The 144,179-nt window shown below is 44.6% G+C and overlaps 3 protein-coding genes across 3 annotated transcripts; all 3 read left to right on the top strand.

The window, feature by feature from the left end:
• The first annotated feature begins 27,124 nt into the window (after positions 1–27,124).
• On the top strand, positions 27,125–84,244 carry LOC119181777 (nuclear pore membrane glycoprotein 210). The gene is made up of 10 exons (XM_075874604.1): positions 27,125–27,360; positions 39,851–39,951; positions 39,995–40,126; positions 68,862–68,952; positions 69,463–69,587; positions 74,013–74,144; positions 77,149–77,218; positions 78,378–78,664; positions 82,787–82,906; positions 83,623–84,244. The coding sequence occupies exons 1-10, from the start codon at positions 27,125–27,127 to the stop codon at positions 83,727–83,729; spliced, it is 1,401 nt and encodes a 466-aa protein (XP_075730719.1). The 3' UTR covers positions 83,730–84,244.
• Positions 84,098–96,749, top strand: LOC142774209 (nuclear pore membrane glycoprotein 210-like). The gene is made up of 5 exons (XM_075874603.1): positions 84,098–84,101; positions 84,848–84,954; positions 86,442–86,582; positions 91,598–92,015; positions 96,619–96,749. Exons 1-5 carry the CDS (start codon positions 84,098–84,100, stop codon positions 96,747–96,749), a joined length of 801 nt encoding a protein of 266 aa, XP_075730718.1.
• A 9,365-nt stretch (positions 96,750–106,114) lies between these two features.
• On the top strand, positions 106,115–142,721 carry LOC119181776 (nuclear pore membrane glycoprotein 210). Its single transcript, XM_075874602.1, has 16 exons — positions 106,115–106,129; positions 106,888–107,077; positions 110,692–110,801; positions 111,797–111,892; positions 114,280–114,810; positions 117,507–117,743; positions 120,629–120,871; positions 122,651–122,745; positions 126,142–126,277; positions 127,259–127,434; positions 128,962–129,446; positions 131,821–131,961; positions 135,709–135,920; positions 136,980–137,151; positions 140,627–140,845; positions 142,358–142,721. The coding sequence occupies exons 1-16, from the start codon at positions 106,115–106,117 to the stop codon at positions 142,468–142,470; spliced, it is 3,171 nt and encodes a 1,056-aa protein (XP_075730717.1). The 3' UTR covers positions 142,471–142,721.
• Positions 142,722–144,179: the final 1,458 nt, after the last annotated feature.

Raw genomic sequence — 144,179 nt, 5'->3', positions numbered from 1 at the left:
TGACACGCGTTCACGCTGGGCACAGCGATGCTATATAGTTAGCAAAACGCGAGCACACTATAGTCTGACACCTTGCGCGACCGGCGCGACTAGCGTCCGTCGGCGCGTCCTGACGGCAACTGGCGCGAAAAGCGACATGCTGCATTTTGTGCCGATGCGTTACCCAGACAACACTGCGTCTCCCTCTTTTTGTGACAGAGGGATGCCGGACGCGCTGAAACGCGCATGCGTCAAAGCCACGCAGCGCGGCGCTCGCCTGCGAGTATATGGCAGGACTGGCGCCTGGCGTTGCAATGCCGGCGTGACGCGACGAAATGAACGCCGGCGAGCACGCGCATTGCGTCACGTCGAAATGTATTGGCGTCTCGACTGTTGCATGTAGTCATGTTCTCACATGACACGCATCTCATGATTATCATGTTTGCATTAGTCACATACCTTCATCATCCATTCACGCCCCGTAATGCCAAATTTGGTATATGTGACGCTAGCGAAACGCCCGCGAGTGCATCACGAGCTTGGCATGTAGTCAATTTGTTACAAGACACGCATGTCATGATTTTCATGTTAGGATCTATCGCTTGCATTCGCCATGCAATCATGTCATACCATACCAGTTATGCAACACGCCATGTGAACGAAACCACCGCAACAGCTGCAAAGCCATGAAATGTAAATCATGACATTCATGTCATGATTTTCAAGTTATGACTAGTCAGATATGTTCTTCATACAGTCATGTTATACCATACCAAGTTTGGTATCGATACCTTTATCGAAACGGCTAGGAGTGCTAAACGTCGTAGGTAGCCAGACAGACAGACAGACAGACAGACAGACAGACAGACAGACAGACAGACAGACAGACAGACAGACAGACAGACAGACAGACAGACAGACAGACAGACAGACAGACAGACAGATAGATAGATAGATAGATAGATAGATAGATAGATAGATAGATAGATAGATAGATAGATAGATAGACGGACAGATAGATAGACGGACAGATAGATAGACGGACAGATAGATAGACGGACAGATAGATAGACGGATAGATAGACGGACAGATAGATAGACGGATAGATAGACGGACAGATAGATAGACGGATAGATAGACGGACAGATAGATAGATAGATAGACGGACAGATAGATAGATAGATAGACGGACAGACGGATAGACGGATAGATATCACTGTATTTATGGCACTGCGGCCCAACGCTCGCTAGACCTTTCTAAAACCAAGGAGGTTATTAAGGGACTGTGGTATAACGTAGCAACCCTTTCTTGTCTTCTGTGCGTTGTTGAACAATAAAAAATTCGCAGCGTGCGCATTAACTAAAAGCCGAATTCTCCTGTCTCTCATTCCCGCTTAGCAGCCATTGGCATGTACATTGAGCAGTATTTTTTGTTGTTCAACAACGCACAGAAGAAATCTTCCACCGGCACCATCTTGGAGGTCAAAATGTTATACTTGTTACACACTACTACCATGCTACTACTACGACTACGAGGGACGAACGGGTGCCGCTATAAGGAGCTTCGCCCCTAAAATGCACATGATGTAGGCGAAGAAACAGAGAGCGTTGCACGAGACGCCGCGGCGCGTCTCCCGCAAACACAGGAGCTCCGAAGAAAGAGCACGTCCGCTCTGTGTGTTTAGAAAGAGTAGTTAACAATTTAGAGCACTAGATGCTCTACTATGGGAGAGCTATGTGCCGTCCCGCTCTCCAACCTAAGGAGCCAGTCTCTTAGACCTAACAAGAATATCTTGAACAGAACCGCGTGCGTCTTCGAACACTAAGAAATCCGGCCCTAAATGGTGCCCCGGTCCAATGCAGGTTTGTATGCGCCGTTTTTCAACTAATAGTTATCTCCCAATCGTGGGCTTGTCGGTGATCAGCCTACTCCGACACGGTGATATGATGTTTTAACTTAACGAGGTGACTTGTCACTACACGTTGTCAAATTTCATTGCTGCTTGTATATGAATGCCTCACTATATTGTTATTTACCGTAGCAGTGGCAGAGTTGCGCTATATACTATAGACCCGTGGCTGAAGGTCCTATTCCGGGCATGCCAGAACGGAAACACTTAGGAGAGAAAATTGCGCACAGCTCCCCACAGCTGGAATCAAAGACGTGCCCCCCCCCCCCCCCCCCCGAAAAAAATTCCTGATTTTGTTCCTGGTAAGGGAGGGCCTGGCTGGAGAAGTGACCGACCGAAAATTAAGGTGCAGCGTCAAGTCCGGGGACGCATGGAGACCGCGTGGTTAGTTAAGAGGTAATTACAAAACATTACACACTAGAAAAGGGTCCGCTTTCAACCGGCACACACCTCGCAAAGCGAGCAGACGGCATATAGCGCCTCTTACGAACAAGCACGTTCCCGAATCTGGTCGCTTATTACTCGGTCGCGGGATCGAATCCCGGCTGCGGCGGCTGCATTTCCGATGGAGGCGGAAATGTTGTAGGCCCGTGTGCTCAGATGTGGGTGCACGTTGAAGAACCCCATGGGTAGACGAAATTTCCGTAGCCCTCCACCACGGCGTCTCTCATAATCATACGGTGGTTTTGGGACGTTAAACCCCACATATCAATCAAATCAAACGCTTAGATGCACGCACTCGCAGATGAACGCGTCAAATCCACTTTTACCTTGACTAAAATGTCGAATCATGATATTCTGTCGACAACCGATCACTGCCACTGACCCACAATACGTTTCAGTGTTTTCGCAATGATTGATGCATCGTTATTCACGCAGCTCGCACCACGCACAATATTAACAGTTTCACCGTCCGTACACCCATGGCAGTATCACGGTACGCCCGGTAAACTACAACTCTCTAATAAACACATTTTTTGAAGACGTTGCTTCTGTTTCTCGCACATGCCGTCACGTGTATTCACTTTTCCTAGATGAACAGCCAGCCACCGTGGTAAGCTTTTGATGACGCAATTTACCGCACACCAAGTCTGACACATACCGCAGCTAATCTTACAACAGCTATCTGAAGTTTAAGCATCATAAAAAAAGAGAAAAAGCTTGACCCAAGTATCACACAACCGCACCATGCTGAGCCACCAGCGGGGTTGTTTCGACAACCACCGCCTTACACGTGCACCGTTGACTTCATGCTCTAACGTACTCAGGGAGAGTTCTATTAAACGATGTTCTAAACGTTTGCTGTGTCCGTCCCTTCATGTGGACTGTCTTTGCATAATGAGGAAACCCGCAGGAGGCTTGTTACGTCCTCGAAATTTGATGGCAACACCCCTTTACGAAAACATCATTAATACACCAGACAGTGCTGAAATGAGATGTTTCAATGGTCAAGGTACCAAGCGACTGCGAATGGCTAAACACAATTTCGTCGACTGCTGACTCGCAGGTCGTGGGATCGAATCCCCCACCGCCGCTGCCGCATTTTCGATATTGGCGAAGGTGCTTGAAGCCCGTGTACAGTTGGATTTTGGTACACGTTAAGGAACCCCAGATGCATGATCTTGCAGATTCCTCCTCTATACGGTGTCTAGATCTCATAACCATGTGCCGGTTTTGGTATAATAAACCCAAACAATTATGAATTATATGCACAATTTCAATTTGCGCGCTAAAAACATGAAGCATTAAAAACAGTTGTTTCATGCAGTTCTAGTAACATTCTTTTCAACCAGCAAGAAAATGTTAACAAAATAGTAAATTTTAATGGCGTGCTCTAAAGAATACATACACAGATGCACTTGCAGCGACCTCACAACATGGTCCCATTATTTCTATGTTGCCGACGCTACATTTATCAACGTGGCACGATTTGAAAATTTCGCCACATCGGAGAGCTTTGAAAAGTCTCGCTTGGCAGCATCTGAGTTTTCTCATCTAAATTACTCTCGGAAAAATCGATGATGCTCCTCTATAAGGGCGAAAATATCAATAGCGAAACTACGACACCGAGTCCCGCCACTGAAATTTCACCTACACAGGTCATGTCTCGTACAGTCATCCTTATGCCTCCGCTGCAACGAGAGTGAATCTTTGCATCATTTCCTCTTAACATGCACGCTATTTGCAAATCAAAGAAAGAGACTGTTAGAAGAACCTCTACGTAGGTTGGCTTTAAATTTATCCCTCCCGGTGTTCTCTTCTTTTGGAGCTTCTTTTGGAGCAACTGAAAAAAAAAAAGATTTAGCACGGAGCAAGAATTCTTTCTCCGTGGGCTTTAGCCACAGGAACGTTTGCGAAGTCGTATGCGATTTCTTAAGAGAAACAAAACGAATATAATGGTAAGCTTACAGGCATAAATTCAGTTTATATTCAACCCTTTTAGCTTGTTGGGCTTTGTTTTTCTTTTATATTAGTTATTTTATTTTTAATCCATGTTTTACCGATTTGTTTTTAAAAAATTACAGCATATCCACAGACTGAATGATAATGAGTGGGACGAAGCGTCCGCAAATCCGTTCGCGCTTCCATCCGTTCGTTCTTGCTTTCGTCCATCCGTGCGACCGTCCGTGCGTCCATCCATACGCCCTTCCGTGCGTTCATTCGTCTGTGCGTCTGTCCGTGTATCTGTGTGTCCATCCGCTCGTCCGCGCGTCCGTCCATCTGTCCGTCAGTTTGTCTGTCTCTCCGTCCGTGCGTCCGTCCATCTAGTGAACACTCCAAGTACCGCCATCTCACATCACTTCATCATATATTCATCATATAGAAGTACCGCCATCCAGTGGACATTCCAAAGACTAAACGAGAGGTGGCTACCTACAACTACTACTACTACTACTACTACTACTACTACTACTACTACTACTACTACTACTACTACTACATACATCGCGGACGCACGACCCACGGCATAAGGAGCTTCGTCCCTAAAATGAAAGTGTCCCCTAACGTAAGTATCAACAGTTTCTTTTGCTTGTTCATCATAAAACTACACGGACGCCATTTATAGCATCTGCATTGGTTTATTCCACCAACAACTATCACCTAGTGGTGAATCCTGGGAACGAGGTGGGTATACGTACATACAGTGAAGACGATCATTGGGGACGACCAACCCACGCCTTAAGGAGCTTCTCCTGTAAAAAAAAAAACATTCCTATATAAACGTATTCGGGTGGTAAAACAATTTTACTTATAAAATAAGGTACCGTCGGTTTCGTGGCCGATCCCCTGTGGTGGGTTGCGCCAGGCATGCAAAGGCCAACTAACGAACCAACCATCATCATTTGCAAGTTTGGTAGTTTCGGCATTTAGACGCCTCACTTAGGAAAATTATCATTCCCGTCGTCATCATTATCGCGCATATATAGTGCGCGATATCGTTCGTTGCTCGTTATGGCTCGTGCGCGCGCTCCATGACGTTCGAAAAAAAAAACGCATTTGATGGAAAGCCTTTGATGGAAAACTTGCAAATGTCTACGGCTCGAGTTTTCGATCAGCGACTGACGTTTGCCTGCTCTGAGGGTTTGGCCAAGAATTCAGTTGTGATTGATTTTGTTTATTCTTTTTTTTTCATAAGCGTTTCTATAGTGTCCTAATTGATTAGCGAGTGTATTTTCAGATAGTACTACCAGGCAGATGCCGTTTTCCTCAAATGGACCAGGGGCTTTCCTCTGGTCTGCTTCTCTTCCTTCGCAGGAATTGCCAGTGGACTTGTTTTTACGCAATGGCATCTCATCCGTTCCTGTGGCATTGGTCCCAAGCAACGATGGTATTATACGGATGAAGAATCCAAAAATGATTCAGACGGAGTTGAGAGCCGCTACAACTCACTACCAAAGCATCACAGAGGTCAGGCAGTTCGGCAAGGGTGGCATTCTTTGCTTCTCGTCTGACCAGCTCTGTGTTCGAGACCTACTAAAATGCTCAGTATTCGCTTACAACCCGGTGAGCGCATTCATTCCACCTCACCTAGCTTGCGTGAAAGGCCTCGTTCGGGGTGTCTATGTCAACTTGACCCCAACTGAGATATTAGATATGTTTTCAGAAGCAGGTGTGATAGCTATCTATAGATGTAGTCGAGTTGTGGACAAGAACAAGGTCCCAACGGAGTCCGTGATTGCTACATTTGCCGGGTCGAATCGCCCAACCGAAATCAAAGCGTGGCCTTTAATATACAGAGTGTAGCCACTATCACCTCGTCCCCTACAATGTATTAAGTGTTGGCGTTATGGGCACACAGTGAAAGGGTGCAGGTCAGTACCTAGATGCAGAATTTGTGGTGAGACGCACAACTCAAACGACTGTAAAAGTAATGAAGAAAAGTGCTGTCTTTGCCATGAAGCACACTGCGCTGATAACCCAAACTGCTCAGCCAAGGCACGTGAAATCCAAATCCTTGAAATTGTAGACAGAAGGCGATGCTCCCGAAAGGATGCCATTGCAGAAATCCAAGCCTGAACTCAAGGGTATGCAGGAGCAGCTGCCCGCCATAACATAGCAATGGAAGCATCCTTTTCCCTATCAATTGCGGACATGATCGAGAAGGCTGTGGATAAGGCGATTCAACGCCTTGCTACCACCCTATGTGAGTCGCTGTCGCACATTGTGAATAACCAAATCGCACAAGTCTATGGAGCACAGATAGATATAAGTACGGCTGTAAAAAATGCTGAGTCTGCACACCCGACAAGTGAGGCAGAATCTGAGATAACTCCACCGGATGCACAGTCTGCAGAGCCCTCTGGAGAAGGCGTTCAGAGGCAAAGCGAGGGTGCACAGGAAGCTTCTCAGGACACACAAGATATGGACATAGATCTCAAATGCCTAAAGCGTTCTAGATCCCCTGTATCAAAAAAACCTGGCTCGCCGAAACATGTAAAAAGCAAGAAATACCAGAAAGACAACCTTTCAAAAACCAATTTTCTAAAAGAAAGTATTTTAGATAAGGTGATTGCCGAAACCATTTTAACGAAATCATAGGGTCTCTTAAAATTATACATTGGAATTGCCGATCTCTTCACTCAGCCATAACAGATCTGTTATGCCTGTCTTCCAAATTCGATCCGGCTATTATTGCATTACAAGAAACTTGGCGATCCACACATCATGTATTTCACCTACCCAACTTCCAAACCTTTCGTCTAGACCGTCCATCCAAAGGTGGAGGTTTAGCTTTCTTTATAAACAATAAAATTAGTTTAAAAGTCAAAAACTCATACAAATGTATGTCTTCTGAATGCGAAATTTTCGCGTTAGATATTACCTTGCCAGGATACTTGTCTTTCTCGCTAATAAACGTCTACTTTCCTGTAGGCGTTCAAGACACGAGATTGTTAGATATGGCTGCTAATTCAGGCTGTAAAAAAAAATTATAGTTGGCGACTTCAATTCTCACCATACCTGCTGGGGTTTTAGAACAGATGAGTGTGGACAACGGTTGTGGGACTGGTCGGTAGACAACAACTTATTGTGCCTTAACGTTAGAACTCCCACATTTATTCGAGGTCATTCACGCTCCGCCTTAGATTTAAGCTTTGTAAGCTCGGCCATTGCTAGTACATCGTGGACAGCCCTTGATTGCGCCTCCAACAGTGACCACTTTCCAATAATGTTCGAGATCGCTTGCCCCGTCAAACCATCATGCTTCCATGCCCGAACCTATATAAATTATGCAAAACTTCAACACGACCTAGAAACTGCTTTAGACGCTCCTTCTCAGGATGGAGATGACACTAAAGCTATGAAAATAAGCGTAGTAATCAAAAGGGCATACAAAAACGCTGAATTTGCTGTTAAATCGGCGAAGAGAGTACCCTATAGCCGCTGGTGGAATTCCAACTGTTCACGAGATCACAGATGAAGACAGGCAGCTTGGAAGAAGCTAATACATAATCAGTCCCCTAAGAACTGGTCAGATTATAAATTTCTTGCTGCTGTATTTAAACACACGGTGGCCCAAGCTAAAGAAGAATATGATAAAAGACATTTCGATTTTCTCTCGAAATCCAAAAATAAGAAAGCTTTATTTCAATATATGCGATCTCGCAAAATCCTGCCGTCTACATTAAATACTGATTATGAAAAACTATTATTGGAAGAAACGAAGAACTCTTTAGAGTCAATTGGCAGAGGTCTAGAAATTAGATTTTTTTCGATTATGGCTTTCAACTGGCAAAAGTCTAGCATAAGCACTGACTTCGAAAACGTAACGCTGTCTGAAGCATCAAAAGTCGTTCGAGATCTACCATCGTCAGCTCCTGGTCCAGATGGAATCACAGTTTCTATGATTAAAATTTTATTCAAGCTATCCCCCGGCGACGTCCTAAATCTTATAAACTACTTTTTAAAGAATGCCTGGATACCGTATGACTGAAAAATAGCTAAGGTAATCCCATTAATAAAAAAGCAAGGATTAGGTTTTACCATAGAAAATATCAGACCCATCTCGCTAACTTCGAACATGGTGAAACTCATAGAGAGGGTTCTAAAGGGCCGAATAAACTCCTGGATGACGAATAAGGTCATATTGAAGCCAAATCAAATTGGTTTTCGTTGTGAATGCTCAATTTCGTGCGCCCATGCGGATTTAGAGAGTCGAATACAGCTTGCTCGTAAAAGGAAACAGTACGCCGCATTAGTAACTCTCGACATGGCTAAAGCGTACGACAGTGTCGAGCACTCTATTCTACTGACCACCTTGCAGAGTCTAAAGTTTCCTCAGTATATTACTGAGTGGATAGCAGAATTCCTAAAATCAAGGGAATTGTATTGCGTGAAGGATGGCTGTTGTTCGCATAAATTCAAACAGAAACGTGGTGTTCCCCAAGGGCCCGTCCTATCTCCAGCATTATTCAATATACTTATGAGCTCTATTCCAATTGTTCAGGATGTCAGTGTCTACATTTATGCAGATGATATCGCGTTCTTCGCTGCAGAGAGCGACATTTACTCACTACATCAAAAACTGCAAAGATATATTAATACACTAGAAATTTGGTTGCAATCCATTTCATTGTCATTGAACATCAGTAAAAGTGCGCTCTTGGTGTTTCCTATAGCAGATACAGTTTCAATTTCTGTATTGTATAATCGGGAACCTATTCCACAAGTTGATTCAGTCAAGTACTTAGGAATGATTTATAATGAAAAGCTAAATTGGAGCCCACACATTGAATATATAACAGCAAAGGCACAACGGGCGTTAGGTTTATTACGCAGGTTAAGCAACAGAAAATACGGGCTGCGCAGACACACGATGTTAATGATATATAAAATGTATGTGCGACCAATACTGGAATTTGGGTGTGTATTATTCTCGGGGGCCGCTGGTTATAAAAGTAAACCGCTAGTAATGTTAGAGCGAGAAGCCCTGCGAATATGCCTAGGACTTCCCAGGTTCGTGGCGAATAATGTATTGTATCAAGAAGCGCGATTGCCAACACTCCTCTGTCGATTCCACATTCTAACGGTTCAAACCTTCTTAAAGTTCTACAGTTTAGCGGCGCGAAGATCAGAGTACGCATTTATCAGCGAACCTGACTCTTTCTTTCTTGCACATTGGCCTCGATTTCATACCCCTCAGATAATTTTCGTTAAAAAGAAACTGGATTGCATAAATGTAGACATTAGCACAGTAATTGAAACTAATTCCTCAACCATCAACATTAGAATAGAGTACGATGAAATCTTCCCCCCGCAAGCCAAGTTGCAATCTCTTAGATTTTTGACCACTACATTAAACGATTACTTGGTACATGCAGAAACAAAAAATGTAATAGCTACGGATGTTTTCTGTCAACAATGAAAAGGCAGGCGTAGGAATTGCGTCTGATTTCCTCGGCTGGTCTTTTTCAGTAAGGCTTCCAGATTTCACTCCTATATATATTTGAAGCCGAGCTAGTAGCTATTATTTTAGCTCTTCGTAAAATTCCTATGACTAGAAGAATAAGAATTTCTATGACCGAGACCAGTGCAATCATCCTAACAGACTCACTTTCGGTGTGTGCAGCTCTGACAACCTCTGAACAATCTCGTGCCCTAGCAGCGTTCCACACATTAGCACCGCCGCATTTAAAACTCCTCAAATTAGTGTGGGTCCCAGGTCACTGCGGATTACGGTTAAATGAATTGGCAGATGCTTTGGCACGAGCATCACTCGATGGACCAGTAATTTCAGTACTTCCCGAGTTAGAATACTTATCAGGGGTTAGATATAGGAAATTCGGTATTTTTAAAGATAGTTTAGAAAATATCACACAATGGACAGATTATCAGCACCTCAAATTTCTATGGAAAGCCCAGTGGAGTCCGTCAAAAAAACTTGAAATTATAATCTCCAGATTGCGGTGCCGTGTCCCCCCATTAAATTTTTATTTACACAGAGCTGGTCTGACACTTTCCCCCCTTTGTCCGTTCTGCGAAGAATCAGAAACTATTGAACATTATTTTGGCTCATGTCGTAACTATGCATTAATTAGGAAACGACTTTTAGATATTCCATTTGTGAAGCTAGGTTTAAATTTAACCACAGAAAATGTTCTAAGTTTTGGTGCCTCTGTTTTGAGAAATTGCCACAGAGATGCATTCGATGCGGTGTGTAGTTTTATTCAAGACTCTAAACGTTTTTCAACATAAAGCCCACGTTAACAGATACTCAAAAAAAACGGGTCGAAAAGTAATTTTCAATTCTGGATAAATCCGTGACATACCAAATTACAACATAAAGCCCACGTTAACAGATACTCAAAAAAAAAAACGGGTCGAAAAGTAATTTTCAATTCTGGATAAATCCGTGACATACCAAATTAATCGGGTTTGGCAAAACCAGCTGTCTGGTCGGCTCCCAAAATCAAGTTGTAGCTATTAGTGTCTAATTTGTTGTTGATTCTTTTTTTCTCACTATCTAAATCTTTGGTTTCTTTCTTTTTTTTTAACATGCTGTCTTCACAATACAACTCCCCCCCCCCCCTATTCTTTTTTCGTTGTAAGCAATAATGCAGTTATCGTCCATATGAGACTATATGTTCTCTTGGCCAATCCCCCAGAGTGGGTACGAGCCATAGATTAGAGGATACAAACAAACAAACAAACAAAGCCGGCTGCCCACATTTGTAGAGCCGTGTTGGCTTACGTTTTGCAGTAGTTCAATGTCTCGGTCTACCTGGAGCATGGGTTCCGTCAGAAAGTTGCCAGGTCACTTGTGTCTTCTTCTTCTGGTGCTGAGCGTGACGAAACAGGCGAGGCTGAATGTCCCACGGCTTCTACTACCACGCCTGGTCGAAGTCGCCTCTAACTACACTCTGAACCTGGTGAATGTCGACGAGCGCGGCTGCTATGAATGGTACGTGTGCACCCACTCATTTCGCAACTCGATAAAACGCTACGTTTGCTGGCAACACTGTTTGAAAAAAAAAGAAAAGATGAACGCGGCACTTTCGCTTGGCGCTGTGCTGAGGTTTCTTGGATCACGTTGCTTCATCGAAGGCGAAAGGGTGCTGCCAGCGGACAGCCTCATCCACGGGGGGGATCCAGCCGCGCTCGTCTGGGTGGGTGGGTGGGGGGGGGGGGGGTTCACTTGATGTAACGAGAGAGTGGGGCGGTGTCTTATATTTTTCGTTTTTATAAGCACAGAAACTCCATCATAGCGTATATACTGTTAATTTGCGCTCACAGTGGTTCCACTCGTTCGTCCTAATTGGTTGTAGGAGGTGTACGCGAAGCACTGAAGAGAGAGGAAAGTGCTAACACAGTCCTCCGGGAGGGGAGAGCGATCTCCCCTACCGCCATCCCTCTGGATACACCACTGGCCTCATTCTCATCGGCATAACATCGATTTCACTATCGAAACAGCTGAAATAGATGCGCTGTGCGTGCAAACATCAAGCCTTTTCGGCTAACCGCATCAGCTAGATCTACTTGTATAGTTGAAGAACCTGTCCAGCGAGCCCCAGGTTGAAGATGGCAACTGCTAAGGCGCTGCCTGCTAAGGTGCTGCGATGAAAATGAGCTGGGCGACGTGCATTTCCGATATTGTAGCTGATTTTGATAATGCAAAAAATCGGAAGATGATCGCTTACATCAGAAATTGGAACACCTGCTTTGATGTCACTACTGCATATGTTTGATAGGCATACGTCTATTAATGTAGCAGAAATTTACCAGATTTTCTTGTGGGTGTTCATTTTGCGGGCGCGTCGCTTCTTGATGACAGTCTTCCAACAGCCACCTGCATCGTCGTCATCGGTGTCGTCAGCAGGACAGTTTGAGGCAGCATCGTCCTCCATTCTTTCCCCAGTAAAAATGTCATTTTGTGGTCCGGAAAGAGAACTGGTGAAAGCTGGATCAGATGTCAGCCCCACGGTGTGCATCTCGGGTGTCGTTACTGCCGCGCAACGTCCGACGGCGTTTTCCATCGCCGACGACGAACCTCGCTCATTGGAAGACGGCGTTACGGTGGTTGAATGCTCCATCGATACAGTGTCGTGAGTTGGCCGACTACGTCGTTACGGGGAGAGCTGCTAACATCACTTACGCTCAAAAATTCGGATGCCGACAAAGCCGAACAGGTGGCAGTGGCCATCGCCGTGACCACAACGAGCCGTTCTACTATTTACACGGACTCGCGTGCCGCCACTTGAGCATTTATGAAAGGCTCGGAATGCACAGAAGCCGCGCGCGTTCTCTCTGCTGCATCTTGGACAGGCAAAAAGCATATAATTTGGTTCCCTGGTCATGTGGGCAGTGATGCTCACGAAACCATCCCAAACGCCAACGAACTTGCACACTCCCAGGCGCGAGGTCTCACACACCGCGCCGGAAGTGGGCTCTCGGAGGCTGAGGGAGGGCAGTGGCAAAGGGACCGTCTTCTCACTTTCAACGAGGTCTGTAACAACGCCGACTAAATTTCAAGGCCGAAAGGCTGCCGCAGTGACGTCAGAGGGTGGGGGCCCAGTTACGCCGCGACCGCGGCGGAAAGCCTGTGTTTCGTTCACATTTTAGGAGAACCAACGCTCCCGCTCTCGCAGCTGCTGCGGCTTGATTGGGCCGAATAAAAGTTGTGGAAAAAAAAAGTCTTACTGAGCACGCTCAGTTGGGCGACCGGGCCCCCAACCTCTGACGTCACTGCGGCAGCCTTTCGGCCTTGAAATTTAGTCGGCGTTGTCTGCAAGCACTATCAGCTAGGGCGTAGAAGTTTCCGCTTCCACACCCACATCTAAACAGACCACAGGCAATCACCATGCGAATGTTCGGGCCCGTAGTATGGGACGCGGGAACCACGCAGCAGTAGCAGCAGCCGCATAAAGGGGCCGCCTAAGAGCGTCGGAGTCCCACGCATGAATGGTCGAAAGATCAACTCACTGCGACAAGCTTGGCTTCGGTGAGGTCACGGCCACTTGCTGAGTTGAAATGTACCACCAGTTAGGCGAAAAGTGCCACAGTCTAAAAATGCACATGATGCAGGCGAAGAAACGGAAAGCGTTGCACGAGACGCCGTGGCGCGTCTCCCGCAAACACAGGAGCTCCGAACAGCACATCCGCTCTGTGTGTTTAGAAAAAGTGGTTAACAATTTAGAGCACTGGATGCTCTACTATGGGAGGGCTGTGTGCCGTCCCGCTCTCCAACCCAAAGAGCCAGTCTCGTAGACCTAACAAGAATATCATGAACAGAACCACGTGTGTCCTCGAACACCAAGAAATCCGGCCGTAAATGGTGCGCAAGTCCAATGCAGGTTTGTGCGCGCCGTTTTTCAACTAATGGTGATCTCCCGATCGTGGGCTTGTCGGTGATCAGCCTGCTCCGACACGGTGATATGATGTTTTAATTAACGGGGTGATTTGTCACTACACGTTGTCACATTTGATTGCTGCTTGTATATGAATGCTTCACTATATATTTATTTACCGTAGCAGTGGCAGAGTGGCGCTATATACTCTAGACCCGTGACTGAAGGTCCTATTTTAGGCATGGTGAACGGAAACACTTAGGAGAGAAAATTGCGCAATGCGATAGAAATAATTGATGATTGATATGTGACGTGTGCGGCGATGGCGTAGGTGTGCGGCGATGGCGTAGTGGTTAGAGCATCCGCCTCGCATGCAAGGTGTGCGGCGATGGCGTAGTGGTTAGAGCATCCGCCTCGCATGCAAGAGGTCCGTGGTTCAAATCCCGGTACCGCGCAGTTCCCAACCGGATTAAAAAAAAAAATCCGCGTGTTGATGGAACTGCATTAAGAGGCCTGGGGTGCGGCCTCACCGGCAAACACCGCCGAGAACGCACTGCCTCACCAGAGAAGGATTGGCCACCCTGGTGCAATATCTGGCCACTACCTCCCACATGATTACGTCAAATAACTCACGGCCCTCAGTCCCCAGCAGCTGCGAAGCAACTGACCACGGCGGCGGTCAGATCTGCAACGCAGCAGAGGGTGCTAAGAATCTCTGGATCCGGACAGGCCGCCATTGGAACCTGAACTTGGCAACGTTTAACGCTAGAACCTTATCTAGTGAGGGAAGTCTAGCTGTACTATTCCAGGAGCTAGAGGGTGTTAAATGGGATATAATAGGGCTCAGTGAGGTTAGGAGGACAGATGAGGCCTATACGGTGCTACAGAATGGGCACGTCCTTTGCTACAGGGGCTTGGCAGACAGAAGAGAACTGGGAGTGGGGTTCCTCATTCACAGAAACATAGCTGGCAACATAGAGGAATACTATAGCATTAATGAAAGGGTGGTAGGTATCGTAATTAAACTGAATAAAAGATACAAGATGAAGGTAGTACAAGCTTACGCGCCTACATCCAGCCATGATGACGCTTCAGTTGAAAGCTTCTATGAAGACGTGGAATCGGCAATGAGTAAGGTAAAAACACAGTATACTATAGTGATGGGCGACTTTAATGCAAAGGTAGGGAAGAAGCAGGCTGGAGACCAGGCAGTAGGAGATTATGGCATCGGTACTAGAAACGCCAGAGGAGAGCTACTAGTAGAATTCGCAGAACGCAATAATTTACGGATTTTGAATACCTTCTACCGAAAACGAGAAAACCGCAAGTGGACATGGAGGAGCCCTAATGGCGAAAATAAGAACGAAATAGACTTTATAATGAGTGCTCACACTGGAATCGTGCAGGATGTGGAAGTGATTGGCAAGGTACGATGCAGTGACCATAGAATGGTACGGTCTCGAATTCGCCTAGACTTGAAGACGGAACGACAGAACTTGATACGCAAGAAGCCAATCAATCAGCTAGCACTGAGAGGGAAAGTACAGGAATTCAGAGTGTCACTGCAGAACAGGTACTCGGCTCTCAGTGAGGAAACCAACCTTAGCGTAGATACAATGAATGATAATCTGACGAGTATCATTATGGAGTGTGCAGTGGAAGTTGGAGGCAGGGTAGTTAGACAGGACACTGGCAAGCTTTCACAGGAAACGAAGAACCTAATTAAGAAGCGTCAAATCATGAAAGTGTCAAGTACAACAGACAAAATAGAACTGGCAGAGCTTTCGAAGTTGATTAATAGACGTAAAGTATGCGATGTAAGAAGGTATAACATGGAGAGAATTGAACACGCTTTGAAAAACGGAGGAAGTGTCAAAGCATTGAAGAGGAAACTTGGGGTAGGCAAAAGTCGGATGTATGCACTAAGGGACAAAGAAGGCAAAATAACTACCAATATGGATAGGATAGTTAAGATAGCGGAGGAGTTTTACAGGGATCTGTACAGTAGCCGAGACAACCAGGACCTTAATACTATAAGAACTAGCAGTAACCCAGATTACACCCCACCAGTAATGATAGAAGAAGTCAGAAAAGCTTTGGAGAGCATGCAAAGGGGCAAAGCTGCTGGTGAGGATCAGGTAACATCAGATCTGCTGAAAGATGGAGGACAGATTCTGTTAGAAAAACTAGCCACCCTGTTTACGAGGTGTCTCCTGGCGGGAAGAGTACCAGAGTCTTGGAAGAACGCTAACATCATCTTAATACATAAGAAAGGAGATGACAAGGACTTGAAGAATTACAGGCCGATCAGCTTGCTCTCTGTAGTATACAAGCTATTTACAAAGGTAATTGCTAACAGAGTAAAGAAAACATTAGAATTCAATCAACCAAAGGAACAAGCAGGATTTCGAACAGGCTACTCAACAATTGACCACATTCATACTATCAATCAGGTAATAGAGAAATGCTCAGAGTATAACCAACCACTATACATAGCCTTCATAGATTACGAGAAGGCGTTTGATTCAGTAGAAATATCAGCCGTCATGCAAACACTGCGGAATCAGGGCGTAGATGAAGTACATATAAACATTCTGGAAGAAATCTACAGGGGATCAACTGCTACCATAGTGCTTCATAGAGAAAGCAACAGAATACCAATCAAGAAGGGTGTAAGGCAGGGGGACACAATTTCCCCAATGCTGTTTACCGCGTGCTTACAGGAGGTTTTCAGAAGCCTAGAATGGGAACAGTTAGGGATAAGAGTCAATGGAGAATACCTTAGTAACCTGCGCTTCGCCGATGACATTGCATTGCTGAGTAACTCGGGGGACGAATTGCAACTCATGATTACGGAGTTAGACAAGGAGAGCAGAAAAGTGGGTCTTAAAATTAATCTGCAGAAAACGAAAGTAATGTACAACAATCTCGGCAAAGAGCAGCGCTTCGAGATAGGTAATAGTGCACTTGAAGTTGTAAAAGACTATGTCTACTTAGGGCAGGTAATAACCGCAGAGCCGAACCACGAGATTGAAGTAACTAGAAGAATAAGAATGGGGTGGAGCACATTCGGCAAGCACTCTCAAATTATGACAGGTAGATTGCCACTATCCCTCAAGAGGAAGGTATATAACAGCTGTATCTTGCCGGTACTTAGCTACGGAGCAGAAACCTGGAGACTTACAAAAAGGGTTCAGCTTAAATTGAGGACGACGCAGCGAGCAATGGAAAGAAAAATGGTAGGTGTAACTTTAAGAGACAAGAAGAGAGCAGAGTGGATTAGGGAACAAACGGGGGTTAAGGATATCATAGCTGAAATCAAGAAGAAGAAATGGACATGGGCAGGGCATGTAGCGCGTAGACAGGATAACCGCTGGTCATTAAGGGTAACTGACTGGATTCCCAGAGAAGGGAAGCGGGTTAGGGGGAGACAGAAGGTTAGGTGGGCAGATGAGATTAAGAAGTTTGCGGGTATAAATTGGAAGCAGCAAGCACAGGACCGGGTTAACTGGCGGAAAATGGGAGAGGCCTTTGTCCTGCAGTGGACGTAGTCCGGCTGATGATGATGATGTGGGGTTTACCGTCCCAAGACCACCATACTCTCTTAGAAAAAAAAATTAATAATCAGTTAGTAAACGCGTATGCTTACTAGTTTCCGGAGCATTTTACTACCTTCGCGGCGTACTTTTACTAGCTACGAGCTAGTACAACTATAGTAATTTTATCCGTTACTAACCAGGGAACCTTTTTAGTGTTTTTAACTAAGCAACTACTAAGCCACCTACGTTGCCAGATCGGTCGTAGATGCCGCAGTACATTCTGCCGTAATAGTGACATCGTAAGCGAAATTCAGGCAAGCTCTAATTTTATTGTCTACCTTGTAATAGAAGTGTCATGCTACGTAATGGCACACACATAATTACAAGGGGACATGTTGATGCATAGAAAGCAACAATTATCTTATAAATTCTGTGACTGCTAACCAGTACACGGTGTATACGGTCCCATAGCAGGGGTATATATAATCTCCAAACTGCTGCTACAGTAGAATTCTGCTATGTCCAAGTCTTGAAGATTTACATGAGCATGCATTTGCATGCGTGTTCTCGTGATCCGCTCACATGAGTTCTCAATAAGCATATAATCGTGTAACTATGAGAATCATATGCTCATATGAGCCCGTATGAGCATATGAGATTTTCATATGATGATACATATGTGAATCTGATTTGATCATATGATCATGTCGTCAATCCTCTATAAGTATGTTGCTGTGCTGCGCCCTTGCCCTAATGTATAGTTACATGACGTAATTAAAAGCCAGTAATAATTTACGAGGGTCATGTCAATTCGTTTTGTTATCCTATTTTTTTGTAATAGAATCATATCGATATGGCCACGCAGCCGAACATTTAACAAAATAGGCGTAAACCTCTATTTGCGGGGGTTACTAACGATTTAGTAATGAACTAACCACTCGAGTCAGCACTATTCACTAACTAACTAGGTAGTAATTTCCACTACCCAACGACGTAGTGCTTTCACCCAGCCTGTTAGTATTTGGGCTAGTGTTGGTTGCGAGACAACGAGATAGTGCCTCTCACTAGGGTTACTTTTACTAGCTGCATTTACTAGCTGGTTAGTGGATTCTTTGACAAGTAATGGGCTAGTACTTAGTGAATATACCAACCTTTTTTTTTTTCTGAGAGTGTGTGATTATGAGAGACGCCGTAGTGGAGGGCTCCGGAAATTTCGACCACCTGGGGTTCTTTAACGTGCACTCTAATCTGAACAGACGGGCCTACAACAGCGATAGAAAGAAAACACCAGGCAACCGCGCTGTAGGCTTCGCACCATTTTACGTAGTTTTACATGACAGGGCATTTCACATATGACATAGTTTTACGTGAACCCTGACGCTCTTTTTCTTCCTCCATATGTTTACGTATTCGTGTTTTCACCAGTTATTTAAGTATCTTGCTGCTTTGTTTGTACAAATTCGTTGTATTCTTCTTCTTTTGTTGTTATTATCGCCGCAATGCCTCATGTGTGTTTACTGTAACTTTTTTTTTTAATTTTGCATTCACTTGTACACCTTCCTGCCTGAGGTGTTCAGATCAGACCGGCTGTACTGTAATAAATAAAAACATAAACAATTAAATAAAATAAATAAATAAATGCGGCAAGGGCTACAAGATTATTTAGGAGGGAGGCTCCTTAGGGCCGCAATTCACCGTCGCCGTCGAAGCTCTTTGCGCCGGGCAAGCGTGACAAGCAAAACAGCCAGGTGCGCGTTCCCGCCGCAGTGGGAGAGAAGGCGCTGCACGAGGCTCGCGCTGCGCATGCGCGCACCGCACGCTCACTCGCTCAGTCGTTCCCGCCACCGAGCGCAGCAAACGCTTTCGCCATCCGCTCCGCACCCGACCGCCTTCATGAGAGCCAGCAGCGAGATCAAACACATAGTCGTTTGAGTCCTATTTCTAACAAGGACCGCTCATCGGTTGTATTCGTCGTGCACGGAATTTTTAAAGCAGTAATGTAACGATTGTTCCTTGCTTTCTCGTAGAGGTCATTTAACTTTGTTTTGTTTTTCGTTCGTATCGGTCGTTGCGCGCGAGTTTATTGGAGTGCTTGGTTAAACCGTGCATTGTTTCCAGGTCACACTGACTCAAATTCACTGTCGCGGACTACACCCTGACCCGCTGGATCATATACAGCGGCGTAGCCAGGGGGTGGCCCACCAGGCCCTGCCTTTCACCCTCCCGACTTTTTTTTTTTACGCTATGGCATACAGAGCGAAAAATTGCCATTTTTAGCTGTTTCTCCCCACAGCTGGAATCAAAGACGTGTCCCCCCCCCCCCCCCGAAGAAAATTCCTGATTTTTTTTTCTGGTAAGGGAGGGCCTGGCTGGAGAAGTGACCGGCCGAAAATTAAGGTGCAGCGTCAAGTCCGGGGACGCATAGAAACCGCGTGGTTAGTTAAGAGGTAATTACAAAAGATTACACACTAGAAAAGGGTCCGCTTTCAACCGGCACACACCTCGCTAAGCGAGCAGACGGCGTAGGGCCTCTTACGAACAAGCACATTCCCGAATCTGGCCGCTTATCACTACTTCTACTTGGAGATATGTGTAGACAGATCCATAAACGAGAACAGTGGTATAGGTCTCAATGCTAAGCGCGGACCGTGCAGCGCAGACGGCATAGCGCTTATTACGAACAAGCACGTTCCCGAACTGGTCGCTTATCACTACTACTACTACCCGGAGCTATGTGTAGACAGATCCATAAACGAGAACAGTGGTATAGGCCTCAATTCTAAGCGCGGAACTACAAGTGCTTCAGCACCCCCCCGGCAGGATGCTCCAGAGCGCGAGGACTTATGGCTGCCAACTAGGGAAGGGAGCCCATGCCCTCCAATCTTGCCATTTTCAGTAAAAAGTTATTTCTTCCTACGTTACCGATTAGTATGTCTCGGATAGCTCTGGTGTCAAAACAAAAGGTCAGTATACCTGGGGAGCTGCAGCAATACGTGGTACACGGAATGAATAATTAAACTAATATCCTCCTACATGCGCAAACAAAATATGATATGACAATGCAGACATTTAGCACACTAATATGTAGTCTTAATAAGCGTCACTTAGCTTTTTTTATTCTCTTTGAAGCGGCCAGCCAAGAGGCCGAACCGGTCCTTCCCTATACCAATTCCACGGGACTTGATTTGAGTTCTTTGTATATTTATCGAAGCGAGTTCTTCTGGAGAATTTAAATTTGTAAAAAAAATGGATCAGTCACTATCGGCAGTAAAAGATATCGATAACAGAACGAATTTACACTTATAAGCTTTCAGGCGTGTTTGCCGTTCACATATGGTTCGCAACCATTGGCGTGAACCACGGGCGAATCAGAAGTAGGGGGGGGGGCGGTGCTGATTCTTTTGTGTTCCGGCTGGGGATGGGGACACTCCTTGCAAGTGTCCCCCGTAAAGCTGCAACATTTAAACATCATATTGTGATCGGTATGCTGATCGAATGATTGTTCTAATATCATAAAGAAATGATGATCTCTAGGGTTTAACGTCCCAAAACCACGATATGATTATGAGAGACGCCGTAATGGAGGGCTTCGTAAATTTTGACATACCTGAGGTTCTTTAACGTGCACCCAAATCTGAGCACTCGGGCCCACAGCATTTCCGCCTCCATCGGAAATGCAGGCGCCGCAGTCGGGATTTGATCCCGCGACCTGCGGGTCAGCAGTCGAGTACATTATAGCCACTATAGACCACCGTGGTGGGGCATATCACGAAGGGCGGCCTCTCCCAGTTTACTAACAGCGTGACTACTGGTAACAGCCTACCCACCGTCTCTTCCCTCGGAGCAGGTGCTGGTTGGCAAGAAAGTTCTGGCGGCGATATATGTCTGCATAGCAGTTGCGTGTGTCTGCATTTGTTGACAGAATTTTTCGGATGACTGCCAGTTAGGCGTGTTGGTAAAGGTTCATGATGAAACAAGCGCTAAAAATACACACACTCAGAGAGGACACAGACAAGCGCTTACTAGCAACTGAAAATTTTATTTCGAAGCGAACACTAATAGATATGTCACACGCGTGTACGTCATTCCCGACTTCCCCTGTCATCATCAACAACGTGATTTAACAAAATATGCACGTGCCCACAACCGGAAACAAACACGTGTTCAGTTGCTTGTAAGCGCTCCTCTGTGTCCTCTCTGAGTGTGTGTATTTTTAGCGCTTGTTTCATCATGAATGGAGAATTTTTCGACGCCGGTGCTTGTGACTTGTTGTCAGAGTTGCCTTAGGCAGGAATCACCTAGCACCAATGGCACAGTGGGGCTCGAACCCGGGCCCGCTGGGTGCCAGCCCTGTATTCTACCACTGAGTTACTCCGGTGCTTGTTACTTGTTTTCAAACTTGCCTTGGGCAGTCTTGATGTCGGGAAAGCAATCGCGTCAATACGGCTTATAAAGCGTTTTACAGCAGCGAAAGAACAACCAGTCGTCGCACAATGCGACTATATAGCGTAACTAGTGGGCCGTCCAATGCTCCAACCTATCACAAAAGCTTGTTCTTGTTTCCCTACTAACTGTGACGCATACCCACTTCAGTCGTAATTCTTTATCGTCATCAGCCACTGCATTGACAACTGGCACAAAATTCCTAGCAAGTGTTTAGCGGATACCACGCCTCTCAGAAGAATGACGAAAAATAGTATAGCGAATGCCGGCCTACTACCCAAAAGTGAATTATTAATGCCCTAGTGGGTACCAAGCAAGTGTGTTTGCATCAGTTACCGGATGAGTGTTTAGAAAAGGCTCTCAAAGGCCGCTCTTTTGGGTTTCGCTGGGACTGTGCTGTGCCTACCGCGCAGGCCTGGCGTTTTTGAAGATGATGCTTCTGTTCCTCGCACATGACACCACGTGTACTCACTTTTTCTAGATGCACAGCCAATCACCGTGACAAGCTTTTGGTGACGCAATTTACCGCACACCAACTCTGACACATACCGCAGCTAATCTTGCAACAGCTAGCTGAAGTTTAAGCATTATATAAAAAAAGAAAAAAGCTTGACCAAACTACCACACAACCGTACCATGCTGAGCCACCAGCTGGGTTGTTTCGACAACCACCACCTTACAAGTGCGCCGGTGACGTCACGCTGTGACGTACTCAGGGAGAGTTCTATTAAACAATGTTCTAAACGTTTGCTGTATCCGCCCGTTCATGTGGACTGTCTTTGTATTCAGAGGAAACCCGCAGGAGGCTTGTTACGGCCTCTAAATTTGATGGCAACACCCCTTTACGAAAACGTCATTAATACACCAGACAGTGCTGCAATGAGATGTTTCAATAGTCAAGGTACCAAGCGAATGCGAAGGGCTAAACACGATTTCATCGACTGCTGACTCGCTGGCCGTGGGATCGGATCCCCACCACGGCGGCCGCATTTTCGATATTGGCGAAGGTACTTGAAGCCCGTGTATACAGTTGGATTTTGGTACACGTTAAGGAACCCCAAACGCATGACCTTGCAGATTCCTCCTCTATACGGCGTCTAGATCTCATAATCATGTGCTGTTTTTGGGACATAAACCCCAACAGTTATGAATTATACGCACAATTTCAGTTTGCGCGCAAAAAACATAAAGCATTAAAACCAGTTGTTTCAGTTCTAGTAACATTCTTTTCAACCAGCAAGAAAAAGACAACATAGTAAATTTTAATGACGTGCTCTAAAAGATACATACGCAGATGCACTTGCAGTGACCTCACAACATGGTCCCATTATTTCTATGTTGCCGACGCTACATTTATTAACGTGGTACGATTTGAAAATTTTGCTACATCGGATAACTTTGAAATGTCTCGCTTGGCAACATCGGAGTTTTCTCATTTAAATTACTTTCGGGAAAATTGATGATGCTCCTCTATAAGGGCGAAAATATCACTCACAAGACTATACGATACCGAGTCCCGCCACCGAATTTTTAACTGCACAGGCCTGGTCTGGTACAGTCACCCTTATGCCTCCACTGAAACGAGAGTGAATCTTTGCATCATTTCCTCTTTACATGCACGCTATTTGCAAATCAAAGGAAGAGACTGTTAGAAGAACCTCTACGTAGATTGGCTTTAAATTTATCCCTTCCGGTGTTCCCTTCTTTTGGAGCAACTGAAAAAAAAAAAGCTTTAGCACGGAGCAAGAATTCTTTCTCCGTGGGCTTTAGCAACAAGAACGTTTGCGAAGTCGTATGTGATTTCTTAAGAAAAACAAAACAAATATAATGTTAAAGCTTAAAGGCATAAATTCAGTTTATGTTCAACCCTTTTAGCTTGTTGGGCTTTGTTTTTCTTTTACTTCATTTATTTTATTTTCAATCCATGTTTTACCAATTTGTTTAAAAAAAAATTATAGCATATCCTCAGACTGAAAGATGATGAGTGGGGCGAAGCGTCCGTCCGTTCGTTCGTTCTTGCTTTCGTGCATCCGTGCGACCGTCCGTGCGTCCGTCCGTCCATACGTCCTTCTGTGCGTCCATTCGACTGTCTGTCCGTCCGCGCGTCTGTCCATCTGTCTGTCAGTTTGTCTGTCTTTCCGTCCACGCGTCCGTCTATTTAGTTAACACTCCAAGTACCACCATCTCACATCTTTTCATCATATATTCATCATATAGAAGTACCGCCATCCAGTGGACATTCCAAGGACTAAACGACAGGTGGCTACCTACTACTACTACTACTACTACTACTACTACTACTACTACTACTACTACATACATACATACATACATACATACATACATACATACATACATACATACATACATACATACATACATACATACATACATACATACATACATACATACATACATACATACATACATACATACATACATACATCGCGGACGCACGACCCACGGCATAAGGAGCTTCGCCCCTAAAATGAAAGTGTCCCCTAACGTAAGTATAACAGTTTCTTTTGCTTGTTCATCATAAAACTACACGGACGCCATTTATAGCATCTGCATTGGTTTATTCCACCAACAACTATCACCTAGGGGTGAATCCTGGAAACTAGGTGGGTATACGTACATATAGTGGGGACGACCATTGGGGACGACCATACATTGGAGACGACCAACCCACGCCTTAAGGAACTTCGCCCGTTAAAACAAAAAAACATTCCTATCTAAACGTATTCGGGTGGTAACACAATTTTTCTTATAAGCTAAGGTACCGTCGGTTTCATGGCCGATCCACTGTGGCGGGTTGCACCAGGCATCTAAGGGCCAACCAACCAACCAACCGACATCATTTACAGGTTTGGTAGTTTCGGCATTTAGACGCCTCACCTAGGAAAGATTATCATTCCCATCATCATCAATATCGCGCATATATAGTGCGCGATATCGTTCGTTGCTCGTTCTGGCTCGTGCGCGCGCTCCATGACGTTAAAGAAAAAAAAAACGTTTTTGATGGAAAGCCGGCTGCCCACATTTGTAGAGCCGTGTTGGCTTACGTTTTGCAGTAGTTCAGTGTGTCGGTCTACCTGGAGCATGGGCCCCGTCAGAAAGTTGCCAGGTCACTTCTGTCTTCTTCTTCTGGTGCTGAGCGTGACGAAACAGGCGAGGCTGAATGTCCCAAGGCTTCTACTACCACGTCTGGTCGAAGTCGCCTCTAACTACACTCTGAACCTGGTGAATGTCGACGAGCGCGGCTGCTATGAATGGTAGGTGTGCACCCACTCATTTCGCAACTCGATAAAACGCTACGTTTGCTGGCAACACTGTTCGAAAAAAAAAAGATGAACGCGGCATTTTCGCTTGGCGCTGTGCTGAAGTTTCTTGGACCACGTTGCTTCATCGAAGGCGAAAGGGGGCTGGCAGCGGACAGCCTCATTCACGGGCGGATCCAGCCGCGCTCGTCTGGGTGGGTGGGGGGGGGGGGGGGGTTTATTTGATGTAACGAGAGAGTGGGGCGGTGTCTTATAATTTTCGTTTTTAGAAGCACAGAAACTCCATTATTGCATATATACTGTTAATTTGCGCCCACAGTGGTTCCACTCATTCGTCCTAATTGGTTGTAGGAGGTGTACGCAAAGCATTGAAGAGAGGGGGAGGGGGAAGTGCTAACACAGTCCTCCGGGAGGAAAGAGCTTTCGCCCCTACCGCCATCCCTCTGGATACGCCACTGGCCTCATTCTCATCGGCATGACATCGATCTCACTATCGAAACAGCTGAAATGGATGCGCTGTGCGTGCAAACATCAAGCCTTTTCGGCTAACCGCATCAGCTAGATTTACTTGAAAATGAAGAAGCTGTCCAGCGAGCCCCGGGTTGAAGATGGCAACTGCTGAGGCACTGCCTCGAGCACCAAAGGAATTTGAATAATAAGGAGAGAAGTCACCTCGTCGATCACTGCGTGGCATGCTCACATTGTGAACCGTAACTCCGGTTTGCGAAAATCCTAGGCAGAAGTAGACAAAAAATGGCTCGCGAAACTGTAGAAGCATTTTTAATTCGGAAAGCAGGTGAGGAATGCGTGAGTGACACTTCCGATTTCGCTGGACAGTGCTGAATATAAATTTCTTTCATGCCTTCTTTTTGGGGCCTGCCGCTAGGGGGCTGAGCCACTCGGACGCCTCTCGAATGGGCTCTGCCAGTTTTTCACTTTCGCGGCTGAATAAGGACAACCACGGGATTCAAGACCATCACAGCTGTCGCCAGACGATCACCCGATTCGTCCGATGCCATGATATACCAGGTGGGCCTACTTTTTTTGAGCCGTGACACTTCTTTTAAGTTCCCACAACGGCGTCGCCCTAGCTACGCCATCGCAGTGCCGACGCAGTGCCATCGACGCGCTGGCAACTAGGCGACAAGCCAAGCCCCCGGCTTGTTCGAAGCCTGCAAAATGGATGTTGTGGAAATTGATGGGGAGATCTCCCGAAGAGTACAACGACACTCAAGGATGGGTTGTGGCCCATGAACGACGCAAGAAGGCAAAAGACAAGAGAAACGCGGAACCAGCCACGAACGCGGGAGGTGCGTCCATGGAGGCGCCTCGGAGACTGAAGGATTTTTTGCATCGCCGGCCAGTGCCAAAAGGACCGCAACTACCAGAAGACGATTAGAAGGTTGTAATACGCCCAGGAGGAGGTCTGGACTTGACGCGACAGAGTCTAGCGCTCATAAGAGACTGTGTTCTACGAGCGGCAAAAGTACATTGCTGGGGAAGATACTCTCAGAATCAACATGCGACAAAATACCATGATCATGAGCACGCCTAGTCTAGCCAATGCGAAGGGATACAGCAACATTAAGGAAATTATGATCAATGACAAGAGCTATGCTACAGCCGCTTATGTAACAGCACCAGAAAACACATCCAAAGGGGTTATCCTCGGAATACCGAAATATGATAATCAAGAAGACATAGAAAAAAAGCTTGGTCAATCAGAGGAACCCGACGATTCTACATGCACGACGTATGGGACTTACGGACTCAGTGGTCATTGTTTTCGAAGGGTTGTTTGTGCCGTATTTTGTATACTACCGTGGTGCCGAATATAGGTGCTTCCTATACAAGAAGCAATATGAAACATGCACTACTTGTGGTCGAATTGGACATCGGGTGGATGTCTGCCCACAGCCTGACAGCAAGAAATGCCGTGGTTGTGGGGTGCTCAATCCAACTGAAAACCACCAGTGCGTCCCTAGGTGCAGCCTTTGCGGGAAAGGTCATCTTACAGGGGACAAAAAATGGAAAGAACGGTTTAGGACATTGTACCTTTTGAAGAAAAGATGGTGGGAAAAGGAAAAACAACAAGGCGATGAACGAAGAGAAATGAAGATTTTGTCGAACACTAGAGCAACACAGGCATGGAGGGAAGGGTATTCACCAGAAAATCCAACGGAGGAGAATGGCAACGCCACCCAGGACAGAAGGGGACGACGCAGAGATCGTTCCAGCTCCTTCCCGCGACTCGCCGAAGGGGAAAGAGAAGGGACTCAACACGAACCCAGATCCACATCCAGATCGAGGTCCACTCGTCAACACAGATCCAGGTCCCGGGCCAAATCCAAGACAAGGGAAACGACATCATCTCAAGGACAGTCCCACGAGGGTCCTGGCGGCGGTCGGGGCAGTCAACAAATGGTGAGCTGGGTGGGCGAGGTATCAGGAGAGGCTCTCCGGTCTGGGAGTTTGCCTGAGGTTGTGGCAGAATGGTCCACCCTAGGTCAAGAGCTAAACCATATTAAGAAAATGCTAGAGCAACTCACCCGTGAAAACGCGAAACAGAGGGACGAAATAAAACAACTAAAGGAAGAGAACTCTAAACTCAGACAAAATCAGCTGCGCGAGTCAACTAGCTCCATAGCATCGTGTAGTCGAATTTTAACTCCAGCGCCTGCAAAGGAGTCAGGAGTGCATGCAGCGAAACGGAGAGCAGAGGAAATATCTCCTGTAGAAAATGAAGACCTCTCAAAACCCCTCGAAAAGAAAGTCGAGAATATGCTCGGAGAACTTACTAAGGTAATGTAACAACAATTCGCAGGATTGCAGCTGCAGCTCGTAGAAATAAAACAAAGAATAGATAGCATAGAAAATCGACTAACGCTGGTGGAGAACACGCAAACAGATTTGAGGTCTATAGGAGCAGGCCCGGTTAAAACTACTACTAAACCCTACAACCGGCCGACTACGATTGAAGTAATCTAAATCGCAGGGGAAGGGACCGTTTCTAGACATGTCACGACGTAATCAGTATAAAATTTGGCAGTGGAACTGTCGTGGGTATCGCCGGAAACGGGGTAACTTACAACAGCTGCTAAATGGAAAGGAGGCACCAGACGTCATCGCCTTACAGGAAACTGGAGGAATGGCTAAATTGACGAATTACAAATCCTATGGTACCCCTGATGAAAAAACGTCCGTAACAAACCTCGTGCGAAGAAATCTCATGGTGATAGAACATGATACAGAAATCTGCGATGTCGATCATGTTCTTGTTCAGTTAGTTCCATCGCAGAAGAGTGGTGAAAGTCTATTCATATTAAATGTCTATAGCAGCCCTAGACAAAAAACCAAATTTATGTCACTTTTTAGAAAAACGATCAGCATTACTAAAAAGCAAGAATTGGTTATAGTAGGAGATTTCAACGCGTTGCATGCGGCATGGGGTTATGACAAAGAAAACATCAAAGGTAGAAATCTCTGGATCGACGCCCAACAGGAGGGCCTTACGTTAATAACCGACCCCATTTTCCCAACCAGGATTGGAAACAGCGTATCCAAAGACACGTCTCTAACCTCACGTTTACTAAGAATATCATCGAACCTTTTTGGCTTAATACACAAGAAAATATGGGCAGTGACCACTATATAATTGAGACCCCGTTTAAAGCAGGTCAACCTAAAAGAGGAGGCAAAGAATTAAGGATGGTTGAATTGGATAGCTTCAGAAAAATCAGAGAGAAGGAAGCATGCGATGTCATCGAAGACTTAGATGAATGGCTAGGGAACCTTAAGCAAAATATTCAAATCGCAACTAAGACCATACCAAAAACAGAAGGACTAGAAAGCACAGACAGTAAGTTCCTACATATGTGGGAGGCAAAAAAGAGCCTAGAAAAATGGTGGAAAACACAAAAACACAACAAACGCTTTAGAAAAAGGATAGCCACCCTCAGTAAAGATATTGAGAAGTATGCGGAGCAACTATGCAGACAACAATGGGAGGAAAAGTGTGATGCGATGGAAAAACAAATAAGCCTCTCTAAAACATGGAACCTGTTAAGATGTCTGATAGACTCGGAAGCGAGCAAGACAGCACAACAACAAAACTTTATTAGACTTGTCCGTAAATACAAAGGCACGGAGGAAGAACTGATTGAAGAAATCAGACAGAGATACATTGGGGATACAACCAAAGAGCAATTAAGCTCGTACAAAGGTAAAGAAAATGATTCCCTAGACCGACCCATATTAGAGGCCGAGGTACGATCGGAACTAATGAAACTGAGCACATCAGCCCCGGGCCCCGATGGTATCACGAATAAAACGCTCAGAAACTTAGACGACAAATCTATCACAGCCCTCACCAAATATATGAACAAATGTTGGGAAAAAGGTAAGATACCCAAGCAATGGAAAACGGCAACAATCATAATGATTCCCAAGCTAGGCAAGAAACTAGATCTTGATACTCTTAGGCCTATTTCCCTGACATCCTGCATAGGAAAGTTATTAGAGCATGTCATCCTAACTCACCTGTCAAATTATATGGAAGACAATGAGCTCTTTCCTCATACGATGGTAGGCTTCAGAGCGAAACTGTCTACACAGGACATTATGCTTAAGATTAAACACCAAATAATTGATTCGGACTCAATACACAAGACACAAAGGTAATAGTTTGCCTAGATCTTAAAAAGGCATTCGATAATACATCACATAAAGCTATACTTGCCAATCTTCAAGCGTTAGGGGTAGGAAAAAGAGTATACGATTATATAAAAGACTTTTTAACTGACCGGACTGCAAGAATAATACTAGGCGAAGCAAAATCCCAAGAGCTTAGTCTGGGCAGCAGAGGTACGCCGCAAGGCTCAGTCCTATCCCCCTTTCTTTTTAACGTGGCCATGATAGGTCTCCCTACCAGACTGAAGGAAATTCCAGGACTCCACCATAGCCTCTATGCAGATGACATTACCTTATGGGTAGCAGAGGGTAGTGACGGATACATAGAGGAAACTTTACAAACAGCAGTGAATGTTGTAGAAGAATATGCCATTCATACAGGATTACAATGTTCACCGGAAAAATCGGAACTTCTCTTCTATAACCCGACATGTAGGGGTCGGAAAATCATCCAGGAAAAACCTAACATTAAAGTCTTTGTTGGAAAAACGCAAATACCTACGGTCGAAAGCATAAGAATTCTGGGACTCCGAATCAGCTCAAACGGGCACAACGGAGAGGCGATTAGAATACTTGAAACCAGTGCGCAGCAAACTATGCGTCTACTTAAACGAATTGCAAACCGGCACTATGGTATGAAGGAAAATAATATGATAAGACTGGTACAGGCTTTTGTCATCAGTCGTATTGTATATGTGATTCCGTACCTCAGACTGCAAGTGGCCGAGAGAGAAAAGATTGACAAAATCATTAGACGAGTTTTCAAACAGGCGATCGGACTTCCAATTACTACCTCTAATGATAAATTACTTCAATTAGGGCTTCACAACACATCAGAAGAACTTATAGAAGCTCAAAGAATCGCACAATATGAAAGACTAACGCAGAGTAAAACAGGTAGAGCCATACTAGAGAAACTGGGTATAAACTACGCAAATCAATTTGGCGCCAAAAAGGATATCCCGTATGAAATCAGGAAATGTTTAGTAATCTTACCGATTCCAAAAAACATGCACCCCGAACATCACAAAGCAAGGAGAGCTGAAAGAGCGAAAAATATACATAACAACGTAAAAGATTTACCGGAAACAACATACGTAGACGCGGCCAAATACAAAGGAAATGACAACATGACTATAGCAGTAGTGGACTACAAAGGAAATCATAGGGTCAGCGGCTTGGTGAGAACGAGCTTTGCAGAAGAGGCGGAGGAAGCAGCTATTGCAATGACCATAGCATCCATTTCGACTTCACTCATTGTTAGCGACTCGCAGATGGCTGTGAGAAACTTTGCACGAGGGCGAATATCCCAAATAGCTTTAGGAATATTGGTTGGATGCAAAGACCAACGAACAATAGAAATAGTCTGGGCACCCGCTCACTCCTCCTTGCCCGGCAATGAGGCTGCACACCAGACAGCTCGAGCACTTACAGACCGAGCCTCTGGATTGCCCTTGTCGAACGGGGAGGACGATGAGAGATTTGAGCGGATGACCACTTACAGAGATATTACGCAGTATTACAGGCTAAGCAGGAAAATTTATCCTCCCGCACACTCGTCATTGAACAAAGGACAGGCGGTGGCGTGGCGCCTACTCTAGACCCACAAGTTTACTAGTCCGGTAACAATGAACCGCTGCGTGCCGGAACTTCATTCGGACAAGTGTAAATTTTGCCACAACAGGGCGGACTTGAGCCACATTTTATGGGCATGCCCGCAGGCCCCCATGAGAGGCGAATTTCCAGACGGGAGTGGATGGGATGCCGCGCTCCTCAGCTCTGACTCTCAATTACAAGCCCGCTTCATACGACAGGCCGAGGACGCCGCCAGGGCCCATGGGATCATGGCCGTCGTCTAGGTTTGGTCCTCCCTTCTCCTCTCGCACCTGAAAGGGAAAGAGGACCTTTCTGCTAATTAAATAAAGTTTGTTCATCATCATCATCATCATCACCTTGCCTTCTTTGAACTTTTTTTTTTTGGGGGGGGGGGGGGGTTGTGACGCAGTGCGCCTGCGCAGCGTGTTGAAGTATAGAGGTGTGGATCTTCCTTCAATAAAATCAGTTAATGCGCGCCTGCACTCTACTCATCTATTTCTTCTCGTGTCTCCTGTTTAGCTGCGCAACTCACGATATTTTCCATGTCAAAACACCAACTCGTACAACCGTCAACTTTTTTAAAAGGCGTTTCTGCACTTTACTACAATGCCACTTATCTCGGGAGCGCTTGCTCTCCCAGAGAAATCTCGCGTCGAGGACCAGAACAGAGAGTTTCTAGCACGGTGCCCGAGTAAACAGATAAGCTGGCCTTATAAAAAATGGGGCTATCGGTGAGCCAACAAAGTACCGTGTCGGATAAAACCGGTTGTACTGCGCCACACAAAACAAACACGAAAACAAGAGAGGGATATTGCTGGAAAGGGGATATTGCAGGAAAGCTGTTATGAAATCACGCGATCCTCCTTGTGATGTCATAACAGCTTTCGCTGTAATAAAATTGTCGTGTATGCCTTGTCTCTGCGTGTGTCGGGGTCATAGTTTTTCAGGGAACACGACGAAAAAAAAAGTACACCATCTCCCACTAAAGGAAACCATGAGTATAGCATGCAAAGCAGAACATGGGCCGACAGAATGTTTCGTGGCCAATTTCTGGCAATTTTTGGATTAGGTCTCGACCAAGTTATGCATTTTATACTCAGTGTCTTAAAAAAATGGGTGACATTTTTTTTCTACTTTGCGTAGCTTTAAACTCCCCCCCCCCCCTGTAGAAAAACGCAATTTAGTATGTCTGTCCTGTTTCTCGTATGTATCTCCTAATTTACAAAGATTCATGAGCCTCTGGCGCACTGGTGCGTCCGCCAGCAACCTTCCAGCCAAATTTATGTCAGTGGACTGCTTCGCGTGCCGCGAGGTGGTGGTGTTACACTACGTTTTAGATGCGAAGCAGCTCTTTGGCTAGCCTGTGTAAGTAACGTTGTCCCTCCGTCCACACAGCTCCCCTCCCGCGCGCTCGCCGCGTGTCAGATCTCTCTCGCTTCATCATCTCCACCACTAGCAACGTTCAAGTAGGCATCATCTCACTAGCACCACCTCTATCCATGTGTCTGTGAGAAGTCGCAAGCATGACCTCCGAGATGGGGAGCGCGTGGCGGTCCACTTTCTCGGTGGCCATGCCTTGAGCCGGCGGGTGCGCGCACTGCGCGCGCCACGAGAATCTCACGGCACCGACAATATGGACAGCTCACCGCTGCTTGCCGCGCGACCGCGCCGACGGGCGGGATGCCATCGCGGCATGCTTCTCGCTAGTGTGCGTGTACCTTCCCCGGCTGTCGCCGGCGTTGCGAGGGTTAGCGAAGCCGATCGCGTTCGCGAATGGCGACGTCAACACCGACGAGGCGCGAGCCAGGGATGCCGAACGCAAGCGTCGGCAGTGGAAGACCAGAGACGCCGACGAGGTGCGAGTCAAGAACACCGATCGTGTTAGAGAATACAGACAACGCGCAGGTAACACCGTCCTGCATCAACGCGTCCTGCATCCCGTGTTTTTTGCGTTTGAGACAAACGTTTACTCGAGTAAACGCTACACCGAGTTTCGCCTGAAACCGTTCTTCCAGCACCCGCGTCGACGCCCGTTTCAACCGAGTCAACGCCGTGCGCACCGCTGCTGCTTCGCATCTCATCAGGATTCCCTTCAGAGAGATGGTCCATAGTTTTGGGGGGTTTTAAGAGCTTTAAAGGGGCCCTGCAATACATTTTGAGCATTGTCAGAAAACGCTGCCGATCGGTAGTAGAGGCTGCCGACAACACGTGAGTCACATATTGCACCACAGCACGCGGCCTTGAATTCACAATATTTAAAGTCAGGAAAAAATTGCTTTCCCTTCTTTCCCAAAATCACGGAGTAAGCCCAAAAATAACTCGAAGTAAGCCCATCTATCAGCCTTTGGCTGATTTGAACATGGTGCGCTCGGTCGTTACAGATATCGCCACGGGAGGCCGCTGCTTGTCCACGCGCGATCACACTGAAAAACCGGCGCATTCGAAGAAAAAAAAAGGAAAAAGTGCTCAAGGTCAGAAGGCGCGCGTGTTTTTTTTTTTTTTGCTCCTCCCTGCTTAGCTTCCAGCGCTTTCGTCGGGACGAGAGAATGCGATTGCAGCGTGTGACAATTGTTTGTAACTCCGCTCGTACTGGACAGATTGTTAAAAATTTCCGGCGTTGATTTATTGAGGCAATACGCTTTTCCAGTGATTGAATTTCATGGTTATTCAAAAAAGTGTTTCAGGGCCCCTTTAAGTTACTTCAAAGTTTTGCTTCTGAAGTGACCAGGTGACGGTTAGGCTGCGTGTTCCGACCACATCTCCAACTGTCGTGAATGCCTTTTCTACCGCCTAATTTGGCATGTAGAGTTTCACTTCGTTATGAACGCACTTTTCGGATGGGCCAAAAAGTCGAGCTACTTCGAGCAGCTTTCACAAACGGCAGCGAGGCGAATGTATAGCGTAAGCATGAACACACAAAAAGCGTGGTGCGGTCCATTGCGATGGTTACGTAGTACTTTCACATATTTTGCTATTTTGTAAATAAGTTGTTCAATTATCAGACACATGATTCCACTGTAATGCAATTCTCTGAGTCTACGGGAAGGCAACGCACGCCATCCTCTCTTGTTGTAGCGACTGCTTCATCCTGTATTCGCTACAAACCATCACAAACTTTTGTTATGAGGCGTTCTGGGACGCTGCCAGCTCCATGCGTGCCCTTTCTCAGTACACACAAGGTGAAGCGGGTGATGTGACTGGCATTGAAAAACGTCAGTATAATTGTGAACTTTTATTACTAGACACGCCACATATATGTAGAGTGGCGACTTTTTTGGCGAAGTTTTAAGAAAAATAGTGAATTTTTCTCAAACGTCAGTGGTAACCCTGGCATGCACACGGACAGACAGACAGACAAAGAACTTTATTCTAATAGTCCTGAGAAATGCTGCTCCTTTAGAGCAACGTCGCGGGCCGCTCCCACGTAGGAACGGCGAGGCCTATCCTCACCGCCGCATCGTGAGCTCTCTGGACAGTCCGTAGTTGCGGTAGCAACTCTTAACTTCGTAAGGCAGAGGCATGCACACAAAAGAAATCCAGTAGAAACTAAAACAAATTAAATTGACGCTAAATTCAACCCTAACCATTTTTAAGTCTGGCCACTATGGCAATATATATATAATAATAATAATAATAATTTAAGCTAACATTGATCTGCCTTGTTACGGTTAGCTCCAAGTAATGAAAGCCTCGTAGACTCCCACTCACTGACTGCATCGCACAAAATTGATTCGCATAATGGAATTTTTTTTATTGACATACTTTACTTACATGGTTAAACTGTGCACCATGGATAGGAGAGAAGGCCAGGCACATAGCCAGGGGGTGTGCCATAGCCCAACCCTTCCGAATTTACAATATAGGGGGGTGTTTTATCAAAGATAATTAAAATAATTGTTTTTTCTAAAATATTCAAAGTCTTCAGCAAGCGCCTCCCTCCCCTCTCTGAAACAAATTCCTGGCTATGGGCGTGTGGAGGGGGGCTAATGCTGGCACAGGAAGCTTTAATTAGGCCCATAAATTCAATTTAGGACGACCAATAGTTATTCTCAAATGGTAGAAAATATCATTTTCTATCTCTGTAGAGCTTCAGCGAAGCAGGAGTTACGATGTTGTTCACTGAAGTTTGTTTTCCGGACGAGTATTGGGGTTGCTTTTCGGTCAGCGGTGCCAGTTTGCAGTAAGTATTCTTTTGCTGTAAAAATAAAAAATGCACAACAGGCTTTTCTCGTCACATTTATAAGCAGTCATGTAGAAGGGTACGAATTCGTAGACTAGCAAAATATTACCCCTTGGCGAGCAAGTCTGTGTGAAACAAAGCATTCGCAGACTGACTGCTTAGTGATCGCTTTGTGTTCACCATAGAATTTTCGTGTTCTTAAAACCAGTCGCCACGCATTTCAAGACTGGCTTGTCATACCTTAAGGAGTAGCTTCAGTAGTTTAACACAATATGTTTGGCACACACAAGTTCGTTTGAAGGGCATTTTTAATTGAATGTTTGAATTGTCACAGGTCCATGATTGATTTTAAAAGCCTGGAAAGTCTGGTGGGTGTAAATAGCCATCTGTGAAACAGTTACCACACAGGATGGCCGACAGCCGTTGTCAATGCATGGGGATCTAAGCCAAGCTTTTGAAGACTATTTTAGGCCAGCGCCAGGGAGGGCTGATGTCCGGAAAGGGCCCAAGCCCCCCAGCTCCCCCGTACCCTCCACCTATGCCTTAGAACATCTCCTTATACAGTGTCCTTTTTGAACACAATATAAGTGTAGTAGTAAATAATCGGCATTGTTTTGCTGCTTTAGATCGACTGAACTGTAGAGCTCCCCCTTCCACAGAAAAGGCGCAAGAATGATGGCCTTAACCGTAATCTGCTCTGTGGACCTTAAAGGGCCCTCGACAGCAAAATCAAAACCTTGAGATATTGGCATTGTTTGGGTTCCTGTTTTCGTGGTCACTTCTGGTAACAAACGTTGGTATTTTAATTTGCTTTTAAAGTAATCGACAGTGCTATCTGAGTTTGCAGTACCTCGTGGTATCCACTGTTATGATGTAGTATATGAAGGTCCCGTACGACGCTGCACAAGAAAAACGAGTATTGTTGACGACACAGATTTTCAGGATGTTCTCGGTACCATGGCTGCCACAAGACGAGGGCTATTTTAAGTCTCCCCTCTTCCTCTGTTGTTGGGCTGCTCTTCTGGTGGTTCGGGCTGCTTAGGCCAGAAATGCAGGACACGCTCTTGACATGCGAAGTTCATATTGAAGCACCCACATCGTTTCATTCTCTGCCTTTCCTGCTGCGGTCGTCCAGAGAAGCTCGGCGAGGAAAAGCGCCGAGGTTGCGGAGAGCGGGATTGGCGACGTAGCGGCGACGGGGAGCGAGAGCCGCGGCGACCGGACGAAGGGGCGTCAGTGGAAGGCTCGTAAGATGACGACGAATAGAAATTGAAGGGTGTGGCGACTGAACGTCGAGGGGTCGTCGAATGCATGAGCGCCGAGGTAGAGAAAGTCTGACGTGGTTGGTTTGACCAACGGCGGCGGCAATAGCGAGAAACGTGCCCAGGCTGGTGGCAGGAAAAACAAATAGGCCGGTCGTCGGGTGTTCGCCATTCGGAAGGGTTACGGAAGGGCATTGTTGTAGGTGAACGGCGAGCGTGTCCTCGGGAGTAGGACGGGACTTCAGGGCGAGTCAAGGGACATGCTGACGGAAGTCCGAGGTTCGCAAACTCCTGCCTCACCACAGCTTGTATTAACGCCACTGACGGGTGTTGTTGGTCAGAGGCGAGCGTTGCGAAAACGGGTGGCTGAAGAGGAGCCGGACAGGCGGCTTCGATTTCCCGACGAACAATGCGTGTGACGTTGTCATACGTGGGGGACTGGCGGGCGGCTTCACACGATGAGGTCGCGGCCGTGTTGGGCAGCCGGGTGAATCGCTGAGTAATACGGCGGCTCTTGGCTTCTTCGAACCGCCGGCACTCCTTAATGATGGCGTCGACGGTGGCAACGTTGTTGTAAACTAGGAGATTAAATGCGTCGTCGGCTATGCCTTTCAGCACATGGGCCACTTTCTCCAACTCACTCATGTGCTCGTCAATCTGGCGGCATAGGGCTATGACGTCGTGAATGTACGCGACGTACGACTCCGTCGACGTCTGTGCACGAGCCACCAGTTGATTCCGCGCTGCGATCTGCCGCCCAACGGTGTCGCCAAAAAGGTCGCGGATCTTCTCTTTAAAGGAGTCCCAGCTCGTAATCTCCGCTTCGTGCGTCTCGAACCACACTCGCGGTGGGCCATCGAGGTAAAAAAGCACATTCGCAAGCATAAGAGTCGGGTCCCACCTATAGCTTGCGCTGACTCGTTCGTACCGGTTGATCCATTTGTCAACGTCAACGCCATCCTGGCCGGAAAATACACCGGGATCACGAGCAGGAGGTAGAACGACGTATGTAGAAGTCACGGTAGGGGCGGGTGGCGAAGACGATGGTTGTTCAAACTGTGACATGGTTGGACCTATGATGATGCGGCCGTTGCGGAGCTTCGTGATGAAGACGGGGAAGTACCCAGCACCTCCACCACAAAGATGTTACGTAAAAATGGCACGAGGTGTGTCTATTTAAAATCTATATTCAAAATGATGCGTATGGCGTCGACTAAGATGGAAGCAGCACGCACAACCGACAGACCACTTCCTCGTTGTCGTCTTCTGACCGCTGATACGTCAGCTACGTAGCAATATGGTCCCGATTAAAAAACTGCGATGTCAATGTTGTCAAAGCTTGAGCACAAATGGTCTTGGGCACTCCCCCACTGTGGGGCACCAATTTTATTAAAATGCAGGTGGGCTTCTTGAGGTGGCATTCAATTGGTCACTATTAGTAATACTAGCTATAATTATACAATTATTTGAAGCATCTATGATTGAACTTTGGCATTACCAGTTTCAAGGCTGCTAATTGCAGGAAAAAGTCACTAGCAAAAATTTCACTGTTACTGTTAGTGGTGGAGTCATGAAGTGTCCCTCATACTTGGTAATTAAAACATATCTTTTCACTTCTTTGAACATCTAAGCCAAATGTTACAGTTGTACACGACAAGCAGAGCTTAGAAGCGGAACGTGATGTTGCCATTTTCAGAAACACCCTCTTTTCATCAGAGGTCCATTCTCACTCGCTTACTACCATTGCCTACTCTTTTACGTTAACAGCTGATAGCACGCTATTGATGGATAGCTGGCATAAGTGAGCGAGTGGTGCTTAGGTCAGACATGCTTTTTGCCACAGGGTGCTGCCACTGTGCTCTCTCTCTAGGCAGTGAGCCAGAGTTGAGTGCAGGAACCAAAATGGGAAAGAGTGATTGCATTTCATTATGCATGCTCAAGATTATGATGTATGCTCATTTAATTTCTTTCCTACCCCCATCACTATGTAACTTTCTGTCTGCGTGTCGAGATGAGAGAAAAGAGAAAGGGCTTCAAAAGCATGAACAACCCCTGTAACTCCGCTCTTTTTGAGGGATTCAAGAAATGTTTTCAGCAATCTATTCACAAGCCAATGAACTGAGATACTGAGGTCATTCTTCAATTATTTAGAAAGTTGGTTTATGACCCCTTTGAGATCGCTGTTGCACATTCTAATTTATGATCACCTGTGTGTGTTGAATGTTGCTAGCATGTTCTTACCTGTTACTTGCTTTCCTTCATTCATTTTATTTTGCCACCCTCTTTCCTCACCCAGTGTACTGTAATGACTTGTTAACCTCCCTGCAAGTTCCTAGCTTTTTGCTCTTTCTCTCCCTAACAGCAAAAAGTATGAACTAAACAAGACAAACACTCACACATCATTTTCTGTATTTTCCAAATGCTAAGAATGCTTTTCTTGCGGGAAAGTTATCTCGCATACGCATGATGCCTGTAATTGGCTGTTACCCCATGATTTGCTCTTTGTTGTGCTGCTCTTTTTTACAAGTGGCGGAAATCGCAACCAAGGCAGAAATTCGCTTGATTTGTTTGAATATGGGTTGTACACAGCGAGGCAATCAGTTTGTCCAATAGCTGCTTTAATGAGGAACAGTTGAATTCGTTTCAAGGGAGACTCATGTAAGAGGCAATTGATATATAAGGCACACCACCAGCTGTGCCCATCAAAACGGGGGTTTGATGAAAAAGTGAGAGCATGCTACCCAGTTTATAAAAGAAGTCTCTCATAAGAGACAAGTGCTACTCGCCTGTGTTTTAAGGGTGTTCAACTGTAGTAGGCAAGTGGGAGCCATGTGTGCATACAAGCCTAGTAACGCTTGCCACATTTGCTGCCATTCGATCATTGTACCCGCTATGAGAAGTTGGGTGTGCTGCATGAAAGTGCCTTTTTTTTAGCAGAAACCCCCCAAAAGAAGTGATTGATAAATCCGTAGGTACTTGACTTGATAAATTTGTAAGGCATTCAGAGAAAAGCTCTTAGCAAGGACCGTGTGACATTTTGTTTGTTTCCGTTATTTACGCTTCTCAACAATTCATTTCTTACAACCACAGCCATAAATATCTTAGTGCAGCCGACGGGAAACCATTGCTAGTGTTCGTAATGATTGCATAGTGCAGCTGGCAGTGCTGTGGTGCTCTGTGTTGACAGCTGGTTCAGGCAGAGAGCAAAAGAGATGGAACTGCCACATCCAAGAAGTCTTGCAATGTTGCAAAATCGATGCAAAGTAGTCAAACCTGGCAACCTTGCCGGTCAGCGTTACGTTTCGTGTTGACTCTCTCGCGTTTCATGCAGGCACTGGCGAGACACTGCGCTGTGATGTGATTATTGACCAGGTCGTCTCGCTCAAGGTCGTGACCACGACACGGGAGCTTCTGCTCGAGGACTCGCCTGAGCTCCTCGAGGTTCAGGGCTTTAACCAAAAAGGTAGCGGCATTGTAGAGCTGAATTTGAAGCAGATAGAATTGTTCCGATTCTTTCGATGGTAGTCCATGGAGGTTGGACTTTTTTTCTGCCATATTTGCTTTCATGTCATTATTCATTGTTAGCCTGATTATGTGCACTGCAGGACAAAGGCGTCTTCCGTGTTTTGTCAATCAACCCAGTCCCGGGCTTCCTGGACCCACGTTGTCCCCCTCAAGGTTATTAATGTCATCTCATATACCTAACTAGCTTTCTTCCTCCCCCTCGGGGACTTGCCTTCTCTCTGATTTCAATGTTACTCTTAATGATAAGCGATTCTCTTGCCTTCTAGCTACACGACCTGGCCATAGCCATTTCTTCTTGGTTTTGACTGAGATTTCCTTAACAGCCAACTGTTTCCTGACCACTTCTGCTCTCTTCTTGGGTGCATCTATAACTTTTTTTTCCTATCTTATATCTTTTACCCACATAATCATACTTCAAAAAAAAAACTGCCAACTTTAGTGAGTAATCAATTGTCCAAGGTAAATTTTTTGAAAAATTACATTACATGAGCAAGCTACCCCTTTATTTTTTCTCTAATTTAGGAAATGTCCCCTAGCTTTTTGTAGAGCGAGTCCTGACTGCCATTGCTGCAACTTTCGGTGTAGGGGTCAGCAGTGTCATCCCAGGGGGCGTCGTTAAGGTACTGGCTCTAACAGTTCATAAAGAAATCGCGCAGTTTTGCCTGGTGCATTTATTAAGGTCAGTAAGCACAAAGTGATCTTTGAGCATCTGTGGTACCATAACTTCCGCTACGACTGACGAAAGTGTTGTTTCAAATTCTTAGCAAGCAATCACTTCTGGCCCATTCCTCAAGTACGCTATTGTGACGGGTTTGGTTAATGAAGTAAGTTGAATTAAATCTGAAACACTATTCCTGATTAACAGACGGACATGATCGTTTGGTTTTTAGTGAAATAAAAATATATTTTCACACGCAGAAGAAAAATGGAACGGAAACAATAAATTCAACAGTTGGTAAACTAACAAGTAACAGCCTGACTGGAGGCAGACATTTCTTATTAGCTCAGTGAAACACCCCCTAAACCGCAAAACCACCTTAACAGCACACAGTTGGCACAGTGTGGGACTGCCATGGGTCGTAGACAGCCGGACACCTCTCAAAAGTACTTCCAAAAGTGATTGTCTGAAAATGCGGCCTTTGCTTCACCTCCTCCTAAATGGCACACAGTAATGCGCACTGCCAAGATTTGTTGACTGACGAAGCCGCACCAACAGTACAAAACATGTGCCGCGCACTTGCACGATTGTCCACAAATAAAAGGAACACAAAGTGATGCTGGCAGCAGGATTAGCATCAGATTTGGGGAGGCATGAAAGCATTTCTGATGTTGAGCCCACACCGATGCAGTAGTTCTAGGTAAAATGCACAGTTCTCAAAGCTCTTGCTATTGCTAACTGCATGTGCCATAATCTATTCCTGAAGTACGTCATCCTAATAGGTTCGGTTAACAAAGCAAATTGAATTAGATATGAAATACACTTCTTGAACAAGAGATGGAGGTGGGCATCTGGTTTTTAGGTAAAGGAGAATATATTTGCACGCACGCAAGATAAATGGAACGGAAACAATCAAATCAACAAAAGGTAAACCAACAAGCGCCAGCCAGGCTGGAAGCAGCTAGTTCTCATTAACCCAACGAAACCTTTAAGGATCTGAACAGTCATGCATAATAATCCACTATAGTCATCGAGGGATTCCTCATGTAGAAAGAGTGGTGTGGCTCAGCAGCGGTTTTGGCATATAAGTAGTCGGGTGAAAAGGATGGAGTGGTAGAAGTCTGCAAGCTGGCACCCTTTACCCGACGGCTCGCTTTCGGTGGATGCCGTCACCTGCGGCGCTGTCTTTTGCCTGGTTCACGCGGAGGTCTTCGCTAGCTAGGCGGATGCCTTGGAAACCCGGGCACAAGTATACGATGTGCTCTTGCCGCGCACCCTAGTCATGTTCTTTGAACAGCTAGCACACCTATTTTTTTCCCCGGTGCTCAACGTTGTTCTCATGGTTATTGCTGCTACAATTTAACTCACCACACTTGTGCACTTCATTCAACACGGTCGTTCGTACAGTTTTTGATGTAAATCTCAAAGACCATGCTTTCTCGAGAGAATATGAAAGCATCACGAAGTTTGGAGTGTTATCATTATATAGTGGAAGAGGTACTGAAAATGTGTTGACAATATTCAGGAGTATATTCATTACGAAAGTTCTATCATTATCATTATGAACTTAAATACCCTAAATTTAGCTCCGCGAGAAACATGTGCTGTGATGGGAGAGCATTGAGATTGTATGCGGTGGTTTAATTGATGCGGTGAAGGAATGTTGGCAAGGGATGCGGTCTTCCACTGCGCTTTTGCTTCCGTGCTTTCCCTTTATGGAAGCTGCAAGAAGTAGTTATTACTGTGTAGATGGAGGGCAGTCGCTTCTCACCCTATTTTACTTAAGACATGGAAGAGACTTTGTTTTGTTGAGTAGCTACACAACAAATACTACACCACAATGATCGCGAGGTTTCGCAGTGGTCGCAGTCGGAATATGATGTCCTCGCGGTCTTTGGTAGTCAAACCAGCAGTCCTCCAGAGAGCACCGGCGAGTTCTGGGCGCGTCCACCTATCCAGGCAAAGCCCTCCATGAGGGCGTAGAATGATCTTTTCATCGTGTATAGGAAGTCGAGGCAGATGCTGGTTCCCACTCTGCTTGCGTACATTGCGCTGAGAGACGCCCGAGATGCTCTCGCTTGGTTGGGTTTCCTTGTGGGTGTTCATTTTGCGGGCGCGTCGCTTCTTGATGACAGTCTTCCAACAGCCACCTGCATCGTCGTCATCGGTGTCGTCAGCAGGACAGTTTGAGGCAGCATCGTCCTCCATTCTTTCCCCAGTAAAGATGTCATTTTGTTGTCCGGAAAGAGAACTGGTGAAAGCTGGATCAGATGTCAGCCCCACGGTGTGCATCTCGGGTGTCGTTACTGCCGCGCAACGCCCGGCGGCGTTTTCCGTCGCCGACGACGAACCTCGCTCAATGGAAGACGGCGTTACGGTGGTTGAATGCTCCATCGATACAGTGTCGTGAGTTGGCCGAGAGCCCTTCGCACTGATGCCGGCTTCGGGCCCGTAGTATGGGACGCGGGAACCACGCAGCAGTAGCAGCAGCCGCGTAAAGGGGCCGCCTCAGAGCGTCGGAGTCCCACGCATGAATGGTCAAAAGATCAACTCACTTCGACAAGCTTGGCTTCGGTGAGGTCACGGCTACTTGCTGAGTTGAAATGTACCACCAGTTAGGCGAAAAGTCTCACAGTGCACGTGATGCAGGCGAAGAAACGGAGAGCGTTGCACGAGACGCCGTGGCGCGTCTCCCGCAAACACAGGAGCTCCGAACAGCACGTCCGCTCTGTGTGTTTAGAAAAAGTGGTTAACAATTTAGAGCACTAGATGCTCTACTATGGGAGAGCTGTGCGCCGTCCCGCTCAACTCAGAGAGCCAGTCTCCTAGACCTAACAAGAATATTATGAACGGAAACACGTGGGTCCTCGAGCGCTAAGAAATCCGGCCCTAAACGGTGCGCAGGTCCAATGCAGGTATGTTTGCGCCGTTTTTCAACTAATGGTGATTTCCCGATCGTAAGCTTGTCGGTGATCAGCCTGCTCCGACACGGTGATATGATGTTTTAACTTAACGAGGTGACTTGTCACTACACGTTGTCAAATTTTATTGCTGCTCCTATACGAATGCCTCACTATATTGTTATTTACCGTAGCAGTGGCAGAGTTGCGCTATATACTATAGACCCGTGACTGAAGCTCCTATTGTAGGCATGGTGAACGGAAACACTTAGAAGAGAAAATTGCGCAATGCGATAGAAATAATTGATGATTGATATGTGGGGTTTACCGTCCCAAAACCACCATACTCTCTTAGAAAAAAAAATTAATAATCAGTTAGTAAACGCGTATGCTTACTAGTTTCCGGAGCATTTTACTACATTCGCGGTGTACTTTTACTAGCTACGAGCTAGTACAACTATAGTAATTTTATCCGTTACTAACCAAGGAACCTTCTCAGTGTTTTTAACTAAGCAACTACTAAGCCACCTACGTTGCCAGATCGGTCGTAGATGCCGCAGTACATTCTGCCGTAATAGTGACATCGTAAGCAAAATTCAGGCAAGCTCTAATTTTATTGTCTACCTTGTAATAGAAGTGTCATGCTACGTAATGACACACACATAATTACAAGGGGATATGATGATGCATAGAAAGCAACAATTATCTTATAAATTCTGTGACTGCTAACCAGTACGCGGTGTATACGGTCCCATAGCAGGGGTATATATAATCTTCAAACTGCTGCTACAGTAGAATTCTCCTATGTCCAAGTCTTTAAGATTTACATGTGCATGCATTTGCATGCGTGTTCTCGTGATCCGCTCACATGAGTTCTCAATAAGCATATAATCGTGTGAGTATGAGAATCATATGCTCATATGAGCCCGTATGAGCCCGTATGAGCATATGAGATTTTCATATGATGATACATATGTGAATCTGATTTGATCATATTGTCACGACGTCAAAACAGAGGTCTTGCCGTAGAGACTGAGACACCAGAAGCAGGTCGATCTTTTTAATTAGAGCGCGCAAGCGAGTTCTTCTTCGTCCCTTTCGTAGTCCTTTGTGGCACATGCACAACTGTCATCGTCTTTCTTGAGAAAGCACGTGACAATATGATCATGTCGTCAATTCTCTATAAGTATGTTGCTGTGCTGCGCACTTGCTCTAATGTATAGTTACATGACGTAATTAAAAGCCAGTAATGTTTTACGAGGGCCATGTCAATTCGTTTTGTTATCCTATACTTTTGTAATAGAATCATATCGATATGGCCACGCAGCCGAACATTTAACAAAATAGGCGTAAACCTCTATTTACGGGGGTTACTAACGAATTAGTAATGAACTAACCACTCGAGTCAGCACTATTCACTTACTAAGCAGTAATTTCAACTACCCAACGACGTAGTGCTTTCACCCAGCCTGTTAGTATTTGGGCTAGTGTTGGTTGCGAGCCCAACGAGATAGTGCCTCTCACTAGGGTTACTTTTACTAGCTGCATTTACTAGCTGGTTTGTGGATTCTGTGACGAGTAACAGGCTAATACTTAGTTAGTGAACATACCAACCTTTTTTTCTGAGAGTGTGTGATTATGAGAGACGCCGTAGTGGAAGGCCCCTGAAATTTCGACCACCTGGGGTTCTTTAACGTGCACTCAAATCTGAACAGACGGGCCTACAACAGCGATAGAAAGAAAACACCAGGCAACCGCGCTGTAGGCTTCGCACCATTTTACATAGTTTTACATGACAGGGCATTTTACATTTGACGTAGTTTTACGTGAACCCTGACGCTCTTTTTCTTCCATGTGTTTACGTATTCGTGTTTTCACTAGTTATTTAAGTATCTTGCTGCTTTGTTTGTACAAATTCGTTGTATTCTTCTTCTTTTGTTGTTACTATCGCCGCAATGCCTCATGTGTGTTTACTGTAACCATTTTTTTTTAATTGTGCATTCACTCGTACACCTTCCTGCCTAAGATGTGAAGATCACACCGGCTGTACTGTAATAAATAAAAACATAAACAACTAAATAAAATAAATAAATAAATGGTGCAAGGGCTACAAGATTATTTAGGAGGGAGGCTCCTTAGGGCCGCAATTCACCGTCGCCGTCGAAGCTCTTTGCGCCGGGCAAGCGTGACGAGCAAAACAGCCAGGTGCGCGTTCCCGCCGCAGCGGGAGCGAAGGCGCTGCATCAGGCTCGCGCTGCGCATGCGCGCACCGCACGCTCACTCGCTCAGTCATTCCCGCCACCGAGCGCAGCAAACGCTTTCGCCATCCGCTCCCCACCCGACCACCTTCATGAGAGCCAGCAGCGAGATCAGGCACATAGTCGTTTGAGTCCCATTCCTAAGAAGCATCGCTCATCGGTTGTATTCGTCGTGCACGGAATTCTTAAAGCAGGAACGTAACGATTTCTTTTTTTGCTTTCTCGTAACGATCATTTAACTTTGTTTTGTTTTTCGTTCGTATCGGTCGTTGCGCGCGAGTTTATTGGAGTGCTCGGTTAAACCGTGCATTGTTTCCAGGTCACACTGACTCAAATTCACTGTCGCGGACTACGCCCTGACCCGCTAGATTAGTATCAGAGGCGTAGCCAGGGAGTGGCACACCGGGCCCTGCCTTTCCCCCTCTCAACTTTTTTTTTACACTATGGCATACAGAGCGAAAAATTGCCATTTTTAGCTGGTTCTCCCCACAGCTGGAATCAAAGACGTGCCCCCCCCCCCCCCCCCCAAAGAAAATTCCTGATTTTGTTTCTGGTAAGGGAGGGCCTGGCTGGAGAAGTGACCGGCCGAAAATTAAGGTGCAGCGTCAAGTCCGGGGACGCATAGAAACCGCGTGGTTAGTTAAGAGGTAATTACAAAAGATTACACACTAGAAAAGGGTCCGCTTTCAACCGGCACACACCTCGCTAAGCGAGCAGATGGCATAGCGCCTCTTACGAACAAGCACGTTCCCGAATCTGGCCGCTTATCACTACTTCTACCTGGAGATATGTGTAGACAGATCCATAAACGAGAACAGTGTTATAGGTCTGAATGCTAAGCGCGGACCGTGCAGTGCAGACGGCATAGCACCTCTTACGAACAAGCACGTTCCCGAATCTGGCCCAGTATTCTACCACTGAGCTACTCCGGTGCTTGTGACTTCTTGTCAAACTTTCACAGGCAGGCTTGATGTCGGCAAAGCAATCGCGTTAATACGACTTATAAGCGACGAGCGACGCTATGAGCGACGAAACAGGGCATTCGCGCGACGTGTCGCGTGCTCGTTTTCGCGCGATCGCTCGGTTCTCCAGATTTGGAAACCGTCGCTCGTCGCCCGGAAGTGCTGGGCTCAAGCAGCCAATAGCGAAAAACCGGAAAAGTTGTTGTTGTTGTTGTTCTCCTATTGTTAGTGGCGCATACCCACTGCGGGGGATTGGCCAAGAATCGAGTGGCTTTAAAATTTACTGTTCAGATTTAGAATGATGGAGGTATAACAGAAAGATTACCGATAGCTTATAGGCAAGTGTGGTGCTTAATGTAATGCATACAAAAATTTACATAAACAAATTTATTTTTAGAATAGAGCAATAATCTGATTTTATACGTATATAATTATGTGAACATGTTAAGATAATGAAACTGGTTAATTAGTCAACCTATTAGTTTCATCAATATAGTCCCGGACGGCCGCGCATACTGTGCCATTAGAGAAACCAGAAATGGAAGCTCCAAAAGACAAAATGACAGGCAGAGATAAGTCCATACCAATGCCACGCAAAGGTATTTCTAATAGGGTTTTTCGTAATGTGTTAAACCGCCTGCAGGTCAAAAAGAAATGGTCTATTGTTTCCAGTTCATCACAGAATGCGCACAGTGGCGAAGGTGCCTGAGCAGACCTGTGTTTATAGAAATTTAGATTTGGAACCCGGCAACGCAGCCTTGTGATGGCTACTTCTTGCTTTCGAGTGCGGCAAAAGTCTCTTCGCCAGGGATATAATAAATGGCGATATTCTGCAGAGTTTGTTAGTGCTGAACCTTTAAAGACTTGCATAAGCGTACGTCTGCGGAATCGAGCAGCAGTCACTTAAGCGGATGATGGACAGAGCGGTAGAATTGGTTCGCTGATTGACGACTTAGCTAAGGAATCGGCTATTTCATTCGGAAGCAAACCTTTATGTCCAGGCACCCAAACTAATCGCACTTTTCTCAAATGCACAGGTACTAGTGCACGGAACGCCCTTGTTACGTGATTATCAGCACCAACAGAAAGTGCTGCACAGAGAGATATGGAATCTGTTATTATGACAGCTGATGTAATTGCTGTATCTAACTTGCGTAAGGCGAGCACTACTGCCAGAAACTCAGCCACAAAAACGGGTATGAAATCGGGTAGTCGAAGGGAATAAATCCAATTTAAAATCGGGCTGAAAATACCAACCCCTGACTTTTCGTCGTATTGCGATGCGTCTGTAGCAATAATAACGTTCGTTGTAATGCGGCGCAGGTGATCTTGTACTAAACCATCCAAAATATTATGGGGAAGTAATTTGGCATTATTAGGAAAAATGTCGTCTAATTGAATTTCCACCGGGGCTGAATTATAACGACTCGGCATGATGTCGCATATACGTACGTTTAGAGGCTCCAGTAAATTTTGCACAAATATAATTTGTGGCGTGTGAAATCGTGGCCATCGAGCAGCAAAAAATGATTCCGGGGTGGAAATAAAGGCTGTTTCTGAATGTCATAATGGTGATTCATAAATTCTTAAGAATGTCTGAACAGTCAGAAGGCGAATTCTACAAGAAAGCGGAGGGACCCTCGATTCGAGATACAACACATTGTTGGCAACTGTTTTGGGAAGGCCAAGGCATAAGCGCAAAGCTTCTCTTTCCAGAAGAATTAGAGGCCGCAACTTGTAAGCTGGAACTCCAGTGAAAAGCACACAACCAAATTCCAAAATTGGACGAACATACATGCGATATATCATTAGTAATGTGTCTCTTCTCATACCTATGCGGTAGTTGCTTAGCCTACGTAATATGCCAATGGCCCGCACACCCTTTCCGGCGATATATTCGATATGAGGTCGCCAGTTAAGCGATGTGTGATAAATTACTCCAAGGTATTTAACAGATTCCACCTGTGGTATATCCTCATGATGGTAAGACAGAGAGATGTTGACAGGGTATTGCAGCGGGAAAACGAGGAGGGCACATTTACTCGGATTAAGTAAAAATCTGTTGCCATCGAGCCAGCTCTCCAATATGTTAAGGTAAGTCTGCAGCCGTTCATATAAGGTCTGAATGTTATCTGCCATTGCAAAAAATGCGATATCGTCTGCATAAACATAAGTTGTTATATTTTGTTTACGTGGGATGGTGCTCATTAGTAAATTAAATATCACCGGGGAAAGCACCGAGCCTTGCGGTACTCCCCTCGTTTGGGTATGAGTAGATGATGAAAACCCATCTTTAAAACAATAAAATTTCCTGTCTGCGAGAAAATTGGGAACCCACGCTACTATGTATGATGGAAAATCAAGGTATTCTAATCGATCTATCAAAAAACAGTGCTCCACGGTATCATATGCTTTAGCGATGTCTAAGGTAACTAAAGCAGCATATTTTTTATGTAGCCGAGCTAATTGAAGCCTACTTTCTAAGTCAACGTGGGCATCCCAAATTGAACAACCAGCCCTCAACCCAATTTGACAGGGACTTAGAATAGACCTCATGGTAATAAGTTCATTAATTCGTATATTGATGATTCTCTCAACCAATTTCACTAAGTTTGATGTCAGTGCGATCGGCCTTATGTTATCCAACGTGTATGCATCATTTTCATTTTTTAGCAACAATACAATTTTGGCAAGTTTCCATTCTGGAGGTATCCATGCATTTCCTAAAGAATAATTCACTAGTTCTAGCAAAAGATTAGGCGATTCCTGGAGTAAACATTTCAACATAGAGTTCGTAATCCCATCTGGTCCGGGAGCCGTCCTCGGTAAGCATAATACTGTCTGATTCAATTCAGCTAAAGAAACTTCTGGAAATTCATGCAAGTTTTCCAGAACGGACTGAATAGCCGAAAAATTCGCAGTGAAGCGGCGTTCTAAACCTTGCGCTATGTCTTCTAGAGAGAAGTTCATTTCTACCGGCGTCAAGACACATGACTGCAACGTTAAAGGTGCTGGTAGTACTTTTCTTGTCCGAAGATAAGCGAACAAGGCACGCTTATTTTTTGATTTAGAAAGATAATCAAAATGTCTACTGTCGTATTCTTCTTTCGCGCGGTTCACTGTACGCTTAAATACGCCAGCAAGGAATTGATAGTCTTTCCAGTTTGTTGGGCTCTGATTAAGAAGAAGTTTTTTCCAAGCGGCTTTTCGTCTTCTATAATTGCGCTTATACTCATCGTTCCACCAACGAGAGGAGGATCGTTTATTGGATGGAATAGAAAATTCAGAATTTTTCTAGATCCCTCCAGCATTGAACCAATCGTAGATGCAATCTCCTTAGTACTGGCATTTCCAAGCTTGGAAATGGCAGAACGGAGGCAGGCTTGAAATTTGCTATGGTTGATGTATGTGCGTTTTGGGTGATCTAAAGTTATTGTTGGACAAGTAATGTCAAAAACTACAGGAAGATGGTCACTGTTAGTTGCCGAATCCAGAACAGCCCATCACAAAATCTTGATTGCATTGGAGCAAAACGTTAAATCCAATACTGAGCTAGTTTGACCTCGGACAAATGTTACATTACCTTTATTCAGACAGGAGAGGTTGTGATCAATAGTCCATTCCCACAGTCGCCTACCACAAGAATCTGTCCTTATACCCCAAGACAAATGGTGTGAATTAAAGTCTCCTGTGAGTACAATTTCCTTTCTACATGCTACCAAAACGCTGTCAAGATAACGCGTGCTTTGCACACCGAAGGGGAAGTAACAATTTACGATTGAAAAAGGGTGGTATCCGGGGAGACACAAGTCTAATGCTAATAATTCACAATCCAAGTCTAACATTCTGAAAGAAATTTTCGCCCTATGGCATAATTTACTTGATACAAGGATCATTAAACCACCACCACGTGATGGGCGATCTAATCGAAAAGAACGAAAACCTGCAAGATGGAAATTTTTATCTGGTGTAAGCCCAGTTTCTTGGAGAATTGTAATATCAAGATTAAAATTATTGCAAAAGTAATGTAAGTCGGTTGAGGCTGAGAATATAGAACGGCAGTTCCACTGTAGTACCCTCAACTGGCCTATGGTGTTGAGCGCACCGCAGAGGCGCATGTCGCGCCCTTGTTAGCATCTTCACGCGAAATAGCTGATTCATTCCGTTTAGATTTGGACTTGAGATCGGTGAAGATAGGGGATCTGGTACGTTTATTAGTTCGTATATCGAGTTCCATATCTGTATCAGTACTTGTACTCGGCCGAGGCGAATGTCGGTCCAAGTGCACCTGTGTTCCTGGCTGCTTAGCCTTGCCTGCAGATGCAGAAAGTTCATCCATCACTACATTGCGTAGCTGTGTGGCGTCACTGGTAATGTGTAATACTGCAGGTTCTGTACTAGTCTGTACTGTTTGTCCAATCTGGCTTGAAAGAATTTGCACTAAACAGTCGGAAAGGTTAGATATTAGTTTATCCATTGCCTTACTCACTGCCTTTTCCACAGCAGTTTCAATAGCCTGCGATAGGTTTGAGTCCATACTGGAAGTGCAGCGCGCTGTAATACCAGAGTATCCAAAAGCCCTGTCTCTAACTATGTCAATGGCTTCCCTTCGAGAAATGCGGCGGCGGTCAATAACTTCTAGGATTTGAACCTCCCGGGAACGAGCGGAACAGTCAGAGTTGTCGGCGCAGTGACTGCCCCCACAGGGACAACACTTTTCCACTGTTGCAGTACAATTGCTTGAAGGATGGCTCTCTCCGCAGGTGCTACAACGAACGTTAGATTTACATCCTCCCGCACTGTGGCCGAATCTCCAGCAGTTCTTGCACTGAATCGGACGAGAAGCGAGGGGTTCTACTCGGAAGATCAGTGGCCATAATTTTATTTCTGACGGGCATTTTGTGCCCACAAATGTCGTGCCTCAGGTGGTCAAAATTTCCGCAGCCCTCCACTACGGCGTCTCTCATAATCATATGGTGGTTTTGGGACGTTAAACCCCACAAATCAATCAATCACAAATGTCGTGATAACAGATTCGGTTGGTACCCTCTGGTTGTCGACTAGGCGATTACACCGGTAAATTGAAATTACGCCTGCTCCAGAGAGCCTGTCTAGGGTCTCAGCTGGACTCAGCTTGGAGTCGACTCCCCGTACAAGGCCTTTGGTACATGCAAGGTGAGGCGGAATAAAAGCACTCACCGGGGTAGCAGCAAAGGAGGTGCATTTGAGAAGATCCTGCACGCAGGTCTGATCCGGCGACCTACACACGATACCTCCTCGCCCGAATGGGCGCACATCTGTGATGGTCTGGAAATGGTTTGAAGTTGTCTTAAGTTCCTTTTGAACCACCTGAGGGTTTGTAAGTCTGATGAAGCCTCCATTTGTAGGTACCAGTGCTACGGGAATGCTGTCGATACCACTGCGGAAAAAAGAGTCTAGCGGTAATTCATTAGACGGCAGGGACGCTGACCAGGCGGATCGCGCCTGGCCAGGAGAAGTAGTCGACATGAGCACTAGATATATGGTTAGACTCAGAAACAGATAAACTATAGAATCGGACTCTAAGACAGAAAGTTAAAACCACTCAATCCTCAGCCAAAAACACCCCAGCAGGTTGAGAAGCAGCTGTGCGATCGTTCCCTTCACACTTCTTCCTCCAGCGTCCGGAAAAGACAAAGACTACATAGGTGCACGTGACCCTGCCCGAATCACGTATGCGCAACAAGAAATAACGCAATGTTTATTACGCATGTGCATATAAAAAAGTGCTGCAAGGCAATAATAAACACTTTCCATTTTATTACACAAAAATATATCTTATTTTTAAATTGCATACCGCTCGCTACGCGGTTTTCTTGGTGCGAGTAGACGGCCTCATGCCCACTCATGCCAGCAACAGTGGAATTCGCTCGCCGAAGCCGTCGCGTGAATGAGGTTTGCCTGCGCTAGCGACTGATCGCGCGAAGCCGATCTACGTCGCGTCGCTTGTCGCTGTCGCGTGCATTTTCGCGCTTATGTGGTTTGGCCTTTAAGCCTTTTACAACAACGAAAGAACAACCAGTCGTCGCACAATGCGACTATAGCGTAACGAGTGGGCCGTCCTATGCTGCAACCCATTACAAAAGCTTATTTTTGTTTCCCTATTAACTATGGCGCATACCCATTTCAGTCATAATTCCTCATCGTCGTCAGCCACTGCATGGACAATTGGCAAAAAAAATTACTAGCAAGTGTTTAGCGGATACCACGCTTCTCAGAAGAAGGACGAAAAAACTCCCAAGCATTTCCCCGAGGGTGAACATGGTTAAGTGCGAATACACGGGGTGATGCTATGAGGGGTATTTATTAATTCGCACTATTATATTTATTAATCACACTATGGTGCCTTTATGGTGTAATGGTTCCTGGGAATCGCAATTTGATCACACGGGGGAGTTTACGTTAACTCACTGGCGAATGCCAACGGATTTTAACTTTACTCCCCCTCACGACCCGCTCTCGACGGGAGACTGAGAGAGAAGGCTGGCGCGCGAGAGAGAGGGGTGCGCGCGCAGCTGCAGCGAGCGAGGAGAGCGGAGGAGCGAGCGAAGGGGGAGGGGGTATAAGGCACGTTACTGACACCGATATCAGCGTCGCGTCCGTGGCTTATTCGGTGGAGCGTCGCGCTGCGGCCCGCCAAGTCCTCCTTCTCTTAAAGATAGAGAGAAGACTGCGGACGCCGCCGATGGCGGTGGATGGTTTGGGGTCGCTTATAAAGTGTATTCACACTTAAAATAGCATAGCGAATGCCGGCCTATTACCCAAAAGTGAATTATTAATGCCGTACCAAGCAAGTGTGTTTGCAATGGTTACCGAATGAGTGTTTTGAAAAGGCTCTGAAAGGCCGCTCTTCTGGATTTCGCTATGACTGTACTGTGCTTACCGCGCAGGCCTGGCGTTTTTGAAGATGACGCTTCTGTTCCTCGCACATGCCACCACGTGTACCCACTTTTTCTAGATGAACAGCCAGTGTTATGCCTGCGAGTCCGCAGCGAACGTCCATGCCTCGGAGAAAGGCAATCTGTGTCAAGGCCAGCACGCGAGCCCGCCTGACGCGATGAACAACTCAACGGCGTCATCACGCGACGGCGCCTTTCGGCTGCGCACGTGCAGCGAGTCGGCGCCTTCCTGTCTGGCGAGTCTGACGCAATGCGCGGCGACGTCACTCGTCCTTGGGTGCAGCCACGTGCAACGCAGCGGCTTCAGATTCGATGACACGGCCCAGCGGCGACCCCATTGGAGGATTCTGACCTCACGACCAGCAGTGCTTCTGGTTGGATATTTGGTTATTCAAAGAATCCACCCGGTGCATATAAAAGAAGCCCTGCGGCGCGTCGCGAGCAGCAGACCGATTTGAGAGTTGAGCTATGTGTAAGCAGTAGACATGTGAGTAAGAGCAGACCCATGTGTTAGAGAGGAGAGCTCGGCTCTTCGGGTATCTAAGCTGTCGGCCCCAGTGCCGAAATTGTAACGCCTCTGTATATATATGCTGTACATAAACCTTGTTTAAATCACCGTCGTCTCGTCCGCTCGTCTATCAGCTCTGCGCAGAAGCAGTCGCGAGCTGAGAAACCTACGCTACCAAACAGCTGGTGACCGTGTCGGCGGAGATCGGAGCAGTGGCGCCTTCGGGACCGTGGTGGCGTCGCCGTCTTTTGTAACACCAGCCACCGTGGCAAGCTTTTGGTGACGCAATTTACCACACATTAACTCTGACACATACCGCAGCTAATCTTGCAACAGCTAGCTGAAATTTAATAATTATATAAACAAAGAAAAAGCTTGACCCAAGTACCACACCACACCATGCTGAGCCACCAGCGCGGTTGTTTTGACAACCACCGCCCTACACGTGCGCCGGTGACGTCACGCTGTGATGTACTCAGGGAGAGTTCTATTAAACGATGTTCTGTTTGCTGTGTCCTCCCGTTCGTGTGGACAGTCTTTGCATACAGAGGATAGCCGCAGGAGGCTTGTTACGGCCTCGAAATTTGATGGCAACACACCTTTACGAAAACGTCATTAATACATCAGACAGTGCTGAAATGAGATGTTTCAATAGTCAAGGTACCAAACGAGTGCGAATGGCTAAACACAATTTCGTCGACTGCTGACTCGCAGGTCGTGGGATCGAATCCCCACCGTGGCTGCCGCATTTTTGATATTGGCGAAGGTACTTGAAGCCCGTGTACAGTTGGATTTTGGTACTCGTTAAGGAACCCCAAACGCATGACCTTGCAGATTCCTCCTCTATACGGCGTCTAGATCTCATAATAATGTGCTGTTTTTGGGACATAAACCCCAACAGTTATGAATTATACGCACAATTTAAATTTGCGTGCTAAAAACATAAAGCATTAAAATCAGTTTTAGTAACATTCTTTTCAACCAGCAAAAAAAATGTTGACGAAATAGTAAATTTTAATGACGTGCTCTAAAGAATAGATACGCAGATGCACTTGCAGTGACCTCACAACATGGCCCCATTATTTCTATGTTGCCGACGCTACATTTATCGACGTGGCACGATTTGAAAATTTTGCCACACCGGATAACTTTGAAAAGTCTCGCTTGGCAACATCTGAGGATTCTAATCTAAATTACTCTCGGAAAAATTGATGATGCTTCTCTATAAAGGCGAAAATATCAATTACGAGACTACGATACCGACTCCCACCACCAAATTTTTAACTGCACAGGTATGGTCTGGTACAGTCACCCTTATGCCTCAACTGCAACGAGAGTGAATCTTTGCATCATTTCCTCTTAACATGCACGCTATTTGCAAATCAAAGGAAGAGACTGTTAGAAGAACCTCTACGTAGGTTGGCTTTAAAGACGCTGCTGGGATGCCGATGAGTGCAGACGCGTGCACATCGAGCTCCGTATGTTCTTGTCTTTTCTGTATGGTTCAACCCCTTGAATCGTCCAGAAATTGCCACAGGCGTGTAGGGGAGATGCTCCGGTATCGGTGGACTCCAGTTTCACTGAAATCGGACCATTTTTCTTGTTTTTACGGCCACTTCTTCGTTCGCCCATGTGGAGCCTTCGCTACCTCTAGCGTCCAGTAGAGGAGCGGCGGCGACGACGCCGGGAGACGCTCGCCCGAAGACGACAACCACGGCGTTGCCGCGGTTGCTGACGGCTATGGACTCGACTGGGGAGTCGCAAACAGCGTCCGTACGACAATCCGAACCAGGTTTGGGTGAAGAAGTCATGGACTTTGCCGCGCAAAACCGGGATGAAGCAGCACTGCCTGGGAACTGCAACGCGGCGTCCACGCACGCCGACGCAGATTTTTCCGCCCCAACGGAGACCGACCGCACAGAGGAGGGATGGCAAATATCCCAATCGCTCAGAGCGAAGAAGAAACAGGCGAAGGAGCGGAAATTTCAACAAGGAGGGGACTTCTCCGCAGGCAGCAGACCTACGACGGACAACCAGCCAAAGCGCCGGGGTCGACCTACAAGACGGAGGCCCCCAGCACTACCCAAGGACGATCTGAAAGTAGTCTTCCGACCTCACCAGGGACTGCCTCTGAAGAATGTGACCACCCAAGCGATCTCCGACGCTATAGTGGAGGCTTGCCAAGGAAAAGTCAGGTGGGATCAGTTTATTCTCCGCATCCGACCGGGGTCCAACATTGCGCTAGCGTCGACTCCAGACACGACCGTCGCGATGGCGATGAGAGGCGTCACGTCTTTGAATATCAACGGAAGACCACACCCGGTCAACGTCTACGTTACGGCAGGTGAAGGAACCAAAAAAGGTGTTATTCACGGTATAGAGCCGCACACCCCGTCTGAGACCATCAAAGCGAGCATCCGTTTTCGCACCCAGAGCGTGACGCTGGTCGACGCTCGGATGTTGGGAGACTCTCAGAGTGCCGTCTTGACTTTCTTCGGGGACATTCTACCAAGATATGTTTACTACAGAGGAGGTGAGAAGGAGTGTATTCCTTTTCGTAACACCGTCCAATTCTGCCGAGCGTGTGGGGAGGTTGGCCACCGCACCGACGTGTGTCCGCAACCAGACTCACCCGTGTGCCATACCTGTGGAATGCGCAACCCCGAAGTAAACCATAATTGCACTCCGACATGCGCAATTTGCACGGGAAACCATATCACTGGAGACCGCAGTTGTCTGAAACGCCTCAAGCCTATTCGCAAGCAAGCAGCGAAACCACCCAAAAAACCACACAAGCCAGCCCCTCGCTGGTTTCAGTCGGAGGAAGAGGAATCAGAATGGGAGTACGGACGAGGCGGGACCCGAAAGAGCCGTTCCAGAACCCGCACGCCGTCGAAAAACCGTGCCGTGGAGACAGGACAACCAGGACAGCGGCATCCAAAGTCGACTTCGACGCCGAGAGCAATCTCCCAGGACAATCCGAACGCGCAAGCCCTTCCGAGAAGCAAGCCACCGGGGGCGTGTCCTGCACATAGCAACCCACAGGCGGACGCGGTAAGCTATGCACAAGCCGTATCTCCCACTACCAAACATAAACCCGTTACACCAACGATCACAGAACACCCAGAATACAAGCGGGTAGTAGCTGAAAACAGACAACTTAGAACAGAACTACAGGAGGTTAAGTCTCGAATGGCGCGCCTGGAGTCACTACTAAACCAGTCGAGCAACACACAAAGCCCGGCGAGCACACCTGCTGTCTCGCAGCCCGTTGCGCAGCCCGTGGAAACGCAACCACCACAAACACCGCCGATAGCGTTCCTAGTTCAACAAATTCAACTTGTTTTTGCCAAACTAGGCCAGATGGAACGCACCATAAGCGACTTGAGTCAGGCGCAGAATCCTCGCAAGAGATCTTGTCAGAGCCCGGGTGCCCCCACCAGACAACCTAAAGAAAGTGGAATAACAGATTCCGAGAATACCAATCATGGCTAGACACCGTAACAATAAAAAGACCGAGCAAACGGAAATATGGCAGTGGAACTGCTGCTCATTGAGAACAAAACTTGAAAATTTCAAACAATTTATTGGAGCATCTCCAATCCCTCCTGATATAATCTGCCTTCAGGAAGTAGGCAAATTTCAGATAAATCTGAGAGGGTACATAAGACATATTAACCCAAAGTACCCACAAGTGGCGACATTTACCAAAAAAGATATAGCATTGAGTGTCAGCTACGTGAGCAATGAGGCAGTGCAACACCAGATAATAACAGTGTGGCCCAAAAAACGTGGAGGACCAAAAACAGTGGGGGTCAATATATATAGCCCACCTAAGGAGAGACGAGCCGACTTTGAGAACATTATAGCACATGCGATGGGTTTATTGAAAGAGAAAGACAGGTTAGTTATCATGGGGGATTTTAATGGCGCCACACAGAAATTGGGGATATAAGCAGGACAGCCCTAAGGGCAAACTCCTTGTAGACCTTGTTGAACGGTATGATCTCTGTCAACTTACACAACCAGACCTACCGACACGGGTCGGGAATAGCTTAACAAAAGACACGTCACCGGACTTAACGTTTACAAATTCTGAAGGAAACGTCTCATGGGCGCACCTCGGAGAAAACTTGGGAAGCGACCACTACATTCTCGGAATAACTATTAATGCCGCCACGACAAGAAGAATGGGGAAAGCGACAATATCTGATTGGAACAAATTTAGGGAGAACGTAGGAGACCAAGGGGAAATAATAGATCTAGGTAACTGGGTGACACAGATAAAGGAGGCACACAGGAAAGTGACAAAGGAAATAGAAACAAGCGTGGAAATCCCAGCAGTCGACCAGCACCTGCTACATTTGTGGGACGCGCGGAGAAGCCTCACAAAGCGATGGCGGAAGCAAAAGCTTAATCGCAAATTGAAGATAAGGATAGCTCAGTTGTCACAGGAAGCCAATGACTACGCACGTCAACTAAATAACAGTAACTGGAGGCAATTTAGTAACTCACTTAGAGGGACGTTAGGAACCAAAAAGACCTGGCACATCCTGAGGAGTATGATCGATCCAGGGGCAACAAAAACAATGACGAACAGGGCTTTAAGAATTCTGGAGAATGAATTTAAAGGTAACGATGACGCACTTATCTACGAAGTCAAGAAATTATATGTCGGACAAGACGCATGTGAAGTGGTACATGGCAAATATGCAGGAAAAGAACAACCAGAGTTAGACGCTCCCATAACATTTGAAGAGGTTTATGCGGCGGCCCAGTCTTTCAAAAAGAATACCGCCCCAGGCCGAGACAAAATAACAAACTCTATGCTTAGAAATTTGAGTGATGCGGCCCTTCGACGAATCACGGATTTCTTTAATGAAAAGGTATGGGTAGATGGAGGAAACCTTCCAGTAGAATGGAAGGACTCAAACATCATGTTAATACCAAAACCAGGGAAACCAAGAGATATTAAGAACCTCCGACCAATCTCCCTTACCTCAAGCTTGGGTAAGCTTTTTGAAAAAACAATATTGACTAGATTGGCAGACTATGTAGAGAGAGAGGGTCTGCTACCGGTGAATATGTTCGGTTTCCGACCACATGTATCGGCCCAGGATGTTTTCCTGCTGTTGCAAAATGACGTCATGAACCCAAACAGAGGTTCAAGCGACGAATTCGTACTAGCACTAGATATCAAGAAAGCATTCGATACAATATCACACAAGGTGATAATGGAAGGCCTCGAATCGATTAACTGCGGCCAACGAATATATGAGTATGTCCGGTCATTTCTGACAAGCAGGAAAGCTACCATTTCTTTAGGCTCGGTTACATCTGAAACCTTCGACTACCCAAATAGAGGCACCCCCCAGGGAGCCATGCTATCCCCGATACTATTTAATATCGGCCTGAGAAAGCTCGCATGTGAGCTGGAAAATATAAAAGGTCTAGGAGCAGCTCTTTACGCAGACGATGTCACCTTATGGACAAAGGGTGGCTCTTATGCGGACAAAGAAAACGCCCTCCAGGAGGCAGTAGATAAAATACAAGCTTTCGTGACAGCTGCAGGAATGCAATGCTCGCCGGAAAAAACTGAAATGGTTAGAATTAGGGCAAGATACGCAAAGAAAAAGGACTTAATACCGGTAGCAGTACTGCTGGATGGGAGACAAATCAGGGAGGCAGATGTAATACGCGTGCTTGGCATGTGGATACAAGGAAATTCGGGAACGTCACACACACTACAAAGGCTACGGGGAACCACGGCGAATGTGGCCCGGATGATCAGGCGGATAGCAAATAGCGAAATGGGACTAGAGGAGAAAGAAACCATTGCACTCGTTCATGCATTTGTGATCAGCCGAGTTACGTACGCGCTACCGTACCAGACAATGACAAACCAGGAGACAAAGCAAATAAACACAATAATAAGGAAAGCATTCAAAGCAGCATTGGGGATTCCGGAAAATGCCAAAACCGAGAGGGTAGAGAAATTGGGCATATACAATACCTTTGAGGAGTATGCGAATGCGGTGCTTTTATCTCAAAAGGAAAGGCTCAATTCAAGCTATCATGGGAGAAGAATTCTGGAAAAGATGGGATATGCATTGCGACCGCTATATTGTGACGAGGGAACGGTGCTAATAGATGCGGAAAAACGCACACATTTAACTGTGGCGCCTATTCCCAGAAATATGCATCCGACGTATCACGCAGGAAGGAGGAAAGCGAGAGCAGACTCCTTACGCAAAGCATTTCAGAATAGCTCAGAAGCCGTCTTTACAGACGTCAGTAAAGCGAGCAGAGGGTCACATGTAGTGGCAATTGTAGCATAAAATCACACCACAATGGCGTCGGTTAAAACTTGTTTCACACGAGTGGCAGAGGCGGCAGCAATAGCCATAGCCATATCCAACGCAGAAATCAGGGGAGAATCAGTGGTTGTGCTCTCCGATTCACAGGCGGCATGCCGAATGTTTCTCCGAGGAACGCTACCTAAAATAGCGTATAAATTTTTAAATAAACCCATAACAGGAGACCATCACATTATATGGTGTCCTGCTCACGAAGGTTTGGAGGGGAACGTCGTGGCAGACCGTATAGCTCGAGGCATCACCAACCGAGCGGCGGCAGGCCACGACGTTGAACCTCTTTCCAATTCGCGTGACATCCTCCTCCAACAAAGGAAGCAACGAAAGGAATATGGGCTTCCACATAAGGACTTGAATAGCCAGCAAAGCAGGGATTGGAGACGCATACAAACCAATAGCTTTCCCAATTTGTACCATCTAAGTAGAATATATCCCGCAAGATATAAAGACACCTGTCCGTGGTGTTCACAAGTACCAACACTCAGCCACATAACATGGGAGTGCACCCAGAGACACACACACATCGACAGCCCACACATCACGAAGCAACCACACATGTTTCACAGGCAGTGGGAGGCATGGCTTGCGGACGAGGACAGGCAGAGCCAAATAGCTTTGCTTGACCAGGTCCAGCGAGCCGCTCGTGCCAGCGGAGCCCTGGACTGAGGGCCCGACCAAACTGCCTGCATTTCAATTTTTTTTTTCTGAATAAAGTTTCTTCCTCCTTGGCTTTAAATTTATCCCTTCCGGTGTTCCCTTCTTTTGGAGCAACTGAAAAGAAAAAAGACTATCGTCTCTAAAAAAAGCTTTAGCACGGAGCAAGAATTCTTTCTCTGTGGGCTTTAGCCTCAGGAACGTTTGCGAAACCGTATGCGATTTCCTAAGGGAAACAAAATGAATATAATGTTAAGCTTATAGGCATAAATACAGTTTATGTTCATCTCTTTTAGCTTAATTGTTGGGCTTTGTTTTTCTTTTACTTCTTTTTATTCTATTTTTAATCCATGTTTTACCAATTTGTTCTTAAAAAAATAACAGCATATCCACAGACTGAATGATGATGAGTAGGGCGAAGCGTCTGTCAGTGCGTTCGCGCTTCCGTCCGTTCGTTCGTTCTTGCTTCCGTTCATCCGTGCGACCATCCGTGCGTCCGTCCATACGTCCTTCCGTGCGTCTGTTCGTCTGTCCGTGCGTCTGTTCGTCTGTCCGTGCATCTGTCTGTCCGTCTGTCCATCCGCGCGTCCATCCATCTGTCCGTCAGTTTGTCTGCCTCTCCGTCCGTGCGTCCGTTCATCTAGTGAACACTCCAAGTACCGCCATCTCACATCTTTTCATCATATTGTCACGACTTCTCTCCTCTGCAGGTTGAATGCGGCAATATATTTATCATATAGAAGTACCGCCATCCAGTGGACATTCCAAGGTCTAAACGAGAGGTGGCTACTACTACTACTACTACTACTACATACATCACGGACGCACAACCCACGGCATAAGGAGCTTCGCCCCTAAAATGAAAGCGTCCCCTAACGTAAGTATAAGTAGTAGTAATAGACTTTTATTCAGCCACAATTTACAGGCCGAGCATTTCGACCGCCTGTGCGACCAGTCGACGCTGTTCTTCTTCCCCTTCGGTGCCGATCCAGTCGAGCCAGGAGGTGATGGAAAGGGATGGGGGAGGGTAATAGCTGGATTGCTGAGCAGTTGGGCAGTAAAACAGGCAGTGTGACAGGTCAGCGTATGGGGAGGGGCAATTAGGACAGCAGGAATTAGACCTATATTTATAAAGGAAAAGACAAGAGGGGGTTGTCAGGCAGTTTAATTGTATGTGCCGTAGAGTTCGAGCCTCGAGCGCCGTGAGTGATGGATGAGGGGGAGGGTAAAGACGCTTGTCGAGCCGGAGCTGGAGATATACCTCCTTGATAGTGTGACGCAAGGAGATCTGCCCATCGTTATTCGCGGAGCTCTTACTGTCTTCCGAAGGTGTGGGCCAGGGAATGAACGGTGCCCGGTGCAATATATCGCGGGCAAGCTGATGAGCTAGCTCATTGCCGTTAATACCCGAATGCCCAGGAACCCAGCGGAGGAAGACAGTGGAGGGTTGAAGAGCAGAGGCCGCTCGCTCGACCTCCTGTTGAAGAGCAGGGGGCAACGTGTTGTTCTGCATGTGACGGATGGCGGAGTGAGAGTCGGAGTAAATCGTGTACTCGGGGAGAGAAGGGAGGGAGGAAAATGACTGCATGGCGTGGACCATGGAAGTATAACAGTTTCTTTTGCTTGTTCATCATAAAACCACACGGACGCCATTTATAGCATCTGCATAGTTTTTTTCCACCAACAACTATCACCTAGTGGTGAATCCTGGGAACGAGTGCCATGGGTATACGTACATACAGTGGGGACGATCATTGGGGATGACCATACATTGAGGACAATCATTGGGGACGACCTACCCACGCCTTAAGGAGCTTCGCCCGTAAAAAAAACATTCCTGTCTAAACGTATTCGGGTGGTAAAACAATTTTACTTATAAGATAAGGTACCGTCGGTTTCATGGCCGATCCCCTGTGGTGGGTTGCGCCAGGCATCCAAGGGCCAACTAACGAACCAACCATCATCATTTGCAGGTTTGGTAGTTTCGGCATTTAGACGCCTCACTTAGGAAAATTATCATTCCCATCGTCATCATTATCGCACATATATAGTACGCGATATCGTTCGTTGCTCGTTCTGGCTCGTGCGCGCGCTCCATGACGTTCGAAAAAAAAAAACGCCTTTGATGGAAAGCCGGCTGTCCACATTTGTAGAGCCGTGTTGGCTTACGTTTTGCAGTAGTTCAATGTCTCGGTCTACCTGGAGCATGGGCTCCGTCAGAAAGTTGCCAGGTCACTTGTGTCTTCTTCTTCTGGTGCTGAGCGTGACGAAACAGGCGAGGCTGAATGTCCCACGGCTTCTACTACCACGCCTGGTCGAAGTCGCCTCTAACTACACTCTGAGCCTGGTGAATGTCGACGAGCGCGGGTGCTATGAATGGTACGTGTGCACCCACTCATTTCGCAACTCGATAAAACGCTACGTTTGCTGGCAACACTGTTCAAAAAAAAAAAAAGATGAGCGCGGCACTTTCGCTTGGCGCTGTGCTGAGGCTTCTTGGATCACGTTGCTACATCGAAGGCGAAAGGGTGCTGGCAGTGGATAGCCTCATCCACGGGTGGATCCAGCCGCGCTCGTCTAGGTAGAGGGGGGGGGGGGGGGGTTCACTTGATGTAACGAGAGAGTGGGGCGATGTCACATATTTTTCGTTTTTAGAAGCACAGAAACTCCATTATAGCATATATACTGTTAATTTGCGCTCACAGTGGTTCCACTCATTCGTCCTAATTGGTTGTAGGAGGTGTAGTCAGTGGCGTAACTAGGGGGGGGCAAGGGGGTACAAGTGCCCCGGGCGCCACTAGGGAGGGGGCGCCAAGCCGAGTCCTCGGGTTGGCGCCCCCTGGAAAGGTTGTCAATGTTTTTTTTCGTAAAACCGCCTGGAAGGGGGGAGGGGCGAGGTTGTAATGTACGACTGGAAGTGGGGATGGTGGTGAAGGAAAGGGTTGCCGCAATGGCTTTTGCATCGGGAAAAGGATCCTCTATTTTCATTTTGCTGCGCTACCTCCGTGCCTTCCCATGACCCTCGGCTAAGCTTTGTTTTGTGCTCCGCAGCACTGGGTTAGATGAGTTTCAGCGAACCCCACCAGCCTCCCAAACCACTTACTGAAAGCTTCCCTGAAACCAACCACGTACGTAAACAAAATAAAATAAAAAAGTTCGAATGCACCTTTTTTGAGTAAGAACAGAAAACTCCAACGAAATAGCCGATCGTCCAACGACTAATCGTCCACGCAGCGGCGGAAGGAAGGGCGAATATAATCCGTGACCTCGGCACCAAAGGCTAAACAAAGGCGTTTATTCGCAGAGTTCTCTGGAGGAAAGACGGAGAAAGCGTGACACGACGGCGACGTTTGTTGATTCCCTGCATCGCGGGCGCCAGCAAAGCAATAGAAGGGCGGGGGTCAACGTTTCCCACATGCCATCCACCGCCATGGGCAGGTTCATCCTTTGGCCCAAAGAACACGCACCTGCGAAAAAAGCGCAGAGCGTAGTGTACCCGACAGCATGTGCCGACTGCCCCGCTTCGTACGTTGGAGAAACCAAGAACTTCCCTGAAAGAATGCGGCCGCACAAGGATGACCTCCATCAATGGAACAGCGAACGGAGCGAAACGGCAGAACACTCCGACCAGTTTAACCCCCATACCAGACCCGAGGGCGCGGTGTCTAGCTGGTTGCTTTGTTTTGTACTCACCCTGCATTCCTTGGGATGCACAAATAGCGCGAAAGCTTAGGTACGAGAAACTTGGGCCTGGGAAGCGCCCGTGCCGTCAAGATTTTTGCAGTGTGGACTGGAAGAGAACAATGACGGGTAAGGGACTTCCGGAAGTTTGAATAAAAAAAGAAAAATACTATACAAAAACGCGGGCGTAGCTCATCGAAATCAGAACTGGTGGCCCTTGGCCTCCGAAATGGCCCGCCGCGCGCCAGTAGGCAATCGCGGAAGCCTACATTAGCGCTTTTAATGGGGGGGGGGGGCTGTAGTAATAATTATTATTAATAATAATATTATTATTATTAATAATAATAATATTATTATTAATAGGAGCTGTAGTAATAATTATTATTAATAATAATATTATTATTATTAATAATAATAATAATAATATTATTATTATTATTATTAATAATAATAATAATAATAACAAACATTATCACGGGCATAATGAGGGGCGCGGAAATATATTTGCCCTGGGCGCCGTCCTATCTAGTTACGCCACTGGGTGTAGTCGAAGCACTGAAGAGAGTGGGAGGGGGAGGTGCTAACACAGTCCTCCGGGAGGGGGAAGCGATCGCCCCTACCGCCATCCCTCTGGATACACCACTGCAGGCCTCATTCTCATCGGCATAACATCGATTTCACTATCGAAACAGCCGAAATAGATGCGCTGTGCGTGCAAACATCAAGCCTCTTCGGCTAACCGCATCAACTAGATCTACTTGAAGTTGAAGAACCTGTCCAGCGAGCCCCAGGTTGAATATGGCAACTGCTAAGGCGCTGCCTCAAGCACCAATAAAATTTGCATAATAAGGAGAGAAGTCGCCTCGTTGACCACTGCGTGGCATGCTCGCGTTGTGAACCGCGATTCCGGTTTGCGAAAATCCTAGGCAGAAGTAGACAAAAAAATGGCTCGCGAAACTCTAGAGGCATTTTTAATTCGGAAAGCGGGTGAGGAATGCGTGAGTGACACTTCCGATTTCGCTGTACAGTGCTGAATATAAATTTCTTTCACGCCTTCTTTGAATTTTTTTTTTGGGGGGGGGGGGGGGGGTTGTGACGCAGTGCGCCTGCGCAGCGTGTTGAAGTATAGAGGTGTGGATCTTCCTTTAATAAAATCAGTTAATGCGCGCCTGTACTCTACTCGTCTATTTCTTCTCGTGTCTCCTGTTTAGTTGCGCATGATATTTTTCATGTCAAAACACCAACTCGTACAACTGTCAACTTTTTTAAAAAGGTGTTTTTGCACTTTACTACAGTGCCACTTATCTCGGGAGCGCTTGCTCTCCCAGAGAAATCTCGCGTCGAGGACCAGAACAAAGAGTTTACTCGGGCACGGTGCCCGAGTTAACGGATAAGCTGGCCTTATAAAAAAAATGGGGCTATCGGTGAGCCAACGAAGTACCGTGTCGGATAAAACCGGCTGCACTGCGCCACACAAAACAAACACGAAAACAAGAGGAGGATATTGCTGGAAAGGGGATATGAGATCACGCGATCCTCCTTGAGCTGTCATAACAGCTTTCGCTGTAATAATATTGTCGTGTAGTCCTTTGATGTGTGTGTGTCGGGATCGTAGTTTCTTCGGGAACACGACGAGTCGACGCCGTGCGTACCGCTGCTGCTTCGCATCTCATCAGGGTTCCCTTCAGACAGATGGTTCATAGTTTTGATGGGGCTTTAAGAGCTTTAAAGGGGCCCTGCAATAAATTTTGAGCACTGTCAGAATACGCTGCCGATCGGTAGTAGAGGCTGCCGACAACACGTGAGTCACATATTGCACCACAGCACGTGGCCTTGAATTCACAATATTTAAAGTCGGCAAAAAATTGTTTTCCCTTCTTTCGAAAAATCACGGAATAAGCCCAAAAATTACTCGTAGTAAGCCCATCTATCAGCCTTTAGCTGATTTGAACATTGTGCGCTCGGTCGTTACAGATATCGCCACGGGAGGCCGCTACTTGTCCACGCGCGATCACACTGAAAAACCCGCGCATTCGAAGAAAAAAAAGAAAAAAGTGCTCAAGGTCAGGAGGCGCGCGTCATGTTTTTTGTTTGTTTGTTTGCACCTCTCTGCTTAGCTTCCAGTGCTTTCGTCGGAACGAGAGAATGCGATTGCAGCGTGTGACAATTCTTTGTAACTCCGCTCGTACTGGACAGATTGTTAAAAATTTTCCGGCGTTGATTTATTGAGGCAATACGCTTTTCCAGTGATTGAATTTCATGGTTACTCAAAAAAGTGTTTCAGGGCCCCTTTAAGTTACTTCAAAGTTTTGCTTCTGAAGTGACCAGGTGACGGTTAGGCTGCGTGTTCCGACCACATCTCCAACTGTCGTGAATGCCTTGTCTACCGCCTAATTTGGCATGTAGAGTTTCACTTCGTTATGAACGCACTTTTCGGATGGGGCAAAAAGTCGGGCTACTTCGAGCAGCTTTCAGAAACGGCAGCGAGGTGAATGTATAGCGTAAGCATGAACACACAAAAAGCGTGGTGCAGTCCATTGCGATGGTTACGTAGTACTTTCACATATTTTGCTATTTTGTTAATAAGTTGTTCAATTATCAGATACATGATTCCACTGAAATGCAATTCTCTGAGTCTACGGGAAGGCAACGCACGCCATCATCTCTTGTTGTAGCGACTGCTTCATCCTGTATTCGCTACAAACCACCACAAACTTTTGTTATGAGGCGTTCTGGGTCGCTGCCAGCTCCATGCGTGCCCTTTCTCAGTACACCCATGGTGAAGCGGGTGATGTGACTGGCATTGAAAAACGTCAGTATAATTGGGAACTTTTATTACTAGACACGCCACATATATGTAGAGCGGCGACATTTTTGGCGAAGTTTTAAGGAAAATAGTGAATTTTTCTTGTGGCAACCCTGGCATGCACACAGACAGACAGACAAAGAACTTTATTGGGCCCTGAGAAACGCTGCTCCTTTAGAGCAACGTCGCGGGCCGCTCCCACGTAGAAACGGGGAGGCCTAGCCTCACCGCCGCATCGTGGGCTCTCTAGTTAGCCCGTAGTTACTCTGAACTTCGTAAGGCAGAGGCATGCTCCCAAAAGAAATCCAGTAGAAACTAAAACAAATTAAATTGACGCTGAACGCAACCCTAATCATTTTTAAGTCTGGCCACTATGGCAAACACGTCGCGCGCTCGAATTAAATGTCTTACTGTGCTTTAATGTTTACATTGTCCGCGCGAAACAAAGGCTCACTTTCCCGTTGCTTAAGTGCTTCGACACGTCTGACAACCGTCTTCGTCGATCCGCATTTGAGCTCCTTGTCTCCCTTGCTCATACTCCGGTCGCTATCACGTTTGTCGTCGGACTCGAAAGGTTAGGCCTAGCTGTACGGGCACTGACGACCCAGCGCTTGCGCAGTGGAGGGATGCCGTCAGGTCAAGAAAAGGAAGTGCTGCTGGTGCGTCGGTATAAGTACTGTGGTGAGGCCGATGCGAACCCGGGGAGCCTCGCTGATCACCTACCCAGGTCAACGAGCTTTTCCCGAGCCTCACGAGCTGCTACCTCCAGATCCGAGCTCCTGCCGCTCGCCGCGAGTTCGACGCTGACTTCTTCCACATTCTTCCTTCGGCGCTCCACTGAACAATGCTCGCTTTGCCTCCGGAGTTCCACATCACGGCTCGGGTCGCGTGTCATAGGCTTTTATGTGACCAATCGCGTGCACGGACGTGGCAGGGGCGCACACCATTGGGTACTTTGTCGTGGCTCCGCACACCATCACCACTTGCATACCTCGGGCGCCTCGAGCACGTGGCGCATGCCCAAGGTAGTATGCTTTGTCGCATATATATCCACTTTATAGTTTATGTAATGAAAAGCTTTTTGTCAAGATATATGCTCTCAGGCCGTATCTGCCCCTTACCCCCCCCCCCCTCCCTCCAAAGTACTAGATTATTGTCATTAAGTAAAAAGAAGCTCGGGCTTTATTTTCTTTTTTAGTGACATATGAACTTGGCGGACTGCGCTTCCACAAGCCGTAGCTACTGAAGAACTATAGCCATACGCCAGGCTTCCGAGCAGGCAACTGAACCCAATAGTTTATTCGCAACCAAACATTTAAAGAGGGAAGCAGGGCTGCCAACTGGTAGGATGCACACACTACAAGCTTCTCACTGCTAAAGTAACATAAAGGGCATTGACAGCATTCCATGTCTTGCTAAACTGATGTTAATTTTCCTGTGTCACCTTTCGAGAACAGCTCACTGTACTTTTTTTGCCCACCAAATGTCTGTGGCAGTGTAGTGACTATATTGCTACCATTGCTTTCTGGGCGCAGGCACTCGAGCAGACCAGAGGTTGCCAGCGTGTCCGTGCAGGACAGCTGCTCTCAGTCGGCGGTGGTGTCGGCAGTATGGAGCCAGCCAAGTCGACAAACTGCTACAGTGCTAGCGCGTGAGACCAGTGAGTGGACACTCCTCTCTGCCCTCTCTCTTATTGTACTCACTGTGAGAAGGAAATAACAGCTGCTTTTAAAAGGCATTGGTAAACCACATGAGGCATGGCAAAGATGCATTGCCATGAGATGGACGAGCTATATCAGGCGTTGGCAAACTTTTGAGGGTGAGGACCAAGTTACAAGGAGCCATTACATGGCCGGCCGCTCGCCGAATTTAGGTTGGGAGGGGGCTATGGAAACGAACAGATACACATTTGGATCGGCATTTGTTCGTTTTCAGCACCCATATTACAAGGTTCCAGTCAAGCTAAAGTTACAACGAAAATCTTATTTTAGGTCACAACTGCTATTTCTGCCTTCAGATGAAAAGAGAAGAGGGGAGTTTGACTTCATGCCGGGGGCTGAATGGTACTTTCTTTTAGGCCACATGCAGCCTGCACACCACAGCTTGCCAGCACCTGAGCTATACCATATCAATACCGCATCATGCAACTATGCCATGGGGCATAGGCGAAGAGTTTTCATTTTCTCGGAGGGGGTGGGGCCCTAATTGCTCTTCCACTAGCTGCTCTCTCTCTCTCTCTTTCTCTCTCTCTCTCTCTCTCTCTCTCTCTATATATATATATATATATATATATATATATATATATATATATATATATATATATATATTCAATTTGTGCTAACATCGATCTATCTTGTTACGGTGAGCTCCAAGCGATAAAATTAAAGGCCGCATAGGCTGCCACTCGCTGACTGCATCACACGAAATTGATTCGCATATTGCAAATTTTTTCATTGACATGCTTTACTTGGTTAAACCGTGCACCATGGGTAGGAGAGAAGGCCAGGCGCGTGGCTAGGGGGTGTGCCATAGCCTAACCCTTCCGAATTCACAATATAGGGGGTGTTTTATCAAAGATAATTAAGATAGGTGTTTTTCTGAAATATTCAGTTTTCAGCAAGCATCTCCCTCCCCCCTCAGAAACAAATTCCTGGCTACGGGCGTGTGGATGGGGGCTAATGCTGGCACAATAACCTTCAATTAGGCCCATAAATTAAATTTAGGATGACCAATAGTGATTCTCAAATGGTAGCAAATATCATTTTCTACCACTGTAGAGCTTCAGCGAAGCTGGAGTTACGATGTTTTTCGCTGAAGGTTGTTTTCTGGATGAGTTGCTTTTCGGTCAGCGGTGCCAGTTGGCAGTTAGTATTCTTTTGCTGAAAAAATAAAAATTGCATGCCAGGCTTTTCTCGTCACATTTATAGGCAGTCACGTAGAAGGGTACGGATTTGTAGACTAGCAAAATATTACCCCTCGGGGAGCAAGTCTGTGCGAAATAAAGCATCTGCAAACTGATTGCGTAAGGATGGCTTTGTGTTCGCCGTAGAATTTTTGTGTTCTGAAAAACAGATGCTACGCATTTCAAGACTGGCTTGTCATACCTTAAGGGGTAGCTTCACCAGTTTAACACAACATGTTCGGCACATACAAGTTCGTTTGAAGGGCATTTTTAATTGAATGTTTGACTTGTCACGGGTAGATGATCGATTTTAAAAGCCTGGAATAAAAAAAAAAGAAGGAGCGGGTGTAAATAGCCACCTGTGAAACAGTTTTCAGACAGGATGGCCGACAGCCGTAGTCAATGCACGGGGATCTAAGCCAAGCTCTTGAACAATATTCCAGGCCGGCGCCAGAGCCCCCCCCCCCCCCCAAATCGTCCAGAAAAGGCCCAAGCTCCCCTGTACCCTCCACCTATGCCTTAGGACATCTTCTTATACGGTGTCAATTTTGAACACAATATAAGTGTTGCGGTGAAGAATTGACATTGTTTGCTGCTTTAGACCAACTGAATTGTAGAGCTCCCCCTTCCACTCGAAAAAAGCGCAAGAATGATGGTCTTAACCGTAATCTGCTCTGTGGACCTTAAATGGTCCTCGACAGTAAAATTGAAACCTTGAGGCATTGGCGTTGTTTGAATGTCCTGTTTTCGTGGTCTCTTCTGGTCAGTTATTAGTAGCAAACGTTGGTATTCTAATTTGCTTTTAAAGAAATCGACAGTGCTATCTGTGTTGGCAGCACCTCGTGGTATTGCCACTGTTATGATGTAGTGTACGAAGGTCCCGTATGATGCTGCACAAGAAAAGCGAGTATTGTTGACGACGCAGATTTGCGGGTTGTTCTCAGTACCATGATTGGCACAAAACGAGGACTATTTTAAGTCTTCCTCCCCTCTCGTGTCTGTGTTTTGGGCTGCTCCTTGGGTGGTTTGGGCTGCTTAGGCCAGAAATGCAGGGCACGCTCTTGACATGCAAAGTTCATATCGAAGCACTTGTTTCATTCTCTACCATTCATAAGGTCCCAATTAGAAAACTGCGATGTCAGTGTTGTCAAAGCCTAAGCACAAATGGTCTTTGGCACTCCCCCACTGTGGGGCACCAGTTTGTTAAAATTTAGGTGGGTTTCTTAAAGTGGCATTAAATTGCTCACTAATAGTAATACTAGCATTAATTATACAATTAGTTGAAGAATTTATGGTTGAACTTTGGCATTACCAGTTGCAAGGCTACTAATTGCAGGAAAAAGTCACTAGCGAAAATTTCACTGTTAGTGGTGGAGTCATGAAGTGCCCCTCCAACTTGGTAATTAAAACGTATCCTTCGGGAAGCTGTCACTTCCTTAAACATCTCAGTCAAATATTACACTTGTACACGACAAGCAGAGTTTAGAAGTGGAACGTGATGTTGCCATTTCCAGAGGCACCCTCTTTTCATCAGAGGTCCATTCTCACTCGCTTACTACAATTGCCTACTCTTTGACGTTAACAGCTGATAGCACGCTATTGATGAATAGCTGACATAAGTCAACGAGTGGTGCTTAAATCAGACATGCTTTTTGCCACAGGGTGCTGCCACTGTGCTCTCTCTCTAGGCAGTGAGCCAGAGTTGAGTGCAGGAACCAAAATGGGAAAGAGTGATTGCATTTCATTATGCATGCTCAAGATGATGACACATGCTCATTTAAATTCTTTCCCACACCCATGACTATGTAATTTCCTGGCTGCGTGTCGGGATGAGAGAAAAGAGAAAAGGCTTCAAAAGAATGAACAACCCCTGCAACTCCGCTCTTTTTGAGGAATTCAAGAAATGTTTTCATCAATTTATTCACAATCCAATAAACTGCGACACTGAGGTCATTCTTCGATTATTTAGAAAGTTGGTTTATGACCCCTTTGAGATCGCTGCTGAACATTCTACTTTATGATCACCTGTGACTGTATGTTGAATGTTGCTAGCATGTTCTTACCTGTTACTTGCTTTCCTTCATTTTATTTTGCCACCCTCTTTACCATCACCCAGTGTACAGTAATGACCAGGTACCTTGTTAACCTCCCTGCGTGTTCTTAGCTTTTTGCTCTTTCTCTCCCTAACAGCAAAAAGTATGAACTAAACAAGACAAATACTCACACGTCATTTTCTGTATTTTCCGAATGCTAAGAATGGCTTTCTTGCGGGAAAGTTATTTTGCATACGCATGATGCCTGTAATTGGCTGTTACCCCATGATTTGCTCTTTGTTTTGCTGGTCTTTTTTTACAAGTGGTAGAAATCGCAACCAAGACAGAAACTCACTTGAGTTGTTTTAATATGGGTTGTACACAATGAGGCAATCATATAGTTTGTCCAAGAGCTGCTTTAATGAGGAACAGTTGAATTCGTTTCAAGGGAGACTCATCTAAGAGGCAATTGGTATATAAGGCGCACCACCAGCTGTGCACATCAAAACGGGGGTTTGATGAAAAAGAGAGAGCACGCTACCCTGTTTATAAAAGAAGCCTCTCTATGAGACAAGTGCTACTCGCCTGTATTTTAAGGGTGTTCAACTGTAGTAGGCAAATGGGAGCAATGTGTGCATACAAGCCTAGTAATGCTTGCCACATTTGCTGCCACTTGATCATTTGATCATTGTACCCACTATGAGAAGTTGGGTGCACTGCATGAAAGTGCCTTTTTTTTTAGCAGAAACCTCAAAAAGAAGTGATTGATAATTTCGTAGGTATTTGACTTGATAAATTTGTAAGGCATTCAGAGAAGAGCTCTTAGCAAGGACCATCTGACATTTTGTTTGTTTCCGCTATTTACGCTTCTCAACAATACGTTTCTTAGAACCACAGCCATAAATATCCTAGTGCAGTCAACGGGAAACCATTGCTAGTGTTCGTAATGATTGCACAGTGTAGGACACAGTGCAGCTGGCAGTGTTATTGTGCTCCGTGTTGACAGCTGGTTGAGGCAGAAGGCATAGGAGATGGAACTTCCACATCCAAGAAGTCTTGCATTGTGGCAAAATCGATGCAAAGTAGTCAAACCTGGCAACCTTGCCGGTCAGCGTTACGTTTCGTGTTGACTCTCTCGCGTTTCATGCAGGCACTGGCGAGACACTGCGCTGTGATGTGATTATTGACCAGGTCGTCTCGCTCAAGGTCGTGACCACGACGCGGGAGCTTCTGCTCGAGGACTCGCCTGAGCTCCTCGAGGTTCAGGGCTTTAACCAAAAAGGTAGCGGCATTGTAGAGCTTCATTTGAAGCAGATAGAGTTGTTTCAATTCTTTAAATAGTAGTCCATGGAGGTTGGACTTTTTCTTTCTGCCATATTTGCTTTCATGTTATTATCATCATTGTTAGCCTGAATATGCGCACTGCAGGAAAAAGGCGTCTTCCGTGTTTTGCCAATGGACCCAGTCCCGGGCTTGCTGTGCCCAGGTTTTCCCCCTCAAGGTTATTAATCTCATCTCATATACCTAACTGACTTTCTTCCTCTCCCTCGCGGACTTGCCTTCTCTCTGATTTCAATATTACGCTTAATGATAAGTGATTGTCTTGCCTTCTAGCTACATGACCTGGCCATAGCCATTTCTTCCTGATTTTGACTGAGATTTCCTTAACAGCCAACTGTTCCCTGACCACCTCGTCTCTCTTCTCGGGTTCATCTATAATTTTTTTTCCTATCTTATATCTTTTACTCACATAATGATCACACTTCAAAAAAAAAAAAATGTGTCAACTTAAGTGAGTAATCAATTATGTGATCTAAATTTTTCATGAACTTTTACATTATATATGAATACTACATGATCATGCTGCGCTTTTGTTTTTTCTCTTGTTTAGTAAATGCCCCCTAGCCTTTTATAAAGGGAGTCGTGACTGCGATTGCTGCAACTTTCGGTATAGGGGCCAGCAGTGTCTTGCCAGGGGGCATCGTCTCACTACTTGCTCTGACCGTTGATAAAAAAATCGTGCAGCGTTGCCTGGTGCATTTAATATGGTCGGTAAGCACAGTGTGATCTTTGAGCACCTGTGGTGCCATAACGACTTTATAAAGTGCCACTATTACTGACGGGATTGTTGTCTCAAGTGCTTGGCAAGTGATCACTCCTGGCTCATTCCTGAGGTATGTCATTGTAACAGGTTTTGGTTAACAAAGCAAGTTGAATTAAATCTGAAACATTACTCTTGATTAAGAGACGGAAGTGAACGTTTGGTATTTAGTGAAATGAAAATGAAACCCGCAGAAGAAAGATGGAACGGAAGCAATAAATTCAACTGAGGGTAAACTAACAAGCGTCAGCTCGACTGTTGACAGACATTTCTCGTTAACCCAGTGAAAAACCACCTAAACCACGTAACCACTCTGGCGCAGTGTGGGACTGCCATGGGCCATAGACAGCCGGACACCCTCAAAGGTACCTCCAAAAGTGGTTGTCCAAGAAAGTGATTGTCCTAAGTGGCACACAGTCGCACACTTTGCCAAGATCTTGTCAACCAATAAAGCCGCACGAACAGTACACAACATGTGCCGCACACTTGCAGGGTTATCCACAAATAGAACAAACACAAAAGTGATGCCGGCAGCAGGATTAGCGTCAGGCTTGGGGAGGCATGAAAGCATTTCTTATGTTGAGCCCACACTGATGCAGTAGCTCTAGGTAAAATGCACAGTTCTCAAAGCTCTTGCTATTTCTAACTGCGTGTGCCATAATCTATTCCTGAAGTACGTCATCCTAATAGGTTCGGTTAACAAAGCAAATTGAATTAGATATGAAATACTATTCTTGAACAAGAGATGGAGGTGGGCATCTGGTTTTTTAGAGAAAGGAGAATATATTTGCACGCGTGCAAGAAAAATGGAACGAGAACAATTAAATCAACAAAAGGTAAACCAACAAGCGCCAGCCAGGCTGGAAGCAGATAGTTCTCATTAACCAAACGAAACCTTTAAGGATCTGAACAGTCGTGCAAAATAATCCGCTAATGTCATCGAGAGATTCCTCATGTGGAAAGAGTGTTGTGGCTCACCAGCGGTTTTGCCATATAAGTAGTCGGCTGAAAAGGATGGAGTGGTAGAAGTCTGCAAGCTGGCACCCTTTACCCGGCGGCTCGCTTTCGGTGGATGCCGTCACCTGCTGTGCTGTCTTTTGCCTGAACATCACAACCGCACCGTGCCAGGGCCCCACCAAGACCCACAGTGGTAGAATGTTTGCCTGGTTCACGTGAAGGTCTTCGCTAGCTAGGCAGATGCCTTGGAAGCCCGGGTACAAGTATACGATGTGCTCTCGCCCCGCACCCTAGCCACGTTTTTTGAACAGCCAGCACACCTCTTTTTTTTTTTCCTATGCTCGGCGTGCTCGCAGAAGTAGTGCACTGCACGTCATTCTCATGGTTTTTGCTGCTCCGATTTAACGCACCACACTTGTGCACTTCATTCACCACGGTCATTCGAACAGTTTTTGAAGTAGATCTCGAAGCCCATGCTTTCTTGAGGGAATCTGAAAGCATCACGAAGTTTGGAGTGTTATCATTATAATGTGGAAGAGGTACTGAAAATGTATTGACAAAATTCAAGGGTATATTCATTACGCAAGTACGATCATTATTATTATGCACTTAAATACCCTAAATTTAGCTCTGCGAGAAATATGTGCTGTGATGGGAGAGCATTGAGATTGTATGCGGTGGTTTGATTGATACGGTGAAGGAATGTTGGCAAGGGATGCGGTCTTCCACTGTGCTTTTGCTTCCGTGCTTTTCCTTTTTGGAAGCTGCAAGAAGTGGTTATTACTGTGTAGATAGAGGGCAGTCGCTTCTCACCCTGTTTTACTTAAGATAACATGGAAGAGACTTGGTTTTGTTGAGTAGTTACACAAAAAATGCTACATCACAATACATTTGTTTTCTTCGACAACTGTGGTATGTTTACCCGCTACGGTGGTCTAGTGGCTAAGCCACTCATCTGCAGGTTGCGGGATGGAATCCCGGCTGTGGCGGCCACATTTTCGATGGAGGCGAAAATGCTTGAGGCCCGTGTGTTTAGATTTAGGTGCACATTAAGAACCTCATGTGGTCAAAATTTTCCGGAGCCCTCCATTGCGGCGTCTCTCATAATCATATGGTGGTTTTGGGACATTATACCCCCAACAATTATTATTATTATTCGGCGTTGTCTGTTTAGTAAGCAGAGCATTGTGGTGATGCTCTTTTTTCGTTTTTGTTTTCTGCTTTGCAGGGGACACGTTCTCCTCCATTGAGGGCATCTCTTTTGACTGGAGCTTACAACAGTACGAGCCTGTGCTCAGGTAAGTATGTAGCCAAGGACACTCAATTGAAGTGTATGGTTCAGACGCTGAGACAAAGGATGTTGTATAAAGTGAACTTAAATTATTATGCTGCACGGGTAGCACAAGGAATGCCCATACCGGGACAACATTTCACATACCCTGGCACTTACCCTGGTGTTGCTGGGATCACCTGTAGCACTTGATTTCGAGAACTTGCATAACAATCAGTTTTGTCATGCTAAGCCTGCTAGTAAGCAATTGCTCAGGAACATCAAAGCTCATTCAGGTAGCAACTTCCTTTAAGTGGTGTAGGGCCTTGAGAGAGGTCATCACACAGTCACTGAATAATTTACAGTTTTCCACGAAAATAAGAAGTCGAGGGTCTATTGTGCTTATACATAAATGAAAAGTGCACTCAGAATATTTTTGTGTAAAATAAGCCCTGCAAGTCGCTGGCTATAAACCTGTCCTACCACTAGCGACTGCCATTTTCAGCCACGGAAAAGTTTGAGTTACAGAAAATCGTTCATTTTCACTGTCAAGCTGAAGAACGCTGAAACAGCTTTTCTGAATATGCAACTGACCTATGAAAGAAATCATTCACTGGAATATGAGCGCTAACACGGTCACAGAGCTTACGTCATCTGCAAGTGCACCAGTGTGTCCCGATTATCTGGCTGCTTGCGTGTTTACAAAAATGTCCAATTGTAAATTAAGTGGCTCACCAAACACTACAATATTTTGCCAGCTTATTCGGGAACATGCGAGGATTACCCCCTATAACTCAGGTTACGATTCTTTATTGTTGAAAATGTTAGTCTTTGTATTCTACTATCGAACAATGTTGGCGTGCTATTTTAGTTAACTTCCATCTAGTAGGACAATACAGAGGGTGTGGTGTTGGCTTGTATTATTGGCTGACAGTAGAGATTTTTAGCAATCCATGGACACGTTACAGAAAGGCGGCGATACGAAACCGGCTGACAAGTGCACATATGCGTAAACATTGTACGCGCATACGGAAAGGAACGGTGTCGTATTTCTGTAACGTGTTTCCGTAGCTTGCTAAAAATCTCCAGTGTCAAATCCTCTTTAATCAAATCGTAGTGTCTCTTGGTCAACGGCGGTTTTCCATTTACCTGAGCAATCTTATAAATAAAAGTTTCATTTCAATCAGGTTCGTGCCAGCATCGGAGTGGCCGTATGAACTGCCAAGTCCTGGACTGCTTTTCTGGGAATCTAAGGGCCGTCGTGGCTGGGCAGTGCTTCTCGAGGGCAAGACAGCGGGCACGGCTCGGGTGTCCGTACGACACATGCACTCAGCCTATAAGGACTTGGTGCCCCAGGACCTGGAGCTTCGCGTTGTGGACAGTGTGCGGCTCGAACCCTCGGCTGTGTACCTTCTGCCCGGTTGCCAGGCCTGCTTCCAGCTGCAGCGACTGATGCAGGGACGCCCACCAAGCCGTCAGTACCAATACGGAATTCAGTTGTGGTAGTTTTATAGAAGGCAAAACAGTTGGGATGGGCAAATATTAGAGCTGTGTGAATAGTGAAATTTTGGATGCAAACCGAATTCGAATATTAAACTGACACTAAAGTCAAATAACAGTTTATGTCAGAGTGAAAGCTCAATGTGTGACATCTAAAACGACAGTATTATCAACAGCAGTGCCCTACTTACCGAGAAATTAAGGTAAATGCACGAGAACGCATGCGGTACGATGGGACATTTGCAAAATGATCCGGATTGTGTCAGAGGTACCACCTACAATTTACTAGTAGTCAAACTAGCTGCACTAAGCAAAGCACCTTCCATGCATCAATAAACATAATAAAATTCTACTTGTTTGTTTGTATTTGATTCATGGAAAAAATAACCACCGGACGTTACTATGGTGAATAGCACAAGTGGTTCAAAAGTTAAATTTTCGCCTGGTTAAACTGGACAGGTCATGCCATCTAGTGGGGCCCGTTTGAACCAAGCACGTCTGCCATCTCGGAGCCAATGGCAGGAAATTGTTTAATGTCCGTTGTTGCTGCTGTGGCTCCCACTACTTCTGTTCTGCTGCTACTAGTGTCGGTGGTCGTGCAGTAAAGCTGGGCAACGTTGTTCACGGCAACAGTGACAGGATACGTTCCGCTTGAGGCGGGTAATTTTTTGTGCACTAACCCAATGCGGACCTCTAAAACATGATTTTATTTCAAAATAAGCACTTCTTTGGCACAAAAAAACCATATGAGGTTTCTGAAGTGCTATTTAAACAATCAACGTCGACCTAATAGTTGCCTTAGTGTCTCTTTAAAGTGTGAGTGCAAATCGAATCGAATAGTTGTCGAATATTTGTGTAATTTTTTACGAATACTTAAAAGTGAAAACTACAAGAAAAATTTACGGAGGATCTCCAAGTGCATTGTTATGAGACAGATGGATGAGTTCCTATTCGCTAGGTGGGTGAAATTCTGTTCCCTAGTTATTTTATCAAGGATTAGGCAATGCAGAGACTGAATTGCATTTATTTACATCACTTGGTGCTACCCATGGGGTGTTGACAATACTGTACACATGTAAGGAAAAGACTGTTTCCCCCACCTCTCCTCCTCAACTTCTGTGGAGGCCCAACTGATTAGGCGGACAAAGTCATGCTACCTTCAAATTTGTAGTTGCTAATCTGCTCTGTGGACAAAAAGGTACAAAATCGTCTGAAATTGCTGAAGCTGATAATCTTTGTTCGATTTTTTCGGACTTTTTAGCCCAAAAGAGCATTAATTAAAGCCCCACCTATGTTACGTAGGTTCGAACCAGTGCTTTCGAGAGTCCATTCACGTACGGCCGTAGCAGAGCCCTGAAGACGGCTTTGCCGCGATATCAAAATGTAGTGTGATGAAGCGTATTGATACAAAGGAGCCAGTGTAACAGCGAAGTGCATCTCCAGGTTGGAATCTGTGTTTTCTCGAGTTGATACTTTTGCTATCATAGCAGTTTGAACGGCAGCATCGCCGCAGTGCGATCATGTTAAGGGGTGAAACATATAAAAAAACTTGTAGGGGTCGTTGTTAGACATTAACTGTATTTGTCTTTGGGAAGTTCGAATACTCAATATTTCTGTTCAGATCAAATCAAATAGCAAACACTATTCGACAAATATTCGAATGTTTGAATACTCGCACACCCCTAGAAAATAGTGAAATTGCGGTTTCTAGTGAATAGGGATTTGGTTAGATCATTTTTATTCAAAAAGATTGAAAAGTGTATATCTCATCTTACAAAGAAAAATGGGCATTTTTGTCGTTAGCTTACTTCCGCAAAGATTTTTCTAGAATTCAAAGTAGGCACATGTGCTTTATTGAAGTGCACATGTGAATATTGCTTTAGTTTTTTTGTCTTTTTAAGTCCAAGCAAGATTTGATTAGCAGTAGGGCAGAAGTTAAAAGTAGTAAAATATATTGCATTTTAAATTTACTATACTAAGCACATATAAACCAGTATTATGAGCTTTCTAATTATAAAAAAATATTTGAGGTGAAAGAAATATTGTGTTCTCTCACATATGACCCGCATCCCCAACTTTGCTTCTACAAAAAAAAAAAATAGCTGCTTATAACTGGCACTTCAGTGCATGTTTTATTTTTCATTTTTTACTTTTAACCTTGATGTGTGGCTTCATAGTAGAGCGCCCTAAAGTTCCATTAAACACTCTTTACTAAATAGTGGTTACATGAAGTCAAGCATACCTTTACTCTTTCGTTTCGACAAATCCAAAATTTTATATGATTTAAATTTGGGTCGAAGCCAATATTGCGATATTCGTTAAAATACTCCAAGTACTGCGAGTACTCCCCCATGCCTACAAAACAACTATCGAGCAAGTTTTCTAGCACAGGACTTAAAGAAAAGCCATACGAGCGTCCCAGAATGGAAGCTTTATAATATAAGTAAAGTTTTGAAAATTAGGCTTGTGCGAGTAGTGAATTTTAGGTTCGAAACCAATTGCAAGCGAATGGTCATTTTGGTAAATAATTTTGAATCGAATTTTATAATTATGTATATCTCTCGCATGTTATAAAGAAAGAGGGGCATGTTTGTCATGACCAAACTAACTTGCACAATATTTTCTAAAACTTTGAACAAGTCTCGCCGTGGTAATCTAGTGGCTAAGGTATTTGGCTGCTGGCCCGCAGGTCGCGAGATCGAATCCCGGCTGCAGCGGCAGCATTTTCGATGGAGGCGGAAATGCTGTAGGCCCGTGTGCTCAGATTTGGGTACACATTAAAGAACCCCAGGTGGTCGGAATTTCCGAGCCCTCCACTACGGCGTCTCTCATAATCATATGATGTTTTTGGGATTATTAACCCCACATATCAATCAATCAATCAATCAATCAAAAGTTTGGACAAGGCCTGTGCAAATGCCCTTTTTTTTTTTGGATCAAAGGAAGGGGAAGCAACTTTAAATAGTAGCAGGGTTTGGCTTTCGGTAGAATACAAGTGTCAGCCTGTGAACTATGTTACTTTCAAAATAGGCTATACCTAGAGCATATAAGTCGGCATAATGAGCTTTTCGACTGAAAAAATGAATCAATGTGAGGGCAATATAACCTTGAAGTCAAGCTTCGTGGTGGTGCAAATTTCCCTTGGACAGGTGTTTTGACGGCTAAGCTTTACTTCACTGCAGTGAAGTCACTTCACAAAAGGTTACATGTGAAATAATACACACACGGCGTGTATTATCTTTACACTGTTGTTACAGTATCTTTTACTGTTACAGTTACAGTATCTTTACACTGTTGTTACATGTGGGCTAATATGCATCCATTCGTTTGTCTCAAATAATTCTATATTTTCAATAATTTAAACTCGATTCATAGCGAATTCAAATACTGAATTGTTTGTTCGAATATTCGAAGCATTTGGATATATGCACAAGCCCATTGAAAATATTTTGGCCGAGTAGCGATGACTGTTTAAGTGGTTACTCTACCATGTTAATTACCTGTACACGTGAGCAAAACTGCTTTGCTATATTAAGTGTTTCTGCTTCAAATCATTGAACATTTAGCCCTTGCACTGCAATCAGTTAGCATTCTACAAAAAGAAGAGAAAGAGCTTAAAGTGTGCAGTTTATTCAACTCTGCTCATTTTTTGGGAAATTCGAAAATTTTTGTGCTTATCGATTTGCAAGGCAGTGAACAGTCTCGCAGTAATCAGTGGTAGCGGTGGGGGCTAGAAGTAATAATGTCGTTTTGCGCCTCTAGCTTGAGCAGGAATTTCAAGACATCGGACACCAAACAGCTCCACCTCACAAAATTTTAGGCATTTCTATACATTGACTTTATGAGATTTGTGGCGGTGTCGCGTACGCAAGCATACCAATTTTCGAGCGCATCCGATAAACTGGACACCTAAAAAGAGCAGTTGACTCTACAAGAAGATAAATTTCTTAAACGCGCCTTAAATTTCATAAAGCAGTAAAATAACAGTAACTAAATGTGAAAATGACCTTCTGCAAAATTGTGAAATGTTATCTCCGAGTAAATTGTCGATGCACCTGCTAGCAGTGTTGACTTGAATCTGTATGCATGTTTGTAGATGTGGCCCTGTCAAAGCGATACACACAGCGCATCGAAGACAGCCAGGTGGCAAGTCTAGAGGGCATGTGCGTGTTGGCCCGAAAACTGGGTCACACTCAGGTTCTGCTGACCAATGCACGTATCCTTTGCTGCTAAAGTGCACTGTGTTGTTTGTTTCATTACTGCAAACAGTGTCGAATTTGTTAGTTTTTCATCAACACATTTTTTTTCTGGTACTTTATATATCGAAGCTTGCTCGCGTTTTTTTTTTTTTCAGTATATGTTTCATTAGATCATAGTTTTCCAAAGCTATAGGTTTCTAAAATGACCTTGCAGAAAACTTGGTTATGATCAGCCCTAGAACCATCAAAGTACACTTTTTAGGCCTGATTTAGGCGACGAGTTTTGTGTCACATTTCTGGTATCTGTCACAGGGCAGCATTTTCTTGCTATCATACCCCTCAGAGTGCTCCCATTAGAGCACCAAATCGCACCAAAGTAGTTTTTTTTTCCACCATCCTGATAAATCATCATTTTGCACCGTAATGTAGGCTTTTAGGCACCACGTACAGGCTGATCTTCAAAACCGTGGCCAAAATTAATGACGACGCAAATCGTGTGCAGCAATGGGGGTCCGCGGGCACGTGTGATGTGTTTGACAAAGCAGCTAGCCGAAGGAATCGTGCTCTCCATTATCGAAAATGGCACTTGCTATTTGATAAGTTTTCGAACCTTGCGACCTCTGTGCCTGTTGCTGTACTGTATGGGAAACTAATGCGTGCAGCCATGGAAGAAAAAAAATAACTTACAAGAGAGTGCACCTGGCGTCAAAGACTGTTCCTTAGCAGCTACCAGACCTGTCCGTGGATGGCCGTCAACCGACTGCTGATGTGCACGTCGTCAAGCCAAGCTACTTGCGTGAGTATATAAGCTTCCTTGTTCCTGTTGAAATGAGCAGCTAAAAAAAATAGCACGAACATCACTATTAGTTGTGTTAGGAAGGCTATTGTTTTAGTAGTAAGGAGCAATGCTATCTTGAAACCAAACAGGAAGAAGCCAGTTCCTCTGTTCGTGGGTTATCTGCTGTAGCAGACAGCGCTGGCATTGTACCGCTCACACCACTTCTTGTAACATCTGCCTAACGACTCCACTGAACAAAGTCCTGTTTGGGTAAACCGTATGCCTGAGGCCAATAGTCGAGAAACGTGAGAGATAGCAGAGCAATCATGCGACAAGCAATAATGCGCTTTTCTTTCTGCCAACTGACACAGCGTTGCCGTGGGCATCTTTTATGCAGCTCAGAAATTCAGTGACCATTTTGAAAGGAGAGATGGGTCAGTTTTATCAGTTAACACACTCGTGATATGTTCTTGTGGGGTCGCGAGAGATGCTACGGGATTAAACTTGATGAATAAAAAGGCTTTACTGGACAAGCAACCAGTGTTGCTCACAGTGTCATTGCTAGGCTGACTGTTATTGCAAAATGTTGTCGCTGGAATATCGTTCCCAAAGATGTCGTCGCCAGGTTAATATAATGTGGCTGTAAGCTTTCAGCATTGCCGCTGTGGCATACATGGTTTGACTCTATCCATGCTACAGCATTTGACTTTTGAAAGTAGCAGAATAACTTCAACTATGGATATACACAAAGTGATAGTGTGTGAGATATTAACATTAGCGCAAGCAGTAATTTCTCTAGTACTGGTATTGTATAGTACTAGTACTACATTCTGCCATTCTGTGTGTACAGTATTCATATATGTCAAATTCTCCGTAGGTTGCATTACAAATGTCCTTTCTGCTAGAACCCATGCCAGGGTAGAGTTCACAGTCAACGAACGCATAAAGGATTTCCTGTCGTAGCGTTTATTGTGCGCCTAATATGTATCGAACTGATTAGCATTTGTTTTTGATTAGATATGAACTGGCTTGAAATTAAAACAAGAGACATTAACCATTAAGAATGCGCAAGCTTACATCATATGGCATACTATATACTCATTGTTTGATGATTGTTGACTGAAGAAAGACATTGAAGGCTCCTGACACTTTCCACAACCGCCTGTACTATACTTTGTAGGACTGTCGGCGTCTCCGGGAGATGCTTGGGTGCTGGAGCATCAGGCCTCGTACTGGGTGGAGGTGCAGCTTTTTGACGAGCAGCAGCATCGGATCCACGCCAGTGAGGTATGTTGCGAAGACTGTTTCCTGGTAGCCCTACTGTGCTGCAGGGAAATTTAGTGAGTTAAGGACTAATGAAAGTTGCGGGATGATAATCAAAACAATACGAGTACGGAGGTAATTATGGAAAGTGAGTTGCATAATATAGTGAACGCCCCGCCGCGGTGGTCTAGTGGCTAAGGTATTCGGCTGCTGACCCGCAGGTCGCGGGTTCAAATCCCGGCTGCGGCGGCTGCATTTCCGATGGAGGCGGAAATGTCGAGGCCCGTGTGCTCAGATTTGGGTGCACGTTAAAGAACCCCAGGTGGTCAAAATTTCCGGAGCCCTCCACTACGGCGTCTCTCATAATCATATGGTGGTTTTGGGACGTTAAACGCCACAAATCAATCAATCAATAATATAGTGAACATTAGATGTCGGCGTAGAGCACATAGTAGTCTCACAGCAAAGGTTAAACAAAAGGAGGGCATGTTCAATCTGCTGTCTTTTTTTGTGTGTGTGGGGTGATTTTAACTGTCTGAATGACCAGTTGATTGTTTTATTGCAATGGAGAAATAACATAAAAGGAAAGGAAATGAAAGGTGACTCACTGTCAGGAGAGGTAAATCTGTACATTTGGCATTGAGTGTGTGGCACTTCACTGATTCAGAGGTGATAACAACCATACCCCGCCAACTTTTCGGATGCAAGTATTTGTTTTTTGGTTTTCTGTGGGACTGTAGGCCACTGTTGCTTTGAATGTGCTGCGTCATTTTTCATTTTTTTTAGTAGCATTCAGTCAAATGTCTCTGCTGCAAGTGCTTCAAGAACAAGTGCGTCAGCAACAAACGTCTCATTACTGAAATGACATATACTATTATGGATTTTTTTAATATCTCATAGCGACAACACCAGTAGGATGGTGAGTGGCATTAACGATGAAGTGACCCGTAAGCAACGCATCTTGAGGTTCTGAGCACTCTGTCATGCAAAGTTTGGCTTTATTTTGAAATCTGCAAACAGTGTTAGAGCACGAGTTTCAAAGAAAACAGTAGTAGAATAAAATGAAACAAGAGCTCGAACTCTGAATCACATGCAAGTTTTTTTATGTTTCGTTTCAATGACAGCAATATTATCCACCAGCATGATTATAGCATGACAGATACTGCTTTAAATAATAAATTAAGATCACAGAGCTTCAAAAAGAAAACAGTACTGGTATCAAGTGAAACAAGAGCAGGAACTAATAAGGTGCAATTTTTTTTTAATGTTTTCATGACATTGACAGCAATGCTTTCATCAGCACAAACATCGCGGGACAGATACTGCTTTAAAAAAAAAGGAAAAAGTGATCACCGAATTCAAAACAAAACATGTTTACATGGCAGCAATGTTATTTATCAGCATTATTACAGCATGACATATAGTGTTTTAAAAGAGAAACCGTGCTCATCTATGTGGAACAGTATTGCCCCACTGTAGGAACTAAATATTCAGTTTTCTTTTCTTTGCAGGGTCTCCGAGTGAATGTGCATTTTCCTCCGGAATATTTCGAGGTAAACTACTCGACCGAAAATGGCACAGGCCACCGGGTGCGCACCCTTCAGAAGGGCAGTGCTGTGATTCGTGCAGAACTGCTGGGTTGCCGGCAACCGGTGAGTTGTACAAGAATACATAACAAGGACATCAGGTTACAAACCTGAATGTTTTCAGTTATACTTTCGCATGGAATGCCTGAACAGCACAGATCGGCTAGCTCACTCATTAGTCACTCACTCAGACCCTCCTAGACTCGGATCAAGTTGCTATTTTGAGCGAGTGAGTCCGGGTGAGTGATATTATGGTGAGTTTGAGACCGAGTGAGTCCATTCGGGAAAAGTTGTAGTTAGGTTCAAGACCAAGTGAGTCCTATAGACAAAAATTTTGGTGAGGCTAAGGAGGCTGAGTCTGAGTGAGTCCCAAGTGCAAAATATATTTCTAGAGTGAGTGAGTGAGCACCACATTTTATGCCAACCTATAGACTGATCTACTCAACTTCGGCATTATATCATCCTTATGTTGGCTCACATTTGTAATCACATCTACGCACACATACCTCAACCCACTAGCATCCATACGGCAGATCAATATTTATTGATCAGAATCATTAGTTACAAAGGGAGGGGGGTGCGCTTTTCACAGGTAGTTCTTCGTAATAACCAGGCTTGTGGAAATATTCGAGCACTTCTAATATTCAAACGAATGTCCACATATTCAAACTCCTTTCGATGCAAATTTAATACAATGGAAATTTTAAAGTATTTGGAATCAAACAGTAGATTGATATTGGTCTGCATGAAACACCCCTGTTAATTTAATTTCACTGCAATTGATGCTGCTTTACCATGAATACACCTTTCCAAGGAAAATCTGCACACATTGCTGCGAAGTCTCGCTACAAGGTTAAATAAACACATTACTCTCCCATCGATTCTTCCTGTTTAAGTTCAGGAGCTTGTTATACACTCGAACCTCTTTATAAGAAACTTTCATCTTACATGAAAATAAGTACGTTATATCCGAAAATTCGTTATAAAGGTTTATTCTTAAAACTAAATCCATTAGGAGACTATATTTATTTACTTCGTTATAACCGATATTTTGTTATTTCCAGATTCATTATACCGAGGTTTGAGTGTACCGGCATATATATGCTCTAACTGTAGTAAATTTTTAAATGTAACATATTTGGCAGGTTATCAGTTTCATTCTACCAAAAGACAACATTCTACCAAAAGACAAATCTTGCTACATATATCAAAAGTTGCTAGTACATATACAAAAAAGAATGACATTTGCATATGTCTTGTCCCGGTTTAAAAAAAAAATTGTGCATGTTAGTTCGGTCATGAAAAAATATCTAGTTTTTTTTAATTATATGTGATATGTACAATGTATTCGAATTCGATTCGAAATTATTTGACAAAAATTTCTATTTGCTTCTGATTCGCTTCATACCTGAAATTCGCTGTTTGCACAAGCCTACTAAAAATATCTCGTGCAAGTTATTTATTTTAATAAAAACGTCCTTACTCTATTAGAAGCATTGGTAACTCGTATACATTTAAACCTTATTATTACAAAGTTGCATCTTACTCGAAAATAAGTTAATTATACTAAAGAATTTCATTAAAGGTTTATTTGTATCTAAGTCTATTACAAGACTATTTTCATCTATTTTGTTATAACCAACATTTCGTTATATTTGGGCTCGTTATATTGAAGTTGAAGTGTGTGACAGTGCGAGTTTGAAAAGGGCCATTTTGAGCACTGATTATGCAAGATATTGGTGTTCGGGATCATCGACATCATGGTCGAAAACGCTAATTATATGCTAACGGACTAATGAATTGATTCACTTAGACTAGAATTAAGCAGTGAGTCTGGGTTAGTCCAGGTCAGTAATATTTTGGTGAGCTTGAGTCCGAGTGAGTCGCGTTGCGGAAAATTTTGGCAAATCTCAGTCCAAGCAAGTACGAAGGGCAAAATATACTTCACGAGTAAGATTGAGCTCGCTCCACATTTTTTGCCAAACTATGCTAAACAGAGTAGTAGTAGTAGTAGTAGTAGTAGTAGTAGTAGTAGTAGTATTTTTATTTACAGTAAGCCGGATACAGAGCTCACTGCAGGGGCAAAGGGCTAAAGGCGAACAGCCTGACAAAGGCCCTTGTCCCTCTGCAGTCCGTGACTGTGCAAAGCTTAGACATCAGCACTGACAAACAATATATATATTCAATACATTGGTTTCAAGCAACCTGAAATTGTAAACATAAAATTCAAACATAAATAGCATAAGAAGTTTACATAACACATTTTAAGAATTAGAGGTCACTCTCGTTAAAATTCACAACTAAACAATATCAATGAAACAACTCGAAAACAGACACAAAATGCATGCGGATACAATGAATTCCGCTGTATACACTCGTATAATTGACATAGAAGTTTATGAACAATTTAAGCATTTGCAGAGGCATGAGACTCCATTACGTAGTTTCGATAGTGTAGACCGGTGGTTATGAATAAGTTCTTTATTTGTTTCTTGAAAGTCGCACTACTAGCCCTAAAGTTCAATTGATCTGCAAGGGTAATTAAAACCTGAGGTACCTGGTAAGCAATACTTTGTTTTCCATACTTGGTTCTTGTTCTAGGAGCTCGTTTCTTTTGTTCTCGCAGACTGTAGTGTGGTCTTTCGGTGCAACTTTCTTCATATAGCTTAGTCTTTTGTACTAACTGAAGTAATTTAAAATGATATAATTGATTGATTCTGAGTATGGAATGTTTAATGAATAGTGGAGCAGTGCGCAAGTCTTCTAGATTCCCCCTGTAATTTTCAAAGCAGTGCAATATTTTCTTTTGTATAGTTATTAACTTATGGTAATTCCCTTGTGATGTCGTTCCCCAGACTAACATCCCATAACTTACTTTAGAATGGAAGAGTGCACAGTACATACTTATTTTTAACCTCAATGGGATTAAGTGCGTTGTTCTAAAAAAACAACCAACTATTCGCGCTAATGTGGTGATCAGATGATGTACATGTGTGTTCCAGTTTAATTCCTCCTGAAACCATACACCAAAAAACTTTTGTTCCCTAACATGTGCGATGCAATTTCCTTCGAATTTTACAGCTATGTTACTAATAGGTTTGTTTAAAGGTCGGAATATCATATAGGTTGTTTTTTTTTGCATTCAAGCGCAGTCCATTTTGCCTTAACCAATTTGAAAGATTGCTTAGATAATTATTTACACTGACCTCAAGTGATATTAGATTGTCTGATGAAAAGAAAACATTCGTATCGTCAGCGTACATTATAAGTTCAGGAGAATGAGGAGTAGGCACCTTTTTTAAAGATGGAGTCGAAGGGAACGAGAAAACTTGTTTGTTTTACCATAATTTCAGCTCCTCGATGCGGCTTCAAAAAAAGGATACATATTGAAGGCGGGTCATTGGTTTTAAAAATTTTATTTCTCAATTGATTTTGACAAAACTTGGTGATTTTGTGTACACTTTGTGCCAATTTGTAATACAAAATTATTTTTAGCCTAATGTGGTGTTTTTTTTTTAATACAAAATATTTTATGTGCACATTTGGGAGCAACATTTTTTTCTACACTAAGGGAGTTATAAAGTAACTCTCTTAGTTTAGAAATTCATCTGCAAGTGAATTTCAAGCTGGCCTCTCCCTTGTTAATGTTCGAAATTATGATTACAGTAACGTTTGTTCTAATGTGTTTGGAACATATATTTTTATTGCACTGCACTCGATTCTGATTCCAGGGTATGGTGATGTACTGATCTACTTTGTAACATTGACATTTTATTTTATAAAATTTGCTCGTCAAGAGGCGGCACGTAAAGTGTCATGTTCTAAAAATTACACATTGTACTGGAAAAATCGCTTTATATTTGAGATCAGCCCACAAGTATACATTATCTCTGGCAGTTCATCAAAATTAATCAAAAAATAAAAATGAGTTCATTAAAATTAATCAATAAATTAAAAAAACTAGCACCATGTCAGCCTTTAACACATTAAAAAGAGGTAAATAATTCCTTGAAAATAGTGAATGAAGTCTTGTTTAAGAGAAGGTAATTTTAAAAGGAACATTTATTTCATTCTCCATTATTGAAACTAGTAGATTCAAGCTCTCCTGCTAAATTTTATCCTTTTTGTTATGATTGTTAATCAGATTGGGTAAATTAACATGCCATAAAACATGGGCATCAGCAGGATTTTGTGTGTGGGGTGAGGGGATGACATACATGTGGGTTGCAACAAGACTGTTTAAACGACGCTAGTTTAACGCACATTAAATTACTCCAGCTAGTAAAGTCTTACTTGGGTAGCCTCGCTAAGGCAACATTCATACTTTGTGCTTCTCTTCGAGACATTACGCTGTCATATGAAAGAAAGGATCAGTCACTTCAAGCAACTTCATTTAGTATTATGCTGCCTGCCTGCTATGACTAGGCGGGTCCCTCGACATGGCGACAAAGACCCATTTACAGTAAACTGGTTCATGCCCAGAGAATAATGAATTAAAGGGAAATGGGGAAGAGCAAAACAATCCCTGTAAAACAAAAAATTATTACCGAAACGGATTCTTAGTTTACTCAACAGCGAAAAAGGTCTCGTAGTTGCAAGCGAAATTGACAGCACACGCATGGCCTGGGGCACTTATTGAATCCTTTACAATGGCACTGACATTAAAGACACAAAATAAATGTCCTTTGCATCGGACATATTACAGAACTTCACCTCATGTTTCTATTTTAACAGCATAGTTGTTCTAGGGCTAGGCCTGACGACAGATCAGTGTCCATGTGGCATGTCATGCTCAAGTACTCAGATACACCCATAGATGGCGTTACTGCCTCAGTTGCAGATGCAACAGTTGCCACACAGTGAAAGAGTAAAAGGCACTTTGGACTTGAGCACAGTCTAAAGTCACTGTAGCGGCAGTGGATGTGGCAAGGGCTGCCACACGTAATTTTTCACGCTTCTTTGCCCTACAGATGAGCTAATCACAGAAACCCACACAAAATTACAAGACAAACTGCAGCTCCGCTGTTTCTGCAGATTTCGGTAAAACTGGGGTAAGTTCTACTGCCCATCGCTGTTGTCAGGACGGGTCACTGCTGCTGGCCACTGCCTTGGGAGAGCAGTCGGTGTCCATTCGAGAGAGGCTGACCGTGCAACCAGAGGAGGTCTGGCTACCCTGGGAGCCGAACGAGGAGCTAGCGTACACTGTAGAAGTGCACGCCTACGGAGGAATGGGAGCTGCAGTGCGGTGGCTCCTGGACCAGGAAGCACCAGCGTGGGCTACGATCGAGGGCCCCACACTTGGCAGGTCGTCTGCAGTGGAAACACGAGGAGGTCCAGGTCGTGTACACCTGGTGGCCTGGGACAGCCACTTTGCCCCTGCCAACACGTGGGTGTCGCTTGCTCCCATTGTCAGGATGGAGATTCACGGAGCCCCCGCACTAGAAGCCAAGCTGCCTGCTGAAGAGCTCCTGGTGGCCATTGCCATGTACGGTCGTGATCGTAAGTGACTGCTTCTATTGTTGCCTTGTATTGCTGGGAATGTAAGTGACTGCTTTATAGTTGCTGTGTACAGTCGAGAGCGTAAGTGACTGCCTATTTTATATAAATCAAAGAGACAGTCAGGCCAAGTATGCGTGGGATTAGGCCAATGGTGAAGAAGGATTTCCTATGCTTTCCATTATCTGTTTGGTTCATTTGGTTGTGTCTAACAAAGAAATGAGCGTCTCAGAAAATTTTCGCTCGGCTTCATTGCTCATATTATTGCCATCTATAAGCAGGACTGTGATATGTAGCTTGTGTGGTTAGCACCACATATAGTTGTGACTGTTGCTGATTGCTTGTATGGTTAAGACCTCAAAGGGGCCCTGCGACACTTTTGCGACAGCTTTATTTAACATCGGAGCGTGTGTAGCAATGGTTGCTGAGATGAATGCAACAAGAATGATGAAAACTGGTGCACGAAAAGTGAAGTTATGAGTCCTCAAAGCTCAAAACTCAAGCAGACGACGAAAAACGTTCTCTTTCGCATTTCACTCGCCTGCTGTCGTCAAAGACTGCTTCCGATCACAGCGCGTGACTAACAAAGAAATATCGAAAAAGTCACGTCTTCGTGGCCTTCACACAATATTTCGCTATCGCTCTTTTTGATAGCATCGTTAGTATGGTTACTACAGTCGAATCTCATTAATTTGAACACGCTTAATTTGAACTTCCGGTTAATTCGAACTCACGACGAGGTCCCGTCAACGCTATGTGTATTCCAATGGGCAAAAACGCCTGGTAAATCGAAAGGGCAAGCACTTGCGACGGTTAATTCGAACATGCTGCGCTCCGAAAATGCTCCCAACACCCCGCCCAATCCCGCGCCGGCACCTGCGACACCTCAACGCTACCGGCGAAGGAAATGTAAAGGAAAGAAAAGGCTGCAATAAAATGTTTGCCCTCTCTCAAATGCCGGTCTGCGACGCGCCCGTGTCACGCTTCTCCCTTTTCCATCCCTGCCACGTAAAGACCCTTCTACTTCCAACGTCGTGCGCAAAGAGAGGGAGGAAAAAAAAGAAAAGAGAGTTGTCGCTGGGTTGAATGAATGTGTGGTTGAAGGGGAAAAAAAAAAAGGCACTATCTCCTGCAGGCCTTGCCCCTTGCAGGAGCACGGGGCTCTGCGCCTTGAGGGTGGGAAGGGGGGTCCCTCACGCGCCGGTGCCACGCTTCCCCCTTTCCCGTCCCTACCATGTAACCCTTCTTTCAACCATACATGGGAGAAGAGCAAAAAAAAAAAAAAAAAGCTGCCGTGGAGTGTTGGTTTTCTCTCAAATGCCGATCTGCTTCTCTCTGCGTGTACACGCTCCTCCTTTCCAGTCATGTGCCGGCCATGCTGCGGCTACACAGTCGTCGTTGTCATCGTCTTTTGAAAGTGTCAGCGCTGGACATTTCGGTGCGCAACTTCTCTTGCCAGAATGCTGAAGCCGAAGTAAAAATGCTTTGCAAGCTGTGTGCGAAATTGATTGACTTGCTGCAAGGCAATCGAGTGCCGACGTGCATCACTGATTACTTCAATTAATAACGGATGTCCTGCGATTTGTGAATAAATGTAAGTCTTCTGAAACTTCCTCCTTGTGTATTAGCTCAATGCAACACTGCATGGAGAGCCCTCCATTTTTTTTAGCTTCTATTAATTCGAACTTCTTTTAATTCGAACAAATTTTCAGGCCCCTTCGAGTTCAAATTATCGAGATTCAACTGTACAAACCACGTGCGTCAGGTAGCTTATTACCACGGTCACACTGTAAAAGATATGTTCATACGCTTGGGGCGGTGTCATTCTCGGCTTGCATGCAAGACGCGTCCGACAGCAACGCCGGCATCCGCCACATGTCACATTTTTGGCTCGCTAAAACGTGGCATGTGCTTTCATCTTTAGTTGCTGGCATACTGTAGCCTCGTTCGCAGACTTAGTGCGGTGTTCGTTGTTCTGATAATACGTCATTTGGTAACAGGAATAATTTCTTTCTGAGAAAATATAAAAAGCGTTCTTGCTGTTTTTAGCATTCACTCGTATAACCTGGCTGCCACTATATCAGTACTGCACGCTACTTGTTGCAGCAAGCCATTCTAAAGTGAACAGTCTCACCGTCGCTTCACGTGACATACCGTCACATCCCATAACAAAAATAGCCAATGTGTGTGACCGTAGTCCAAAATCAAGGTAGTTTCTCCTGTGAACTAAAATTATGACAGCTTTGATTTCGGCGTTGCCACTTGTGCAACGATATCAGCGCATTCCACAGCACCAGAAAAAACCGATGAAAAATACATGCTCAAGCTGTGTTGCAGGGCTCTTTAAAGGGGCCCTGCGACACAACTTAAAGGAGCCCTGCGGCACAACTTGAGCATGTATTTGAGTACAACATAAGCAGCAGTTCTAGCATGTGATTGCTTCTGCGGTTACTGACATCTACGATCAGGACTGCAATGCTTGTATTCTTGTTGCCTTGTATGGTTGGGTCGGTAAGTGATGGAAGTAATTGCTTTTATGGTTACTTCTATTTATGGTTGTCATTACCAAAAGTGATTGCTTGTACAGTCATCATGTATGGTAATTGATGCAAGTGTTTGTCTGTATTATCATTGACATGTGTGGCCATGACTAAGCAATAGCTTGTGTGGGTTGTGTCATGTTCAATCATGACTGTAGGTAATAAAGTCTATTTATGCTTAGGACTGTGCCGTGCTAACAAAAAGGACAAGGGACTGAAGTGCATATGACATGCGCTGTCGATTGTCACGCATGTGGCGTGCAATTCTTTACCTTCTTGTGAGTGCTGAGCAGTCCATACCAGCTAGTTCAATTTTCCATTCCAAGAAAACTAAAATCTATGGCCATGACCATGATTGCTTGTATAGTTGTTTTCAAGTGGGATTACAGCCGTAAGTAATTGCAGTTCGAGCTGCCTTCGCTGCTGCGATCGAAATGCTCGAAGGCACAGCAGTCTTACTGCAAATGCTACAGTTGGTGATTCCGGCTGAGCCAGAGGCCTTCACGTTTGATCATACCTAAAAAGCCTTCCAAAATGTTACAACCTATTACCAGTTCGAAAATTCTGTCTGAAGATCAGCCTTGGAGCATTTAGCTTTGTCTTCGCCATAACAGTCACTGGGCGGCCTCCTTATCTTCGGTAGCTCTTCCAGTCAAGCATGGACATGCCTCTCCAATTTCTATGGCTTGATTCACGTGGCCAAGTGGCATAGCCGGGGGGTGGCACACTAGGTCCCTTACCCCCCTTCCTCCCCTTTGAAGTTGTTTTCGCCATGGCATACAGGGCACAAAATGCCACTCGGCCACATCTGCCTGTCAAGTCCTCCCCTTCAGACGGAGGAGATGCCCTCTCTGAAAAAAAAAATGTGGGCATACGCCCATGGCATGGCCCTTCTTTAGCTGCATTCACGATACGTTTGATATGCTCTTGTATATTAAATGATGCTCAATTGGGTGCTCCAACACTTTGACTTGGACTTCTCGCTCTCTTGCTCTTCTTTCTGTTTCAACTTAGCAGAGCTCCTTACGATTTAGTGGAGAAACATCACTTATTTGAACAGGCACCTGTCAGGGTGGTAGGCAATACAGAAACATCATCAAGAAAGGCTATTCAATCAAAAAATATGCTGGGACAAGGGCAGAAGAAACTGCTGACTTAACTGTCCTCTTTGTGTGTACAACATGGCTCCCCTCATCTACTGAAGTCTGCTCATGCAATCTTGCACGTCTGTGAACATGGATTTAAAAATGTGCTAGACCAGGAATCTCATACTTGCACTTGAAATCAGACTGAGAGTTGCACGACATTTAGAAAAGCAGGAAGAAGATAGTGCAAGTGTCCGAGTGAGTAATGTCAGCTGCACATGAGAGGTCTTCACCTAGGTATGCAAGTCCTATGTGCTGCTGGGGTATCTTGAAAGCTCGTGCCAGGAATCAAGCCGCTTAAATGGCATAGTCAGCTGACTGGACAAGTGTGTTTGGACAAGTTGTAATGGAAGTTAAGGTTGTCGTGTGGGCCAAGAGGTAGCGCTCTACCTATTAGTAGGCTTAAATTTTTAGACATGCAAGAACTTGGAGCTTCACACGCTTAAAGATTTTAATCTTACAATCAGAAACCAACCAGATAAGCAAAACATTCAGAGGTACACAATTGAGCTACAGTGGGCTCTCAGTAAACGGAACCTGAAGGGCCCGGGAAAATTGTTCCATTTAACAGGAGTTTCGTTTTCTGAAAGGTGAACATGGGTGCAGAATACAAGCCCGAAACCAAGTATTATAGAGGCAATAGTTCTATTTAAGCAGCAGTTCCGTTTAAGAGATTTCTGTTTACTGAGAGTCTACTGTATTTCGTTCATGAATAGTGTGAGTGTAGACAGAAGAGGAACAAATCTTTCTGTTTTGTATTTTGTCTGCACATTTCATGTATAGCAACATATTATTTCATGTGTAGCAACATATTACTTCAAGTGTGTACTGCAGAGAGCACTGCTTTAGACTGAAATGAAGTGTCATAATTGTTGGTATTCTCTCTGTATGATGTTGTCTGTATTGCCATTTTCTAAGCAGCCCAGAACCAGCAGCAGAGGCCGTTTGACAACTGCAGCCAAGTGTCACTTACTGCGACAGTGCTGGACAAAGGTGTTCTCAAACCTGTGCCAGGTGAAGTGCCCATGGTTTCACTTCTTCCTGCATTGTGAAGATAATGAGTTTTAAAAAATTGCATTAATTTTATTGTTTTTACTGTGAAACCTCAATAATACGTGCCTGCCCAGAAATCCAGCTTAACTACGCACTAAACGGTAGTACGCATTAACCAACCAGTGCAATTTTGCTATAGTATAGCACTTTACTGGAAGAACGGCTATTTGGGCTAGTTGGGCTTATTACAATGTAGTTTACTGCTATCCCTCAAGAGGAAGGTTATGTAAGAGCTGCATCTTGCCGGCCGTTACCTACACAGCAGAAACCTGGAGGCTTACAAAGAATGTTCAGTTTGAAGTGAAAATGCAGCAAGCGATAAAAAGGAAAAAGATAGTTGTAACATTAAAGGCGAACTCCGGCGATTTTTCGTGGTAACATTAGAGGCCAACTCCGGCGGTTTTTCGTGGTCAGTGAATCTCAATGAAATTAAGCAAGTGCGTTCATTTGCACATTTCTGACACTTATTCCAAATTACAGGCTTGAGGGTTCCACAGATTGTTTTAAAATTAATTTCATAGATTGCCTCGAAATGCTCACCTGGCTTGCCAGAATTATTGTCAACATTGTTTGTGGGACGTCAAGCTCTGCAAGGTGACGGGAGTGATGGAACTTGAATGCCACTGCAGCGTCTGCTTGTCTGCTGTGGATCGTGTGTGCTTGGCTGGCACATTCTTGTTTGAGCATGCGATTTCCTTTTCCATGTGGGTGGATGTGCGATGGGTGGCAAGCGGTATAGCGTTGTGGGCCGCACACGATAACAGCCACTAAACAATTGCAGCTGATGATTACACTTCGTTTCGATCGTAGGGTGTGCTGTCGTTTTGATCGTAGCTAGTGCTGCTGGCCAACCGCTCGGTAAACTGCGGTTATGATCTTGCCTGTTAAAGAGTGCACATGCGCAAATTCAACGTACTGAAATGTGGCGTCCATTGCGCCAGATTTCCATCACATTTATCCCGCCAAAACTTGGTGGGATGAACTCCAACAAAACACAAAATGAAACTGAACACCTGCACACAGACAAACGAAAAGATATGTGTAAACAACCGACTTTGTGTGTAATCAACAATACAACAGCACAATACATGATCACTTACGCTATTTGTCTGTTCGTTTGTGCATCCATTCATCTGTCTATCCACCTATCCGTCCATCTGTCCGTGTATACGTCTGGCCATCCCTGCATACGTTCGCCTGTCTGTCGTCCATCTGTGCGGTCATCCATCCATCTGTCGGCAACTTTGTCTAGTCGGCAACTTTTACATTGATATTATGGACCTTAGGACCTATAGCTTTGCCCACTCGTCGTCATTCACTTCGTGGAGATGCGCTGATTTTTCTTAAAGCTCTCGATTTAATAAAACTACCAATGTCTGTTTGCACTGTTCCTTGGCTGGCGATATAAACACTCAATAACTTTCAGTGCATTGTGCTTAACTACAGTTGATCTTAAACCAACATGAGGGCTGCATCGTAGGAGTACATATGTAATGTTTATAGAACAAGATAGCCTTCACTGCATCCCCAATAGATGCTTCACGAACATTACGGTTTATTTGAAAAGCACTTGAGATACCCGACGTGGCTCTGTGGTAGAATACTGAATTGCCACACAGAATGCATGGGTTCGATTCTTGATGGGACCCTGACATTGTTTCTTTACATTCGTTGGGTCAACTCAGCCAATGTCAGCTTTTTCTTAACGCTCAGAAGTTAAAATTACTCATGTGTGTTCTTGCCATTCCTAAGTAGATATGAACTGTCGATCACCGGTGGCACATACCCGCATATCAGTTGCACGTACCTGCCCGTGGGCACGTGCCACTGTCTAGCAGGAAGTGTTCAATGATGTATTCAACGGGATTGTGGAATAATTCATGTCATGACCAGCGAGCCATATTCGTCAAACCATCTCACACTCATACTAATTTTGGTTTACCCTAAGTTATTGGAGGAATGGAGGAGGAATGAAAGAGGAAGGACAGGGAGGTGATCACAAGAGCTTGTAGGCAGCTAGACAAAAGAACAAACGAATAAACGCCAAAAGTGCTTGCTGTACACAAAGAAATGCTTCGCATTCAAAACTTAGAGGTCGCTTCTTGTGTATCAGCAAAAAGCGACCTCCCCCCCCCCCCCCCACCGCTGCCACGATTGTCACGCAGCCGCCCCTTGAAGCACCAGTGGATGTGGCTGGCAGTTTTGTCGATGCCCCGAAAACCCGATCAAGTGGGCTGCACGTTGATTTTTCTGTTATATTTATCGTCCATTATTATAAACCATTACATTTATTTTCCAGAACCTCGAACACTTCAAGTAGTGAAGTTTCAATACTAATTGAACAGCAAGCACTTTTATAAAATATTTGTAAGTTTTAGTATTCGTACACTCCCTGTTTTGAACTTCTTCTCTGCCATGAGAAGGGAAGAGAAGTAAGTGAAGTTTGTCGGAAAAATTTTCACTGAATCTGTAGAGCTTTTTTTCTGAATAATATGGAAGCATTATCTCAATTCAGTGGGGCATTTTTCATTTCCTTAGTTGTATAAAAAACGTTAGCCCAAACGTGGCTTCACGGCATGGCAATGCGATAAAGCCAAAGCACAAATGACACAACATAGTCAACTGAGGCCATCTAGCATCAAGGAACACAAATATGACTAGCGCAGTTTGCATATGTGTCATGTGTGACAAATTTTTGATCTCAAATGTGATCACTTGGTACAAAAACTTCATGACTGCACTCTTCAACGATAGGAGAAAACGGAATTCCGAGGAACTTTCCAAGAAATTATTTATGCTTCAGTTCGTTCGCTTTACCTCTACGTACTGGTACTTGATCTTTATACGGTTTGAAGCGTTTCTCATTAGACACTGACTGCTGTTGTGCTGCTTGTTTGGCACAGAGAGGATACGGGGAGGTCCACCTGTAGAACATGGCTGCACGAGTCTTCGCCTGCAGTGCCTGGCTGCTGGTAATGCACGCCTGCACCTGAGTCATGGCACGTTGCAATCGACTGTGCTGCTAGGATGCTACAAGTCTTTGCAGGTGAATGCTATCAAAGGCCTGATGGCATAACCCTGTTTGAACTGTTGGTTCTGGAAGAAGTGTCGGGACGGTAATGTGGAAAAAATGGCATTTTGTGTGCTTTATATACATAGATTTCAGCTAATTGAAAAACAGTTAAACCCCTTTATACGAGGCATGTTCTGGGCAGCAATTTTTGTCTTTTATATAAGATGTCTCTTAAAAGCAGGGCTCCATGTAACCATTTTTTTATCAACCCTTATCTTACTGTAGGCCCACTGATGTCTCTTATGCCCTTTGTCTCTTATATGACTGTCTCTTATAAAGGGGTTCGACTGTACAAGTATCTGCCTGATGAGATATTTCATCAAGCCGACAGTGTTCAACTGTGCACACAAGGATGCTGAGAGAAAGGTGACTCGCACCAAATTCAATGACCCAAATCTGCTGTGAATAGATTTCCAAATCTTAACATTGCTGCCTTTTTTTTACTTTTCACTAACGGTAGGATTCATTTGTGAGGGTTCAACGTCTCAAAACCACCAAACTACCTTGGAACTCATTGCCGATATGTCTGTTCTTGAAACTTAGAAGTGCAAAATCGATGAAGACAAAAAGTATAAGAAAGAAGGTGATTGTATTAGTGACACTTCTGTTGTCTGTGCAGTAAGGAAAAACTGTTTTTAGAAACTTCGCTCTGGTGTGTAGATATGTTGCTCGGCCACTTTTGATTAGTGTTGTATGTGATGTGAATTTCACCTGTGTGCACCACTCTGTTGTGTATATATTTAAGGACACCTCTGAATAAAGCTTAGTTGCGATTTAGAGCCCTGTCCCATCTTTCTGTGTTCCTTCTGGTCCTCGTCGATTTTGTACTTCCAAGTTTTAAGATATTGAACCAACTGGACCAGCAACGCATACTTTTAAGCTGATAAGTCTGTTTGGTTGAAGTGTTTACTTGTTCACTGGCTGGTATGTTGTCTGTGAAGATGAAATGAAGAAATGTTGGTCTCGGTGAAACCACTGGAGTCTATGGCAGTACAACACGTGTGTGCCACTACAGCACATGTGGAAGTGTAGTCTGTGTGACTTTGCCTTCATGGCTACAAAGCCCATTTTTAACAGTTGGCGCCACCAACTGTTATGCTCTTCAAAGAGGCATCAGAGATGAGCTTTAATTAAGTGTAAGAGATGTGTTAGCACAATCTAACTACACTATTTCGTGGGCCTTTATCTTTGCAGTCCAAACAAGGCAAAATAAGATGCAGGCTTGAAGAGATGAAAAAAATTCAAAAGCCCTTGCCCTATCGGGAAAATGGTGGCATGGGTAGCTTAGTGTGTACACGCCTGACATATTTCTTTCTTTCTTTTTTTCTTTCTTTCCATTGCATGTCGCTGTGCTTACTCAAAAATGTTTCCTTCCTCCATGCTGGAAACTCAACCTCCATACACATACATAGCAGCTCAACATTTCATTTGTTAAGGGCAACAGCTACGGTCGTGCGTTTATACCCAGGCTGCAATTAAATGTGGTTATGAGAAATGGCTAGTCATTGAAATAAACTATTGTGTTATCTAATCGGAAGTGGCTTATCAACGTCAAGCCGGTTATTGAGAGAGCATAAATTATTGTAAAACAGAGCATACGGATAGATGGGTGAACAGCGCCCATTTGATCACTGCATTTCTTTGCACTCGCAGTCACGTACTATGTCAAAATCTGTCAATTATAAAAGCTTCTCTTAGAAATCATCACTCAGGGGGTGTTGCTGGAGGCAGCGACACTTTCTGTTCAAGAATCCCTGTTTAAGGACCTGTAACTTGGCAGTTACTATTCCTATAGAAGCCTTTTTCAAAGAACTGCAGGAAATTGTCTCGTCAGGATTCGAACCTCTCACTTAGATTAGTCGTCAGTCATTAGCTTCACTGCTTGCATACGACCCGCTGTTTTTTGCAGGCTGTGCACCCAGTCGAGAGCGTTGCAATATCTTACGGATCGCACAAAGAAGTGGCTTTCGAGGGGGGCCCCCGGCCCTGGCCCTTGCTGCCTTCTGGGCACCATGTACAATGTAAGTGGCTGTGGCTGATGTACCACATTTAGACCTTGTGGGGTCTGAATTATATGCCGCGCTCATGGACACATAGATGCAGTCACGTCGTTGGGCAACCAAGCGTGTACATTTATTAATTGCTTTTACGAATGACAATGCCATCCAAATCTAATAAATCACTAGTGATGCCCTAAATAATACATTCAAGTGCCATTACAATATGCAAACATAATAAACACAAATTGTGCATACCGTATTGCCGAAGTCCGACTTGCCATGTGGGCCTTTTGGGAATGACCTGCAATGTCGTCCCCATAGACCCAAGCCCGCGACCAAACCCCAATGAGACTCCCTAGTTTCCTGCGCACTGGCCTAACCTCACAATCAGGCGGCATTGCTGATGCCACCATGGAAACCTTAATCCACACGAGCACAGCGCCCTTCACTCGGCGACTGTCAAACCGAACTGCAGCTAATCCGCGAGACGCGCCTGCACCATGCTAACAACATTACAGGGTGGTTTGATAGCATTCCTGTACCTGACCAGGGCAGGAGGTAACTGAACATTTGAAATTAGATGCTGGCTAGCACATAGTGTGACTACGTGTGTCATGTCCTGTAAAAAGGCAAAAATGTCGTGGAGGCAGTGATGCATTGATATCAGCAATGCAGCATTATTACAATCTGAGCTTTTTTGAAAGAGACAGTTACGTTGAGTGATGGACTAGTGGCAGCGCAAAGCCCTGTTCAATTTTTTTTTCATCAAGTTGTAGACTCTTTCATCTCTGAAAAACGAGTCTTTTGTCTAGGCAATGGGCAACTCTCTAAATTCTGTGATGGCAGACTCGTTTGTGTTAATGCAGAAAGTGGGCATACACTTTTTACTTTGCACTTGAACATCTTTTGGCATCATTCTGACCTATGAAGTGATGCACCATGCTGCAAAAGCTTTCAGAGCGTGGAAACTGTTGAGAAACATTTAGCTTTTGCCTCGGCTGCACCAGCCAGTCTATGATTGAGGAAGCTGTGGCAGGTGTTGCGCTTTTCAGCTGCGTGCTTTTCAATTTCTAAGGCAAATGTGTGGGCTGTGGCTGAATTTCAGTTCCTTTGCTCTAAAAATTCTTCCTCTCAGAGTTGTAGCATTGCTGTGCACTATCAAATGCACAGTCTTTGCTCATGCTTATGCTACTGTTATTGCGCAGTGTCGCCAAGCGTTGCCGACCCTGTAAGCATCATGCGCATTGTGGATCTCTTCCATAAAAACGGTAAGTCATTTTCGTTTGGCGTTTGCAGTTGTACAAAAAATGAAGCCAAAGAAAGCTTATGTCGAACTGAAAAGCCAACATAGTCAGTTTAACTTTCATACCTCGTTTTAGTACAAGGGAGGTTGCCAATGGCAGTCACTTTTCTTTGCTATGCAGGAGACTTGTACGTGTTTAGAGTGCAGTGTCGAGGGCTTGGCGAGACGGTGAGTAGACTTTGGCACTGTAGAATAGCAGTGCAGATAGCTGTAGATTCACACTGGCCAGTAAACGGCGCAGAAAGATCGTAAAACAAGAAAAAAACATTAAAGGTTCAGTAGCCGTTGTTTCATACTAGTCTTTGCTCAGCTGACAGCTTGAACACTTATCATAGGTACTGAAGGTTGGAAAAAGCTGGAATTGGTAATCAAACTTGGCACACGATTTCAAAGATGCACTCACAAGATCTGTGTGCAAGTCAGCCGTATCACCACCGGCATCCTCAGAAATTTTCCTTTGCTTTTGTTGCCCTGGATTTCTCTGCTAACTTTATCATATTAAAACGTGTATAGACACCTTCAATTTAATGGGGTGAAAAATAGTATATATGTGATGTTCTATAGACGCTCATTTGCAAAGACTGAAATAGGCTTCATTATATCGAGAAGTTCATTACATCAAAGTTTCATTGTATTGCTGATCGGAGGTTATGCATATGCATGTGCAGTTTTGGCATCATTGTTCTTTTGTTTTTGCATGTCCTATATTATTAGGGCTTATGCCATTAATGTTCTCTTTTTACTGACACAGGACTTGGACCTCTCTGTTGGCAACAATGTCTCTGCCACTTTGATAAGCCCAGCCACAAGTCATGCCTCTATCAGGCAAGGGATGCCTGGTAGTTTTGCTTTTCGTGAACCGTTGTTTGATGCCATGCTTCACAGTCACAGTGCCGTTATATTTAATTGGCTTTATGAATTGCAATGCTATACTCCTCATGTGTGTGTGCAGGTTTGCTTGTTCCTTACCTGCGTCTGTGGAACTTCGGCTGAGCTCGTCAGCGTCATGTCCAGAGAATAAGGTGAGTGTGACTAGAGGTGTAGTAAGCGGCAGGTAAAAGTTATTGCCTTGCTTTGCTTTCAAGGCAGCTACATACGGATAGTATGCTTATTCTTGGCCCACCTTATATGGTGTTTCTTAAAGTCCATCATGGGCCTCTCAATCGTATAAAGTGTCTGTCATATGTGGTGTACACCCAGGGGATGGCAGCTGGGTTGGTTGGTAACAACTTTATTGGTAGTCCGACAGAGCTTTCGTTGAACGGTCCTTAGGTCTCCCACATGGGGACATCAAGATCTTGTCTTACCGCTGCCTTGTGAGCCTGCTGAATGGCCCACAGTTGGTCGTCAAGGCTAGGGCTGCGACAGCGACCCACCGCGGTGGAAGGGTTCTGGATTTGGCACCTTGCGGGTTTTCGATACAATCCCAAATCATGTTAGTTAATGTAGTGACCTCAATATGGCAGATTTTAATATATTTGTTGGATATATATTGGGGTAGAGTTTTTTACACAGTGAGGGGTTGGGGTATGTGTGCGTTAGCAGCTTTCGTAGGGCCATTGCCCACGTCCCATTCAGTCGGTCGATGGGCGGAGGAAAGGTTCAGTGGGTCAGGTAGAAGGCCTTGGTAATTTCGTTGTAGGTCGTCAAAGGGTCTTTGGTGTTTCACCATAAATGGCTGTTGCCGGCGTGGTTCGCAAGTTCGCATGCCTTGGCGTGTGTTGTCTCGTTTGGGTTGTGGTGGGTCTCTGATACCTCTCCCATGTGAGCCGGGAACCTCAGGATTATGGTTTGAAGCCCTACCTCCTGCTGGACTTTGCCATTGTGCAGGACTTCGGCCGCTCGTTGCGAAACTCATCCTTTGGAAAAGTTTCTGACCGCTTGTCTTGAGTCGCAGAAAACAGTAGTACATGTTGGATCTGTGAGCACGAGTGCCACGGCAACTTCCTTCACTTCTTGCGGGTGCGCTCGCATCGTATACTTGCCGATATTCTCATTTGGACTTTCCAATTGATGACTGTGATTGATGATCGTGAGGGTTTTGCGTATTGAGCGGCGTTTACGAACTGCATTCTCACTTCGTCTGCGTAAGTGTGCAGGAGAGCTCTTGCCCTGGCCACTCCTCTGCCCTCTTTCTGTTCTGGGTGAACGTGCCGTGGAATCAGGTCAAGCCTTCATGTTTGATTGCGGATGAAACAATGACTTGCTGACTTTGTGCGGTGTGGTAACGGATGCCGAGACTTTCCATCACCTAGGATCCTGTTGTCATGCCCGATAGTGTTTCTAGTTGTGAGTGTGCTGCGCCTCAACGATTTCGCTTAGCGTGTTGTGAAGTTGAAGCAACAAGTGCATACTGGTGGACTTGGGTAGACCCAGTGCCACCTTGTACACTCTGTGGATGAGGACATTAATCCTGGTTTCGTCTGCCTTGTACCAGTTGTGAAATGTCACAACGTACGCAATGTGGCACATGACGAAGGAGTGTATCAGTTGTATCAGAGAATTTTCTCTCATTCCGCTTCTTCTGGTAGTGACCCTCTTGAAAACTCTCATGGCATTAGTCGTCTTGTGCTTTATTTTAGTGAATGTTTCACCATTAACGCCGTTGGCCTCGATTATCATGCCAAGGACCCTTATTCTCTTTACTATCGGGATCGTTGCTTCGTTGCTCGTACGTAGTCTGGTCTCTTCTTTTTCTCGCCTGGTCCTCACCATCATTCCTCTGGCCCCGAGTGGTCTACACCTTTGTGTAGGGTGGTTGAGCAGGAAGTCTGACTTTTTTGGCGAGCATCGTAGTCCAGTTCGCACGAGATATTCTTCTATTGTGTCGATAGCAATACAGTTATGGCATTGTACATTGTATGAGATTATTCTATTCATTCCCTTGTGTTATCTCATCAATTTTGTTGCTATTTTTCTCATCTTGTTTCATCACTTATAATAACTTGTTAGGCATTGTAGACTGTCGTGTGCCTTTAGTGAGGCATAATGCCGGATTACAGTGTAAGTGCTACAATTCAACCAAACAAGTTTATATGAAACAGTTCAAATTTGTTTTGACACTAAGCAAGCGTGTTCTTGAATAACTTAAACGTAGCGCCTGGGAAATGCCTGAACATTGTTCAGAATAAGCAAAAAGCAGTCAGCTTGAAACAGAGATGCCAAGAAAATGTGTGCACCACAAGGACTTCCATATTGATGCGAAAGAGTTCGGTCGGCCACTTTTGATGGTTCGGCTGTTGTGGTAGGATTGATTAGTGGTGGTGCTGGTAAGGACGGTGACAGTGACATCGGCGGCATCCCTGTGATCGATGGCACTTGCAATTTTTAATCGCGAAGCAGTTCTAAGCCTAGCGTGAGCTGTCTGCGTGCCTGTCCATTGTCGCAGGTCACATAACCAGAGGGAGAGGGAATAGATAAAACAAAATGATGCCACTCGAAATGAGGCGAAGCTTGGTCTATCCTCACATACAATTGTGCACTCATAGCTTCACTGTTTGCATGGCATGGAAATGGTCGAGTTTTCTTGTCAAAACAAAAGCTTCTGAAAAACAAAAAGATAGCCAAGGTGCCAGACTGTATAATATGGAGCTTAGACATGCTTATAATGAACAGACTAGGTTTCACATCACCACTCCCCTTCACAACAAAAGCCTATAGACCAAATCATCATCATTATCAGGAAGTTGCCCCACCTTTTTGCTGTCTTGATTGTATCAGTGAACCTGGACATTTTTCTCTTTGTCTTCGTTTTTCGGCAGGTGCCAAGTAGTGGTGGTCCCCTAGAGGTGGAGCTTGTGGTGCGGGATGCGGAGGGTCAGCAACTAGCTAATACGTCATCTCTGGATGTGCTGTGGGAGCTGTCGGACCCCACCCTAGCCGAGCTGGCCAATGATTGGGACGTGATGAGCCACGTAGACGGCTCTGCCGGTTACCGTCACGTCGTCCGTGGTGGGTGTGCTCACATCAAAAGAATGTCTCTGAAAACCGAGTGTAAATTTCACATACTTAGCGTTAATGTCTTCAGTGTGTCGTGGGACATTTAGTGCTGCAACAACTGGAGTGCTGTCACAGTGTGGTTCCATTGCGATTCTATGGCTTTCTTTTTTATGTCTTTGTCTTTCACTGCCATTAGCTATTTTGCACTGGTCAGAATTTCCAGGCCATGCTGTTTGACCAATAGCGGATGGCTAATGGCTGCAAAAGGCACAAAAATAATGTGTGGGATCTCATAATTCTGTAGTAGCATTCCTGGCATGTAGGGACGCAATGTTAAAGCCTAAGTGTTGCTCTACTAAGCACGATGACATTGCATTTGATTCCTGGCTACAGCAGCCGTAATTTGATGAGGGCAAAAAGTGTGTTTTAGAGCTGCACAAATAGCAATATTGTGGATGTGAAGCAAACTAAAATGTTAAAGATTGAGTGCAAAATGAATAGAATAATTTTGTAATATTTTAAAAATATCTTTTGCATACTGCAAAATGAAATTACTCAAAAAGTTACGTCATCTCACTGCCAGTGGCCATCGCTTGATTCTGGTGACTGCTGCCGTGAAAGCCGCCGGTGACCATGGCTGTAGCACTGCTAAACAGTCTGTCCCTCAACATAAACGCCAAAGACATTGAACGTGATCCCGTGCTAATCAAAGTAGACTTGCTCTGTCTCACGGAAACATTGAACGCTGCAAGACCGACGATCAACGACTATAAAGTGATCTTGTGTACCGAGGATGCATTTTGTCTCCTTCGCCGCCGACTCTGAAGAGACAGGTGGGAGTGAAGGAGAGAGAGGGAAGAGGGGTTGCGCAGTTGGGGTGTGGACGCTGCACTACCCGGGAAGTGTTTCATGGCCTTCACTGCCATCGGGGAGAGACAGGAGGGAACATAGGAGAGGAGAGAGAGAGGGAGTCGCACAAGCACCGTGGGTGGTGTGGAAGCCGCAGTAAGGAGGGATGGACAAAGCCCCCGCCATAAAATGTTTTGCATCTAAAAAAGTTAGGCAGGTGTCAAGCCTAAAAGTAGTGTGGAGCTGGGCAGCCTTTATTCTGTTTCATTCCTCCTCTCATTCTTTCAGGTTCTCTCTTGCAGTTTTTCTGTATTTTATCTATTTACACTTTTCTTGCTATTTTTCCTTTCTTTCGCACTTGCTTTCTCTTTTATTTTTTTATACATGGTTTGTGTTGTTTCCCTAGCCATAGTAGTAATGTCCTCACTTTATATCATCATCAAGGTGCTTGAAGAACAAAAGGAAGAAGTCGCGTTAAAATCATTATCAGGGCACATGAAGAACAAGAGGAAGGAGACTTGTCCTTTGTGCGAGCATGCGCTCATTATGCTAAAGCTGGTTATACTTTATGTGGTTCTGCTTGCGTTTCGCCAAGTGACCATGACAGCATACGACAGCCTGCCCCCTTTCCCGAAGTGCTCCGCACTTAAAAGTTGCTGGGGATCTCTAAGCACAATCCTGCAAGACAGCAGCATGAAATTGTTCCTTATGGTTAGGTTGGTGAAGTGCTGGAGGAGTGTTCTCTAGGTCTCTCATTAAGAATGAGGCAATGCAAAGGCTAAACTGTATTTACATAGTTTGTGGGCGACCTGTGTGGTGTTGACAACACTTTAAACGTGAAAGAAAAAAGTCATACTTCTGCAGCCTCTCCTCCTCCAGCTTCAGCGGAGGCCCAACTCATGTAACGGGCAAGAGCATGCTCACTTAATTTAGAGTCTCTAATCGGCCCCATAGACGTATATATGTGTAAAAGGACATCTGAAATTGCAGATGTTGAACATTTTTGTGATTTTTTTCGCACTTTCTGGTCGGACATGGCAGTAATAAAGCTGCCACCTCTGCTGCATAGATTCTAACCAGCGCTTTCGTGAGTTGATCCATTCGTGACAATAGCAGAGCCCAATTAAAGGCAACAATGCTGCAATTCTATACTGTTATTCGGTGAAGCATATCAAAAAGAAGATATATGAAGGAACGACTGTAACGTTACAGCGCGGTGATGTCTGTACAGATGAGCACCAAAAATGCATAGAGTAGGGGATAGTGGTAGGCAAATGTGGCAGTATGGCCTAATCGCTGACAATCCTTCTGATAAGCATCTTCAGCTAACTGCTAAGTAGTGCACGCGGCCTAGCACTGCTGTTGGTATGCATACCTAACAAACGCACCGCCGTTCATGCTGCCTCCTTGTGCAAGACCGTTAGTGCACCAACAGATGCGCTGTCTTCGCGAATACAAGCAGCTCGCAATCGCCATGCCCATGCGCAGTTTGGAATGGAATGGGTGTCACAAGCACGTTCATAAAAAATGCGTGTGTACGATACAGCAAGTGCGCAGGCAATAACGAGGTCAGCTTAGTTGGCGATGTGCTGCGCATAACTAGGAGCAATCGGCTTCATGCGGCAGCAAATGCTGTGTATAGGTAGAGATCGTCGATTGTTTACATGCGCACATTCATTGGCAAAAGCTAAACAAGCCATTCGCTTTTCTTGAAACGGAAGAGCGTTATTGGTGTCATTGTTTCCAAATGCTCCAAGCGAGAGAGCCGTAGTCTATTTCACGTTTTGCTGGTATCAGCGCACACATCATAAGATGCAAATATATGTAGTTAAGCAGGATTTGCGGCAAATATTGAATGTATTCACAACAGCTTGGGCGGGCCCCACGATGCCTGATGAGTCTACTGGGAGGCATTAAATAAGCTAGTATTTTAGATGTAGCTGTGGTGATTTGACCGCTCGAATGAAATAGGAATGCATAAATCGTTTTTTTATTATTACTAATATTTTACGGTCACCTAAGGAGTCCAATAAATGGGATATCGGCTGTGTCCGTAAGTTCAAATAGTTTGAATAGTTAAAGTGCGAATTAAATAAAATAGCAAATACTATCAGAAAAAAAAATATTCGAATATTTGCACACCGCTAGCAAAAACACCTGTATGTGTAAACTTGGTGTATATCAATTGAAAAAACCCCGGTGGCCGGTCTACTTAGCATTAGCTGCATGAAAAAAAAACACAGGTGTCCAAAACTAATCCAGTGTCTGTCGCTACGACATGCCTAGTGGTCATATCACGTTTTTCGCTCTTCAAATCCCGAAGTTTAGATTTTAAAGCGGCATATAGGCTGTATCAAAAGCCCGAAGGTGCTGGTACTACTTTGGCCAGTTTTAGAGCACCAACATAGTCATTGCAGAAATGCACGCACGCGTACATGTGCAACTACTTTGTTATATCATTTAGTTCAATATACCAGCAGCTTGCTCATTTGTAATGATGCCTTGTGGGCAAGAACGCAATGGTTTGGTATTTTGACGTAATTGTTATTATACCAGCAGCTTGCTCATTTGTAATGATGCCTTGTGGGCAAGAACGCAATGGTTTGGTATTTTGACGTAATTGTTATCATGGGATGGCTACATTAGACTGTGGGCTTTTCCTTTTCTAAAATTTCTAGGATTACAATGGCTTGTATTTTTAAGATATCTTTAATCTCTTTTTGTATGCGTACCCATGTTCATAGCTTGAGCTCATCATTGTGTTGCTGGTTGCACAGATTTTCAAGTTCTGCGGATGCAAGGCAAGACTGGACTGCTCACGGTGACTGCAACGGTTCTTGGGTTCAATGCAAAAGTGCTCGAACAGGCGGGCTTACACCAACACAAGGTGCGTTGTCATGGCAGTCCGTCGTGTCTTTTGGTGTTTTATTGTGATAATCTGGGTTGTGTGGCACATGTGTATGCTTTAAGTTGGTACACAGCTTTGAAAATCATTTCTTGATCAATTTTGATAAAACTCATTGAGTTAATGTCAATTTAAGCACTGATATCAGACATGCAATTATTTTTCTTAGATGACATGCAGTTTTTATAACACAAAACATGTCATGTGCCCCATGGGGAGCAAGATTTTGGCTTCTCAAATTTACAAAGTCAGCATAACAGAGTAACCTAGAATCAAAACTGTGTGCAGTGAAAGAAAAATAAAGGTTCTAAACCCTTTTGGACAAATTTTCAACATTATTCAATAAGTCAATGCTAAACTTGAATATTGCTAACGAATATCTGACATATTATTACCTTTCTTCAAATGGGTTTAGAAGTTACATTTTAGATGTGAAGCAGCTCTTTGACTAGCCTGTGTAACACTGTCCCTCCATGCGTTCATACGAACACGCCGCAACGCGCTCCGTTCGCTTGCAGGTGTTGGAGCGATGCCAAGCAGGTCACACCGCAGCTGCGCGTTAACGTCACTCCTTTGCCAGCCGCGCGCTCGCGGCAGTGCCCACAGCTGCTGCCTCGTCCATTTGCCTGCAACACTTGCTGCTGCCGCTCGCTCCGCTACCGTGACCGCCGCTTACGAATGTTTCAGAGCTCACTGCAGCACCCGCGTTAGCGCCGTTCAACCTGTGAGGCCACTTGTGCGCAACGCTGTTGCTTCGCATCCCATCAGGGTTCCCTTTGGGAAGATAGGGCGAATTTTTGCTGCACTTCACACAGTTCTGATTATACATTACTGTTAAATGCTGTCTTACTTTGTGAGTTGAGGAAAAATCTTGCTCCCCAAGAGGAGTGAATAAATAAAGTGTATTCAACAGCCTTGACAGTCAAGTTGAAGGCAATAGCAGCATCTTTACTAGTGTTGGTTTGCTGTTTGCGCAGGTACAGACACTGAGTGGTTCGTTGCAGTTGGAACAGGTGGAAGCTGCCCGTTTGTCTAGCGGAAGCATACAGGTGCTCGCACACCCGTCTCATCACGTGAGTGGTTTCCGCTGCTCTGGTGGGACTCAACTTAGATTTATCACGAGGAACACTTGCAGAATTGTGTGAGAGGTGGAAGATCTAAGCGGGCGAAAGCTAGCTGCTGGAATTATAACAGTCATAGGAAATAGCTGTGTTTATATTCCTGTAATAGGGGATTGTCACGGTGGTGAAAGCCAGAAGATAGGCCAGTTAATATGATTTTGGGATTAGCAACACTAAGAAACTCTCAAACCACATGTTTCAGGATAAATCTCGATCACCTGCTTGTTGAAGGGCTGTTACACTAAAAAACTGATATCAATGATAAAGCATGGTTATTTCTGGGAGAGAGTTCTTTCACCACAGCTGTGATGTCAGGATGTCAGAAGAAGCTTAAGCTCTCGCATCTGCAAAGCCCTTTGGAATAATTGAACGAACATAGTCCATAGTCACTGGTACTCTAAATAAGAAATACGAATTTAAATGATATAGTTGGTATTACAACTGCATAGCTCTATAATTCTAAGCTGTTGTATTTCGTTAGCTCACCCTTACACCCATGACAGAATATTTGCATGCCCATGAAGTGCATCATGCACCCGAATTTCAAATTACGGCGGGGAACTTCAAAAAGAAGAACAATTGCCAAGAAACTGATAACCGCATAAATGTGAATATAAAACAAACATAATAGGTTCCGCATATTGTTCGGCAGGGTTCATCAAGATTGTTTCCGCACGGTCATTGCATAAGGTGATCATACCAAGCCCTCACTTCTAGAGCTGTTCAAATAGAAAAATTCTGGGTGCTAAGCGAATTATATTACTGAAGTTGAAGTTTCAATTGAATCAAATAATTTTCAGGTATTTTTTCATATATAATTATATACTTTGAAGAGAAATTGCAGAAAAAAGCAAAGCATGTTGTAAACTTTATACTAAAGAAACTGTAGCTCTGTAATTGCACAACCGGGCACCGCCATTTCGGGCTAATTGGAAAGAGAATTATCCATCATCAAATTTCTGACTTCTGCTAGGTCCTCCATCCTGAAACAAGTGTACAAAACGAAAATAGTTAGGACTTGTTTCGAGGCCCCCGATTAGCTGTGTACATCATGTTGCTCCTGCATATCTCGCTGCCTTGAGTTCAATTTTTGCTCTGGGAGAGCGTTGTTCATTGCTTGCGCATCGCGAAGTCACGGCTGTCAAAAATCGTGCCACTTAGTTACGCATTTGTACGTGTTCTGTGTTCAGGGATCAACAATGATTTGGAATATAACTATGCTTAATTTTGGCAGCTGCAAGCTTCTTAAACTTAATCTTCAGATTACGATTGTGCGTTGTCTCGTCACAAACATTGCATGCATGCAGCGAGATCCGCGGCAAGGGGTTCTACTTAACAGCTCTTCTGAATAGAACCATCATAAAAAAGGCCATTGTGGGATGACTCTTTGCTCCTGCAATCAAGCATGATCAACATACTTTGAAACATCGGACACCACGACCATTAAAAGCGTGACTGAGCTTACAGCTCGGAGTCTGGACACGGCCCAACTCTGCCCGCGGCGGCGTTGTACGCGACAAATGCCAGCTTTGAAGGGCACTAATGAAGGGGTATGACGGGACTAATGCCGACATTGTGCTAGCGGACACGCAAAAGCGAAGAAGCCAATGTAAGCAACAAGTCGCATCACCTACTGGCTCCTCAAAACAACAGATGGGAATTTCGTGTATCGGCAGTGGACCCCTCAGCCAAACATGTCGTGCAACGACTGCTCAAAGCATGGGTGGAAGCGGCTAGCAGTTTGGTGCGTCGGTGCCCCAAAATGTGTGTTCAAGCGCACTGCATGCCCATATATTGTCATTACATTAATTTTTTATAATTATAAGTTATATTTATTTTCCAGAAGTTTGAATAGTAAATAAAATTTTTGTGCAAATTGAATCCAATAGCAAACGCTATTCAAAAGTATTCGAAAGTTGAATATTCACACACTGCTAATTATTTTTTTTTAAATGTAGTCTTGTTATTCAGGCATTGCTTCTTCGGGTGCTTCAAGGATTCTTTGATTCTTTTCAATAATGTATTGGTACTAGTCACTTAGAAAAAGGCAAACCTTACCTGCCATGGTCGTTTAATGTTTACGGTGCTTGGCTGACCCGAAGACTGGGGGACCGAATCCCCTTCGCTGTGGCCACATTACAATGGATGCTAGAGGTCTATATGCTTCAATTTAGGTGCATGTGAAACAAGCCCGTGTGGTCGAAATTTCCAGTGCCCTCCTCTACAGCATCTGTCATGGTTTGTATCATAGTTTCAGAACTCGAAACCAAAATAGTTATCGAGGAATGCAAACGCCACACGAAAAAAGTAATGTCAGCGTTTCTGCCTTGCTTCCGCAGGTGAACGTGAGCATACTGAACGGCTCTGGTCGCTTTGCACTGGACAGGGTGAATGGTGACGTTGCGGAGTTGACACTTTTCTCGAGAAAACTGCAAGTGCACGGACTGAGAGAAGGACAGGTCGAGGTTCATCTGCGCGACCTCTGTCTGCCGCGGGCCCCCGCGTTGCCGCTACAAGTGTCTGTCGTGTGGCCCGCCCGTCTGAGGCTCGCGCTGTCCTCTCCCCACGTGCAAGTCGGCGCCGAAGTGGAGGTCACGGTGCACCTGGAGGACATGGAGGGCAAGCTGCTCTCCGCTCCGCTGGCCCTCGCCGACCAAATCATGGGTCCCCTGTCCCTGCGACCGTTAGAGGAGGGGCGAAACTGCCGCCGCTTTGCCGTACGTGGCAAGGCTTTGGGCAGCGGCACCATACGGTTCGTTGCCAAGGACTTTCCAAAGGAGCTAGTTAGTGCACCGGTCACCGTCCAAGTGTTCGCCCCACTGCACCTGAAGCCCCGCAACCTGACCATACCTGTTGGCTCCAAGTACCAGGTGCGAACTAGATCACACTCCCGAGGCTACCAGCAGCTCCGTTGCGTTCAATTGTCTTGGTTACGGTGGTTTTGAATTTTAAATCAGGATGTATTTTTGTTGAGAAGCTTTCTTAATGGGAAATGTGTGTGAACTTTCGTGATAGCTGCAAAGGGCTACAATACCTGTGAATGACAATATTTCTTTCTTTCGTTTCTGTGAAATCATTGGCAGTCTGAGGATGTGGGCTTGCCAAGGGCAGACAAATGGAGAAAAGAGTTCTCAACAGGAGCAAAACACATCTTATTATTCACGCAAAATTATGCACAAAAATATTATGCACATAATCTCCACTTATCTGCAATGTGCCATGAGTGTTGACAACGCTGATGTTCTAGTCAATGTTAGTCACTTAATTAAGGTAACGTGCATGTCTTTAATTGCCTTCCTAGCTTGTGGCTCGTTCCAGCAAAGCCTTGAAAAAAAAATTAAAGAAACCTTAGGCTTTGCCTTCAAGAGTCAAACACAATAATGAAATTCGTGCGTATGCTTGTGCGCACACACATACACACACACACACACACACAAAATTGCTGGGCTGCCTTCGATTCTTCAGTTCCTGTCGCAACCTAAAGTGTACCACAAGGAAAACCAAAGTGCTAACACCTTCTGGCTCTTATCTTGATCCACTTTGGATTTTCACTTATGCCAACGCTGCTTTTTAGCTCACAATCGAAGACGCCGCTGCGGATATGCTGCAAACATAATCAAAACTCGGACATGGTACTTGCATTAAGACCATGCGGGATTTTTTTCTGCATGAACCAGGGACACCTAGTGAGGTTTTTGTTTATGCATAAACCAACAACACATGTGAGAACGCAGACTGCTGTCCATAGCAGATTGTGTAAAACGACTCGAAGGCATGGGCTGTGTCTTCTCATGGCGAATTCTATTAGGGGAGCAGAAGCACTCAAAAGCACACTGAAAGTGCTCTCTTCAGAGCCGGCGTGTTTCAGCGTGTCTAAAAATGGACTGTCGTCCATTTTTAGAGCGAGAGTGCTTCTGCAGCGCCGAGAACAGCCAGGAGCAGTTTGTAGTGCTCTTGCCTAAAAAACTGAGGAGGCGCAGTTGACGAGAGTCACATAACTGAGGAGGCGCAGTTGACGAGAGTCACATAACCTTTGAACGCCCAAATTTTTCATCAGCCGGGGAGTGCTGCAGCAATGGTAGCATCCATGTATAGTTCGACAGTTTGACACCGCTGTTTCGTACAGGTGTCTACGATGACAGCCGGGACATCTTCTCAATGCATTGTTGCACAAACATTCTATGTGTTAAGGTAATGAAGGACATGTGACCGACCGATTTCACCTGTATTTTGCTGCTGCTCCAGAGAGAATGCTGGGGCTTGGAATGTTTCGATCTCATGGTCTCCCTACTTGTAACCTTTTCACCTGCTTTCCGGGAGCGTGCCGTACTCCAGTGGCACAACAAGCAACCCTGCTCTCAGTGCTCTGCCTCTCACTCGTCACTGCACTACCTCTCTACTCCTGTTCTCTCACTGGAATTCGCCGTTAGTCATTTAAATTGACGACCCTGCACCTTCCTTCTAGAATCTTTCTGCACCCAACGTAGTTTCGCCCTAACTTAAGGATTGGCCCACCTTTGACCAAGTGACTATATCGTGGTGGCGTCACATTATGTGACATCAATCACAAGGCATCGATGGAGAGACTTTACTTGAGAGCATGGTGGTGGCACTTGGCATACGACAACAAAATCTTTCAGCTTCATAAACTCTGATACTACGAGTACGGCTACGACTCACAAGTATGCTGCAAGTCCAACTCTGGCGATATTTCTTATCATGCCAAAGTAGCGGCGCTTCTATGGTTTGTAAACTCTTCTGACATGAGCTCGATTGTAGAAATGCTAGACAAATCGAACAATAATTTTTATTTAACACCAAAACCCACTCAGGCAGTGCTTTCATTGGGTGACGTAAAGCTTGTAAAAACCAGAAATCGTGCAAGGCATGCCAGTCCCACCAGTGCCAAGCATGAAAGCTGTGATCAGTAAATGCTCAGTAAAGAGGTGAGCATGCAGCAACAGCCGTATCATTATGGCTACCAATTCTTCAATGAAGAAAATCAGGATGGGAGGAGGGGGGTACACTACTATAGCAAGCCAGCAAAATCAGTTTTCAATAATTGCGGTACATTTCAGACAAATCTGTGTTGCTTTAGAGTAGTGGCCTGTTGAACCACTTCAGCTGGCTATGTGCTGTTGCTACACTTCCTCTTGCTGCATAATGTACTTGTAAAAGTTGTCTTACTTCATGCAAACATTTAGCTAAAGCGGCTAAAGCCTCTCGTAGCCGCCGCTAGCCACCACAACATTGATTTGTATGACGATTTGGGCAAACTTCATGTTCCTAAGCATGCAGTGCATTGTTGGGCAAGCTTGGATTATATAAAAATTCCTAATTGGACGGTCTGGAACAAATCCAAGACATTTAGTTGTCCTGGTAAGGACGGTGCGGGACTCGAAACTATGCATGAAAAGTCTGGACGGTTGGTAACCCTAACCAAACCATATTTGCCTCTTGTGTCATTGGTGTAGAACTCCCCTATGGCTTGCTCTGTGGCTTGGTAACATTGGCATCCAACATTGCAGTTTAAGGCGAAGTGGGCTTTGTGTGTGTACGTGCGCAGCTGGGATGGACGGGAGGCCCAATCAACATGGCTGTCAAGTTCGACAAGGTCGAGGAGGTGCCGTGTCTGTCGGTGTCACCGAGTGGGCTGGTGCAGGCACGAGGCACACCATGCCAGGGCCGCGTGCAGGCCACGGCAGCAGCTTTCGATGGCAGGGATGATACACTGGTGCGGGTGGTGGCCATTAAGGAGTTACGGATAGGCTGCCCCTTGAGAGAGATCATTCAGGGTACAGAGGTGCGTCCGCATTAATTTGTGGTCTTATTCACGAAAATGAGTACTGGTGAAATTTTTGTACCGTACTTACATTATCATTGGTCAGCTCGTGTAAACGACCCCTACCCCACCCCTCTCCCATATAGCACTGTAAAAAAAATGTGGAAGCACATCTCATTTAAAAGTTTATTTTCACAGTCTCTGTACTGATTACGCATTGACTGGCTTCATACTTACTGGCAGTGCCTGTCCTGTCGTGCACTTCTCTTGCTGTTCTCATAAAAAGTAGCGCTGGAATTTTCGAAGTACGAATGTATTGCCTGTTATCCCTGTGACATGTTTCAAAACACAATAAGAATAAAAACAAAAAATGCAAATTTTGGGGTAGAAAGGTGGCTTCATAGGGATCCTTCATACCTACGTACAGTAGCTAGCTTTGCCGCAATATACGAAGATCTTTTTTTTTTTTTTTACAGAAACTTTTTCTTGACTTGTTGGGAGTGCGAGTTATATGCGACAAAGTGTGGAATATGTAACAGCTGAAGCCGAAATGCAAACATAATGTAACCATGCCGCAGTGTCTCCGATTTCTCTTTTGTCCTGCTATAACTAGCTCTACTAGTTTCCTTTTCGATTTCAAGTCGACCCCCCAACTTTTGATTTCAAATTCAGATAAAATGGAACCACTTACAATTGTGTAAATATGGTATGCCATATTTATGTGGTGAAGGTGTGGTATAGTGTATGTATTAGCACAGACCTTGCATGTCTGTCGAAATAAACTTGACACTGCCCTAATTTTAAAACAGAGTATGAACAAAATATCAGCTAATGTTGCATTAAAAAAAAGGCGCTTCCCATATCTCATTTATGGGTCATTTGTTAAAGGAATTTGGTGTCAATTTTCCATAAACATATCAGTGCTAATGTGCACAGTGACTAAAATACTGATCCTTAAGTATAGTCCTTGTTCTGTCGTTATGTTTAAACACATGGTGAGTGCATGGAGTGCCTTACGTAAAAAGGTGCTTCAGACCAGCAATGTCTGTAGTTTACCCGCATTAACTGTAGACTGCCAAAGTAACAAGAAAGTGTGTATGACATTTTCATGAACAAGAAAAAATGTAATGTGTGAAGTTTTAAAGTGCTCAGCCCATACTAATTGTTTACTGTAGCTTCACTTGTATAGGTGATATCAGGTTTTAAAAAAAGATAATCGTGCTCTTCACACGTTAAGGAATATGTGACAGAAATTTCATCCCACACTGGCCATCAGAAGTACTAAAAACATCATATCTACTGTCAAGAAGTTGTCTATAATTGCATCTTAAGAAGTACATTTTCAACGTAAAAATCAAAGTTCATCTGTGTGGCAAAGATATGCTTTTTAAAATGATTTCTGCCAACATTAGAGCTTGGTAATCATGGTTATTTTGAAAATGCGGCTTTAGTGAACAATTGCGAAATGCAATGACAAGCAGGGCCAGGTGACGATTTCTCGGGGACTTTAAGCAATCAGCTCAGCATAGTTTTTAATAACCACCTGGTGCTCTTTAAAAGTGATTTCAATCTACTTTGAGTTTAAATACTACTACCTTGATGTTTTTTTTCTGTCATGAAAGTAAAGAAACTAAACTTGTAAATGCAAGTACACTCAAACCTCATTATAACAAAGTTGCATCTTGCAAGAAAATAAGTTCGTTATATACGAAAATTCGTTATAGAGCTTATCTCAAACACTGTTTTTTACTGCAAGACCATTTTTAATTTACTTCTTCATAACCAATGTTTCGTTAAATTCGTGTTCGTTATATTGAGGTTTGAGTGTAAGAATGAAATATGTAAATTTGGAAAAAAACTTGCATTTTTAAAGTACCATCTCTCCTTAAATTTAATTATATTGCAAACTTGCCCTACTCGCAGTCTTAACTTGAAAGAACTAACAAGCTATTTTTATAGTACCTGTTATCTTTAGGGGAACAGAAAGCATACCAATCGGTGTGTGTAATCGCAGAATGGCCCTGGGAAAAATTTTGCTGAACAATTGTGATATAAATTTTTTCCTATTGTTGGCAGCTATGAAATCGTGCGCACAACACACACTATGCGCGGTGGGAAGCGAGTGCAACAGAGGTTTGCTTTTGTGGGCTGCGATTTGCTGTGGACGCGTGCACTCTGCGCACATGCATTGCAGCTGGACCCGTTCCACTACTTGACATGAAGGTCACGCCACCTGTCACCGTCAACTCATTATGTGTCATAAGCTGCACAGAATGTTGTGGAAATGGATAATCATCTATACATTCGTAAACTTGGAGCACTAATTATGTTGTGCATAAATTCAACAGACTATGTAATTGCACCAAACATAATTCTGTAGTGCACTATGAGGGCTCTCGTGCTGGGCTGTGCTGCATAACAATTTTTTGTGGCTCTTGACTCTAATAAAAAGAGAGAAGTTTAACTCGAATTGCAGAAAGAGTACTTGAATCTCTCTCTATAATTCAGTTTTTTTATTATTATTTCTATTGGGGTCTAATTACACGTTCTGGGCTGTTGCAAGTGCCTATAATGGCTCATTCACACCTAGCATCGATCGCAGTACAATGTTAGTAACAAAGTGGCTGCTATGGTTCAGTTGTTCGCTGTTTGATTTTTCAGCCACGCGTGTTTGATTTTTAAGTTGAGGTGGGTAATTTGAAGTGCGCTAATCCAATGCAGACCACTAAAACGCAATTTTATTTAAAAATAGGCCCTTCCTTCCCACAAAAGTAACACTACGAGTTTTCTGCACCGGTATTTCAATAATCAATGTTGACTTAATAGTGGCCTTTAGTTTCCGTTTAATAACATTGAAAATGTGAGGTTAAGACGGCATGCCAAAGTGGCATTCACTTTTCTTGCAGGTGGCAGTGCACGTGGAGGCCGCTGGAGGCCTGGGTCCAAAGGTGGTGTGCCTGTCGGTTGAAACAAGCGGCTCTTTGCGCTGGGCAGCATCGGAGCATAGCCTGGTGTCCCTGGTGGCGCCCCTGACACGAGATGCACCCCCCGATGGCCTGTGCGTGGCACACATGCGCGCCCTTCTGCCGGGACAGCTGGAGCTGCGCCTTCTGTGGCGTAACAGCACTGCTGCAGTGTTGCCCCTCAAGGTACGACTATTTCGAAGGGGGCCTGCGGAATCCATTTGCAGTACTCTTTTCATAGGCTGTGCCTTGTTACTGAAGATACATCGACTAAATAGACCAGTTAAGTGCACAGCACCTATCTTACAGGGATTCTGAACCACTTTTTAATGTAATCGTCGAATGCCGTCAGTATCGGAGTTCATCGCTTGAGAATCGATAACTGAAAAAATTTTTCAAATCTGTCGGAGAGCGAGCAGAGTTACGGGGACTTGTCGTGTCCTGCAAGAGCTATCCCTCTTCCGTCATTCGCAGATGAGATGGCATGAAGAAAAGAAGTCAGGTTGGCGCGCATTATGACTTCAAGCATATGTGATGAAACACAATCGCTTTCTCCCACTGTGGTTCATGGCTAATGTGTAATGTTTAGGATTGTGCGGATATTCGAGATTTCGAAGAATATTTTTGTAATAGTGCTTGCTATTCGATTCGCACCAGAATTTTACTATACGAAACTATGCAAACTTACCAAAGAAAAACACAGTCAACGTAAGATTGGCAGTGGCCCTTTCAGATTTTCAATATCATCAAAATCTCGTACTGCGGGAAAGTTGCCTTTCAATGCTCTGCTACGGTCGCAAATTTGGTGGCTCAAGAAAACGCTGGTTCAACATGGAGATGATAGAAGTCACAAAGGTGGGAGCTCAATGCTGTTTCAGACCTGGAATTTGTGCAGGAATTGCGAAAAAAAACAGACGCTGAAGGTTTTAAACACCCAAAATTTAGATGTTTTTACATATTTGATGTGTACATGGCACAGGTGGAGAAGCTCTGGAATGGAACGGAGCACACCCTTGCCTGCCACATCAGTTAGGCTTCCACAGAAGTAAAAAGAGGAGGATATGCTGAGGATGTAGCATCTTTGCCTTTCACATGCAAAGGGTTGTCAGCAATACTTTTGATTGCATCAAACCATGTGCATAAATACAATTTGGCCTATGCATTACCTCATTCTTGATGAGAAAACCATGAAACACCACCCCGCCAGTACTTCAACAACCTAGCCACAAGAAACACTTTCATGTTGCTGTATCATAAGAATATTCTTAACGATCCTCTCCAATTCGTTTTCTGCAATTCCAGTTCGAAATATTCGATTCGATTAGCACTCTCATTTTACTGTTCACTCTCGCTTTGTACCCAAGGTTTTGCTGTTTGCACAGCTCTAGTATTGTTAGCTGACTATGAAGAGCAGTGGCAACATGCAGTGACACCCAGGGATAAGAATCACACCTGATTTAAACACTGCTCTTGATTTACATTGGCTATTGGCCAGTAGCGGGGTAACTGTTTAGGTGGGAGTGAGATTTATAGCCTCGTCTGCTATAATCTCACCCATATAGTGGATGAGGTTATAGGAAAGCAAGTACCAATGTCTATTTGAATAGTTTAGCACATAACGGTTGGATGTTCGCACTTCGTGCCTGCACCTTCCATTGCTACTTTCATTGTTGTGCTCCATAACATGATGCTGAAGGTTGTTTCAAGTCTGTTGTTCTGCAATATCATTAGCCTCTGTGTATTTATTTTCGCTATGTCATTGACTGTGTTGTAGAATGCCGCGCTATGTCATTGACAGTGTTGTAGTATGCCGAGCCCAACGATGCCCTTCTTACAGTCTCTGCTAACCCTCTCCAAGGCATCTGATGGTACGCTGATGATGCACTCATGCAGAGATAGAGTATGCACTTTTGGCAGTACTTTCTCACTTGATGGAGGTCTTGAAACAGTTGTCCCTCTCTGTAGGTGGTTCCACGTGTCAAACTTCTGGCACCAGCCCTGACCCAGCCCGAGTCCCTTATTCTGGGACCCAGAGCACAGCTGGCCCTCGATGTGTCTGGGTAAGTTGAATAGCTTTACTTCAGTGGTACACATTGCATCTATAGTGTGTGTTGGCCTACCACACTGCTCTGTTCGACAGTTCTTAGCAGTTGACTGCACAGGTAGTTGACTACAATGGTTGGTTGCTTCACGTACGCTATCTTCCTATGTGCTTAGTGTTGTTCACTGCTGCACGATAAATAACCAATAACACCTGGCGGACCTCTCCTTATAGCATCTTTTATAATTATGAATGTGCAAATATCCAAACATTTATCAAATAGTACTTGCTATTTAATTTGATTTGCTCCAGAATGTTATAATTTGAAGTATTCCATCTTCCAAAAAAATAAACATAATAGAGTATAATATATGCGAACTTCCAGAAAATAAACATAACAGTTTAGAATATATACAAAAAAAAATGGCATGTAGTGTTCTTGGTCTTGATTTTGAAGTGCTGATGGGCAAAACTGCTAGCCGCTTCCACTGGTGCTCTGAGCAATCGCTCTGCGACGAGTTTGCTAGGAGGTATATCTGCTGCCAGTGCGTAAAATGCCCATTCATGGTTCCGAGGAGCCAGCGGGCAATGCGATCCATAGCTTTCGACAAAGCGAATTGCGGCTTCATTGTTCTAGCGTGTTTGCTAGTGTTATGTTTTTGCTCGCTAAGTTACGATTCACGCTGTAAACAAGTTATGCCTAGTTTTAATTTCGAGCAGTAAGCTCGATCACAATGTCCGTGGCCACAGCGTCTGATGTTTCAAATAATATGCTTAGAGATGCTCTGTAACCTTTCTGTAGTTTCTATGCCTGTGTGAATATTACATTATTTGAATTCACTTTGATGTGAATTCAAATTATTGAAAATGTTTATGTATTTGAAATAAATAAAATGATATATATATATATATATATATATATATATATATATATATATATATATATATAAATATCAGTTTGCATGTAAGCTCCTGTAGAGGTGGTTTCACTGCAGTGAAGAGTGCTAAATAGTGAAAGCACATTTTCAAGTGTATATTAGTGTGCATGTAATCTCACGTAAAGGTGGTTTCACTCCAGTGAAGTGGTGCTAAGCCATAGAAAAATCACAGCTTTGCCGCAAAGGTGAAGCAATAAATTCGATAGCAACAAATTGGAACTTCACGAGAAGAATGGCAAGCAGATGCGTCAATTGTGCGTCACTCATTAACAAGTGACGCATGAAACCTATGAAACCTACTTGCAGGTGCAGATGAATGCAAATAAGTGTCGTAGTTGTTACTTCACTGTGTGTGAAAAGCGTGCCCTTTTCGTAAACAGAGACTGTGCAACGCGTGCAATGACCTTTATGCACCCGGTAACTACAACAGAATCGTTCCGGTGAGAGCCCAAGACACACAATTTTCCCCATCATGAGATAAGCACGCGCACGCATGAGCTTCTACACCCCCTACCCCCCCCCCCCCCCCACTGTGGGGCAAAGTACATGTGGAAGATACATCAGTGTGCATTGCCGCGTCGTGACGCACGCTCATAGCGCCATCTCGCTAGTAATTCTGAAAACATGATAGTTCCCCGAGATCGGCATCACCAGTGGTAAGTGATATATATAATTAGCTTGTTGTTTCAATATTGAAGGAGGTACTCCTTCGTGGTTCAGTGGCTAACGTCACGCACACACAAGCAAGAGGTCGGACGTACAATTCCCCGTGCCGAAGTCTTCTTCTGGATTATTTTTCTTTCTTGCATTTTCATATGTATAGATACGTATACATATACAATGAATGACAGCGGTCACCAACGTTGACGCCGACTTTGGCGGCAAAATCCAGTCGAGAGTGTCCATATAATTGCTATCGCAATGAAACACATAAAACACATATTCAGGGCAAGCTCACATTGCCGCAAAGCTCTACATCGAGGTTAAGTGAAGATATTACTCTCACATTGATTCATTTTTCAAGTTTGAAAGCTTGGTATGCCGGCTTGTATACACTAAGTACAGTACAATATTAAATGCAACATATTTCACAGGTTATCACTGGCATTCTACCGAAAGTCAAGTCCTGCTACTGCTCAAAGTTGTTTGCATTTTTTTTTGAAGCAAAAAAAAAAAAATAAAAGGACATTTGCACTGGCCTTGTTTCAATTTTTAAAAATATTGTGCAGGTTAGTTAGGTTATGACAAATAGATTATGACAAATATAGTGATATGTACAATACGAATTCTAGCCCCGCCGCGATGGTCTAGTGGCTAAGGTACTCGGCTGCTGACCCGCAGGTCGCGGGTTCGAATCCCGGCTGCGGCGGCTGCATTTCCGATGGAGGCGGAAATGTTGTAGGCCCGTGGGCTCAGATTTGGGTGCACGTTAAAGAACCCCAGGTGGTCGAAATTTCCGGAGCCCTCTACTACGGCGTCTCTCATAATCATATGGTGGTTTTGGGACGTTAAACCCCACATATCAATCAATACGAATTCTATTTGAAGTTATTCAACTAAGATCACTATTTAATACTTCGAACTTGTTAACTTTTGTACAAGTTCAGTCATTTTGCTTCGAATTGTTAGAAAAACATTAAAGAAATATTCAGCACTACTTTATTCGATCCACACTTTATTATTCTCGCCCATAATTTTGCTATTCACACAGTTCTGCAGACCTCTGAATTTTTTTTTTCAATGGTCTGCAGTAACTTGAGGCAATATATTCTCAGTACCGCGTCAACATTACAGACAGCTCTACATGATTGCTAGTAATGTTCTTGAATGTCAGTTATGGTAATGTACAATGCATGCACGCATGAAATGTTTTGGTACACGATAAACCGCCTTTCTTTTTGTTCCTTTCCTCAGTCAGCATTGGATTGCTAATGAGAATGGTTTGGCTAGTTGTGCACCAGCACAGTTCGAATTAAAGAGCTTTGAAATGCATTGAAGGCACAGCGAGCCCACCAAAAATTTATTTGAAATAACCTAGTTCGAACTATCAATTTGAATTATCAAGAGTCCACAGTATTATACATGTGCTTGTGGTTGCTAATCACATTATCTCAGTGTTTCAGAGACGTGTTGAACATTGAGGCAGAGTGATGCGGCTCCCTTACCAAAGGAGCCACGGGTGCTCCAAACAAGCAATGGGTGGCTCCTACAATTTGAATTGGCAGGGGGTTCTGCCCATTCAATTTCATAAACTTTACTGAGGCCAAAAAGGCAATTCGAATTATTTGTCAGTTCATATTCGGAGATCTAAAAAAATTGGTGATCTTTCTGTGCATGCTTACAATAAATACTAGATTACTAGATAAAATTAACATTTCAGCAATTGACTTTATCACTCAACCACGGTTCAACTGATAATGTGATCTGCAGCCATGTGTATCTACAAAAGGTAAAATACCTATGCACATGGCTTGTAGGGAGCTGTCTCTGGAGCCCAATGGCGCGGCAGTGCGGCTGGAACGGCAACCCCCCGTGCTGCATGCCCTCTTGGTTACTGGATCTGCCCTTCTCTCTGTCCAACGGGAGTCTCAGCAGAGCATATACCTGGTTCGGGTGAGTCATCTGCACGAAACCGCTGCCTTGATTCACTCCCAAGAAGAAGCTACGTTGTTTCAATATTTAGTGCGACGTTTCGAATTTCATAAAGTCATTAAGGGGTCACTAAAATTAAACAACGAATAAGTTTAGACTGATAAATTACCCTGTGAAATCTCTTTTGTCGTAAGTTTTGAATTCGTGAGCTGGAAGAAGAAATAATGTTGGCGCTTCTCCCTCTCTTTCCTCTCTATCTCTCTCTCAATCTTTCATGTTCTCAGCTTTGCCCCAAAGTTAAAATGCTTAGCAGATAGTAAGGAGATCATTTTTGCAGCGTGTCTATACATGTTAGTCGCAGTGCATGCCATAAAGAAAAGGAAATGGAAGTCGCGAGTTCGACATTACACTGGACTTACAAAAAGAAGGGGAGGGGGAGACAAAAAATTTAGACATTAAACGACTTCTTTTTTTTTTTTACTCATAGACTCAACTATAAATGCGATGCTTACTTGTAAGAAGTGTAGTGCAAGTGAAAAGCAATGACACGATATCGCAAATTTCATAAAAAAATCTATAAAGCTACATGCGAACTAATGCACACCTAAATAGGGGCTTTCGCGGCTTTACTCACGGCTCCTTTATTGCAGTGAAGTGGCTTTTACAGAATGTTACATAAAAATTAATAAGCATTTATTTGCTCATTTCGAATAACTGAAAATTTTCAATGATATAAATTTGATTTGAAATGAATTCGAATACTGCATTATTTGTTTGAATATTAGAAGCATTTGAATATTTACACAAGCCTAGTTTTTAAAATTAAAAATGATATGTTCTGACAAAATGGGCAGCAAAGAGGCATCTTGGGGGGTTGGTAATTGCTAAAGCAGAAAATTGTGGCGCTGCTTATGTCCGGGAAGAAGCAGAAGTGGGAAACTCACACGTGTGGTCTTTAAGAATATTGCTTGACCAGTGAACGTGGGCACTTTCGAATTGCAGGTGGACACAGTGGCATACGCTCTGGTACGGCCAGTTGGTGGGGAGCCTTGGGGGGCCGGCGATGCGCCCTTGTCTCTGTCCATTGGTCTGGAGCTTCTGGTGGAGGTGCTCCTGTACAACAGTCTCGGCCAACGCTTCCATGCCTCTAACCTTAGCGTAGAGGCCCACAGCTCTCGGTGAGTGGCCGATCATAAGCCTAGTTTTCAGTATTGGAATGGCACTACTAAATGTGTGCATCAACAGTTATTCAATTCGAAAACCAGATCGAGTAGGACTGCATTTGGTGCAAAATTTTAAATTTTAGAATATGTCGCAAGTCTCCAAGTTTGCTTAAAGAGGCCCAACAACACTTCCTGAGCATGGTCAGAAAACGCTGCCGATCAGTAGTCTAGGCTCTCGAGAACATGCAAGCCAAATAATATAGTGGAGCATGTCGTTTGTAATTTGAAACAAATTCTCAGTGTCTGCTAAATATTGCTTTCTCTTCTCTCTACTAATGACAGAACAAGCTCATAAGTCACTCGTCCTAGTCATTCCATTAGCTGATTTGAGGATGGCGTGCTCGGTCGTTACTGGGGCTGCCGCAAAAGACTGCAACTTGTTCGCGTGCGCGAACGCACTGAAGAGCGAGGGGTCTCGAAAATGAGACACTATGCTCTTGGAACAAATGAACGCAGCAGACGCGGTCGAACCAAACCAAACAAAAACACATTTATTGAACTACTTTTACAATGACGATATCGTCAGCCGAATCAAGTATGTCATTAGTGACACGCTGAAACACACTAAACAACCTTTTACAATGTTTCAATACAATCAATCAACAAAGAAACAAACACAAGGTATCACGAAAGTGGCATCACCAGTGCTCTTCTCACCACGAGGAGCCCATAGGAAACGACCCACCGCACCGTCTTCATAGATGTATCGCCATGTGATAAAAGATGCGCCGAAGCCTCCTTTATTTCAGTTATTCGGCGCAAGATATGCCCTTTCTCATTTCGGCCACACGTGTTAGCCTGCCTATTTAATCGAGCCTCAAATAAAGATTGTCGTTTTTTCACCCATCTGATGTCGGTCTGTTACTACGTTGACATGCAGCTCAACGATACACATGAACCCGCTGCGGGAGACAAACGTTCACGTGAGCCGCCTTACACCAAAGACCTTGCCAATCTTTTCTATTCGGCCACCTAGCCTCGCCGCCAGACATCACTTTTGGCGCTACCGCGCTAACCATAGTGATGATGTTGGTGAAGATTGCGTCCGAGCACTGTGCAATCTACCGCTCTGTGGTTGTTACCCCTAACTGCAGCCTATTCGTGGGACACGTGTGCACCACGAGGCACCAACGACTTTACAGGGGGTGATAGTACCTCCTGTATTTGAAGAAAAAAAAAAGGCAGATAAAGTGCTCAAAGTAACAAAAAGCAAGTGCGTATTTTGTTTCTCTGTGCCATTCCTCTCTGCTCAGCTTCCAGCACTTTCGTCAAGACGAGAGAAGAGAAAATGCAATTGCAGCATGCGACAATTCTTTGGAACTCCACTGATGCTGGAACAATGCTTAAGATTTTTGCTGTGGTTAATCCATCACTCAATGAGCTCCTTTAGTGAATCCATAGCATGGCTACCTAAAAAAAGTGTTGCAGGGGTCCTTTTTAAGCACGTTCCTTTTTAACTTGACTATCGTCTTGCGCATGCAGGAGTGACCTTGTGTTAGTGGAGCGGCAAGGTGATGGCAGTGGTTACTGGAAGCTGCGTGTGCGCGGTGCTGGCTCAGCATTGGTCTGCTGGTCTATAGGCGGCGGTGGCAGCAACATCGAAGTCTTGCTGCCCCTATCATCGGCAATGACCGACAGCGTAAAGTCACTGCTCGTAGGCGAGCGCATTTGGCTGCAGGCACCGTTTGCTGGCGGACGGTGGGTTGCCGAGCACGGTCCTCTGCGGATTGTGTCGGCCGCGCCAGGCTGCGCGCTGGCCCACATGACCATGCCTGGCGGACGTGGCCTCGCACTGTGGACGGGTTTGCCCCAGGGGCAGCTGCGACGCGTCTTGGAGGCGCAGCAGCCCACCTCCGTGCAACTGGAAGTCCCCAACCTTGAGTACGAGGGTTTGCCAGTACTGCTCCCGGCTGGGCAGGATCGCATTCTGTTTGTGAAACTCAACGGGCGTGCCTCCAGCGTTTACGGTTGGCTTTTTTTTTTTTTGCTTCCAGAGACTCTATTGTCAATTGTTTGCAAATCTCGCATAGAAAGAACAGTGGAAAGAAAAGTATTTGGTTTGTGTTTGCAAGCTATCTTTTAGCAGTATTAAAACACATTGTCCGGAGAATACAGTAGACTGTTGTTAAGCGGAACCTCAAGGTACAGGGAAATGTGCTCTGTTTCACAGAAGTTCAGTTCACTGAAAGATTACCAGTGGTGTAGAATTCAGGTATTAAACCAATAGTCCTAGAGGCAGTTGTTCTATTTAGTTCTGTTTTACAGGCTTTAGTTTATTGAGAGTTTACTGTACTGATTGAGTGATATGTAGAGTTTAATGCCCGAAAACCACCATATAATTATGAGAGACACTGTAGTGAAGGGCTCCGGTAATTTCGACCACATGGTTTTTTAACGTGCACCCTAATCTAAGCATACAGCATTTTCGCCTCCAGAGTTTACTGTATAGTGAGCTGGAAATGGCATCTGCAAGGTGCTACTTGACAATTCGTCAGTAAATATGAAATTTATGGCATCTTGTTCTAAGGTATCCAGAGACTTTTTCAGAAAACTTATTTAAATAGTGCGACAGAAACACAAGAAAAAGACAAAAGGATGCCGTAGCTACGCTCAGATGCTGGGGTTTCAGGTATGCTTGTGCGAATAGTGAATTTTAGGTTCAGAGCGAATTCTATGTAAAGAGTGATTTGGTTTGAATAATTTCGAATCGAATTCAAATAGTGTATATGTCATGTGTTATAAAGATAAAAGAGCATGCTATTTGCCATGACCAAACTAACTTGTGCAAATGCTATTTTTTTGTGTCAAAGGAACTGGAAAGAACTTTGAATATAGTAGCAGGATTGTTTGATGAAATGGAAGTGATATCCTTTAAAATATCTTAACATTTTATAAGTTGGAATAACGAGCTTTTAAACGGAAAAAATGAATCGGTGTGAGGGTAGCATATCTTTATTTGAAGTGGGGCTTCACGGTAGCACGGTTTTCTTCTGAATATGTGTTTTCTTGGTTCAGCACCACGTTACATGCCAACTAATATATATTTGGATAGGTGCTTTCACGGCTTAGCACCCCTTCACTGCAGCGAAACCACCTGTACAGAGTGTTACATGCAGATTAATGCACTTATTCGTTCGGTTTGAATAATTTGAAATTTTCAATAATTTGAATTCGCCTTGAAGCGAATTTGAATACTGCATTACTCGTTCATGTCACACAATATTTGCACAAGCCTAGTTTTAGGGCAAAATTTGATAACGAAGCTTTGACTTACAATTCATTTTCTAACAACGAAACAATGATCATGAATATAACGACAATAGAATTCTTGAAAAACAGTCATCTGCAGTAGCAACTCGCTGAAGACAATCAGCGTGAAGGTGTGGCCTGTGGGTATGCAGTGGCATGTCAGTGGCATCTCGGAAGTTCATGTGTGGCTATGTGTGCAAATCCTTGTGGAAAAGTTCATCAACGTTTCTTGCTTCAAGCTGGAGATACACGCGTTGCACAAGAACAAGCATTGCAGGAGCAGGTAAATGTAGTGAGCTCCGTATCTGTTCACAAATGTCACAAAGGTGAAACTTGGCATACTTTCACAATGTTTGACCTAGGTTTATTTTTGAGATGGGAATGTACTTTTTTCTTCGAGCTGTGAAGCACTCTCAAGGTATAAACAGTTATCGAACACGGAGGCCTTGGGTTCGAGAATTTTTCATATCTTTGAGCTTCCCCCATTCCCTAAACTCCTGCCTTATTTGGATGCTCAGAAAGCACCTTACAGTAAATCTGTACTGCAGAAGCCTGCTAAGCACAAGGAAGATCAGCTTATGAAGTACGGATAAAAACTGGCAAGTGCTTGAAGAAAGGTTGAAAGCAGTGTTGAAATTGGAAAACAGTAAGCCATTTGAATAGTGAACTATCTAAATTTTTCTGCTTTACTGCTTTACACAAAACATAGCTATCAATTATTTAACATGAAAGGGAAAATTAACATTCAGAACACATGTGCGGTGTTAAAGACCGTGTGCTTCAAGTTGTCTATCAGCTCTCCTTTGTGCTACAGTTCACTGTCCTCAAGGTTGATATGGTAGTGTGATTGCTCTAGAAAGGCACTGGCTTGGCCTCAAATTCTGGGGCAGGGTAAGTTTATTGTTATCGGGGAATAAAGGATGTTTCTTTTTTTGTTGTTGTTGACACTGGAGACTTTTCTTTGAGAAAACTTGTGAATTTTCTTTGTAGCTTCGTGGCACTCTACGGATAGATGACAATGTATACTGCCTTGTAGCGCTCTTGCAGTGCTTTGGCCTCATCAGTGAATTCGGTTGTGTTTTGTAAACACAGGTGATCCTTGCGCAGCGAAGCTCACCTTGGAGGACCGGGAAGATAATGAACCACCATTCATCTGCCATGTACGTCGCGCAGACAGCACAGATGTTTCGCCAGATCTGGTGCAAGTGACAGCGGGATTCAGCTTGGCCTACGGTCAGTGTTTCTTTTTTTTTGTTTTGTTTTGTTTTTTTTTCTGGGAAGGGGGGGGGGGGCTATTTCTATAACTTGTGCAGGAAATTCATTGTACTGCTTGCAATGTAGCCGCCGGGACATACAGGATCCACAATTCATTTATGCCTGGGGATATTTAAAATAGCAGAAACGAGCAGATATGCAAGCAAGATGCAGCAATCACGTCAAACAACATTTTAAGAAAGACTGTGTGCAAAGTAGAATGGGGGGTGGTGGTAGTATATGTGCCATACTGTATTCTGTGGCCCAAATCGTGGCCTCAGAGATGAGCCAGCGGCATCATTCCTTCGGCCGTCCTATTAGCACACAGAGTGCACAATCGGAAACAGCGGGATAACTACTCCGGCCGGCACACCGCGGCGCACACTCCCCATGGCTCACTTCTCCCTGCGAAGACACTCGCGGAGGGCAAAAGCTTGGCAATCGCAGTCTTTATGCGACCTGTAATGGAAAGTTGAAGGACACATGCGCCCTATAAAGGCATCATGTCGCTTACCGGTGCAATTGGGCTATTGCCTCTTCGATTCTGACGCATACTTAAGACTGCAAGGAGAAGCGCATCACCACAAGACCTTCGCTGATGCCATACATTGCATTTTGCTACGCGCTGGTGATTTTCTCCTGGAAATGATTTGTAGCAAGAAATACACATGGAATAGACTCGAACGCTGATAAGTCGCCTCACATGTTGTACTGTGGCTGTTTCTTTCTTTTTTTTGCTACATCCATCCAAAGCTTGGGTTTATTCTGTCTGCGTTTTTCATTCTACGAACTATCCCTGATGCCCGATTCACTGCAGTCCTTCTTCAAAATACCCCTAAAGGCCCTCGACGAGGGTATCGCATAGGAGGATGTGTATATATATATATATATATATATATATATATATATATATATATATATATATATATATATATATATATATATATATATATATATATATATATATATATATATATATATATATATATATATATATCCGCCTTCTTCGGAGGATGTAAGTGAAATGATACAAGTTCCCGTAGCAGAGGGTCACCCTCACAGTTTAAAGACCCTCCAAAAAAAAGAGAGAGAAAAAGACAAGCGGGCGAACGAGGTAGCAACAGACAACAAGAAGCAGAAGAAGGAGAGGAACTAGAAAGGAGCGACGGAGAGCCGCCGGAAACGAGCGGGTAATTCTGGCATTGTTACTTGGTATAGGTAAGACGCGCCGCCAGCGGAGGCGACCAAGAAAAACGGAAAAATGTGGAACATGTTGCTGCTTACTCGCATCCCACACATGGATCGAGTTTAAGTTCACGTGGTTCGGCGGCTGGCCCGTGGCATCGGGCCACACACACACACACAAACACACACAAGAAGCATACGACCCGCTCCAGCTTTCGGAATATAATGGCCACGTTGGAAAGCTAATGTGCCCTCTCCCCCTTCCTCCACCTGCAAGAGAGGGCAGGTGGAGGAAGGGGGAGAGGGCACATTAGCTTTCCAACGTGGCCATTATATTCCGAAAGCTGGAGCGGGTCGTATGCTTCTTGTGTGTGTTTGTGTGTGTGTGTGTGGCCCGATGCCACGGGCCAGCCGCCGAACCACGTGAACTTAAACTCGATCCATGTGTGGGATGCGAGTAAGCAGCAACATGTTCCACATTTTTCCGTTTTTCTTGGTCGCCTCCGCTGGCGGCGCGTCTTACCTATACCAAGTAACAATGCCAGAATTACCCGCTCGTTTCCGGCGGCTCTCCGTCGCTCCTTTCTAGTTCCTCTCCTTCTTCTGCTTCTTGTTGTCTGTTGCTACCTCGTTCGCCCGCTTGTCTTTTTCTCTCTCTTTTTTTTGGAGGGTCTTTAAACTGTGAGGGTGACCCTCTGCTACGGGAACTTGTATCATTTCACTTACATCCTCCGAAGAAGGCTGGTCCACCAGCCGAAACTGTTAGGATTAAATAAATATTTTATTGTTTTGTTTCCTATACTTCACTATTCTCGAAGTTTATAACTTTTATTACGGTAGCCGGAAGAAACTCTGATCATCTATTTCATCTATATATATATATATATATATATATATACGAAGACTAGTCCACTGGTCGAAACCGTTAGAAACAAAACTAAGAGAACCCCGCTAAGTTGTGTCTCTTCACTCTCTCTCTATATATGTGTGTGTGTGTGGGGGGGGGGGGGGCACAATGGCTAATATTCAATCTGCAATTGTCGTATGCATTTCTTAAATCTGAAATAGCACTTTTTTAATATGGAGATTGAATAGTTCTGACAATTTTTTTCTTTATCATTGGTATCGGGCATTTACATTTCCACTTCTACACAGGATGCAGGGAAGATATGAGGCGACCTTAATTCAGGTACAGCTGTACTAAACAGACTGCAGTGCATAATATTTTTGATATTATGTATGGAATTGAGGTGAACGTAGTAACCTCCTTAGTTAATGTGCTGAGCAAGCAAGAAAGGGGGTTTGATGCACGAAAGCCACAGCCGGGATGGGGGAGAGAGGACAGACAAAATTCCTTGAGGATACATGACACTTTATTTATAAAGACAAGAGCTAGAGCCCTGATTTTCAGCATTCTCGTGTCCTGCCAGAAAAAAGAAGCATGTGGTCTTCATCAAATCCCGGCGACACACGAAATAATACCACTTGGGGTTCTCTTCAGCAAGCGTCAAAACGTGGCTGCACAAGCCTTTAGTTGTCGCCTCCATGTAATGTGGCCGAAAAAAAAATGGAAACAAAAAAAAAGAGGGAGGGGAGATTAGGGGAAATTCTTTTACGTTCACCTAAGTATATGTACACGAACCTTCGTTTGACCACGAAAAAAATACAAGAAAACAAAGTCTTTCTGTGTTACGCACGCATAAAAATTTGGAGGCCTACACACCATAACAGCTCTGCTGTAAGAATTTCGCTTCAAGTGCGAGAGGCAAAGCTACGTCTTGTAGCGTGGTAGCATATACCTGCACTTACGGTGTTTGAGAAACAGAGAGCTATATTGGGAAATCTATGGTATGATGAAATGAAATAGTACCGATGTTTTAAACTTTTTTTATTTTGATTGGCACTATTTCATTTCGTTTACATTTTAGAGCTATACTGTAATGTAACTGCTGCAGTACTTTCACACTTGCGGGGTAATGATTAAAAAAAGCATAAATATGCATTGTCATATTTCCCAAAAACCTAAAAAAGGTCGTTCGACAAGCTTGCATGCAACCTAGATTAAACATTTCGCACGAGCAGCCTCTGTTGCTCAAATCGGCTTGTAAACGACCACTAAAGTTGCATGCAAAAGCAAAGAGTAACTTTTTAATAATGTACCTAAACTTCTTTGTAGCTGTATCAAGGCGATGCATGTTGACTGCGTGCTTATAACGCATTTTAAATAGGTAACAAAGTGCCAACACTGTCGAAGTTTTAAATGAAACGACTTAAATCGCACGCTGTGTCAGGCAGACGAGCGCTGCTCGTCTCGTGAGGAAAGATCGACACCTCGGGGCTCCTTCCGGAGGCGACAAAATTACACTTCTCTGCTGGCCGACGCGCCGAATGGGATGGCCGTTGAAACGGCGCACCGCCGGCTAATCTCAGAGGCCATACCCAGACATTCCGGCTAGCTATTCATATACCGCTTATGCAAACAATGAGAATGCTACATTCTGTTTCATTCGTAGTTTCGTGGCGATTTCTCTGTCGGTTTAGGGGGTCACTGGTGCCGGTTGTCGAGCGCCATAGACCCACCCGAGATGGAGCTGTCCCTGTCGGTGGTCGTGGCTCTAGCGGCTAAAGGTGGAAAAGCCGAGCCAGTTCCTATGGCGTTGGTAGCACCCATCCAGCTTGTCCGCGTGGAAGCAGCTGGAAGCTACATTCAACTGGTCTATCTGGCTGGTCCCAGCGTGGCCACAAAGATTGCGGTATGCTTAGATAAAATTCAGGTTTGCTTGCTAAATCCTTCTAAATGTGCGATAAAGATTTTCTAGAAGGAAGTGGTCTTCGAGAAAAGAAAGATCTGTACATTGTGATACATTGTAAACTGTTAAAAGGGGTGACGGAATTGTCGGCCAATGTGTCTACAGAAAGAATTTGTTATGGGGATTCCTTACCGTGTTTGTGCGGTGAAGTGATACACTTTAAGCCAGAATAGGACACCTTATTCTTCAAGGGTCCCTCTTCAGAGAAGAGTCATTTTAAAAATTATGTCCTAGCATTTTTTTTTTCTTTTATTTTTCATCAAGGAGTAATGAATCGATTTGTTTGCCTTCATTTTTGATGACTGACAAAGACACACTTTCAAGAATGTCGTTCTATTTAGCTTTAATGGAACAACATTTTGGAAAGCGCGTTTTTGTCATCTAAAAACGTGTAATACATTTGCACGGTTTCTTTTGGATGTTGTATGGTATTTTAAACTCAAGCGTGGGAACAAGTATAAATGAACACTCTGAAAAAAGTTAGCCCTCCTTAGGGAGTATTATGTGTTGCATAACAGTGATATATAGCATTGCATTGATTTCCTTGCTTTAATGCCATGCAGCCAATACTGCCATAGTTACAAGCTTTCTGCGCAAAATACGGAAAGCTACGACAGGCAAAAGCATTTTCTGTCTTTTGTGCAAAAAGTTCCGCGCTGTAAAGCTTGCAAATATGGATTTACCAGTTAAACCAAAGCAATGTCTGGCTCGGGACCTCCAAGTCAGGAACAGAGCCCATGCCATCAGCGTGACTTAGCATTCTCCGTCTGAAAGTTTTCTCCGTCTCCGTCTGAAGCACTGCATTCTCCGTTTTCTCCGTCTCCGTCTGAAGACTTAGCATTCTCCGTCTGAAGCACTGTATAAGCGAAATGGAGAAAAAGCTTGCAAAAGAGTGCAATTGTTACCATAGAGAGTGTGGCAGTAGCCGTAGTTGGCTTTGGATGGTGAAGCCATGGTTCTCCCCATGGACATCTCGTTTAAAATGCAGCGAACGTTTTGCAGATTCGGCATCTGGATGGTGTCCTCATCAGACCAAAGAAGGCGCCCGAGCGAATCGGCGAAACCAGCCACTGGAAGGTGACGATCCGGGCACCCTCGTACACTTCGTGGCTGTTACTGGAGTGTTCGGGCACAAAGCAGCGCTTACGTGTGCCTTTGGAAAAGTACAGATTAGGTACCAAGCTTTTTGATAGTCTTTTTTTTTTTCCTTTCTATCTAGCTGGTGTCTTGTGATTGGGCTACACAGAAATTCAATAAATGAAAACATGAAATAAAAATGAAACAAAAGAAAACAAAATATGAATGAAGCTCTAAAAGTAGTCAGGACATATCAATCTTTCTTTTGTCTGCTTTCTATTGCGCTTGAGATGTCGATTGCAGTGAAACCTTGGCAGTGTGATTATGGTTAGTACAAGTATTGGCGTGATATGGATTCATAATACAGTAATGGCTCAGTAAGTGAAAATATCATGAAAAGGAATGGCTGCCAAAGTAGAACAAGCGCCTCTAATGCAATTGTTTTTATACTTGAATTCTGCACCCCTGTTCATACCTCAGTACAAGGAACTCCGGTTAAACGAAAAATATTTTCCTTGTCAGCTCTGGTTTCATGTAATTTGCCTATTGCATTCCCCAGCCTAGACTAATTGCTTACAGTACAAGAAATTCACAGCATATCCATGGACTGAATGATAATGAGTGGAGTGAAGCTCTGGAGGGTTTTATCGGTAAACCGTGTATCGTCCGTATGTCCGTCCCTCTGTCTGTCCATCTTTTCGTTCGTCTATCTATCTGTCGGTTTGTCTGCGCGTCGGTCCGTCCGTACACATTTGCTGAGTGAGTCATCGAACTGGGCGGTCACATACGAGCTAGGAGGGACAGACCCACAGTTTTAGGAGCTTCACCCCAAAAAGATTCGCTGTTTTAAATCGCATTTTCGTGCCACTGCGCAAATGTGCAAGCAACAGTGTTGGCAGTAGCAGCTGAGCCAGCAGAGCGACTGTCGCTGTAGGCGAACCAACAAGGCGTGATCCGGGTTTAACTATTTTACTAGGCCTGTACAAATATTTGAACGAATGTTCACACATTCAAATTTGCTTCAATTTAAGTTGGGAATTCAAAAATTTTCGGAATGGACGGATAGGTGTATATTAGTCTGCATATAACCTCCTGTAATGGTCGTTTTGCTGTAGTGGAGGCTGCTGAGCAGTGAAAGCACCTATTCAGTCGTATATAAGTTTGCATGCAACTCTCTGTAAAACTGGTTTCATTGCAGTGAAGTGGTACCTTATCCTCATTAGTGTATCATATTATGCCGCTTATGGCAAACACCAGTATTTCCTGCCTCTGCATTTTCGCTTTCACCTCTTGACTCCCATAAATGTCTCGCGACAGCAGTAGTACAGTTGCCGACTGATTTTTCAGACCTGGCGGGGAGTGCGAAAAAATCCGAAAAATTGAACAGTTCAAAAAAAAAAATAATTAAGACATAAGAGTGAAGTTAATTTGAATTAGAGCGACGGAAAAAGAAATCCCCAATAATGCTTGGCGTCATGCTGACGAGCAGATTTGGTTGTACTTGGGCTATGGTAACATTGTCAGTGTGTGGGCAATTGCTGCCACCGACGACTGCGGGCAGCACAGTGGCTGGCTCCATGGCACCAAGCAAACAAAAATAGATGCTGGTCGCAAAAATATGCACACAACGTCGCATCTTTCTGGCAGGATTTAACGATGCTGTCTGTGGTTTTTTAACATGTACTGACATTGCAAATACGTAACCTTTAGTATTTTACCTTTATCGAAACCCTACTGTCGTGTCCGTAGTCAAACCTACATGGTTCAGGTCATTGGCCAAGCCTTGTAGCCACTGATTTCTACTGAGCAAGCACAACAGCCGAGAACGTGTGACATACATGACAGCTCAGAAACATTAAAACACCATGAACGTGATGTGTGAAATGACAACCAAAGGAAGCCTACTGATGTATTGATGGTGACGATAAGGCTAACTGAAAAAGGAAATTTGCTTTACCGAGGCAGTTTTGTCAGCCAAGGAAGATGGGACACGGCCTCCGAAACTGAAAGCTTGTGTGCGCTTCGAATATTGGAGGCTACACAGCTAGCCACTAGAATACGAACTCGACCACGCCAACACAAAATCTAACATGGCAGCTTTGAAAACTGAGAGGCATGGCTCAAAACGAGCGATCAAATAGTACCTGAAATCGGACTTTAGGGAATAAGTTCGTCCGAAAAATTGGTCGTGAAAACGCACTAGTGCTGTGTGAACCCTGACTGTGCACAAGTCCGAAATATCCAACAAGTCCGAAAAGTTTGTCGGCGGCTGTAGAGGGCAACGCTTCCATTCGGAATGGGAAGCTGGAAAGATGCAAGTTCTACTTCACTCCGAAAGTTGACCAGATGAGAGAGCGAGGAGCGTGGGGAAAGCGGCCAGGCCGGTGGTACTCAACCCTGAATGAATTCCTGTGCAGAGAAGTGTCTCAGCAAACTGTGCATAGGCAGCGGTGATAGCAAGAGTAACTTGCATAGTATGCACAAATGAAAAGCTCTCATGCATTCACCTGAGTCTTCACAACGAAAGCCGCCTTGTTCAGGTTTGATCTCGTCTATTCCAGTTGCGTTTCAAAGGAGGGAGAATGCCAGAGGCCTGTGTATTGTGCAGAGCACACTATAAGACACCAGACGGTCAGATAATTCTGAAGCCGTTTACTACGGTGTGCTTTGTAATCATGTCGTGGTTTTTGCACGTAAGAGCCCCAGATATTAATATGAAATTTTCTTCTTGTCAATGTGTTGATCTCTCTCCTCCTTCTCCCCCCTAAAAACAAGACACTGATAATTATCAACACTGTTGGGTATAAGATACACCAGTGTGCCTATAGTCAAATGCGGGTTGTTATGAAAATATAAAAGACCTCATATAAAAGACAAGAATGGTTTCCTGGTGCAAGTCTTAATTTTAAAGGGGGTTCAACGGTATTTCACTGCCTCCCAGATTGGAAGCATTTCGGGCTTTCTGCACATTACCTGTTTTTTCGCTGCCTTCAGGATTAGCCCACCTTTGGGCGACGACGTCGTGTGATGACACGTGACGTCACAAATGTTGGCTATCTGTCATGTTACATCTTGACGCCAACACTGATACCCGATTTCTGTGTTTCATGAGACACCTAGAGCTTCTGCCTTACAGATAGATCCACTAATAAAAGGACACTGCTTGCTTTTGTGCTAGTGTGTGTGTGAGATCATATGAGAATGCAGGTGCATTTTATGTCTCTACTGGTTGGAAAACTGAGCCGAATAGCTTTGGTTTCACGTAGACACTGCACTTGGTCAAGATCGTGAAAAAAACTGCAAATATTACACTATAGACTACACTCAAACTTCTATATAATGAACCCGAATATGAGTGAGTGACACAACTTTATTAGGTCCCCAATAACTAAATATTGCTTATAATGAAGTAAATGAAAAATGGTAATAGACAGTGTTAGTAATACACTTTCATGATGCATTTTCGGATATCACAAACTTATTTTCGTGTAACATGCAACTTTGTTATAATGAGGTTTGGGTTATGTGGTAGTAGACCCTTTGTTATTGCGACACCTCCTTCTTCAAAACAGAAAACGAGAGTTCATGGTCAAGCTGGCTGCGAAGCATACCTGGTATCATTTTGGCACTGGTAATTGCGGGTACATTTTGCTACCACCGCTTCATGCCTGACCGGTCTTCAGCAGTCACTGCGTTGATGACACCAGGTCCAATGACCATGGCACCAGGCCCAATGGTCATGACAGCGGCTCTCAGGTCGCATGACCCCCAACAGCGGTCACCAAGTAAAGGTGAGTTCTTGTTTTGTGTTGAGAGCTTCAGGGTGGGACAGGGTGCTGGGGGAGTGCGCTAACCTCTTGATTACACTGCGGTCCCGTTGCAGCAATACTGCATGACACATTTATTGGGGTAATGTCCTGAATTCATAATAAATTATGCAGTCGAACCCACTGATAACGACCCCACATATAACGATCTATAGGTTGTAACGAACGTATTTCCGTACACGTAGGATTTTTGTATGCCAGCCATTGAAACTGCGTCCACATATAGCGAACATTTTTCAAAGCCTACCACTGTTGCAATGAGCACGTCCGACACGATACGGTCGCACTAAAATAAGGCGCATAGGAAGAGGAAAAAACGTTTAAACAGGCATGCATATGAGAGGCGCGTGCTCTGTATACCCCGCTGCAGTTTACTCTCAAGGAGTATATCACAGACCACAATATCTTCTTCAGAGATATCACCGTACGCAGATTTCGGACGCTGCGAGCAAGGTCGCTCATTTTCGCGGCGTTTCTTCACCGGCAGAATGGAAGTAAGGGAAAAGAAAAAAGAGGCAGCGTGGACACTTGCGGTCAATTTTCGCGTTGCAAATTTTTCTGACGCCATTCTCCGCACCCACGTACGCCGTCGACTAATGAAACAATGCATTCGAACGCAAGAAGCCACAAATGCAAAAAGCGATTACTTTTTGTCCCATGAAAGTTCACTGTGATGCTCAACTCCCCAACACCAGAATGTGCCACAAAAGGTGTTACGCCTTTCGATAATGGCAGTGACCGGTCGTTCAATGATAATGACTTCACGCGGTTACAGCGGTGGCTTAAGGTTGGTTTGAATATTATGATTTTACGTGCTATTTTTGTGATTCGTAAAGAGTAATTGTGTGGTAAATTATTATCATGCACAGCTTTTTATATAGATAAGTGTGCTCAAGTCGATAACAACAATTATTGTTTAAAAAAGCAGCATGTTTAAAATGTTCGACAAAAGCAGTACCTGTGCCAAACACTTGAACCTTGATGTAATGGACATGCCATGTAACGATTTATCGGATATATATAAGCAAATGAAGAACAGTTGTGATATAGATGGAGTGTTATGAATATACATTAATAACAAAATTCGTGAATAGATGGAGTGTTAAGAATATACATTAATAACAAAATTCGTGATGTAAGGAAGTTATTTTTGTGTCAAATGTGACTTACTTGTTTGAGTGCGCTCTCTGACTTCCTTATAACAAAGTAGCATCTTAGCCTAAATAAGTTTGCTATATTCAAGAAATCGTTATGATTTATTTGTGACACTATATATATTCCAAGAATATTTTTATTTACTTTGTTTAACTATTATTTCGTTATATTGTTCATTATATTGACGTTTGAGTGTATAACCAGGCTCACGTGCATAGCCTTTTCAAGTAGGCAGATATGCTACCGGGCCACTAGAGGAAGTTCAGAAGTGAAGTAGTTCCTGTGCAAATTCGTCGCTTACATCACGTGGCGTCTACGCAGTACCGCCTTACGTCACCCAGAATGAGCCAGTACGCCTGTGGAGCAGGCTAGACAGCAGCACCAGCTGGTCTCAGCATCGTGCACCATCACCTGATCCACAGCACACGTTCTAGCCAATTTTGGCTCGCACGTGGACCGGAGTTTGAGAGCCCTGTGCCAAGAAGCGGGGACACTGGGGAGGGGTGCTATTGTATTTCTGAATTTATTTCAATTCGATTTCCAGACTATGTGGAGTGACTGAGTGTGCTATTCGTGTGCTTGCTTTCAGCACGCACTGCAGTACTGTTACTAGCAGTTTTACTACTACTGGGAAGCTGAGTTGCAGTTTGCAAACCGGTCAATAAGAGTATATTTGCTAATTTAATTGTTGTATTTGATTACCAGGTTGTGGGGAGAGCTCGTTCAATCGGTGTACTCTGTTGAACCAGCCATAGTACACTGCCATTACGATACGTATTTGCTACTGATAGACACACTCTTGAGTTGCATGCAGCACCAGCAAGTGCCCTACTGAACAAAAAAAAATTTAGCTAAAGAAAGAAAACAAAATGCAGCACTGCTTCTGCGCATGAAAGCACCGAGATTAGTTATGTTTTTCAGCGAACACCTCTTTGCTATTCATGCTTTTGATAGGCACTCGAATTTGATGTTGAACTTGGCAGGCTGATGTTTCACTAATAAATGTCCGCATGATAAGTGCGAAAAGCCATGTATAACCTCGCATATAGAACAAAGAAATGAAGTTATGCTTACTTGAATGCTTATAGGTTGTAGACAACAATGTACAGGGGTTGCAAAAAGTAATCAGGCTGCCATATCGTCTATGGCAATGCGGCTGGAGAACTTTTGACCACTCCTGTACACATACGTCAAGTATGGGTGAGAGGGTGTGCACTCACTACGGGTCTGTCTGTAACTTTTCTTTCTTTATATTATGTGCGTGTCTCTCGGCCTTATTGGCCACAGCAACAAAAGAACAAGCTGTCTTGCAGTCATTAAATTAGCGGGCTGCCAATATACATCATTCCTCATTTGACAGGACTCTCGTAGTTTAAAAAAGATGTATTGAGCAGAGAGCAAGCGGAAAACTTTTTAAGGCGATTACATTAAGGAGCTCATTTCGCAGAAATTCCTGTGTTGGAGTCGCTGGTTGGGAGTGAAAAATTTTTTTCGTGGCCGAAAAATGCACACGTACTTTGGCATAGTAACAGCAGGCATGGCAACGTATCTCAGTGCTTGCCCAATCGCTGGGGGTTGCACCAAGATATTTAGGTACCAACCAATCAAACGCTGGGCAGAACAAGAAGACGAAGATCCTGGACAGAGCCTGGTGTACTGGCATTGCCGTTCTGCTTCAGTTTTCGTATTAAAATACAGAGGCAGATCACCGATCGAACCAGTAGTAAGAAGGATTCGATAGCTCGTCCCCACGTCCTTAGACTCCACGTATACGCCGAGCCCGAAGGTTGTGAACCTGTCATCCCGCCAACTGTAAAGATGGGCTGCAATGTCGCCACCAGCGCTCTCCTTTGTCTACTTACACTCATCCTAAACTGTTTGTCGGGTAAGTGCAAGCATGCTTTTTGCACCAGTATTCTAGCTGCATGACATTCTTCGTTATTATTCTTACGCTCACGTCAGCTCCTATGTGAACTTAAGTTTCTTAAAAAAAAAATCAATACTGTATGCCTAAGAAAAACAGCGGAGTTCTTTGATTTGCCATGCGCGTTACTCTTATAAAGAGACTTGTGAAATCACGTCGGAGATCATGATACTCTCTTAGAGAGCCATGACACCGTAAAGAGAGTTATCTCTGTAAAGA

This window comes from Rhipicephalus microplus, chromosome 10, assembly GCF_043290135.1.
Source record: "Rhipicephalus microplus isolate Deutch F79 chromosome 10, USDA_Rmic, whole genome shotgun sequence".
Lineage (NCBI taxonomy): Eukaryota > Metazoa > Arthropoda > Arachnida > Ixodida > Ixodidae > Rhipicephalus > Rhipicephalus microplus.
Note: the sequence above shows the minus strand (reverse complement) of the source record. Positions and strands in the feature narration are given on the sequence as shown.

Coding starts and splice junctions, on each gene's coding strand:
- LOC142774209 (XM_075874603.1), top strand. Junction 86,583..91,597: donor TGCTGGGTTGCCGGCAACCG/GTGAGTTGTACA, acceptor CGCTGTTGTCAG/GACGGGTCACTGCTGCTGGC. Junction 92,016..96,618: donor TGCCATGTACGGTCGTGATC/GTAAGTGACTGC, acceptor TTTTCTAAGCAG/CCCAGAACCAGCAGCAGAGG.
- LOC119181777 (XM_075874604.1), top strand. CDS start 27,125: ATGGCAACGCCACCCAGGACAGAAGGGGACGACGCAGAGATCGTTCCA. Junction 27,361..39,850: donor GTCGGGGCAGTCAACAAATG/GTGAGCTGGGTG, acceptor CTGTGTTGACAG/CTGGTTCAGGCAGAGAGCAA. Junction 78,665..82,786: donor GCAGGGACGCCCACCAAGCC/GTCAGTACCAAT, acceptor GCATGTTTGTAG/ATGTGGCCCTGTCAAAGCGA.
- LOC119181776 (XM_075874602.1), top strand. Junction 131,962..135,708: donor GGGATTCAGCTTGGCCTACG/GTCAGTGTTTCT, acceptor CTGTCGGTTTAG/GGGGTCACTGGTGCCGGTTG. Junction 137,152..140,626: donor TTTGGAAAAGTACAGATTAG/GTACCAAGCTTT, acceptor TCTTCAAAACAG/AAAACGAGAGTTCATGGTCA.